This window comes from Sapajus apella, unplaced genomic scaffold (assembly GCF_009761245.1).
Source record: "Sapajus apella isolate SASKATOON/1434 unplaced genomic scaffold, GSC_monkey_1.0 scaffold32, whole genome shotgun sequence".
In the NCBI taxonomy this organism is placed as follows: Eukaryota; Metazoa; Chordata; class Mammalia; order Primates; family Cebidae; genus Sapajus; species Sapajus apella.
This window is the reverse complement of record NW_022436972.1, coordinates 3,465,215-3,591,699: the sequence shown is the minus strand read 5'-3', so window position 1 is coordinate 3,591,699 and position 126,485 is coordinate 3,465,215. Positions and strand designations below refer to the sequence as shown.

General features: G+C 38.7%; 1 protein-coding gene, 1 long non-coding RNA gene and 1 pseudogene across 2 annotated transcripts; 2 read left to right on the top strand and 1 right to left on the bottom strand.

Moving 5' to 3' along the window:
* The first annotated feature begins 5,034 nt into the window (after positions 1-5,034).
* UBL3 (ubiquitin like 3) lies at positions 5,035-89,237 on the top strand. The gene is made up of 5 exons (XM_032294400.1): positions 5,035-6,236; positions 76,130-76,238; positions 81,129-81,215; positions 85,976-86,053; positions 86,347-89,237. The coding sequence occupies exons 1-5, from the start codon at positions 6,195-6,197 to the stop codon at positions 86,397-86,399; spliced, it is 369 nt and encodes a 122-aa protein (XP_032150291.1). The 5' UTR covers positions 5,035-6,194; the 3' UTR covers positions 86,400-89,237.
* LOC116562268 lies at positions 53,905-65,676 on the bottom strand (annotated as a pseudogene).
* Positions 89,238-110,719: 21,482 nt separating the features above from the next.
* On the top strand, positions 110,720-118,832 carry LOC116562176. Its single transcript, XR_004273820.1, has 3 exons — positions 110,720-110,732; positions 115,572-115,575; positions 118,703-118,832. It is a non-coding gene; the product is annotated as an uncharacterized LOC116562176 (long non-coding RNA).
* The last annotated feature ends 7,653 nt before the right edge of the window (positions 118,833-126,485 follow it).

Below are 126,485 nucleotides of genomic sequence, written 5' to 3'. Positions count from 1 at the left end.
TTTTTTTTTTTTTTTTTTTTTTTGAGGCGGAGTCTCGCTCTTGTTACCCAGGCTGGAGTGCAATGGCGCGATCTCAGCTCACCGCAACCTCCATCTCCTGGGTTCAGGCAATTCTCCTGCCTCAGCCTCCTGAGTAGCTGGGATTACAGGCACATGCCACCATGCCCAGCTAATTTTTTGTATTTTTAGTAGAGACGGGGTTTCACCATGTTGACCAGGATGGTCTCGATCTCTTGACCTCGTGATCCACCCGCCTCGGCCTCCCAAAGTGCTGGCAATGTGATGTTTTGATGTGTGTATACAATCTGGAATGAATACGTCAAGCTGAGCAGTGTAGCTATCACTTCCTTTACATAACCTCCCTTGTTATTTTTTGTGGTAAGATATCCGAAACTTACTCAATGATTTTGAGACATACACTACATTATCATTGACTATAGTCCTCCTACTATGCAAGAGTTCTCAAAACTTATTCCTCCTGTCTAACTGGAACTTAGTAGCCTTTGATTGACAACGCTCCATTCCTCCCCACCCCCACTCCCTCAACTTCTGGTAACTATCATCCTTAAGATGTGGAATCAACCTTAGTGTCTACGAACAGGTGAATGGATAAAGAAAATGTGGTATATATACACAATGAAATACTATTCAACTTTAAAAGGAGGAAATCCTGTCATTTGCAATAGCATGGATGAACCTGGAGGCCATTATATTAAGTGAAATAAGCCAGGCACTGAAAGATAAATACACTGTACTGCGTGATTTCACTTATATGTGAAATCCAGCGATTCTTATGGAAGCAAGTTGAGAATCTCTGGTTAGGAAAGTATGGGGTTAAAGTGCTGGAGGTATCTGCCATATGTGTATAGAAGTGAAAAGAGGTTACCCAGCCTGTCTTATCTATTCCCTAGCCTTACACGATTTAATTTTATTCTTTATATTGCAAACACCTTCAGAGAACAATTCTCAAACCTACACACACATTCATTCTGCTCCAGCAAGAGCAAAGACTAAGGGAGGAAAATCCATTACAAAACCAGCCAGCAAATTATCTCTAGTTTCAGAGGAAAGCCCTTGGCCAATTGCAATAGGGAATCAACATTTCTTTTTTTCTTTTTGCTTTTTTTGGAGACAGAGTTTTGTTGTTTTTGCCCAGGCTGAAGTGCAGTGGCACAATCGTGGCTTACTGCAACCTCTGCCTCCCAGGTTCAAGCAATTCTCCTGCCTCAGCCTCCAGAGTAGCTGAGATTACAGGCATCTGCCACCACTCCCGGCTAATTTTTTTTTTTTTTTTTTTTGTATGTTTAGTAGAGACAGGGTTTCATTATGTTGGCCAGGCTGGTCTCAAACTCCTAACCTCAGATGATCCACCCATCTCGGCCTCCCAAAGTGCTGGGATTACAGGCGTGAGCCTCTGCACCCAGTGGGAATCAACATTTCTTGAGACCCCTTCTATGTTAGAGGGCTTCACATAGGTTTCTCATGGGAAGTATAGTAGCATTTTACTAAGTCTTTGAAGTGACTCTTACATTGGCTGGAACCAAAGAAAAGACTTAAAGAAGAACTTTAGGCATGCTAGAGTTGTGATCACCCTCATAACTAGGCCCCTGCCCCTGGGCCATGACCAGGAAACGTAGCGTTCCAGCTGCTCTTTGATGGGAAACTCCAGGCTGTGTCTGGGGTCTGGGTACCTGCAGATCAGGCCAGCCTTGGGCAAAACTGAATGGAGATGGCAAAGGCTGTCTCTGCTTCTTATGGCATTTTCCTACCTGCTGATCCTTTGTAAATGACAGTGGATGGCAAGAACCACATGATAAAAGCTTACTGGTCTCATAGAAAGTAATCCTTCTATTTTGTTAATTTACGTTGATGAGGTTCCTTGAGAGGATCCTTCAGGAATGATCTTAAAATGCAGGTCATTTTAGACCCCTTACATGGTAGATGGTGGAGATATATTTGTTAACAAATGTACGAGATACAATTTACATATTATAAAATCCACTCCTTTCTCGATAGCCTAATGATAGAAACAATTCAAGTGTCTATCTGGGGATAAATGAATAATTTCAGCCATAAGAAGGAAATACTGACATATGTTACAACAGGGATGAATTTTGAAGACATTTTGCTAACTGAAATAAGCTAGTCACAAAAAGACAAATACCATATGATTCTATTCATATGAAGTATTCGGAGTAGTAAAAAAAAACATAGAAACAGAAAGTAGAATAGTGGTTGGGAGAGAGAGAAAGGGGAGTTAGTGCCTAACGGGTTCAGAGAGCAAGATGAAAAGAGTTCTATGAAGGGATGCTGGTGGTGATTGCACAGTGTGAACGTCCTTAATGCCACTGAACTGAAAATGTAAAAAAGTCTAAGATGTTAAATTTTATGTTATGTGCATTTTGCTGCAATTTAAAAAATTAAAATTACCCTTTTAAAGTGTACAATTCAGTGGTTTCTAGTATATTTACAGAGTTCTACAACCATCGCCAAAATCTAATTTTAGGTTGTCACCATTCCACCTTCCCTGTTCCCCCCAAATCCCTCCTACCCATAAGCAGTCACTTAGGGAAGGTATATTTAACAGGACATGGGTGTCATGCCCTATTTTTCCAGGACTTGACACTCATAGACTCTTAGAAGGGACCTTAGAGATTTAGTTCAAGCTTCTCAGATGAAGAAATTGAAACTCAGAGAGGCAAAAGGTCGTATAACTAATTCGTGGCAGAGCCAGGTCTTTTGAATTCCTGTGAAGTTATTTTTCCCTTACAGAAATGCTGTGTCATTCACTTTCTTCCAGCTGATGCTGACAATAGATTCATAGTGTCGAGAAGATGCTACCCTTTCCTGCTTGGACACAGCTGAACTCCTTTCCACAGCCTCCCATGTCACCCGCCTGAGCTGGGAAGCAGACAGAAAAGACAGAGTGGAAAAATCTGCAACTGTGTCCAATAATGTTCCCTCATGCCTTAACAATGTTAGGGATGAGTTATAATGAGTTTTATTGAGAATAATGTCTCAGCCTTTCTTAGAAGAGTAATTGGAAACACAGCGATTTTTGAAAGACATGGCCTTTTGTAGAGGTGGCAGTGGTAACCTGTAGCAAATAGCAACATCATGTGGCAGAAATGCCAAGGCCTTGGGTTGGCAATGGGGGTCATTACATCCCTGTCCGTAGGGCTGTTGAAAAGGGGCAGAGGAAGTGTGAGCTGGTGCTTCAATACATCCTGCCATCTTATGCTTCTTGCCTTTCTACGTACAGTAGCATTTAGGCCTGGCAGTGCCATGGCCAGGGGGGTTGTTGGATAAAAGTTGGAGTCAAGAGTGTGGTGGAGGGACTAACTGTGAGTTAGAGCTTTCAAAATCTTCTCCAATATTTTTTCTGAGCTCATTGGTCAACTGAAGCATTTCACCTGGCCTTATTTCTTGGAAAGCTGGTGGAGGGGTAGGGGGACTCTGGTTGCTAAACAAGGCAAATGGGCAACCAAATAACAAAGGCCATGGAAAATCATGTAACTGTGGACTCGGAAATATCCAGACAAAGTCCTGAAGCCTAATCAAGGTGAGATTTGGGCCTCTCTTCTCTTCTGCCCTTTGGTTTTTTTGGAGAATTTGATCTATCCTCTTCAGGGTGATGTTGGCCCTTAGGAGTGTTTGGAATTTCTCCAGCCAGGCTACTCAAGAGGCAGGTACTCTAAATGTCATGTGAGTTTCCGTCTGATGAGAAACCCAACTGGAGAGATTGCTGTGGGGAATGACACAGGCTTCTAGACAATGAGCTCCCTGAGGACAGTGACTGGATTCTGCCCCTTTCAACAGCTCTATGGACAGGGATGTAATGACCCCCATTGCCAACCCAAGGCCTTGGCATTTCTGCCACATGGTATTGCTATTTGCTACAGTGACTCACTTTTAAACTCCCAGTGCCTAGCAGAGTGCCTGGCAAGCTTGTTTGCTGAATGAGAGAATGAGTGGTGACATTTCCTATCAAATGATGCATTATTATTTACAAAGTGATTTATTTCCCATGCATGACCTCATCCTCACAACTACCCCTACTTTACCCCTGAAGGTAGGCAAGACCATTTTACAGATGAGGTCACATAGCTGTAGGTTGGAGAGGTGGCTTTCAGACTCTAAATCCATCAGGATTTATATATAGGTGTCATATTGAGACTGCCCTTTCTCAAGTACTCTGTCAAAGGACTAAGAGAGATATGAATAGGGATTCAGGAGTCGACCTCAGATTTAGGAACAAAATGCAGAAATCCCAAATGCCCATCTGAATGGTCTCTCAAGAATGGCATTATTTTCTCCTATTTGCTAATCACTGCAAGGCATATAGGTTTTCAATTACATTATGAGTTACATAGAATAGAATTTAGGGTCCAGATGGGTAAACTGGTGAATCTCCATGTAGTTTGTAGCAGCTATTTCCTGATACAGATTTGACATGATAACACTGTTGTATGTAATAGAGTTTTGGTAATTTCAATTAAATAGTTTGCAGCTTTATGGCCCTGGGTCTTCAAGGAAACACATGTTCAAACATTCTCATTGCTTAATGAGATCCTTGTTCCTGTTGAACTTCAGTGACCTTATAGGAAATCAATGATTGCTTTTGTTCTTCAAAATGTAAAGTTGAGGAGACCTAGATGAAATCACTCTACAAAATGCGTTGAGATTGCAGGATGTGGGGAGTGTGCTGTAATTAAAATGAATTATTCTGCTTGGAGGTACAGCATATTTTAGATCTGTGTGCGTATGGTACATAAGGGAATTTCTCTATGCAGAATTATTTTCTCCCAACAGTTCTCGTGATCACAGCACTCCTGGTAAAAGGTATCACCTAACTCCCTGGCAGCAGCTCGTTCAAAGCAAGGGAAGGGAGCTTTCGTTTCCTCACAACTGTTGCTATGGGGGGCGTGGCTTCGGAGCCGAGCGTGGAGGAGTTCGGCGGCTCCCTCCCCCACCTTCTTAGACTACACTTCCCGTGATGCTCGAGGGTGGTCTCCGTGGTGACGCACTTGGTGTCCGCGGAGGGAGGAAGGGGAAGGGGACGGGGGCGGTGGCTGCACCGGGGCGGGGGGGGGGCGGTCCGTGCTCTCCCCGTTTCCCCTACTCGCGCTGTGGCAGCCGCCGCCGCCATGTTGGTTTGAGAGGGGATGACAGGAGGCGGCCGCGGCGTGTGGGACTGAAAAGTGGAGAATTAGGAGGAGCAGAAACAAAGCTCTGAGAGGAAACCCTTCCCGGGCTGAGGAGAGGGAGGACCCGGCCTCTTCCGGGGACCAGCCGAAGTCGGCGTCGCCTGGAGCTCGCGAGGCCGGGGAGGGGAGGGAAGGCGGAGACCTGGGAGGCGGTGGCGGGGGAGGCGGAGGCAGAAGAGGAGCGCTGAGGAGCCGGAGACTATGCGCCCCGACCCCCGTTGCTGCCCGGAGGCGCCCGCGGCCTGAGCCCCGAGAGGCTGTGGAGTGTCCCGACCGGCCTCAAGCACCCCAGCGCTCTCGGTCCTTCCCCCTCCGGGCTTTCGCTTTGGTTCCCAACTAGTTAAATGCCCTTGAGCGCGGGTTTCCGCGGCCCGGCTCTCCGCCCCGGCGGTGCGAGTTGAGCCGTTTCCCCGCGCCGTCCGCGCAGCGTCCGGAGAGCGGCCCCGCAGGGTCCGCGGCCGGTGTCCGGCCACCGCTCGGCCGCCACTCAAGGGTCACTCAAGGGTCACGCGTCGATGTGTAGCTACATAGTTATCTATGTACATCCACGCTGGGGCATTTTTCTCCTGCTTAATGAGGACTTGACTCGGGAGCGAGTGTGAATCATTACCGGGGCTGGGAAAGAGGAAGGCGGATTTAACCCCCTCCCACCCCGCTCCATGTCCGTGTGTCACTCGGCTCGGTCCACCTGGCGCGGTCGGTCCTGGGGGTGCTGCTGCTGCTGCTGCTGACGACGACGACAGGGGCTGCGCTGCTGTCCCAGGAGTTTCCTCCCGCTCCGGCCACACAGCTCCTGGGGATTGTTCCTTCTCGCACCAGAACCTCGGCCTGGCTGGCACTTTGGCCCCGAAATAACTTATTTTGGGGAGAGAAAGCACATCACGAACCAGTCAGAATCGTGAAGGTTTATTTCTGTAGCTTGAAGACTTCTGCTCTTTTTTGTTTGTTGTATTTTATTTTTTTTTTTTTTCGTAAACATCTGGGTATATGTCCAACGGCAAGATGTCCAGTAATGTCCCGGCGGATATGGTAAGTGACGGATAAGTTATGACACTCTGATTTAATTGTGGTTTCCAATCTTGTTTAATCGGAAAGACGGCAGGCGTGGGGCAAAGGTTTGCTGGGGACTGTCGAAAAGCCACCGTGCTGAGCGATTTGGAGAAGTTGCAGCTTCTGGTTTCCTCCTTTTAGAAAGTACTGCTTTTAATATGGGTTCTCTCATTTGGTCGTGTTTTCTAAGTCATTGAATTCAGTGGAGAAGTAGGGAAATGGAACATGGTAGCTTGAGGGGACAAAATATCTCCCTCTTTGCTAGAAGCCTCCCAACAGTAGTATATTAACGTTTCTGAAAACGTCAGTGACAGTGGGCAGAGCCGAGGACGGGTGTCCCTACGAGAGAATAGGTAGGGAAACGGGAATCTTGCTTTATGACACAGACGAGATCATCAGTGCAGTGGGGACGAACTTGATATTTTTCAAGAACAGTGATGCACATCTCTTCAAGAAAAAGTAGATTCGAATTTGCTGCCAGCCTTTTGAAATGTCGGAACACGGACGGCTACAGAAATATTAAGATATTCTGGGATTTTCACAAACGTAGGCTGATCCTGTGTTGGTACTTATGAGTATTCCAGGGCTTTTTAATGCCAAATATTTATTAATAGTAGATTCCATATTAGACAAAAAGCTACGGAAACATAGTATTGAGCCTCGATCACTGAGTGTTGAGAACTTGAAACAAAAAGTACTGTTGTTTATTGACGCTTTTTGTTTTGTGTATAAAGGTTAAGGTTGTGAGTATTGACTAACAGCAACCGTGTAACCTTACAGTGCTGGAGGATTGGTTTGTGTGAGTGTGAAATTACACTTTGCAGTTCCTAAGGACAAACATAATGCAGTTAATTAACAGGAAGAGGAATAATCCTGTTTATGAAAGAATTGAAGTTAATGTAGTTGTGCTAACATATGTTAACATTTGAGTGTTTGTGTATTCAGTGGAAAAAAATTGAACTTTGCTGATGATTAAATTTTATTTAAAAAATTAAAAAAAAATTTTTTTTTCGAGACGGAATTTCACTCTTGTTGCCCAGGCCGGAGTGCAGTGGTGCCATCTCGGCTCACTGCAACCTCTGCCTTCCGGGTTCAAGAGATTCTCCTGCCTCAGCCTCCCAAGTAGCTGGGATTACCGGCTCCCACCACCACGCCCGGCTAAAAAAACAAATTTTTTTTTTTTTTTTTTTTTTTGTATTTTTGGTAAAGGCAGGGTTTCACCATGTTGACCAGGCTGGTCTCAAACTCCTAACCTCAGATGATCCACCCATCTCGGCCTCCCAAAGTGCTGGGATTACAGACGTGAGCCACCGCGCCCAGCCTGCTGATGATTAAATTTTAAAACGCCAGATGTTTCTATAGGATCAAACCTCATACACAGATTTTGTAGCAAAAATTAAATGATTCTAAATAGTTTACTTTGACCTTGATTTAAAAGGCATTTTGCTCTTGTTTAATTTCCCATTTATTGCAAAGTGAAACACAGGGTTCTGTCTCTTAACAGAACAGTGTTCTGTTGTGTCTTCATAACAGCCTTACACTCTCCTTCCGAGTCCTAAAACTCTTGCATTGTCCTTTTAGTTTTCGCTTCTCTCCTGGTGTGCACACATGAAATAGCCTCTTGCCTGATTAGGTACGGTTGGACCAGGTTTCCTCCAGACCGCCCTTGAAGTTGCCGGGAGCAGTCTCTAGACAGAGCTGGGAAATGCTATTTCCCTTGTTTGATGAGTGATCTGTGGGTTCATTGCCTCGAGCAAAGATTTGCTCTCCCGAAAGCCTCCATTTTATATCATCAAGCACAGTGCAAGATAGGTTAACCCTAAGTACCATCTATTCTCTCTTGGAAGTTGGAATGAAATAGATGTGTGTTATTAAAACAGTGCCACTGCTTCCTTTAGGTCCAATGAAGAAAAGCTGGAATGTGCGTAGCATCAGTCATAGATTGAGATGATTTGGGGAATACTGTTTCCAAGTCAGAGAGAGGGTTTGGAGGCTGATGTTAAGATCAGAAGACTGGGAAGTGGGCGCAGGGTTTTATTAATATGTGCAATTATAAAATACAACAATTTGTCTGTTTTAGGCTGTATGTTAAGGCCTTGATGATTCTGTGGTGCTTTGAGATCCCTTGATTAAAGGTGATATGCAAGGGCAAAGCAAAATTATGTAATAATGACCTGATGATGCTATTTCAGAGTGGGTTCTAAGGTACAGCACAGGTTTGATTGTTCTGAGTATGTTTTATGTCTTGTTTTCTAGCTGTTCAACTGGTTAGAGATTAAGATTTTTTCTTTGTGAAAGTCTTATAAACGTTCATTTTCTTATTAACTTTGCATTTTTACTTAAGTGTCATCGTTTGCTGTATGCCTAGAATTCTCAACTTTTTGAAATATAGCATGACGAATATTGGTTAGAAACTGTTGATTAAATGCTTCAGAATTATTATACTCTTTATACCATTAATAATTGACAATTGATTTTACTTTACATTCATGATGGAACAAATTCACCACTCTAAATCTTGAAGAGCTCTCACCACTAGCATGGCAAAGCAAAGCTAAGGACATATCCCTTGCAGCATAACCCTTAATTGATCAGGATATGTACTGTTACAATCCACTAAACTTGCCTTTATGAATCAATACGTTTAGCTAGATGCAGTAAAATGTTAAGCTTTCTCCTAGTTGACAGTATGTGCTATTTAGAAACAAATGTTACACTCTTACTTTTTGTTGGAGGTGTCATTTCTATTGAAGTCAATCTTTTATGTGTTAATTGTGCTTGTCAGATGTATAGGAAAATCCTGTTGGGGAGATGGGATGGAGTGGTGAAGTTACAATCTCTGTCATATTTTCAGTGGAGAGAATTTATTCTGGAACTACAATAATTACTAAATCAATTGATGTTTTTGGCAAAGTCTTTTTAAGGCCATGATTATGACTCACTTTAAAAATTGATTTTTTAGCATTGGTTTTTGTTTTGCTTAAACTCACATTTAACATTTATTTTTAAACATCCAATAAATTTTTGTGTTTAGCATAAGGAGTCTCATTTTTAATAATCCAAATGTCAGTATTTTGGATGAGGGAATGGCACCCCTAGTGAATGGATTTGCTCTACCCTTTAAAACATAATTTGTAGTTGGTACTTTTACTACATTCTGTAATATATATGTTCTATAAATATTACAAGTGTATTTATTTGAAATATTGGTTTTTCTTTGCTAAGAGTAATTGAGTTTGAACTAGATTTAATAACATCCTAGTGTAGTAGCTTATTTGTGAAAAAAATCTGAAAATATCTAAATAGAATATCATAATACGTTATATTTAAATTATTTGTTTATTTTTCAGCCAAGATCATAGTTCATGATGTGGCAATATTCATCATTTATAGTTGCAGTGTGACTTATGTTAATCACTGTAGGTTTTCTGCAAGAAAATATTTACTGCCTATGTTAATAATAAGGTCTAAAACTGGGCAGCAATGGTAATTTTGTTTTGTGGATTGATAAAGTTATCAGGAAGTACATTCTTGTTTTTATAAGAGTATTGTATATAATATTTAGGCTATTTAGAGCTCTGGACTAAAATTATACTTTATAGTATCTATTACATTGAAAACTTTAAGAGAGAAATTGACATTGTGAGAATAATGGCAAAGCAATTTTGTGATTCGAAACATTTTAGTTGATAAAGCAGTTAAAGAAAAGCCCTGTATCTTTAACAACTGTTAACGTAGAAATTATAACAGAAAACAATTTGTAATAGGAGTTAAATGAGATAATGACAATTCAAGTTTTTTCCAGTATATTTTATGTGCTTAATGAATATTTTTATTGTAGTTTTTGTTATATCACTTCCATTCATGGAAGAATTATTGGAGCCCTCTTGTGGACAGGAAATTATTACTAAAATGTATTTCCTTTCAAAGTGAACTTTTATCACTTTTCCAAGTTAAAGTAAAATGACAAATGTTGAATATACTAGGAGAAAATGCCATGAAAGTAAAAGGCCCAGAAAATAGAAAATTTTTAACACTGAGAAAAGAATACTGAGATTTAATGCCGAAGGACTTTTTCCTCTTTATTTATAGCTCCTTTTTATTTTTCTTTCTTTTCCTAGATTCTTCTTTCAAGTTTAAGTTGAAGGGTTTTATAAAGCCACAGGTTAGATAAGTACTGTTTCTATATATGTGTGACTTGAATAGCTTAATAACTAATATATTAAGCATTGAATGTTTCTCTAAATTTTTACTTGAATGTATCTCATTATTTGATATTTTGAATTAGACATTTTTATTAAGAAAAAAGATGACATGGCTTCCCTCAGCTTCGAATTCCTTCTTTCTGTCCCTGAATCCTACCCCAGCTTGTCTCTGAAATGGTCTTTAGTTCATTTTAGGCCACAGTGATCTTTCCTTCCTGGAAACCGTTTTCCTTTAGTGCTTTTGACATTCCTCTTACACAGGTATCAAATTTCTATGGTTATAGTATCACATTTATTTAACCTCTGATAGTTCTTAGACATTCAGAAATTGCTGAGTGACTTTCTTGACTCAAAAAGTGTTACTGTCTTTTTTACTTATGGAAAAAGTAAATATCGTTCCATACTAATAGTCATGTTAAATGTGAAATCTGTAATGTCTGCTTTTGTTATCACTTGGAATATGAAAACTATATTTGTAGTATTAAAGCTTGAAGTTATTTTAAATTAGGGGATAAAATACTGATGGCACTAATAGTTTTCATAATATAGAACAGTAAATGTGTTTTAGGAGACTGAAACATATACTTAGTAAATGTGCTCTTTGATTTTCTAAGTTTTATTCTGGGAGGGAAAAAATGGAGTGAGACTGTAGAATTCATGGTAACCTGGAAACCTTGATAATAAGTTGTTCTGAACTAGTAAATTTTCTGAATACTTGGAGGTTGAGTTTTAAAATAGCACAGTCTAACAATTTTGGATTACCATTGTATTTGCTTAAATGAAGTATACTATGCCTAATTTAACTTATTTTTGGTGGCTTAGAGCTACAATTTGAATAATATTGGTTGCATTCAATCAGTGTTTATTGGGTACCTGTGTCTGTAATATGGTGGTAGTATTCACAGGTATAAGCTGCAACTATAATACCCTCAGCATCTAATATAGATTGTGAAGCTTTATGCCCTTTACTAGATCAGTAATTTACAAAGTAAGGTGAAGCAAGTAAATTTTGAGGTGTGAGAAGTAAATGTGAGAACTTTATTTGTTTATTTTGCGCCCCAAAAGGGAGAAAAATTGAGCTTCTGTATTCATACTGTATGAATTGGCTGTGAGGTTTTCTAGGTCCACCCATATTCAGGTGCTCATGGAGAGTGTGGTTTGCTGAGGGAAGATGTATGAATTCTGTAACATAAATGCCAACAACAGCACCATGAGTTTCTCAGAGTTTTTCCAGTTTTTCTGTTATATAGTCCTTTTAAAAATACTTTTTAAAAGAAGAATCTATGATACTTTGTATTGAGATGGAGACAGGAACAGAGGTTTGCTGTCAAAGCATTTAAAAGAGTTGTGGAACTCAAAGATGAATCACATATTTTTATTACAAAACATGAGAATTCTATATGCTGTTCTTATCCATGATGACAAGAGACTACCAAAAATAAAAATCAGCAGATATTTTTGAGAAAACAATCTCTAAGTTGTCACTTCAAGGCAAAATCGACATTTTAAACAGTGAGAAAAAGCCTGCTTTACAGAACAAAGAAAAATTATGGAGAGAACATTTTGAAAACCTGTTGAGGTATTTCCAATCTGTTGAAAATCTTCCTTACAATGAATTTTAATTGATTTTGGACAATTTACTGGAAAGCCAAACATTTTAGTTTGTAAAGATATCTTATTGCAGTCAGGAAAAAGAAAATTTTAATAACATTAATATCAGGTAGCTGACATTGAATAAAAACGTTTACATATTTGGTGATAGAATGGAAAAGTAATATGATTTAGTAAGTTAGTAAGTGACATGTTCTTCTATATAGAGCTCATCTTTGTAAGATAAGTTTTTTAGTTATGACTTACAACAGCTCTTTTTTTTTTTTTTTTTGAGACGGAGTTTCGCTCTTGTTACCCAGGCTGGAATGCAATGGCGCAATCTCGGCTCACCGCAACCTCCGCCTCCTGGGTTCAGGCAATTCTCCTGTCTCAGCCTCCTGAGTAGCTGGGATTACAGGCACGTGCCACCATGCCCAGCTAATTTTTTGTATTTTTAGTAGAGACGGGGTTTCACCATGTTGACCAGGGTGGTCTCGATTTCTTGACCTCGTGATCCACCCGCCTCGGCCTCCCAAAGTGCTGGGATTACAGGCTTGAGCCACCGCGCCCGGCACAACAGCTCTTAAAACCAAGTGTCAAAATACATTGAACTTCACAAATGGAGAAACTAAGATTCTAAAAAATAGAGATATATTTAGTAATAATGCTCTCAATATGTTAATAGTATTTTTAGTGATTGGAAGATTAAAACAAATTAATATTTAAAATAGTTGGTAGTTAAAGTAATAAAAAGTAAAACAAAAAATCTTTTAATTTCTGTTTTATACTATATGTATATTTATAAATGAATACACATATACTCTAGGTATGTGCCTCAAGTATTTTATATTTGGGATCTTCAGTGAAAAAATTTTAGAAGCCACTGCATTAGGTAAAGATTTGTGTCTTGTGCTTGATAGTTATGAGTTTTTCTGTCCCCTGCCTTGTTGAGCTGCTGTTTTTTCTATGATCAGTGTGTCTTCTTATTCCTATTTACAGTTGCTGGTTTTAATTTGGCATGGAAACCATATTTCCCCAGTTTATTAAAAATGATATATGTTTAAAGTGAACAAATGGTGTCTGAGTAGGATTTTTAGGAGTAACCCCACAACAAAGTGCATGATCTTTCATTTCATGGACTTGATTATGTCTGTTTTGGTTGCTTAGAATTCTCTTTATTCGGGAGCTAATTTTCTGGTTGCTAGCTATGTTTTGCAGAGATGTAGATTCTTGATAGTAAAGAACTGGTTAGGTGATAAAAAATAAAATTATGTATGTAACTTTACTTTGAGCTCATAGAGGAGAGAGAACTAATATTTGTTGTGTACTTGCTAATACCAGGCAGATGCTTGGCATTTTACATTATGGCATTTAATTTAATCCTTACAGTGACCCTGGGTAAATATAGTTGGTATATAGATAAAGAAACTCTTAATGCCCACCAGGTGAAGACCACCAGGAATGTATCTGTAGTGAAACAAGTCAGGTTGACTGGTTTGCAGCTAGGAAGAGCACATGCTAGAGGAATCCTGCCAAGTGTCAGTTAAAGGGAATAAGAGGGCCAGGTCTGTAATCCCAGCATTTTGGGAGGCTAAGGTCAGCAGAACAGTTGAGGTTAGGAGTTCAACAGCCGCCTGACTAACATGGTGAAACCCCCATCTCTATTGAAAATACAAAATTTAGCTGGGTGTGGTGGCAGGCGCCTGTAATCGCAGCTACTCTGGAGGCTGAGGCAGGAGAATTGCCTGGACCCGTGATGTGGAGGTCGCAGTGAGCAGAGACTGCAGTGAGCTGAGATAGTACCACTGCACTCCAGCCTGGGTGACAGTGAGACTCTTTCTCAAAAGAGAGAATGGGAGGAGTTTTCAGTAGGGTTTGTTTGGGCTGTGCTGGAAGAGGGGGTACTCCTGGATTGAATGCTATCATACATCAAGTGGAGGTGAGTTAGTAATTGGGTCTCTCAGCAGTCTTTGTTTAGGAGACAGGATAAATGAAGGGGACTTGGGAAGTCATTGGTGAAAAAGCACTAATCACAGAAAGGGAGATTGTTAGTCATTTTGGAGCTGTAGTGTGGTTGTGGGAAAAACTTTGTTACCTATTGGTCTTCTTTGTATCTTTCAGATATCACAGTCTGGTTATCAAACAAGCTCATTTTTACTGTCTTACAGCCTAGGTTCAGAGAGGGTAAGGAACTTGTTTGAAGTCACATAGCGAGGAAGAAGTTGAGCTAGAATAGGAATTTGGGTCTGGTGGCAATAGTGATAAACATTTACACCCCTCCCCACAACCATAACTGACCTAACGTCGCTGAATCCCTCAGGCACATTATCCTAAGAAGAATGCCTTAGATTCCTTCCGATACCCTGATACCTTGCTCCAGGGAGTCCCTGCTAATTGGTCTGAGCTAGCTTGGTAGAAATAAAACCTATTTTATGTATCTTTGCAATATACTATGTAACTTTTGGATTGGAATTATTTTAATTAAAGTTGGTTGTCTTACTAATTGGTCAAATTAAAGGGAGTTCCCTTTAAACTTGTTGGAATTTTGAGTCTTCTTGTGTATATATTTGTTACACAGTGGATTTTTCTTGCAAAATACCACTTTGAATGCTTTGTATATGTAGCAAATAGATTGACTTGTAAAGGATTTAGTGCTTTCAGGGCATTTTGTTTTTGTCTCTATACTTTTAACTGTAGATATATATAGAAAGAGAAAGGCAGAGAGAGGGAGAGATTCTCTATTGATGTATATGTAAATGTATATATATATATATATAGAGAGAGAGAGAGAGAGAGAGATTGATTCTCTATTGATTGGTCAAATCTAGTAGCATTTTTGGTCTCACTAAATATATATTTGGGCAATTTTCTGATTAGATTTTGAGAAGAAAATGTTCTTTCTGCTGAAGAAAATTGTTGAAGTTTGACAGTAACACTTTTGTTTATGTACTTAAGATGGCAATTTATTGTGTCTAGACAAAATGTTCTTATGATATATGTTTTTCTTTACTTTCATATAAAACTAGTGTTTTTCTTTGGCTTAGAAATAGTCTTGCTTTTGTATCCTGCTGTTTTCATTTAGTCATGTTAAATCAAGTTTAACCTTAAGTTGCCTCCTTACGTATTTTAAGTTCAGCCTATATTATGAACATCTATCTATACAAATAAATATAGAACCATATTATAATTTTGAACTGATTCTGTATACTTTATATACAAAGATGTATATAAATTATTTAGCTAATTCCATCTTCATGAGTATTTAGAAACTATTATAAACAATGACATAATGGATATTCTTATATTCTTAAACATATCTCTGTGCCTTGTCTGATTATTCCCTTGGGACAAAACTTGTAGTAATATAGTTGCTCTCTTAAAAAATATGTGTTAATTTTGGTATGAGTGTGAAAGAGAAGGATATCTATTTCCTAATTTTAAAAAGCATCTTTGAATTTCTGGATAAACCTAACTTTTTCATTACACATTATTCAAATGTTATATGCTAGATAATACTTTATTTAGAATTTTTTTGTTGTTCACAAAAGAATTGGCTAGCAATTTTAATTTCTTGTAAAGTCTTTGACAGATTTACGTGTCAAGATTATGCTGACCTCATAAAATGAGCTGGGAAATGTTTTTTAATTCTCTGGAAGAGTTTGTGAAAATTGATTTTATTTCATCCATAAATGTTTGAAAGAATTCACTGGTGAAGCCATCTGGAGTTTTCTTGTAAAGATTATTGATTCTGTTTCTTCAGTACATAAAAAACTATTTACATTTTCTATTTCTTTGTCAATTTTGACAAGTTTTGCTTTTTAAGGGATTTGTCCATTTTGTCTGAATTTTCCAGTTCAGTTAAAGGGTTTTTTGTGTATTCTTTTATAATTGTTTTGATATTTGTAGCATCTGTGATCTCTCCTTTTTAAAACCTGCTTATTGGCAATTTGTGTCTCTTTGTACTCAATCTTTTCAGAGTCCATTTTCAGATTTAATGTTGTTTTAAACTTGTTACTGATTTCTGCCTTTACCTTTATTTCTTCTATTTAAAAAATGTTAATTTTCTGTTCTTTTTTAAGTTTTTTGAGATGGGTCCTTAAGTCATTAATTGTCAGCTTATCTATTTATTTTTTTAAATCTTAATCTTTTTAAGAGGTGGGGGGATTCTCACTGTGTTGCGCAAGCTGGTTTCTGAACTCCTGGGCTCAACTGCTCCTTCCTCCTCAGCCTCCCAAGTAGCTGGGAGTACAGATGTGCAGACCACGGCGCCTGGCTCCTTTGTGTTTTTTTGTTTGTTTGTTTTGTTTTTTAATATTTTTTGCAATTAAAAAATATATATGAAATTCCCCTCTAAATGTAACTCAGATGGATCTTACAAGTTTGATGTATATTACTTTTATTATCATTCAATGAAGCGTATTTAAAAATTTCCCTTGTGGTCTAAGCATTTGGGGATTTTGTAGCTCTATTTTTGTTACTGATATCTAGTTTGGTATCTGTTGTGATTTGGAACTATTATTTCACTTGTGGGTAATTTGTTGACACTTGCTTTATGGTCAGTTTTAGAAAATTGAGGACAGTGTGCCATATATAGCAATTAAGTCAAGTTTATTAATCATGTTCAATCTATTACTACTCACTGTTTTTGTCTTTTTAAAATCACACGATTGAGAAATTTGTGTTAAAATTGCCAAATGTGAAGATTTGTCTGTATGTTTTTAGTTCTTTCAAATTGTGCCTCACGTTTGGAGGCTAAATTATTAGCTACAAATAAATTTATGATTGTTGTATCTTCCTGTAGTATTGATCTTTTTATCATCTTGATGTCTAGTAACATTTTTTGCTTAAAAGTTTTTTTTGGGGGATGTTAATGTAGCATTCTTCTTGTTTTCCTTTTCATTCATTTTCTTTACACATCTCTTTGTCCTTATGCATAAGATGAATCTCTTTAAGCATCATATAGTTGGGTTTTTGTTTTTTTTACTAAGTTTGATAATCTCTGTTTTACCTCTACTGTAATTACTGTACCACATTATTTGGGTTTAAATTTACCATTTTGCAATTGGTATTTTTACTTCCATCATCACTTCTTTATAACTTTCCCTTCCATTTCTTGTTTTCTTTTGGATGAATCAAATAGTTTTCCATATCCCTTTCTCTTAGCTTCTCTATTATAAATTATTTTACTATCTTTACTGATTAGCTTAGAGATTACAATGTACATCTTTAACTTTTTTGTCAATCATAAATTTTTGCCTCAGGGTAATGGGAATGGCCTTTTAGTTTAATTCCATTTACCCCTCTTCCAGTCTTTGCTTTGTTTTCAACCCCAAAGATGTCATTATTATTATTATTGTTAATAGTAACGGTGGTAATAAGAGTAATATTGTTGTTAAAATAGTGCTTACTTTGTCCTTACGTTTACCCTTCTGGCGGTCTTCATTTCTTTCTTTCTGATAGTATGTGCATCTGGGTTATATTCCTTTTATCCAAGGAACTTTTAGTGCAGGTCTTCTGGTAATGAATTCTCTGTTTTTGTTTGCTTGAAAATGTATTCATTTTACCTTCACTTTTAAAGAGTCCCTACTTTATGCACCTTCAAGATGTTGTTTTATCATCTGGCTGCCACTGTTTATGTCAACTCAAGCTTTTGGATTTATTGTTATTCCTTTGAAGTTAATGTGTTTTCCTTTGGCTGTTTTAAAGATTGTATCTTGTCTTTAGTTTTCACTAATTTTACTATTGATGTGCTCTTGTATAGCTTCTTTTTTTCTTTTGTAATCTGCATAAAGTTTGTAGAGTATCTTGAGGTATTGAGTCAATCTTTGGCTTACTATCTTTTGTCAGTTGGGAATTAGCTAAAATTCTTTTTTTTTTTTTCTTTTGAGACAGAGTCTTGCTGGAGTGCAGTGGCGCGATTTCAGTTCCCTGCAACCTCCACCTCCTGGGTTCAAGTGATTCTAGTGCCTCAGCCTCTCTAGTAGCTGGGATTACAGGCGGGTATCACCATGCCTGGCTAATTTTTTAATTTTTAGTAGAGATGAGGTTTTGTCATGTTGGCCAGGCTGGTCTCAAACCCCTGGCCTCAAGTAATCCACCTGCCTCAGCCTCCCAAAGTGCTGGGATTACAGGATGAGCCACCACACCTGGTGCAGGAATTAGCTAATTTTCTTTAAGTATTATTTCTGTTCAACTGTCTTCTTTCCTTATGGGACTACAGTTACCTGTGGGTCATGTCACTGTTTCCATTCTTTTTTCCCCTTCTTCTAAGCCTGGAGATTTTCTAGTAAGCTATGTTTATGTTCACTTACATCTTCACTGTCCAGTATCCAGTTATTTCTAATTATTGAGTTTTTAATTTTAGTTTTTGTATTTTTCATCCTATAACTTACGTAGAATCAAGTTCTGAGGATGTTTTGATCTGTTTTCTTGAGTATATTAATTATTGTTGCAAAATTCCTGTCTGATGACCATCATATCTAGATTGCCTGTGAGCCTTTTTCTGTTGTTTTGTTTTTGATCATTTGATCCTTTTTCCTTGGGTGCCTGGCAATGTTTTATTAACACTGTGATGAAAAATTATAGAGGATCTGAATTATGGTCATCTTTCTCCAGATAGGATTTAATATCCTCTGGTGAGTCGTTAGAAAAACATTGAACTTTGATTTGTACGTGACTGATACGACATGAGCTTGAATTCAGAGCAGTCAGGAATTTCTCATAGCCTCACTACTGGTGTATAGCCCTTAGCTAAGATCTCAGTTGAAAGTTTGGCGTATTTATCAAGATACCTCTTCCTTAGCAAGTCCTGAATTTCAAGTATCATGAGGCTGATGAAAGCTATTTTTAAACCTCTTTTCAACATCTTTTTGCTGGGATTTCTTGAATTTCAATCCATGCTGTTTATGATTCAGCACGTAACTAGAGAGGAAAAGTTGAACAGAATATTGGGTTCCTTTCTTTGAGGTTCCTTTTTATTTTCCTGAGATCCTCAATTCCTGGCTCCCTGGTGGTATGACATTCACTTTTTATCTTCCCAGCCCAATGAGACTCATATAAGTTCTGGGATGCTGCTTTCTGCTTTGCCTATTACTCTGTGCTGATTAGCAAATACCTTAGGGGGAATTGAAGTGACATCTTCAAACTGTTTTCCTTCTCTAAGGGATCTTGGCTCCTCAAGTCCTGGCTCTTGGTTCTTCTCCCTCAGCCTTCAAATAGCTGGGAATTTAGGGACATTTTGTATCACTTTTATAGTTGTTTTCAGTGTGAAATTTGCTCTGGTATTGCTATTCTCTCATAGGTAGCCTAATTGGCTTTTCTTTTTGTACCCTGGTTTTATTTTATTTATTTATTTTTGCTGTTTTGTACTGTAGAGTCAGTAGTCCTCTCTCTCTTCTCTCCTTCTAGTTGCTAAGAACTAATCCTCCTACTCTCCTTTACATTCTTTGTAGTACCTTTTCCAAAAGTACCTTGAATGTTTTCCACTGAAGAATAAATTCCATAGAACAGAATTACAGATCCTTACCATGGGACTTCAGTGTTCTCCTGCATGATCTAGCTCCTGCCTAACATGATTATCTTATCTCATTTGATTTCTTATGCTTTAATTATACTGGCTCCTCCCAGTTCCTCAAACATGCTGCAAGCCCTATCCCACAGATAGGCTGAGTCTTTGCCTAGGATATTCATCAAAATACTTTTTTTTTTTTTTTTTTTTTGAGACTGAGTCTCATTCTGTTGCCAGGCTGGAGTGCAGTGGTGTGTGATCTTGCCTCACTGCAATCTCTGCCTCTGGGTTCAAGAGATTCTCCTACCTCAGCATCCCGAGTAGCTGGGACTACAGGCATGTGCCACCACGCCCTGCCGATTTTTGTATTTTTAGTAGAGACGGAGTTCCACCATGTTGGCTAGGATGGTCTTGATCTCTTGACCTTGTGATCCACCCACCTTGGCCTCCCAAAGTGTTGGGATTACAGGCAATGAGCCACTGCACCCGGCCTGGATATTCATCAGTGTACTTCTATACCCGCTCTGCATCACTGAGTCGTCTTAGGATACTCATACTACTTCTCTACCCTCTGCACATCTGCATGGGTAGTTTTTCTTTCTTCAGAGAAACTTTTCCTGTCATCTAAAGTTGAGAGCCCTTACTCCCTTGGTTTCTGTTGTAAGACCGTATTGATTTTTTCTGGAGCATGTATCACACTTTGTAATTTAGTTGTTTGTCCACCTTGTAGGCCATAGATTCCAGGAGGGTGGATATATATTTTTTATTTGCTGCCGTAACCAGTACTTACGATGGTGCCTCTTGTATAGTAGAGTTTTATTAAATGTTTTTGAATTAAAGGAGTAAAATGATTGCTTACAGACACTGTGCCAAGCTTATTACTTGAAACAAATTTAATCCATCAAAAAACTTTCAAAACAATCCTGTCAGGTAAGTAGGTGCTACTGTTAACTGCATTTCACTGATAGAGAAAGTGAAGCTTAGTAATGTTTGATTGTTTTCCTGAAGCCAGCTAGCTAGGTAGCCTTTTTTATGTTCTTGGATTTTTTACTTTTCTAACTCTTTGACCTTTCTTCACTTTGTCATATTCTCTTTACTATATTTTAAAGCCAATGGTTATGGTTATACTAATACTGTGATATTTCAACCTCAGCTTCTTGCCTTTGCTTAACATTTAATTTTTAACATTTTAAGTTAGCTTGTAATTTAATAATTTAAATGTCAGTTTTAACATTTGTGTAAGTCAAAATGTCAGAAAATAAATTCGAAATTTGAATTGAAGTTTTGAGAAAACATTAACCGAAGTTTGGTGTCTTTAATAAGCCTTAAGTACTTTAAGTGGTGGATTTGCTATGTGGCTATCAAGTGTTGTGAGGGATTTTTCCAGCTGTAAAATCTTTCTCATTACTTTGTGACTGCGAGTGACTTTTCCAGCTGTAAAACCTTTCTCATTACTTTGTGACTGTAAATAGAAAGACTGTAATAATAATTATATATATTTGAATATGTTACATCATACTTAAAGAAAACATTTTTGAACCTTTTATATTTAAAGGACTATTTAGTTATCCATATTTTTCATTTTAGCGTCCAAAAAGATCAACAGAATTTTCCTGTTAAGTATCAGTTTTATGCTTACTTGCTAGTCTACATGTAATCATTCTGTTCTTTTTATTTCTTTTTTTTTTTTTTTCCAAGACAGAGCCTTTCTCTGTCGCTCAGGCTGGAGTGCAGTGGTTCAGTCTCGGCTCACTGCAGCCTCCTTCTCCTGGGTTCAAGTGATTCTCCTGCCTCAGCCTCCTGAGTACTGGGATTACAGGTATGCGCCACCATGCCTGGCTGATTTTTGTATTCTTTTTTTTTATTTTATTTTTTTGGCTGAGACGGAGTTTCGCTCTTGTTACCCAGGCTGGAGTGCAATGGCGCGATCTCGGCTCACTGCAACCTCCGCCTCCTGGGTTCAGGCAATTCTCCTGTCTCAGCCTCCTGAGTAGCTGGGATTACAGGCACGCGCCACCATGCCCAGCTAATTTTTTGTAGTTTTTAGTAGAGACGGGGTTTCACCATGTTGACCAGGATGGTCTCGATCTCTTGACCTCGTGATCCACCCGCCTCGGCCTCCCAAAGTGCTGGGATTACAGGCGTGAGCCACCGCGCCCAGCCGATTTTTGTATTCTTAATAGAGACGGGGTTGCACCATGTTGGCCGTGATGGTCTCGAACTCTTGACCTTGTGATCTGCCTGCCTTGGCCTCCCAAATAACTCCTGGGATTAACAGGCGCGAGCAACTGCGTTATTTATTCAGACAGTCAATAAGTATTTGTTTAGTACCTCCTATGTGGCAGATGCTCTTTTAGGTGCTGGTGTATAGTGGTCAATGAAGCAAACAAATTCTTCTCCCAATAGAGTTTACATTACGTTTAAATAGTAAAGATACAGATATTGAACAAAATAAGTGAAGTATATTGTATATTAGATGGTGATAAGTATTACAGAGAAAAATAAAGCAGAAAAGGAGGTTGGGAAGTGCTAAGAGTACATCTGTGTTGTTCAGTTTTAAATAGTGGGATGGGGAAGGGCTCACAAAGATGTTGACATTTATGCAAGCGTTTAAAGGAGGTGGGGGAACAAGCCATGCAGCTATCTTGGGGAATTGTATTTTAGGCAGAGGGAATGTTGCCTCATTGGAGTCTTTGTTCTTTTTAAATCTCTCAGTGTGTCTTCTGCCATTTCCTCCAATTTTTATGTTTCTTGTGATATTTGTTTTCTGTCCTGTATGATCTCAGTGGTCTCATTATTTTCCTCACTAATTTGGGCAGCAAACATTTTTGGGTGCCAGTGCCCTAGATAGATCCTGTCAATAGTCAGAGCCAATCATTTTTCTCTAATGTGTTTGAAATTATTTCTTCTTTTATCTCCACTACTTTTTAACCAGATCTCATCCAGACGTCTTTTTACTTTAGTTATCTGCTACTATCCGCCTTCCACCCTTCTCCCAGATTTGTCTTTGGAAAATACAGATCTGAGTTGTCTGACTATAGTACCTACTAATGGCTGGTTGTCACTCACATGCTAATCCAGGCCAACCTCCTTACCATGACAGTATTAAGGTTCTTGTCTTGGCAGTTGGGTCGCATTCCAGCCTCATCTCCTGCGATTGGCCCCTTGTATGTACCCTGTGTTTGAGTTGTAATGAACCTCTGTTTGTCCATAATCTTTCCTTTAACTCCTATGCTTCTCTCATCCTTGCAGAACCTTTCCTTTCTGCTTAAAGTGGACCTTGACTTCTTTTTATCTTGTTGAATTTGTACCTGAGACTTGTCCTCTACTGCAGTGCTAATTCCTTGGTAATGGTTTATAACTTCGTCAGGCAGCTAGACACTGTAAGTATAGAACATGCTGGGAACTCCAAATTAAAAATGACAGTTGGCACAAAGCTGACTTCCGGGAGGGACCAAGGAAAAGTAGCCAGAGTGGCAGGCTAGCTTTTTCCTTCAGGGCTTGCCAGCAGTGTAAAACATAGACTCCAGAGGAACAGTGCTATCTTAAATCCCATGCAGGTGTCAGTGTCTCTGGTACTGATGGCCCAGGGATTTCTAGGTAGTAGTGAGTCTCAGCATTATTTGTCATGTAATCATACTGTTAGATGAACAAGGCCAAGTCTGCATAGAAGATAGATTATAGAAGTTAGGTAAAAGGATTGGAATCCTAGCTAATTCGATGAAATTCAGAGCTGGGCCACAGAATTAGTTGCTCCTTCATAAATTTCATTACCTGTGCTTTAGCAATTGTAAGTATTTTCATGTGTTTCTCCCACTAAACAGACTATGTACTCTTTGAGGGCAGAGAGAGGCCTTATCTATCTAAATCCCTGTGTCGAGCACGGTGCCTACGAAATAAGGAAAACTCAATGAATGTTGAGTTAGCACTGCAGCTGTCTGATATAACTTTGCACAGTGATGGAAATGTTCTTTATTGTGTTGTCTAATAAGGTAGCCATTTAGTGGCTACATGTGGCTGTTGAGTACTTTCATCATGCTGGTGGGACTGAAGAACTGAATTTTTACTTCTATTTAATCTAAATGAAAATATCTGTATCTAGTGGCTACTGTTAATGGACAGTACAATGGTATGGTTTATATAATTCTTTCAGTGGACTAAAAAGATCTTTGACTTTTTTTGTTTTTTGTTTTGGGCTTGTATTCCAAGTAGTACCAGATTGCTAAGCTTTTTGTTTTACTTTTTGTGATTTTCAGGGTTTTTTTTGTCTCTTCATGTCAATATTCTTTTTATTTTCTTTCTATCATTATGTAAGCTGTCATCAGCCTTTCTTTTAACTTTACTGATTTTAGTCAACTATGATATAGAAAGACATATAATCAAGCTCATAGAATTACCTTTTTAAAAAGAGCTAGTAGTATAGGAATCTGGGAGTCATTTTGATCTCTTCTCAGCTGAAATTTGTGAAAGAAGGGAAGGTTAAAAAATAGAAATTTGTGTGACCATTCAGTTGAAGAAAAAATATCAATATGAGATTAGATGAGTCACCAAGGGAGGGAGGGAGGATACCCTGAAGCCACAACGCCTCATTTTGGGAACAAGGGAATTAAAAAAGTGAGAAAAAGAACAGAGTTACAGGAAAAAAGAAAAAAGCTGGATTATCACGTAAGGCATCTAGGGAGAAACCCAAGGAGGAAGAGTGGTCAGCAACAGTAGATACAACAGGGAGGTGAGGAATATGGACTAAAGTCCATTTTGTATAATTTGGCGAAAGCTATATGGGTCTTAATATATTATCAGGTATTTCAGTGTGGTCAAGACTGTTTTTTAATGTAATTGTTGTAGGTTTCTTCCATATTGATATGCTAGGCATAGAAGGATTTAGTATGTCCTTTTTTGTGGAAGTAATTTTTCCATTCTTGTGCCTGTATCTATATTTTCCCAACACTTTCTAATTGTCAAAATATTTTGCTTTACTACTGCATATAATCAGGATAGGCATTAATAGTACTTGCTTTTTGCTCTGAAATTATTCCTTTATAATCCTACACAGGTGAATTTTTCTATTACAGAATATGTAGTAGGGTTGTTGGTTCAGTAGCAATCATCTAGTTCATGCTTTGATGCAGGGTTTACTAAGAGATGTTGTTTCTTGTCAAATTCTTTGTACCCAGAGAAAGACAGTTTTACTAAAAAATTGGGACATCAGATTCCTGGCTGGCATAGGAAGAAAGCAAATGGCTTTTTCATTCCCCAAACTACTGTCTACCTTATTCCTTTGGGACTTAGAACAGGCAGCCAAGAAAAATCAAAAGCTGAGAATACATTTTCCCTAAATATCTCTCTTCTGGGTTCATTGATGAGTTGTATGTACTGCAGACTGCAGATGTAAGCTTGCTATTATATTTCTGCTTTTCGTATTATCCCAACACATGAGTAATTTTTGAAAGAAATGCTTACATATCTCATTTCTCAATTAGAACCACTAGATGGACAGCTAAAGTCTCCCTCACATAGTTCAAGTGGCTCTCTGGCTGGGTGTGATGGCTCACGCCAGCACTTTGGGAGGCTGAGGCGGGCGGATCACAAGGTCAGGAGTTTGAGACCAGCCTGGCCACCATAGTGAAACCCTGTCTCTACTAAAAATACAAAAATGAGCTGGGCATGGTGGTATGTGCCTGTAGTCTCAGCTACTCAGGAGGCTGAGGCAGGAGAATCGCTTAAACCTGGGAGACGGAGGTTGTGGTGAGCTGAGTTCATGCCCCTGCACTCCAGCCTGGGTAACAGAGCAAGACTCTGTCTCAAAAAAAAAAAAAGTTCAAGTGGCCATCCTAGGATGGACAAAAGGGCCGACTCAGAAACTGTAAAACCCTTTTATTATTTCCCAGGTGACTTGAATAACTTATATAACTTATAATTACCTGAAAAACTCACCAAAAATAATCACAAGTACGAAAGGGAGGTTTTCCAGAATAGGCACATCAGATTATTACAAAGATAGGAACAATGGTGTACCCACTTACAGTCTATTTGATACATAGTATATATGTGGTCACATTAGATGATTAGTTTATGCTAGAAGAATAACTTTCCCAATTGATCATTCTTGTCTTAACATTTTAAGAAAATAATTTAATTAAAAATAATGAGTAATTTCTTATAAATGTATAATTGATAGAAGTATTTTAATAAAATAAAAATAATACTAAAAAAATTAACTTTTGTGGGAAGTAAAAAAGTTCCTCTTTAAAGTTTCCTTTCTTGTTAAAGAATAAATCATAAGTGTGCTAATAATTCTTTAAGTCTTATTCTATGTAGCTGTTAAACATGCTATACTTGTTTAACAGCTCGTAATACATTCTGTATCCGTGTACTTTAACCAAAATATCTGTGCTGGACATGCTCACAGGCATGTCCTAGCTCTCCATTGCTTTCATCTGTTTAGCAAAGTTTTAACTTATTAGCCAATCGGGTTTTCGTTTAGATTGTAAGGTCTGGCTCCAGCCGACAAAAATCAAACAGAGCAGTAAGGACAACCCCAAATGCGTAAGATATAAATTTGTCTGCTTTTCCTTTGTTCATTTCATTCTCGTAGCAGAATGGTTGGTGAGAGTACCCTTCCTGCGGTCCAGGAAGTAAAAATCACATTGCTAAAAAATTCTTTGTCTCAGTGCTAATTTTTCTTTGAGCACCAAGCATCTGTTTCCAACAACTTTTCAGAAAGAAAGCTAATTATCATTATGCAGTGTCTGCTAGGTTAATGTAGTTGCCACTCAGCCATAGATAAAATGAACTTATCCTTCATAGTAAAATTAATGACATATATCCTCTCTGTGATTTCTCAATGTACTTAACCAGTGGTTCCTAAAGAGAAGTATTTATGTGGCTTGTCCCATTTTGCCCTTTCTTGGCCATACTCTCTTTATCTGTCTGAACTTAAAAATCCAAATTTACTGTTTTGTTTATTGTTCTTTCATTCTAATTTTAACTAATTAGAAAAACAAGATTATTGTCAAACTTCTAAAAATAGAAAGCATTTTCAGGAAAATAATGCCATTTATAAAATTCTGCTTCTCACATACGAATACTATTAAATGTGTTTTCTCTCCACACTCCAGATTTATTCTGTGTGATGTGATGTGTATGTATGCATGTGTGTGTGTGTGTGTGTGTACAGTTGATAATTCATTTTGAAATGTTCTAATTTGGGGAGGTCTTAAAGATCAAATTTAATTACGTGCCCTTTTATGTGCCCTTTTCTGTAGGCAATTTAGAGTCACTCAAAAGAAAACCTTTAGTTCTTTGAGTTTTTCCGAAGGATAGAACAGGTTTCTTTTTGACACCTCATAGCTGTACCGTTTTTCCTTTTTAAAACGCAGCCTTTGGCTAGGTGTGGTGGTTTGGGCCTGTAATCCCAGCTACCACTTGAACCAGGAGTTTGAGACTGCAGCGAGCTGTGATTGCACCACTGCACTCCAGCCCAGGTGATTCTGTAGATTAATATGGTTGTGCCAGTAACTAGAAACACTTTTCTTATTTTAATTCAGTAATTTCACTAAGATTAAAGCAAATTAAAACTCACCTAAACCAGACTATTTCAGTAGAATCAAAAGGAGCAAAGGCTTTGGTTTATATTTGAAATTTGTGGGATGCTTATTTTAAAATCTTTGGAATCTCACAGAAGGACTCTTGTTTTTAACTGCTCTCTCCCCCAGTCAGTACTTTATCCTATTGCTAGGTTTGTAAATACATATGTGGTGTCTATATATATCTCTGTAGTACACAAGACTTTTGAAAAGAATCTTTAGATTTTAATTATATTTTATTTACTCCCCCTTTCAGCTGCTAAAATTAAATAAAGTAAAAACAAATCTCTAAATGTGTGGTTTACAAAGTTTATACATACATTAACTTTTCAGAAATCACATTTGTATAAAGTACATTAATTGAGTTCAGTGTCTGCTAATTTATAAGATATTTTCCCGGCCAGGTATGGTGGCTGAGCCTGTAATCCCAGTTCTTTGGGAGGCTGAGGCGCGCGTATCACAAGGTCAGGAGTTCGTGACCAGCCTGACCAACATGGTGAAACCCCATCTCTACTAAAAAAGTATAAAAATTGGCCAGGTGTCATGGCACATGCCTATAATCCTAGCTACTCAGGAGGCTGAGGCAGGAGAATCGCTTGAACCCTTGAACCCGGGAGGCAGAGGTTGCGTTGAGCCAAGATCTCGCCATTGCACTCCAGCCCTGGCAACGAGCGAAACTCTGTTTCAAAAAAAAACAACAAAACAAAGATACTTTCCCTGTCATGTATATTCAACCAAGGCAACATATTCCAGTGGTGGTATTGTTAATTATGTCAGAATTAAGAACATCAACACTTTATCAAAAGTCCTGAATGAGAGCAAGTTTCTAGATCTTCTAATTTAGGTAATTTAACAAAGAGCTTTAGGACTAGTTGCAATCACCTGGCAATTACTCATAAAATTGTTCTTAATTTCATCTACGTTCCTTGAGAGCCAATGTGTGTTGATGATTCTATTTTGGGGATCTGTGTACAGTCAGATAATTCATATTTTGTATTTCTGTATGAGATCAATAGAACAAGGCAAAAGTAAACTTACAGAAAATTAGTAAAAAAAATATCGTATGGTCTTGTACTAGAGAATATAAAGCAAATAAAAGATTTTTATTGGCTAAAATCTAAACTTTGCTACCTGTGGAATACATACGTTATGAATAAATGATACACATACAAAGTATTAGAAAGCTCAACCAAAGCAGTTAGCATGTTCTTTTGGAAATGACAGTGTCTTTATGTTCCAGTGACATTTAGTATCTGGAAAGCAATAGTAGCCCGATCTTACTTTACTTTAGAGGTTTTAAAGTTAGATCTACCAATGAATGGCTGCAAAAGGTATTATATCTGGCTTCCTGAGCAATTTGATTAGTTACCCAAGAATTGTGAGTACTATGACATGACGCAGTGCAGCTGTAAAAATTAAACACAAATTTAAGTTTAGTCCTGTTTATGTATACACAGCTTTGTTATATTACAAGGAAGGTGTTTTCTTTGTGATGAGTTCAGTGTAAAAAAGGCATATATAACCTATAAATAGTAGGTCAAACAAGTATAAATGTATTGAAATACTGCTCAGATTTCATTGTCTTTTTTTAAACAAAATTCTTTTGGTACTTAAGTCAGTAACCTTTCTTCTTGTTTGTGTTTTTTGTTAATAATGAAATAGCAGTTGCTAGCATGTATTGAATGCCCATGTAGGCGCTATTCTATGTTTCACACGTTAACTCAGCAAAATTTCCCTACAATGCTATTAGGTAGGTATTCCTATTATCCACATTTTACAGATAAGGAAGCTGAAACATGGAGATTTTAAAGCAGTTTTCTGGTAACTGGTGGAGCCAGGATTCAAACCCTGGCTTTCCATTTTCAGAGCCTGTTATGTGACAACTTAGTATTCCCAGATACCTGGGAAAGATATACTGTGCTATTAAATACTATATATACTAGAAATAAGGCAGTTCATTTTATATATGCACCTGGTAAGATTATAGAACAAAAAGACAACAGTCATTTAACAATAGCAAGTAAACTGAAGGGTTGACTTTAGTAACTTTAGCATGTAGTTACGTTTACTGCTTTTATCATGGCCAGAACCTAGTATGTTTATTTGAGCAATGTCTATAGTTAATTCATTAGAATGAAAGGATAGAAATAAAGTGGATGATAAGGGGGAAAAAAGCTTGATATAACAGTTTTAAATGTTTAATACTATTTCAAATCTAGGAACCATGAGTGAAAAATAAACTCCAGGATCGCAAGGAATCTGAGAAGTATCCAAAACTCAGAATTTATTCTGTGTTGCTATAAAAAGAATGAGGACTTCTCAGTGGGATCCTAATCTCTGATACCTCTCTCTTTTCAGGTTGATTGGCATCCTAGTATTACTAAGGACTTCATTAGAGAATCTTTCCAGAAAAGAAAGAAAAACACATGCGTTGGTGTTGGAATAAGTTAAGAGACGTTGTTAGGCTTATCTGAGTACCATAAGTCTTCCTATAAAGTTTATTTGTAGAACCTTTTATATTTTTGAAATGGTTGACATTTTATCCTTACAATTGTCTATAGAAAAGTTTTGAGGGTAAAGAGTGGGGAAAAAGGGTTATCGTTCTTCAGTTATCTCCTGTGATAGAGGTCTTGGGTCTTTAAATCAGCCCCTTGCCATTAATGAATGTTGCTTGTTCTTGGGGGTGGAGGTCCTTGGATTCTTTCTAAGTCGTTTCTCTTCAACTTGGAAATATAGTTCTTTTCTGACTTTTCCTTCTTTTAAAAAAAAGTGATGTCTTTTCTGGTAGAAGAAGAGATTTTATATTTGAAAAATGCTCATAAGAGGAAATCTTCATAATTCGCGGTATCCTAGCATTTTAATTCATTATTATAAGTAAGCAGTAATTATATAGGTTCAATTACAGAAAGTATAGCTGCTTTATTATATTAAATCTTCTAGTCCCGTGATTGGTAGGTTAATTTCTTTCCAGGTTTGTAGCAGTACCATTGTAACCGCCTTAGTTTATGGATTTGGCCAAATGTTATATTCACAGGTAACTGTTTCTTTTGAACTCTGAGCATCTTTCTTTGTCCCAGGATTTCTGATATGGATACCCTTGATGTGGTTAAGAATAAATGCAACAAAATCATGTTACTTGGCCTTTCCCTTTCGCTTTATGCTTCATAGTTCTCATTTTCTGTCCCAAAGCTAAATATGGGGTTTAACCCAACTCTTTCTGATAATAAACATTTAGAGAGTCACTTAAGTGGGATTTTAACTTTCATGAAAAATTTCAAACATGCAGAAGTAGAGGGAATATTACAATAAAACTTCCATGCATTCGTATCACCTCATAGATAGTAAGTAGTGTTGTATCTGTATTTGTACTTGCCCTACTTGCCCCTTCTAGATTATTTTGAATCAAATTCCACATGTCATTCATAAATATTCCCAGATATATAGACTGTGATTATTTTTAAAACAACCATAATACTGTCACATATTAATTAAAAAATTAGCAGCAATTACCTAATATTATCAAATATACAGATATAAAGCGTGTAAAGTTGCTATCTTTTAGCAGTTGAAGGCATTGAAAAATTAACATTTCAGAAGATGATTAGTGTTAGAGTGGCTTTTGTCTTGTGAACATCGAGAAGGGGAGAAAGCTCTTTTTTAATTCTGTCTGAGACAGTATTCTTAGAGTTCTGGGTTTTTCAGTCTTAAACTAAAATAAATTAAGTCCCATTTTGCAATCAAAATGTACAAGCTATTATACATTGGTCACTAATGTGAAGTGCAAGCACATTTGTGATATGCATATTATGTGAAGTCAGAACTTTAAAAATAACGAAACGAACTCTCTTTTGAAAGCCTAGAAAAACTGCCTTAACATTTAAAAATAGTTCTTAAACAGAGAAAAATCCGTCAGGTGATGAATTGGCCTTAATTTGAGAAATCATTAAGTTTTCATCTTCCTTTTTTGTTGGAAGAAAAAGGAAGAAAATAGTTATTTGTGTACCTCTGATCAAGTGACCTAAACAGTTTTCTTTTCCTTTGCTCTGTAAAAGATACAGTAGTTGTTTAAATAATTGATGTTAAGTGTCTCTGAATTCCTGTGGTTTCAAGGCTTTGCAGATATTAACTTTCCCTTCCTGACTGAAAAGGATGTGTATGATAGCATCTTTTTTCCTTAGTCTAAATTTAGATTTCTTGATCATGAATTAGAAAGCCTATGAGTATATGTGAACGTAGAATATGACTGTTTTCTTATTTTCAGCTTCTTTTGCTGCTGAACTTCCGTTTTTCACTGCTTGATGCAGTTAAGGGTGAATGCAGAGTTGATGCTGCTGTAATGCAGCTTCTAGGCCAGAACTTTTACATGTAATATGTTCCATACCAGGGACTCGAAATAGGTACTAAATGCAGTTTGTGAATGAAGCACATTAAATTGCTAAACTAGCAGCTGTGTCAAATTTTAGAAATAAATTTTTACTATCAGTTCAAGCTAGCATAAGTTATTTTCTGTAGCTCAAATGAATAAAAGCAAAAGTTTAAAACATTCTTTGGATCAAATCTAATTTGGAATTCCTGACTTACAGAGAAAGCACTTGTTTATGTCTGGTTGCCCTTTACCCAAGCTCCCTGCTCTCCCATCTCTTAGAATGCTGACCCAGTTTGGGATTAGAGTAGGGATTTGCCACACGCACAAGTTTATACGTGCATGCACACATGTACATGTGAATTTGTACCTAAGTATTTCACTGAACAAACTGGATTTTAGCATTGATCTTCTGCTAAATGGAATTTTAAAAAATTATCTATGATTACTTTCTCCTTTTGGAGTTGGATTACAGATTACATTGAAAAAAATAGAAAACCTCCAGAAACCCTTTCCTTTCTAATACATTTCAGCTATTTTGCTTATAGCCCCTTTCCTGTTCCTCCCCTGACCCATTCTTATTTCCGTCACCTCAGTCAACTTTATCATCATAATCCTGTACCCTCCCCCTACCGAGTAAAGAGGGGGGACTAAGCAGTGATTAAAACATTGGAGCAAACCTGAATGCCTTAATTCATTTAAAAAATTTGAAGGTTCTGCTGCCCATTTATCTGTCAAATAAGAGGCAAAATAAACAGAAAAACTGAAATTTAGTTATTACAGTTTATGTTTTCATCTTAAATGTGTAGAATACCGAGCTATGGTAACTGTAGACTTCCCAAAATGACACTCAGATTCTAAACTAGAAAATGCTTTTATTTACTTATTCCAGAATAAATAAAATGTAGCAGACAAGAAGTTAATGTATTTACCTGCTATACATGACTTTAAAGATTGAGGAGTTTAGTATTTAGCACTCTGAAACTTGGAATCGAACAGTTCTTGGTTCAAAATGTCCAGGAATAAAGAGGAAACAGCATGGCAGTACTGCCATGGTTTTTTTCTTTGGAGGATTGTTGCATGCAGCCAGAATAACTTTTGTATTCTGCATCTTGAATGAAGATATGATAGATAACCCTATTTTACCTAGCAATTATGGATAACAACAGTCTGCTCCCTAGAGTTTATCCAAGAACATGGAAATAACAAATATCTCCAACCAATAAAAATATTACACAGATTCTTGTAACCAAATTAATAAACTTTATTCCTAGAAGATTTCCAGAGTTGAACATTGTTCTTTTTTTTTTTTTTTTTTGAGACAGGGTCTTGCTCTGTCACCCAGCCTGGAGTGCAGTGGCACAAACACATCTTACTGCAGCCGTGAACTCATGGGCTCAAGCAATCCTCCCACCTCAGCCTCCTGAGTAGTTGGGACCACAGGCATGTACCACCATGCCCAACGGTGTTTTTTTTGTTGTTGTTGTTGATTCAGCATGTTGCCCCGGCTGGTCTCAAACTTCTGGGCTTATTCAATCTTCCTACCTCATCCTCCCAAAGTGCTGGGATTACAGGCATGAGCCAAAGTGCCGGCTCATTTACTTTTATTTTAGACACATTTGCTATTATGTAAACAGTTTAAAACTGATTATTTCAGCACATAGCAAGAGATTTGCTTTAGATAGTCAAAACAGTCAACTTTTGTGGTAAAAATTCCTTATTGTTATTTGGTTTTAAAAGTAAACTCCCTAAACTCTGTGGTTATATTCCATGATTTAGCCAATTTCTTCAATACCATATTGCTTTAATTGAGGAGAAGAAGGGACTCTACACAAAAGAACAATAATATTAATATTATTCAATAAAAAAATCGTAATATGTTTACAGAGTGCTTTTTGCTTTTCAGTTAAAATACTTTCATTCATATTGTCTTATTTTAAAACAGATAATTTCTTCTTAGTCAGATCCTGGTGACAGTGGGAAAAAAAAAATCCTACAAAGCTGACAGAATTCCTAGCATAGCATTCTGAAAGTTTAGGGGAAATTAGCCCTGAGCACCTACCTAATATGTCCTAAAAGCATTATTATGTGATGAATGATATTTATGTTGACTCCATGCAGAAATTGATTATTTGATAGATATCGAAAGGTGCTAAATTTACATCAGAAATGTATAGATTATACATCTGTACATCAGAAATGTATAGATTATTCAGCTGTTCATAAGTTGAGGTAGCCCTCAAAGATAAAGCTAAGATAGCCTGTATGATTTCAGTTTCTTCATTGAAGTGGGTAAGTTATCTAGACATCTTTCATTGAGTGCTTTTCTGTTTAATCACTTTGTGAATGACATAGGTATGGAAACCCACTCGTCTGGTAACTTTTAGATAGATTTTTAGGCAATTCGGAAAGCATACTGAGAATTTCCATAAAATGTCAATAACATTGCCTGACATTTTATTTTGTGGTTCTGGATTGGAAAGGTAGTACATATTTGGAAATAAAGTGGCATTGAGAAGAGCAACAATAAAATAGGGCTTTGTCTGTTTAGTTTAGCTGTGGGTTATATATATTCCTCGCCTTCTAGACCTCACAAGTTTATTTGTTCAGGAAGCTAATTAACACATTTCTAACATAAAATGACTTTAATGTTAATATCTTTGATCTATGATAGGTGGGTAATTTATGGTCATTTCCCAAAGTATGTATTTATCATTTTTTGGTATCCAGACTAGAGGATCTCAGAAGTTTGAAGCAGATTTATTATATGAGATATTTCCCCTCAATTCACACGCCCATTTCCCACTTATCTAACTCCTATTTGAAATCTCAGCTAAGTCTCTTTCTCTGGGATGCTGTTTCAGAATCTTGCAGATCTGTGTTGGTGCTCACTGTCTGTGCCCCAGTGACACAGGATTTGTTGTAGTACACACTGGATTGACATTTCAATTGCTACCGTGTTTTGCCCAGAGTTAGGACAATTCATAGGGGTTGGGAACTAATAGTTGCAAACTAACGCAGTAGTAATAATCTTTAAATATTTGCCCAACATATATTTAATAGAAGAGGAGTAAAATGATTTTCTTTCTGTGACATTTCTATATAGAAACAAATACTTACTAATTCGTTTTCTGCTGGCCTGGCCGATGCAGGGTCAGTTTTCTATAAATGGTTAGACAAAACATTTCCAAAGGTTTGGTTGTTTTAATCCCTTGGTTTTTATTGCATGATTTTTCTGAACCAGACAGCTTTCTAAAAGGCATTTAAAATTGCACAATAAAATTTAATTAATACTGATAAAAGTTTCTGTATTTTCCAGTTTGGGAACTTCAGCTAACTACAACACATGGCCATCATATTCCAGTGGTGTATTTCTAGACAGCAGCCCACCTAGGTCGTTCTTTGATAAAACTCTGGTCTATCTCACTAGCTTATGTGGTAGGACAGCATGACACATGGGTATCTTATTCAACTTTATAATAGGCCCTTATATCTTGGGCCTATTACAGAGCTTGGAAAAGAGTGGGTGTTAATATTTATTTGATGACTTGTTGAAAGAGTATTAAAGTTTTTCTCTTTACTCATGTACAAAATTTGGCTTGGCGTCTCAAATAAAATTTTTATTACATAGTTGTTGTGTATCTCTATATATTAAATGATTATTTGTGATAACAGTAGAAGCTCTTAGCAGGTTTTCATGTTGTTGCCATTAATTTGTTCTAGATTTTTCTGTTTGGTAGAATATAAATTTGTTTTCCTGGAAAACATCTGTAAGCTAGTAGGCAGGCGCAGTTTTAGTTAAGGACTCATGAGTAAAATTTGTAACTGCTCAAAGACCTTGTGTGGCTTTTGATATTTGAGGTAATAAAAACAACCTGTATTTATTCCTGTTGGCTGTGCAGTATAACTTCGCAAAACATACAGCAAAATAACATTACATACTCTTTAAAAAAAAAATGAAAGATTCTAAATTGGACCTAAAACTACTGTTTCTTCTTGGATTATACCTAATCACTCAGAACAGAAATTAACCGTCTTGAATAAATTGAAGAAGCATGAGTCGCATTCCTTCTTTTGTAACTCTGAACATTATCTCATTAGATAACCAGAACAGTGTCACTAATATTCATTAATGACATCTTCTTCTTCTAAGGATTTTCATCTTATTTCAAAAGTGGCTCTGGTTCTTCTTCCCCAAAGCACATGAGAGAGAATATTGTGGTGGTGTTTAAAGGTTGATTTATTTCTTGAAAATAAGGATGCAAAGTGAATTTTAAAAGTAGCAGTATGAGGAATTGAACACAGTCGTCTCTCAGTATGAGGGAAGAATTTGTTGAGAACCCTACCATCACCCAATAGCAAAATCCACAGATGCGTCAAGCCTCTGATATAAAATGGTGCTGTATTTGCATATAACCTATGCATATCCTTTCCTATATGTTAAATTATCTCTAGATTACTTATCACTAATACAATGTAAATGTTGTTGTATTGTATTGCTTTTTATTTGCATTATTTTTAATTGTTGTGTTTTCTATTTTTTCCAAATATTTTCAACTTGTGGTTGGTTGAACCTGCGAATGTGGAGCCTTGAGGATACAGCCAACTTTACAACTTTTTGTATTTTGCTTAAATAAGTTTGCCTTTGCCTTAAGTTGTTTTGGTGTTTGTTCAGACTTTGGTTCTTATTGAAAATAATTTCTTTTCTCATTGTAAAAAAAGATTTATGACTATGAATAAGAAAGCTAATTTCTGAGCAAAGAGAAAATAAAGGAGAATACTATAATTGGGCTAGCTGGAGAAATTTCCTGAAGCTGTATGCAGTTACTGAAGTTTGCCTGTAATTTGGCTCTCAGCAAGGCAAAGAGAGATACCTGATTGATAATAAGATTTATAACATTCATAAATTAAAACTATACCAATTGCTTAGGAAAAGAAATTTTTTCTGTGACACTGAAGTCTGAGAGAAATGTCTTACATAGGGCCTTATAAAGGAGACATTGACTGGCTTTCTTCAAGTAAATGTAATAGGTATTTTGAGTGACATAACTCTTAGTCACAATTGGGTAAAAATGACTCTCTAGAAAACAGCACTGTCCAATAAAAATATAACACAACATGTGTAATTTTAAATTTTCTAGTAGCCACATTAAAGTTAAAAGACACAGGTGAAATTAATTTTAATAACGTTTTCACCTGACACATTCAAAATATTATAATCTCAACATGTAATTGATGCAAAATTATTGATGGTGTTTTACCTTTTTTTCATACTAAGTCTTCAGAATCTAAGATGCATTATACTTGGAGCAGATCTGAATTCAGATCTTAGATTTTCATTAGAAATAGTCTATATATTTCATAAAATTTACAGTTGAAAAAATAAATTCATATACCCAAGTTCCAAATACACTTAAGGTTTTCTGGTAACTGAATCTCACATATCAATTTTTCAATTTAAATTAATTTCAAGTGCTCAGTAGCTGTATATGGCCAGTAGCTACTATGTGGAATAGTGCAGTTCTAGAATATCTAGAGTTAGAAAAATCTTACCCAGGAGTACACATCAGAATCATCTGATACCTTCAACATATATGACCATGGAAATGATTTAGTACATCTGGGGTGGTGCCTTGTAATATGTATTTTGGAAAGTTTCCCAGATACATTCTGATTTATACACTTGACTAGGAAGAATTTAGTACTCCACAAGAGAAAATGAGCTGCATACACTTAATGTAACCGTGAGTAGTGGTTCTTGCAGCGAGGCTTTGTACGAGAGTTCAGCATTAAGAGCCCAAAGTGCAGGTATTCAACATTCCCAACTTGAAAACTCTTAGAATTGAATTTTGAATTGGCTAAACCCTGTGCTGATTTGAAAGGGAAGGTTTACATGGGGAATAAATAATGGTGAGACTGTCAATAAATGCAGAGAATTGTGGACTTCAAGACATAAACCCTGTCGCCCTTTTGGAGAGGCTTCTTGAAGGCTACAGGAATTAAGATAGGCCTTTTACAAATTGATAAGATTTAGATGGGGGAGCATTCCAAGTATAGGAACATTAGTACAGGTCCAACCTATATTGGAGAGGAAATTTTGAAGTGAGATGGAAAGCCAGAGTAAAGGAGAAAATTTTGAATTTTGTTTATTTAAAGGGCAGCATGAAGATACTTGGATATTTGAGAGAAGATAGAATTTATCAGTTAGGAATGCTTTTAGCTACAAAAACAACCAAACAAAAAACAAAAAAACAAAAACAAAAACAAAAAAAACACACACACAACCCCAACTAACAGTGACTTTATCACTAAAGATATTTAATTATATAACAAGAAATTGGGAAAAAGGCATTCTGGCTAGTCTAGCAGCTTAGTGATGTTATCAAGCAGCCAGGTCTTTTTCATTATTGGAGATAGGCTTTTTATCTTTGTGCTTGTTGCTCAGTAGTTTCAAGATAGCTGTGTGTGTGACTCTAGGTATCACAACCAATTCAAAGACAGGAAAGGCAAGGGATGAGGCCTGGCATGGAGGGCATGGCAGGGACAGCCCATCTACCAGTTTCCTTCCACAGCTCTCTCTTATTTTCAGCATAGGATTAAATTTCCTAGAAGCCCCCATCAGTCTTCTATATACCTCTTTGTCCAGAACTAGGTCACACGGCTAGTACTAGTTGCAGTGGAGTTTACTGTAGCTCTACTGTCCTCCCAACTGTGTTAAACATTGCTTCATTTTAAAATACTCTCAGGAAGGAATGAAATGAACATGGCATGTATCAGTTAACATTGAGTTTAGCTATTAGTAATTGCAAAATCAGACTTAGTAGATCAAAATAAATAAAGAGTTGATATGATTCTGCAACAAGAAATTTGGAAAGTGGAAGTCCAGGACCAATACAGTAGCCTGAGAAACGCCTTCGAAGGACCAGTATCCTCCTGTCTACTTGCTCTACTTAGTTTATGGATTTCCTCCCTATGGTCCAAAGATTATTGTATAATAATTCCAAAGATCACATTGTGTTCTGGGTGGTAAAAACGTGGATGGGCGAAAGGGTTTTCCCTAGCAGTGCTTTGAGAGAGGACCCTTCCTCCCCAGGTACTTTAACCTATACCACCATTGACTTGAACTGTGTCAAGGGTCTATGCATAGCTATATAAGTTGAGTATGTTTTCCAGGTCTTTATTGTAAAGGCCCAGAATTCATAATTGTTAACAGTGAGCAAAAGAACACATTCCCACCTTGTAGCCAGCCTTTCAAACAAAGTCATTATGTGTCCCTCTGTTGTGTGTGCAGCTACTTCTTCCTAAGCAGAGTGCTGGTTTCCAATCATAGCTTGCATTATAAACAACATTGCTTCAAATAAGGCAAATCATGTTCCTTATTTTAAAACATCTAATTCACATGTAGAAAACCTACTGTTACACTAAAAATACCTGTATTTTCACTCAATAGGATATTAACTAGTTATTAAATATTTACAAAGGCTGTGCACAAAATGTCCTATATACCACTGATCTTCAGTTTACAAATCCAAAAGATTCTTTGTCTTCAGCTTACTTGGCCTCTCAGCAGCACTTAAAACAGTACAGCAACTGGCCTTCTTTTAAATACTTTCTTCTTTTGGTTTCTGTGACCCCATCTATGTGATTTTCTTGCTATATCATTAGCTGTACCCTCTCAGTTTCTTTTGCCAACTCTTTATTTGCTTTTTAAATATTAACCATCTTCATAGCTCAGTCTGTGCTCTCTTCTATCTCTCGTCTCTTTTCTAGAATTGGATCAGTTCCCAGGCTTAATACCACTTAAATGCTGATGAGCCCCAAATTTGTATTTCTAGCCCAGACTATCTCCTCTGAATTCCTTAATCACTTGGCCAGTTATTTTTACATCTCCACTTAAAAAAAAAAAAAAACTCACAGACATGTCAGATTTAGGATTGATCCTATTGATGCCATCATCATTCTCCCAGTTGCTGAGTCAGATATGTGGAATAACCTTAATTCCTCAGTTTCTCCATCATTCATATCACATACCTCAGTAAGTTGTATTTTTTACTCCTAAAATATACAGTTGGTCTTTCATATTTGTAGGTTCTGTATCTGTGGATTAACCAACTGTGAATTGAAAATATTCAGGAAAAAATTTCACAGAGTTTCAAAAAGCAAAACTTGAATTTTCTGCAGTCTGAGTACTATGTTGGATCCACACAAATGAAGTAATACGTAGTCATTTGTATTAGGTATTAAAAGTAATTAGAGGTGATTTAAAGTATATATAGGAGGATGCACTAGGTTATATGGAAATACTGTGCTATTTTAGATCAGTAACTAGAGCATCCTTGGTTTTTGTTATCTGTGGGCAAGGGTCAGAGGGCTGGGTCCTGGAGCACAGCTGCCACTAATACCTAGGGATAACTATATTTAATGGAAACATACTTTCTTCACTGCCTCCACCCCTGTCTAGGCTTTTGTCATCTCAACTGAACTACTGCAAAGTCTTCTAACCGGTCTGTCAGCCTCTGTTCCCAAAGAAAAAATGCTTTATCCATGCAACAGCCATGATGACCTTGGGTGTAAACTGGATTGTGCCCCACCGCTGAAAACTTTTGAATGGTTTCACAGAACACTTAAGTATTTAAAATCCTCCCCAGGCTGTGTGAGATCTGACTCTTGCTTGCTCTTCAACCTCATTGGTGGCTCTCTTCCTCAGTTTCCATTCTGTTGCGGTTTATTTATTTTTTCCTCAGATGTACCAAGGCTTTTTCTTTTCTGCTTTGGAGTCTTTATACACGAAGTTCCTACTGCCTAAACTGTTCTGCCACCTTCTCTTTGCATTTCTGACTCCTTCTTCAGGTCTCAGTGCAAGTATCACTTTCTCAAGTTCCTTCTCCCCAGGTTTCCTATTCTAGGACCCTGTTGACTCTGTTGTTTCTTTATAGCACTTTTCCACAAGTTGTCTTTTGTTTACTTGTTTACCTGTCTTCATTGCTGTACTGTTAGCTCCTTGTTGTCAGAGATCCATCTGTGTTTTACATCATGTGTACCCAGCAGGTGTCTAGGGTAGGTGCTCAAAATTTTTTTTGAATTCATGATTAATACCTTGGAGAAATGCTTATATTATTTGGAGGAAAATAAAGATTTCTATTCTAACACAGCATGATCATACTGTGTTAAAAATATTAATAGTCTTTAGTTAATAGGAATCCAGTTTTTTTTCAATTAAAGAAAACTTAAAAACCCTTCTAACTCACAGTATTATACCTGGGCACAACCAGAGATCATTGAATGCAACCACTACTCCCCTAATAAGGGAACATAGAAAATAATATGCTACTTTATATTTTTACAAAAAGTTTTAGCGTTTACAAAATACATACATATTGTCTCATTTGAGCTTTACAATAGTCTTCTGAGTAGTTAGGGTATTTAACTTTAAGCACTGGTCTTCTAGGCATGTGACTTTGGGGGGCAAGTCATTTGCAAAATGAGACAACGATGATGGTGTGGGTATCCATTGTATTAATATATATGAAAATATTTTGGAAACTACACAAAACAAAACAGATGGTGGTGGTAATGATATTACAACAAAGAAACTTAGCTTCCAGAACAGTTAAGTGGCATGTCTAGGATGTTGCAGCGATTAAGTGGTAGGGTTGATAACCAAACCCAGGCTGTATAGTGAAATGGAAAAATCAAAGGGTTGAATAGTAACATATTAGAATGTCTTCATAAATAATAAATAGTATGATGGGAGTGGGAGCTTGGGTTTTGAAATTTTGTAATTTAAAATAGTAATGTCATGCTTTATTAAGTGGTCATATATACACTGTATGCATTAAGTATACACTGGGCAAATAAGAATGCAATGACACCTTTTTATAAATTTGATACGGAATTAACTTTCTAGCTATACATTAAATATTTATTTTTTCCATCTTAAGAGTTGTAAGAAAAATGGAAGGTGATTTTAATGGTCTAGAATAAATTGTAATAAAAGGTGCTTAAGTGGCTTCTTTTTCTTCATTTTTCCCTTCCTTTAGCAAACAGAGGCTTTGAGAATTTCCTCATATATACCTGATTCTTCTTAGAAGCACTATAAAAGTTGTTTTAATGCATGTTTGTTAATCATTGTGGTTTTTACCCACTACAAAGAATTTATAAAATAGACTATTATTATATAATAATACATTTAACCATTAAGTAGCAATAGACATTTCTTTTCATCTAGGAAATATTAAAAAGTAGCAAAAAGTCATCCATACCTCCCGAAGATAGCCTATGTAAACATTTTGACTTCTGTCTTGCCAATCTTGCAGTTAACTGTTAGAGATAAGTCTTGAATCAACTTTTTCCTTCTCTTCTTCACAATTCCTTTTTTTTTTTTCTTTTTCAGAACAGCAGTCCTAACTGATTGCTTCCTTGAGGGCTATATTTGATCTAACAATGATGCTATTAAGACTACACTAGATAGCACACTTAGTGCTATAAGTCATACTTCATTGAACAGCAATGTAAACAGTACCAAGTAATATTAACTGCTGAATAAAAAGGAGCTTTAAAAATTCATAGAATTAGACTGAGCACGGTGGCTCACGCCTGTAATCCCAGCACTTTGGGAGGCTGAGGCAGGTGGATCATGAGGTCAAGAGATCAAGACCACCCTGGCCCACATGGTGAAAACCCGTCTTTACTAAAAATAGAAAAATTGGCTGGGTGTGGTGGCATGCGCCTGTAGTCCCAACTACCCAGGAGGCTGAGGCAGAAGAATCACTTGAACCCAGGAGGTGGGGGTTGCAGTAAGCCGAGATTGCACCACTGCACCTCAGCCTGGCAATAGAGCGAGACTCCGTCTGAAAAAAAAAAAAAAAAAAAAAATTAGCCTGGCATGATATCAAGTGCCTGTAGTCCCAGCTACTCAGGAGGCTGAGGCAGGAGAATCGCTTGAACCCAGGAGGCAGAGGTTGCAGTGAGCCACCATCGTGCCACTGCCCTCCAGCTTGGGTGACAGAGTGAGACACCATCTCAAAAAAAAAAAAAAAATTCTTAGAATTAATAGGAAAATCTAGATGCAGAATTGTGAAGTCAGTAATTTGGTGGAGCACAGAAAACAAAGGAATAAAAGGCAATGAGAATTGAAGTCTGAGGTACTAGAATCACAGAACTCAGGAGCAGTAAAGGAGCTGGACTGACAGTCTGGGTTCTTATGTATCTCCCCAGTTTATGGGCTAGGGAATTGAGCCTTCAGCAGTGAAGTGACTTACCCAAGATTATATAGTCAGCTAGTGTAAAAGCCAGGGCTAGGAGAGTCCACGGTTCCTGACTTATAGTTTAATCTTTGTTTCCTCTACAAGAAGGAGCAAGAACTGGGCTTGACATTATAGAAAATGTATTCTACAAATATTAACTTTATATGAAGTTTGTGGCACCTAGATTCTCTTGAACAGTAGTTGGGTCTCTGTAGAAAAGTAAAGAAAATACAGTAAACTTTCCGTCAAATGTCCAAATTCATTTTTGGTATCATTACTTTTTCTTCATGATTTCATCATTCTGAAGTGTACTACATATTAGAATAACTGATAATTTTAATTGAAATGATATAATATGGTATATATTAAATATTAGTTTGGAAATACAGTCTCACAGTAGGAAAGAACAAGATAGAAGTTGTTGTTATAAAACCTAAAAATTGCACCATAGACACAAAAGCTACTGAAGAAAGCATTACAGATCACAAGACAGTAAAGTGAATTATGAGCTGGCATGGTTATCACTAGGTCAGGAGAGATGACAAAGCCATGGCCAATATATCCCTTCAGGTAGTGGCCATGTGAAGCCAATTTTGGAGTGAGGAAAATGCTTTTTAATATTTCTGTGTTGAATCCAAAGAACACCTCAGTATTTATAATGAAGCAAAGATCTTGGTCCAATTTAAGAAGGTGTTAGATCGAGGGCAGTAAATATATGGCACCTTTGTACGTCATCACTGCACCCACCATACTCCCTGCCCCCCAGCGCTACCTTTACTCGTGACAGACATGGATAATAACAACTCATTTTACACTGAACCTGGAGTTTAAGATCCCTGTTAATGGAGCATATTTCCGCCAGCTGCTATAAATTATTGGCAAGAGTGATAAACTTTGTTTTCCAGGCTGGCATTAGATATTTTCTGGGTATATTTCTTTCTAAAGTAGACTAATGTAAAAGTTAGTAAGTCAATCAGTAACCATACAAGAAGAGCTAACTACTCAATTGCTAGTAAGAAAGGTTTTTTTCTCTATGGCGCAGTTTTATCTAATTGGATGCTAGTTACTAATACAGAAATACAAGATACTACTCTGTGGGGTTTTGTTTTGTTTTCTTTTGTTTTTGAGATGGAGTCTTGGTCTGTCTCCCAGGCTGGAGTGCAGTGGTACAATCAGCTCACTGCAACCTCTGCCTCCTGAGCTCAAGGTATTCTCCTACCTCAGCCTCCCAAGTACCTGGGACTACAGGCACACACCACCATGCCCAGCTAATTTTTTGTATTTTTATTAGAGATAGTGTTTTACTGTGCTGGCCAGGCTGGTCTTGAACTCCTGACTTCAGGTGATCTGCCCAAAGTGCTAGGATTACAGACATAAGCCACTGTGTCCAGCCACAAGGTACTACTTTGGATGCATACCACTTTATTCCAGAATCACATTTATAATACGCTAGTTTTCTGGAAATCCCTAGGAGTTTTGGTAAATGGTAGAATTGTTAAGAATTTAAGTCTAGCCTGTATATAATTTAATGTTGGATAATTGCATGGAAATTGTATATAATGAATATGTGAAATCATGTTCTATCATCTCAACTTGTTGAATGTTGTGATGTTTCAACCATTCATTCAATAAAAAATATGGGAGGGCAAGTTATAACTAAGCCAAGCCAGTTGTACTAGGTAGTGATTTTCCTCCAAAGGTTAAGGAGACTATTTTTTATTAAAAAATATATAGCATATACAGTCGTATTTCTCAAAGAGAACGCAGTATTGGGGGTATAAGAACCATTTTCTAAGTAGAGATGCCCATGCTTTCATCCCAGAGGACAGACTTATCAGACTCTTGGAAGAGGGGTCCCAGGCCAATAAATAGAATTTGAAAAAGCTCCCTAGATGATTTTGAATCTACCTTGCCCTGAAGGACTGCTGAGATTTGGGAACTTTAAGAATTTAGATTCTAAAATTGAGTTTGTTTTCCAGACAGAATTCTCAAGAGAGAATTACTGTGGAAAGCTACTATCGACCATTTAATCCATTCATTGTGATAAAATGGCAGACATTCTTAGTTTGATATAGGTGTATGTTTTACATAAATCTTGGCATTTCAGAAGTTTTAAATACCTTTTAATTATTGAGTAGCCTTTTTAGAGAGTTGTTTTTTATTTAAATCATTGGCTTAGCTTAATTAAATGGTCCCATATTTCTGAATCAGATGGCTGTTTTGATGTTTAATAATCTGTCTGTTTCAAGTTATTACTGTTACCTGAAATATAGAATTATATGTTACCAAGTTGTATATATATGTGCCATGTATATTTCAGGCCACATACACATGTGTTGTGTATGAGCAAATCCTTGGTGGGAATGATCGAATGCATTATAAGCTGTTTCTGTAACCTCTGTTGTTTATAGCCATAAATCATGTTCATTGTGGAAATTTGAAAAATGTGAAAAAGATAAAGCAGAAATTTGAAATCAGTTATTATGCTATCACCCAGAAATAATAGCTGTTGTGTTACTTAGTTTCTTCCTGCCTCAGTCTTTGGAGGTTCTATGTTTCCGGGAGTTACTCATTTCTTCTAGGTTTTGTAGATTGTGTGCATAGAAGTATTCATAGTAGTCTCTCAGGGTTTTTTTGTGTGTATATTACTCTGGGGTCGGTGGTAATGCCACCTTTGTCATTTCTTGTTGTGTTTATTTGGATCTTCTCCCTTTTTTCTAGTTAGTGTTCTATCTTATTTAATCTTCAAATAACCAATTCCTGGATTTGTTGATATTTTGCATGGTTTTTCACATCTCAGTTTCCTTCAGTTCAGCTCTAATTTTGGTTATTTTTTGTCTTCTGCTAGCTTTGGGGTTAATTTCCTCTTATTCTTCTAATTCTTCTAGGTGTAATGTTAAGTTGTTAATCTGAGATCTTTCGGACTTTTTGATATGGTTATTTAGTGGTATAAACTTCCCCCTTAGCTATGTCCCAGGGATTTTGGTACGTTATATCTTTGTTCTCATTAGTTTCAAAGCATTTCTTCATTTCTGCCTTAATTTTATTGTTTACCCAAAGGTAATTCAGGAGTAGGTTGTTCAATTTACATGTAATTGTATGGTTTTGAGTGATTTTCTTAGTATTAATTTCTATTTTTATTGTGCTATGGTCCAAGAGTATAGTGGTGTAATTTCAGGATGTAGCTAAGGACTGTTTTATGGCTGATTGTGTGGTTTATTTTAAAGGATGTGCCATGTGTAGATGAGAAGAATGTATATTCTGTTGTTTTTGAGTGGAGAGTTCTGTAGATGTCTGTTATGTCTGTTTGATCAAGTATCGAATTCAATTCTTGAAAACCTTTGTTTTCTGTCTTGATTATCTGCCACATATTGTCAGTGGGACGTTGAAGTCGTACACTATTATTGTGTGGAAATCTAAGTCTCTTTGTAGGTCTTTAAGAACTTGTTTTGTAAATCTGAGTGCTCCTGTGTTGGGTGCATATATGTTTAGGACAGTTACATCTTATCGAATTGAGCCCTCTATCATTATGTAATGTCCCACCTTTGTCTTTTTTGATCTTTGTTGGTTTATAGTCTGTGTTGTCTGAAATTAGGATAGAAACCCCTTCTCCCTTCTTTTTTTTTTTTTTTTTTTTTTTTCCTGTTTCCCATTTGCTTGGTATATTTTTCTCCATCCATTACTTTGAGCCTCTGGGTGTCACTGTATGTGAGATGGATCTCTTGAAGACAGTGTACCAATGGGTCTTACTTCTTTATCCACCTTGCCACTCTGTGCCTTTTAATTGGGGCATTTAACCCATTTACATTCAAGGTTAATATTGATATGTGTGGATTTGATCCTGTCATTGTATTGTTAGCTGGTTACTATGTAGACTTGTTTGCATCATTCTTTTATAGTGCCAGTGTATGTACTTTTGTTTTTGTAGTATGTACTTCTGTGTGTTTTTTAGTGGCTAGTAATGGTCTTCTTTCCTTTCCATGTTTAGCACTCCTTTAAGGAGCTCTGGTAAGGTAGGTCTGGTGGTAACAAATTCCCTTAGCATTTTCCTATCTAAAAAGGATCTTATTTCTCCTTTGCTTAGGAAACTTAGTTTGGCTGGATGCAAAATTCTTGGTTGGAAATTGTTTTCTTTAAGAATGCTGAATATAGGTCCCTAATCTCTTCTGCTTTGTAGGATTTCTGCTGAAAGGTCTGCTTTTAGCCTGAAGGGTTCCCTTTGTAAGTGACCTGCCTCTTCTCTCTAGCTGCTTTTAACATTTTTTAAATTTCATTCTGACCTTGGAGAATCTGAGGACTGTGTGTCTTGGGGATGGTATTCTTATGTAGTATCTTGCAGGGATTCTCTGCATTTCCTGAATTTAAATGTTGGTCTCTTTGGTGAGGCTGGGGAAATTTTCATGGACAGTATCCTGAAATAGGTTTTCCAAGTTGCTTACTTCCCCTCTTTCAGGAATGCCAGTTAGTCATAGACATAGTCTCTTTACATAACCCTACATTTCTCAGAGGTTTTGTTCATTCTTTCTTATTCTCTTTTTTTGTTTGTTTTTGTCTGACTGAGTTCAGCAAACCCCAGTCCTCAAGCTCTGAGAGTCTTGCCTCAGCTTGGTCTATTCTGCTGTTAGTACTTGGAATTGCATTATGAAATTCTTTTAGTGTTTTTTTTCGGCTCTATCAGATCAGTTTGGTTCTTTCTTATAATGACCACTTCATCGATCAGCTCCTGCATCATTTTATAGTATTCCTTAGATGTCTTAGATTAGGTTTCAGCTTTCTCCTGAACCTTGGTGATCTTCATTTGTAGCCATATTCCGAATTCTATTTCTGTGATTTCAGCCTGGTTGGAGGATCGCTGCTGGGGAACTAGTGTATTTGGAAGAAAGAAAACACTCTGGCATTTTGGGTTGCTGAAGTTCATGCACTGGTTCTTTCTCATCTGTGTGGGCTGATGTTCCTTTAACTGTGGTATAATTCGAGTACAGTCAGTTGACTTCTTTTCTGGATGTTTTCAGAAGGCCGAAGCTTTGTGCCTTGGCCTTTTATTTGTGCAGGGTCTTTGTCACTGAGTTCTTGTCCTTGGTTTCACAGCGGGGTATTTTAGCAAAGTATTTTTGGTGTTGAAGTTTAAGCTGTGATCCAGTAGATGGTACTTAAGGGTAATGGTTAGTAGACAGGCTCTTACTCTACTGTGTGGCCCCTCTGTGTTTCCTCCCCATTGTAGCTGTGCTTCTTTTTTATGCCCTGAAAATGTGGGGTCCTCTCCCACTTAAGTGCTGGCTACACATCTGGCCTTGGCACTCCCAGGCTGTACACTGCTGCCCTTGGATGAGCTCAGGCTTTATGTTCCTTTTCCAGCTTGGAGGCAGCAGGGGAAAAGGGACCTTGGCAGTGGCTGTGGCAGATGGCCTTTCACTTGCCTCTTGGAGTTCCACCCAGAGAAATGCAGACCTTCTACCAATCAGTGTGATTGGCTAGGGTGGTGGCAGGGGTGTGGTGGTGGCAGTATAGTGGGCTCAAGCCAGGGAACCCTGCCTGATGACAGCAGTGGAGAAAGAGGACTTTGAGGGGAGACAGTCTGGCCTCTTCTCTTTAGGGCGGCTGTGGCTTGCTAAAGGTATAGGTAAAGCACTCAGGGTCTTTGCTCCTTCCCTAGTCCTAGGACAGCAAGGGCAGCACAGCTGAAGTGGCAGATGGGCTTTCAGTTGTCTCTTCACCTGAAAGAAATGCAGGGTCACTGCTACCGAGAATGTTCAGCCAAGGACCGGGGAGGCTGCGCTGCTGGCTCGAGCTTGAGGCTCTGTTTGCTGGAAAATCCAGGGGTTGAGGGTCCATAGTGAGAAGAAGCTGAGCTCCTCTGTACAATGGCTGTCATGCTCTAAGTGCCAGTAAAGCTCTTAGGCTCTTTGTTTCTTCTCCAGTCCAAGAGCAGCAGGGGCAGAACCGCTGCCTTGGTTGCCTCTGGGAGCCCCCCCCCCCCAGGGAAACAGAGTCACTAGCAGTGGGAATGCCCAGCTGTGGGTAGGATGGTTATTCTATGGTCCCGAGTGTAGTAGGTGTGCCTGGTGAAGAGTGGGAGTGGGGTCTCACAGAGAAGAGAGACTGGGCTCCTCTCCGTGTGGTGGTATACTGGAGTTGTTAGCAGGCCCCCTGTTTGTTCCTCAGCTTGAGGGTAGCAAGGGCAGTACCACTGCGTCTTCAATGATAGAGGAGCTGTGGTTCTGGGATTTTCCTCTCAGAAATGCAGAGCCACCACCCACTGAAGTGCTCGGGTAGGGGCAGTGTGGATGTGCTGGGAGCCCAGGTTGAGAGGCACCCTGCTCCTACCCAGAGGTGAAAACCCATGTGGAAAACAGTCTGGCCCTTTTTTCATAAGGCTGCTGCGACTTGCCAGGGTCCCTGTCAGTTCCCAGCCGCTAAGCTGCCTTCTGAGCCTGAGGGTAACAGGAAAGAGGACTGCTGAGCAGCAAAAATGGCAGCCTGTCTGCTCCCTCTGGGAGATCCATCCCAGGGAGGTGCAAAGCTGCTGGTAGCCTGAGTGTTTGTTCATTAGGACAATGTTGCTCCAACAATTTGACAGACTGGCAGGTAACTATCATGCCAAAAGCTTGCCTTGACTTACTCCATCCATATTTTATAAAACTTTATGGCTGTATAATGTTCTTTCAAGTTAGTCTGCCATATTTTTTCTTTTATCTTCTGCTTTTCTAGATGTATTAAAACATTCACATTTTCTTTATCATGGTTAGGATTTTAGAAGACAGTGTTTTTATATGTCATAGTTTTTTTTCTTCTGCCTTTTTTGAATTATTTACATTGAATCAATTTCTAGGAATGGAATCTGTCAGTTAAAAAGAGGGAATATTTTTTACAGTTTATGGTATTAATTGCCAAATGACTTTTCAAAAGGTTTTACACTGTTCAAGTGCTCCTCTCTCCTCAAATCTGTCTACTCATTGGCCTTCAGAACTTATTCATTTAGTCAGGGTTAGGAGGCGAAATAAGAGGCTGAAATTTAAATCCATCAGTCTTGTTAACTTTGTTGGTGTCTTTTGTCATATTTTCAGCAGAGCAAGATGTTAACACTAGCATTTCAAAGATATTTTAAAAATTCAATGATTTATTGATTTGAATTAACTGCAGGGTATTGGTGGAAGTAAAACTTAAATAATCATGAATATAAGCTTGAAAATAAATGACTGTTCAGGAATTGGATTTTAAAATAAACGTTTGAAACCTTTGGATGTTAGTATACTCTTCCCCCTTCTCTCTATCCTACTCATCTTAGGAAATTTTATTCTCAGTCCATTGGTTCTACAATTGCATAAAATACTTTGACTTTTTTTTTGCCCTTTTTTTTTAATACCCAAAATGTGACAAATTTTGTCCTTTGATGTTTGGACTCATTTTGAAAATAAGCGAAAATCATTCAAAACAAAGCCTAAAATAAAATGGTGATAAACTGTATAATATTATTCTGGGCTTTAAAGAAAAAGCCAAATCTGATTTGTAAAATAATAAGGCAAGGTTAGTAAATGAATACCATGTAGAAATGAGGTGATAGAAAACAGTAAAGGGAAATACTCCTAAACTAGGTTTCAGAATACTTCCAAAATGCAGGATTTGACTCTTTTTTTTCCCTTCAGTGGCAGCAATTGTGCACATCCAGACCAAAGGGATCACTTTGAAGAACCACTCATATGCATGTAAAAAAGTTCTATTTTTGTTACAGACTCATAATTTTATAGTCTTTGTGTATGGAAGCAAAGAAAATAATATATGATCATATAATTTATTGCATTTAAATATCTTTTAGACATTGTTAACCACATAACATCTTCAGTTAGTCGTGTTTTCAAATGATTTGAAATATCCTATTTGCTGAGTAGTTTAAAATGTGTGAAGTTGGCCGGACGAGGTGGCTCACGCCTGTAATCCCAGCACTTTGGGAGGCCGAGGCGAGTGGATGACGAGTTCAAGAGATCGAGACCATCCTGGTCAACATGGTGAAACCCCGTCTCTACTAAAAAATACAAAAAATCAGCTGGGCATGGTGGTGCTTGCCTGTAATCCCAGCTACTCAGGAGGCTGAGGCAGGAGAATTGCCTGAACCCAGGAGGCGGAGGTTGCGGTGAGCCGAGATCGCGCCATTGCACTCCAGCCTGGGTAACAAGAGCGAAACTCCGTCTCAAAAAATAAATAAATAAATAAATAAATAAATAAAATAAAATGTGTGAAGTTATTCTGTTGTTTTAGATTTCTCCAAGAATGTGCTCTTGATGGCTCCTCACAGTAAAAGGCTTAGCAAGGATTCTCAACCAAGGCAATTTTGTCCCCTAGGAGACATTTGGCAGTGTCTGCATATGTGTTTTTATTGCCACAACATTATGGGGGGCGGGGGGCACGTGACAAAGGGGGAATGCCACTGATATCTAGTGGATAGAAGCAAGAGATGATACACATCCTGCAACGCACAAAACAGCTCCCCAGCCCCCTGCCCAAATGAATAATTATCTCGTCTAAAATATCAGTTGTGCTGAGGTTGAGAAACTCTATCTTAGCATAAATCTTGGGTTCAGAAACAGAGCTGTATTCAGTTTCCCACTTACCTTTGGCAGGATGTTTAACCTCATTCAAGCCTCAGTTTCCTTATCTGGAAAATAAAGATAGTAATATCTACTTTATATATTTATAATTGGCACAGTTTCTGAGACCAGTTAACCCATATTGTTCTTATTATCACCACCAATAATATCAAGCACATCAAAAATTACTAAAATTATAAAGTTTGATGGGTACTTAAAAGCATCTATAGTTTTTGGATTTCTCTGCTAATTTTGCTCATTTAAGAATTCACATATCCTTTGTGAAATAGCTGTGTTATTGTTAAGTATGACTAGATGATTTTGTTTTCCACATATTTTCTGTTTACACGATTCAGACTATACTTGTATTATCAAAATAATGTGGTTTAAATGCTGTGAAAAATTTGTAGAATGATTGGACATATTTGGAGGACTCTGAGTCTTTGGAACAAGGACTGTTAGTAAGCTTATGTGATCTTGTCTGTGATCATGGTAATTATGGTATTTTTCTTTTTCTTTCTAATGGCCCCCTGATGATTTTATTGACGTACTTTAGGGAGCATGAACAGTACTTGCACCATGCCTTCATTAAAGATGTTTAATATGCCATTAAAAAAATTGTGAAAAACTGGCTAATGGTGGAAAAGAAAAAGTAGAAGGAAGCAAAGACAGAGGAATAGAGGGCATCATGATACATGCCCTTGAGGAGTTTACAGCCTAGTTGATAGGATACTTAAGTAATACTCGTGGATTTACAGACCTAAATGTGTGGCAAATTTCATGTATTAATATAAGGAAGGAAGTATTAATAATTGAGCAAGGTTAGGAAAAGGACAAATCAGGGACAGCCATTTTCTTTAATTGAATCTAATTATCCCTTACATATAAACATAGGACTAACAACAGTTTTAAGACTTAGAAAATACATGGTCATATTTATTTTATTTGATTTTTTCAGTGGTCATAAAAGGTAAATGAACGGTTATTCTAATGTGCCTCCCAAATGCATGTAGGTAATGTATGTAATGTCAAATTATAGATTTAAAAATGTATTGGTAAAAATGTATTGGGGAATGTCAATGTAGAATTTGAAGGGTTCTGTCTTCAGCACTATATTGGCTAGTGTAGACAAATGTTATTTGGAGACCTTAAAGAGGATTAGGGGGATTCACCAGAGAACCACATTTTGAGTAAAATATTCTAGAGAGACATTAAATTCCTATGCTTCTAAGATTCTGTCTGTACTCTGTAAATCACATTTTACTCACCAAGCCTGTTTCTTTACCATGAACATCACATCTCTTTCACAAGGAAGCCAAAGTACCCACTAGCATATAATTTTGTTTCTCTTTTAACTTTTCTGACCTGAAGAAATGTACAGTTTCAATGGGGAGAGAAAGATCAGCCAACCAACAGAAAGCTGGTACTAAAATATGAGTAATAAGAATACATTGATAATTTTTTTCTTTAAAGCCTGTTTGATAATGTTTTCAGTAAAGCATTTCTACTGATTAATTTGTAAATAATTAATTTCTAAATACATTAACTGCTTATTCCATGGCAGTTTATAGAATTATTTGAAATGTCAGTGGTTAAAGAGACCTTAGACAACATGCTCTTTATATGGTCCATGCTTCCTGCCCTTAAATTTTTTTCTAAAAATCTTCCTGTTATTTTTCTAAATCTAGAATATGAATCCCTTGAGGAACAGCAGCTGAGTTTAAACAGTACCTAGTGAAAGACTGAAAGAATCTCCAAATAATACCTTTTAGAAGAATGACCCTAACTGTTGTGATCAGAAATCAGACCAAGTCATGGGAGAGATATGAGATTAAATCATTTATCACCTAAAAGATTGTCAGTGTTTTTGATTATAGCCATCTTAGTAGGTTGGCGATAGTATCTTACTGTGGTTTTGATTTTCATTTTCCTAATGATTAAATGATGCTGAGCATCTTGTCATGCACTTATTGGGCAGTGTCACTTCCAATTTAAAATGTGTAATTGAGTAATGATTTTGCTTGTGATTTTTAGGAGAAAGGCTTATAAGTTTATAGTACTGTAACATTTATGAGAATTAAAGGTTGACCATTTTTATCAGTTTATTAGATTTATAAGAATTATAGATAATTGGGAAGACTCACCAGCACTTAGTAGAAATTGAATCTGTTCAATTTATAATTGCAGTTTAAAATCTAAATTAAGCCAGTGGTAAGTGATCATTTTGACAGATTTGTAAGTTAAGTAAACACTTAAAGCTAACTTTAAAACCTGGGACTAATTTTTTGAACTCGTAGTTTGATAAATCAGATATGAATTAAAAAATAAAATTTTTAGATACTATTTTTTGTACACAAAAACTACTCCTGGCACAAAAGCCACCTCCAAGGGCTCCAAAAGCAGCTCACATCTTCAACCTTCTAGCAAATGGCTTAATTTTTATCATCTAATTATTTATATTAGGCCAGCTCTAACATGCCCTTTCCTTTGCAGTAGATCTTTCAAGTTTTATCTTCTGTTCTCTTTTCAGGCTTTCTAGTTGTAAGAACTGAACAATAGAACTAAGTATTTTAAAATGCTACTATGAAGAAAAACTTAAAATTCATCTTCTTCTTCTTCTTCTTTTTTTTTTTAAAAAAGACCAAGGTCTTATTCTGCCACCCAGGATACAATGCAATGGCATAGTCATAGCTCACTGTAGCCTCAAACTTCTAAGCTCCAGTGATCCTCTTACCTCAGCCTCCTGAGTAACTGGGACTGCTGGTACATGCCACCACACATGGTGCTTTTTTTTTTTTTTTTTTTTTGAGGTGAGGCCTTGCTATGTTGCCCAGGCTGGTCTTGAACTCCTGGCCTCAAGTGATCCTCCTGCCTCAGCCTCCCTGGTAGCTGGGATTACAGACATGAGCTGCCACCTCTCCTTAGGGCTGCTGTGAGAATTAAATAAGTCAATATATAAACACCTAAAAGAGGATCTGGCAAGAGTTATATGGATTGGCAATTATTAATAGTGTTATTAATTATTAGTGTTACTTACAATATTAATACTAACATAATGTTACTGTTGCTAATTAATAATATAACTAATGTTAGTAACTAATAATGTTACTAACATTAACACTATTACTAGATCCTTACCAGAGAATCAAGTTACATGTATTAGCAGTTATTAATAATGTTACTACTTTGCACTGCATATTAGATATATGTTATTCATATTATTAGATTAAATTCTGAGGAGTTTCCTAGGATACTTGCTGTCATATACAGTCCATTTTTTCCCCTTTGGAAAATGTAATCCAGGTTGCAAACAATGGATTTACAAGTTAAGCCTTTGGGACATAAAAGTTTATAAATCAGCATTGGTTAGGCTCCAGATTATTCAGTATTTGCTAGGTTAAAGCCACTGGTAGTAGAGTTATTCCTTGAAGGCGTTAGTTCTTATGCACCTGAAAGTTTATGTATAAATATATGTGATCAAAATCACTAACCGCCTTCATGAGCAAATAGCCTGAGTACTTGAATTTGAAAACAATGTTTGCTATCTTATTTAAGAATGTTAAGAATGTTTTGGCTATAATTCATAATAATTGTAAATCACTTTGGGTAGAATTCAGCCTTTGTTATTTTATAGTATTGATGCATGCATTTAATTTTTTCATGTACCTGCTGCAAGAAAATGTAATCAAATACATAGCTAATTTCATGATCTCAGAAGCACATATTGAAGTGTACTTGCTAATTTCTGTTGCTTTTGCAGGTCTTGAATATTTAAGCATTTGTATGGTAGGTGCCTGATAAATACATTCTGCATGGATAAGTTAATGCACAAGATTAACTACAGCAAGATACATTGGCGAAAGAGCACCCAGTGCCCAGGAGCACCCATTAGTGGATTACTTACCTAGTGATAAAAGTCTAAATGAATATGCTGACAGGTGAATGGAAGAGAAAAGAAAGGATAAACCTGGGCAAAACCAGCCTGGGCAGAAGAAAAATTAATAAAACCTAGTGACTGTGTAGCTATATAAAAATAGTTGTGATTAAAATGTGATTTAAAATCATATCTGCTACCAGCCATGTTCTTTATATCTTCTTCTAACTTCTAGGATCATTATTATTCTCTAAATTCAATTAACTTGTACCTGGGTACTTAGTTTTCACCTAACAAACATAACTAAAGCAGACCAGAAAAGGTCACCATGCATATAGGTAGGGGTGTGTGTGTGAGTGTGTGTGTGTGTGTGTGTATGTGTATGTGTATGTGTGCGTGTAGTGTTAGTAAAGATTCCCTCTTAATAATGTTGAATTGCTATTGAAGAAAACTGAGAAAAAAATAATTTTACCATATTTCCTAAGAGAGCAGCTTTTATGGCATATTCATACTTTGTAAAACTTAAGGACAATATCTTCAGTATTGGTAAGTGTTCAAACATTAACATCTTTACTATTCTGAAAATAAAAGAAAATCTAATAAGCCAGGTATAGTGGCTCACACTTGTAATCCCAGCACTTTGGGAGGCTGAAGGGGGTGGATCTCTTTAGGTCAGGAATTCAAGACCAGCCTGGCCAACGTGGTGAAGCGTTATCACTACTAAAAATATAAAAAATTAACTAGGCGTGGTGTCACACATCTGTGATCCCGGCTACTTGGGAGGCTGAGGCAGGAAAATCTCTTGAACCTGGGATGTGGAGGTTGCAGTGAGCCGAGATTGTGCCACTGCACACTAACCTGGGCAACAGTGCAAGACTGTCTCAAAAATAAAAAACAAAAAAAAATAGAGGGGGGGAAGAAACATCTAATAGAAGAAATGAAAGGAAATGAAAGCGACAGTAACACTGTCATTCTTGTAATGAGAGGTCCAGAGACTAATTTAAATCTTTTCCAGACTTTGTATCTGTTTTGTGGTGTTACTGTGTATTATCATTGATCTGTGGTAGCAACTTCTGGAATCCCTCACATATTCTTGAGGATTGTAGAAGTAGATAATTGTAAGTAATAGATGTGAGTATAGGCTGTATCATTGATTAAAAATAGAACATTTTAGTAATCTATAAAGAGGAAGACATTTCATTTGGTGTATTAAAATAATAAAGAAAACCTAGATGGATAGATAGATAGATAGATAGATAGATAGATAGATAGATAGATAGAACATTGCTGAGAAATAATAGTTCAAGTCAGAGAGTTGCCATACCTATACCAATTTATTTAGAATTCTGTCTTCTCATTTCCTTATAACCTTAGACAATGCTTTAAAAACTCTGAACCTGATTCTAAATTTGCAAAAAATGTAATGTGATCTTTTCTAGCTCAGTGCCAGGGAATCCTTTGGTTCTTGAATTGTTTCTCTAACAATGATGCATTCTGCTGTTTTCATGCCCATGGCTGTGGATAATTGTCTAATCTCTACATACCAATCTTTCCTATTTATGAATATTATTTCTACTGTCTGTTAGTCGTTGACTTTTCCACAAGAGTTTATCTGTTCTTTTCCTTAGCTGTTTCTTTTTAAAATTTTTTATATCGATTTTAATTTGTGCTTTACTATTCTGTAGCTCCCTTATTTCCCCTCTTTGGAGCCATCTGCTGCCATTTGTTTTGCTTTCTGTATTGTAATATGAAGTGTTTTGATGCTGCTAGATTTATATTCACTAACAAGAGTTTATGAGCATTCTGTTTTTTTGTTTTAAGAAAAAAAAGCATAAATACTATGATGCCTTCCCCTTTAATAAATAGCACTTAATATTATGTTAATTAGCATTCTTAGCTCAGAAAGCATGCATAGATGCAGAATTTTGTGCTATATTTTATATAGTGATAGCAATGCATTTGTCACTTTTGCTTGTCTTTTTCCCTACTTATGCAAAGCTGTCCTGTTGAATAATTTGTCATACCAATTCTAAGTAAATTGATAAATTATGTATTAGGATTTTAAAATTTAATTAATAACTATTAATAAAACACCATTGTATTCAAGTAAGAATTCATGAGTATTCCAGAGACGTCAATTTATAAATAAGAACCTCCATATTAAGAGCACGTGAGATCATGGCTCTCTGGGGCACCACTAAGTGACAGTATCACTAGTCACAGGTTGATGCAAATTGTCTGCGCGAGCTGAATAGGACTGCAAAGTAGAGGCAGTGTGAAACAATAGTTTTCTTCATAGACAGACAGAGAGTATTCTTTTTAAATAGGAGAGCTTGCCACCACTTTTGAATAATGAGTTGACTGACAACATACTATAAATAATAGGATGATTTTTTTTTAAACTTTTTTTTTTTTCTTTTTTCCCTCTTCAGGGTAACTGGTTTTTATTATCACTGTGGTGTGTTTCAGAGATTGTATCCCAAAATAGTTGTGGAAAATAGTGAGTCTGTTATCACTTAACTGTGTATAACGGTAAAAAATATTAGAAAACATTTTTTCTTGGTGACTGTTGGTAGACCTACTTCCTGATTATGCGTGAAGTGTCCAGTTATATCTTTGACATATTTTAGTAATGTTGGCTATACTTTGGCATACATACTCTCATACATCATTCATTCATCCTTTCAAAGTATTAAATACCTACTTTTTTGATGCACTGTTACTGAGATTAACTATATGAATTAACTTAAAATGAATTATTTTTACTTGAAATTATTTTTATTTGAAAGCAGGATTTAATTGAGAAACAAAACACAACCAAAGGAACCTCATCACCACAATTGTTCTGTAGCCACATACACATAATAAATGTGCCCGGTGTAAGAGAAGTAAGACCAATTTAAGTTTTAAGATTGATGTTCTGCCTTCAAGGACCATGATTTAATTAGAGAGTTGGTAAGATATGGACATAAATGGTATCTTGCTACAGTAACTGATGTGATATATGTGATTATATACTTTATAATTTATTGTCTAAATTGAGGTACTTTTGAGAGTGAAAGTGGGTACTGTTCATGTAATAGTGAGACAACAAACATGAATCAGAATTGTCCTAGGCAAGCATGGACCCGATGATGACAGTGATCAGATATGCCAGTGATTGGATGGAAACTGAGGAAAGAATGAGTGCTGTAGGTTTGAGTGGTCACTTAGGCTTCAAAGGTGATCTCAGAACTGAACAAGAACAATCAGAAAGTCATTCTGGTGATTCTTGCCAGGATAGGATTTATAATGAATATATTGCTTTGGCTGAAATAGAAATTTGGATAGGGAATTAGTAGTAGTTGGACTGAAGAGTTTGGATTTTAAATATGTGATCCTAAGAATTACTTAACCTCAGTGTCCCAGTTTACCATCTATAAAATGGAGATAACAATGCCTGTCTTATAGGGTCCTGTGATGTTTAACTGTGTGCCTCATAGAAAGTAATGTGCAGCACTTATAAGTGATCGGTAAATGTTAGCTGTCTACAGAATTTTAAACTTTTGAGAATGTCTTTGAGAGTGCAGGATGGATTGAGCTGAGAAACTGGCAGAGAGAATTTGAAAGAATTAGTAATTGGGCAAGGGCAAGTGAGAAAAAAGGGCAGGAGTAAATGATGACTGAGCTTTCAAGCACAAAGGACTGGGATACCAGGAGAATTCAGCAGAAATAGATAAGTCAGGAAAGATATCTGTTGTTAAGAAATAAGTTGAGGTTTAAACATATCAGTTTTGAGGGGACAGGAGGCTATTTACCCAATCAGAAAGGGACAGCTGGCAGTTGGAGAAATGAAATGGCACTTCATGGATAATTAGTTTGGGAATGTTCCAAATGGGTGGCAGTTGAAGCCATGGGAGTGAATGAGATTTCTCAATGGTGGAGCAGGGGCCAGGATAGAGACTGATGAGGGAACCTCAGAAAAGCACATATTTGAAGTATAAAAGGAAGAAAACTCAACTAAAAGAGAGGATCAAAGGATTTAATAAGCAAGAATAGGCTTCCTGAAGGATCTTTTACCAAATGCTAGTTCTTTGAGGTGATAACAGGTAATATGGGAAATAAAATTGGTTCTGTGGTTAAATGCTCATCGACTGCAAGAATTCTGTGCCCTTTTAATATATTAATATGTTATGTGACATGTCTCCAAGAAGGAAACATATGAAGTAGTGTTTTGTAGATTTATCTGACGTCAGAACCCCTTTCCCTAGCACAATACCTCTTAGGGGTTGGTGTTCCAGAAAACACATTTTGGGAATTATAGGAACCTAATGAGGAAAGATGTTTAAGAAGTAAGGAGTTGAATTGTGTGGAATGTTGCAGAGACACTATGAGAAATGAGAAGGTTTTTGGTGTTTTCATTAGATAGTCATAAGTGATTGTTAAAAGCACAGTTCAGTAGCATGGCTTCAACAGACACAAGTTGAAAAGGAATGAAAGATAAAGAGTTAATGATAAAGAAATGAAGGCACTGGATGTATGTAATTTTACCTCTATTAATTCAAGTATAACATGTGACTGATAGGAATGAATTGGTCATTACTAAATGTTTGTGTGTCCTATGTAGATTATTATATTCCTAAATAATGTTCTTTTTTACTTAATGATTTTCATATATTAGTGAGAAACTTACAGTCATCTGGAACAATACCTCTGAGAACCATTAGTTTCCCTTTTCATAGGGTAAAGTCATACATTAAAATTATCTTATTTTCTAGCCATGGCATCAAGCATTAAACCATTTCCCCATGTTTTCTTAAAAGTATGGGGGGAAATGCACCTTTTAAAAATCTGTGTTTTAACAGTGTCTATCTTATGTGAATTTTATTCTAATATTAAAGATAATCTCTAGGTATATTCTGCTGTTTCATGCAACAATGATATAAATATTTAATTCATAGTTATGCTATAAAAGGGGGGAATCATTTTTACATTCCCTAGCAATAAGTAGATTATCTTAATTACAGCTACTTAACATTTTAAAAAGATAACAATGCTATGTCATAGGACTTCTGGCTGACTCTCCATTACAAGTGAAATTTTGTTTCTACGTCAATACATTGTGCCCAACAAATTTAAAATCGGCAAATAAACTTGAATTGTGTTGGCCCCACACTGCCTGCTGAGGTGGCTGAATGCCTTACAGCAAACCCAAAGTACTGTAAAGTTAGCAACTGTGTTTGATCATCTATTTGATCGAAGTACCTGCTGTTTTCTAGTGCATCTAGCCTAGTACCTTTTTAACACATTCATGTGTTCAGTCTTTTGAAGAATCAGCTGAAAGTAGAACAATCTTGAACACACTAATATAGGTATAGCTCTCCTTCCCTTTTAGAGATTTTGGCATATGAAAGATTCTGAATTTTGCAGTGAAGAAACTTACTTGAATTGAAATTTTCTTTTTTTTTTAAATTGTGATAAAATACATATAACATAAAGTGTACCATCTTAACCATTTTAAAATGGTTTCAGTGCATTTTAAAAGTGGTATTGTACATTTATGATGTTTTGCTACCATTGCCACCATCAATCTCTAGAACGCTTCATCTTGCGAGACTGAAACTCTATGCCCATTAAACAATAATTCCTACCAGGCATGGTGGCTTAAGCCCGTAATCCCAGACTTTGGGAGGCCGAGGTGGGTGGATCACCTGAGTTGAAAAGTTTAAGACCAGCCTGACCAACATGGTGAAATCCCGCCTCTACTAAAAATACAAAATTAGCCTGGCTTGGTGGTGTATAGCTGTAATCCCACACTTGGGGAGGCTGAGGCAGAAGAATCGCTTGAACCTGGGAGGTGGAGGTTGCAGTGAGCCGAAATCTCGTCGTTGCACTCCAGCCTGGGCAACAAAAGCGAGACTGTCTCGGGGCGGGGGCGGGGGGGGGGAACCACACACACACACACACATACACACACACGCACAAAATAAATAATTCCTCATTAAGCCCTACATCCATCCTCTGGCAGCTGCATTGCTTGATTTTTTTAACCCATTTCCAAACTTATTTCACAGTAATTAAGAATTATTTTTCTCTTAGCATCTACTTATATTCCCTAGAAATTCCATGGATCAGAGAAATGCAGGATTCGTTTTCAGTTAGTATGTAGCAGATTAATGAAGGAATATTTTGTCTCAAAAGTTGTGTAAATCCTAAGAGAAAATAAGCTTTTCTGGAGAGGCTATTTGAATAACATAGAAATTGAATATTTAGAAAGAAATAGGAGGAGTTTTGAGAGGGTGTTTTGGGTTGGCATCAAACAAACTATGCTGGAACAAGCCCTGACCTAGGAGAAAAGAAATCCAGGTTCTAGCTAGCCTCTGAGGGCCTCTCTGCCCTGGTCTTTTCCTTATCTGTTAACTGGACGAATTCTGAGACTCCTAGTTTTAAAAATTGTTCTGTGTTGAATGATTGAGGAATATTGTGAAAGGCATAGAATTTAAAGTAGTACTGAGAATTTGATATAGCATAGAATAAGTAGGAGGGAGGGAATCTGGGAATTGACACAACAAAGGAGCAGACATCTCAAAGGCGGGGGGATATTGTGAAAGGCTCAAATAATGGCAAAGCCAAGACAAATAAGTGTAGACATAAAAGATTTATCCTGTACCATACCTGGATTTATTGGCCTAACTAGATGGTTAAGAGAGAAGAAAAAGTATTATATAGTAGGTTCTGGAAATGTGCTGTGCACTTCTAGAACTATTCAAAGGAAAACTGGTGCTTAGTTGGTCTTAGTTCTCTTCCCTATAATTTCGTGCTGTCTTAGCCAAAAAACTTCCACCATCATGCCCCCACTAATGGAAGGTGGTCAGAGGAAATAGAATTGTCATTTTCCTGAAGTATGTGAAGCTGTATCATGAATATAGGGAAAAACATCTACTCTTCCCCTCCCTGCTGTCTTCTCTAGTGTTGTGCCTTTACCATTTCCTTTCTCCTATCTTAGTTTAATATCTTCAGTGTATGAGTGACAGAGACAGTTGTAATGACTTGATTTATTGAGCCATGTGACCTAAAGTTATCTTCCCCAAAACAAAGGTTTCTCTAGAAACCAATCCAGTGCCCTAGAGAGAATACTTTTGAATTCATTCAAATGTATTACTTAGTTGATAGTATGTATAGAAAACTAAAGGGCTACCTTTGCACATTGAAATCAGGTTAAAGCAGTTACCTTGTATAGCTAATCGACTTACGACCACAAGTGGTTCCGACAGACCGGTCGTAACTCGATTTGGTCGTAAGTTGAGTAGGCTATATGCACGCGGAGATGGTAGTGCTGCCGGAAGCTAGTCCGCACTGTCGTACGCCCAGCTGGGCAATGTTTACGCTGCCAGACACGGAGCAGTCGTGGCTAGTGATTGTGGTCGTAAAGTCGAATGGTCGTAAGTTGCATGGGTCGTAAGTCGATCAATACCTGTATCCTAGATGCAAGTCTTAAAGGGATATCCTATAGTCAGGTTTTGAAGTGATACAGACCATAATTTAATTTCAAAATCAATATGTTCTGTAAGCTTACAGGATTTTGAACTTGCAAAAAAGAAAAGTAATTTTAAGAATAATTTGCAAGAATTTTCAAGAAAATATACTGTCGGTCTTCTCATGGAATTTTAATTTTATCAAAATTCCCCAAACTGAAAGTAAATGTACATTTTAAAGTACTAAAGGAAAGAACATTATATAGTTAGCGTTTACTAAACTGATGATGGGTATGATAATTATGATAGATAAGTTGTGATAATATCTATTATGGACTTACACGCTAGGTACTAAATGCTTTATTAATTGTGGGTTTTATACTTTTATTCCAAAATGTGTTTATAAGAACCCGAAGTTTTCTTTGTTTCTTCGCTGATAAGGAAAAAAAAAACACCACACAGTTTACATAGAAAGCAAGTAGGCTCATTCACTATTACTGTTCATTTATCTCTATAGCCCAATAGCCTTTTGTTCTCATTGAGTGTTCTCCCAAAAATATTTTAACTAATAAGTAGTTGAATGGTTTCTGTAATTCAAAAATTATTAAATGTTGCTTTGGAATGTAGTTTTCCACCTACATTTTAAAATGAGTTAAAATGTTGTGGAAGTTCACATTGTAAGTAAATGAGATGTTGTAAAAGTTTTATTTGGGAACTTAAGCTAGACGGCTTTCTGACCTCTCTTATCTACCTCATGGGGTAGGTAAATGTTTCCACAAGTAAAAGCAAGGAATCACACTGAGTGTTCTACCTTTAAGGATTTAATTTTAATATTTAATAAATATTAGAATCTACATCATACTAAATGCTAAACAGGATATAGAAAAAGATCCCATAGCTTCTTCTATCCATTCAGCAAATCTAAATAAATGTACCTTAGTTGACAACTTCTTGCCTTAGTCTACTGAATACAAGTAAATTCATAGGAATTCAGATGCATTTTCTTTTCTTTCTTTCTTTCTTTCTTTTTTTTTTTTTTTTAATCAATTGAACACTTTACTAGTAAAATATGAAAATCCAGGTCTCTTAAATCCACATAATCTCTCCAAATACTTGGCAAGATTGATCCCAAGTCCGTACGGGTAGGTAACAAGAACAAAGGGGTCTCTGCTCAGAAAGACTTATTGTTGGTTAAGAGTTCTGCCCTGCTTCCCTCTAAATGCTCACCAACCTGGACTCTTCTCAAGTGGGCAGACAGGCCCTATTCTAAGTGCAGGACTAGCCCCGTTTGTGTGTGACACCCAATGGTCCAAACTGAGCATGGATGACTATGCAACATCACACACAAATGCACGTCCCCTCTCTTTACAAGGCATGCAGAATCTCAAGATAGCTCAAGATATGGAGCAAGTTTAATACCTGAAGGTTAACAGAAATGACAATAAGACACAGGTGCAGTGCTATAGTAAAATGGGGTTGGGGGTGGAATCAGGCAAAGGGACACTGAGTATCATTACAGCAACCAGTAAGTGACTCCTCTGGTGCCCTGAGGAGGTTGTGAGACACTTGACTTGTGTCACAAAAACAATTCTGAAAGACAAGCTGGTGGCGGCACTGCTGAGATGAGACTCGGAGTAGGGACCTGGAGCTCTGCCACAGACTGTTAATGCTCAAGGATGTCTGGGCTCAAGAGTGCTCTGGTCAGCATTTTAACAGAAGGACTTCTTCAGGATACACTCCCTTCTATTAACAAGTGAAGAAATCCATCCCATTCTGGGTAACCAGGCCCCATAATACCTTGGTGTTTTGATACACAGCAGCACTACACACCACTGTGCCCACAAGCTGGCTTCACTCTGCTAAGCACGCACTCTGCAAACGGATCTCAAACAGAGTGAACAAATCCAGAGGAGGTGGGAGGAGCCACGATGGTGGGATGTGAGAGACAGGAGTTGGCTGGAGAGTAGATGTGTCCCATGTTGGGTCCCTCCTAGGCATCATGAAGATTGCTATCACTTAGAAGCACCTTTTCCCCAGGTTTGAAGGCTGGCACCCCAAGGTAGGGGCAGCTGGCACAGTGGAAGGCATCACCTGGGTAGCAGTTTCCACAAGCCGACTTGGGTTGGGAGCTCATCTATTCCCTTGACTTCTCTCTTCCCAGCTCTTCAGCAAGGCCACGGGCAGTTCTTGCAGGCCTTCCTCTTTTTCCCTTCCCCACAAGCAGCAGCCTACAGGGAAGCCGGATCTGGCTTCTTCAAACCTTCTGGATCCAGCAGCTCATCTGAGTCAGTGAGATCCATGCTGTCGTCCTCCATATCATTGGCTGAGAGTGTCCGAAGCTTGGCAGCACAGTCCACAGCAGGCTTCACTGAAGGAGATGACTTCTTGGTGATGGAATGCTTAAGCTGACTAAGAGAACCCACTTCAAAGTTTGGTTTTTTGCCTGTGATCTGAACAAACAGTAGGCTGTCACTTTCATGACCCAGGTGTTCTCAAACAGACTGTACTTCCTCGGGGCTTAAGGGCTCCTGCTGCACCTCTTTCACATCCACAAGACCAGAAAGAGTCAGGGCTGAACACAGCTTAGATGCTGTCTTCACTTTGCTGTTGTTATCTACAGCTGTCTCTACTGGCTCTTTCAGAAAAAGACATCCACCAGGCCGAAGGATCTGGGCGATTTCAGCCAAAATCTCAGCACTGTGCAGAGTGGTGCTTCCCGTGACTAAACCCGACAGAATAGTGTCAAAGCTGGATTCCTTGTGGGCAGACCGTAACAGCTGGTTGATGTTTTCCACAGACGCGCAGCCTTCATTGCCAGTTAACACTTGAAGCTTATCTACTAGATCTTTCAGAGCTTCCACTGAGGATGATTTATCCCAGATCACTGCCACAAACTGGCCAGCAAAAATCCCAAAATCTGCCATTCCTGCAGTGCAGTACTGATGGACCCGAAAACTGCTGCCGCCTGGGCTCGCTCCTGGTTTCACCTCAGCAGTCGACCCCACTCCTTGCCCAGCTGCATTTTCTTATAGGTTAAAATCTGTTTTCACGGATGGCTGAAATTACTTCTTCACAAATATGATTGCTGCCCCATTTCAGTGGGAGAGAGAAATGCTTTCTTGATGTCTCCAATTCTATTTTCAAATTCTTTTTCTACTCTTTTTTTCAAAAATTGGGTTATTATTTCATCCAGGATAATTAGACTCCAAAACATTTATGAATGCCATTCCCTCTCAAACATCTGTAAGCAAGAGTGTGTGAATTGAAGTAGAGAGTGAGGGGTGCAAAGCACTCTAGGCAGAAGGAACAACCTGTGTAAAGACCTTGGGGCAAGTAAGAACTTAGCAGTTTTGACCGAAAGACCCCTGTGGTTGGAGCCTAGTGAGGGCAAACAAAAGTGGTAGAGATGATGTTGGAGAATAAGCAGGCCCATATAGGGACGATAGTAAGGAATTGCTGGGTCAGCTGGTCTTTAGCAGAGTGATAAGGTAGCCAGGTGCTGTGAGCTCAGATGTACCTCGACTCAGGTATCAGCTTATCTGCTTACTAGACTCTCTAACCTCTGTCCCACAACTCTAGAATGGGATAGTAATACCTTTTTCAGAGATGGGCTAAGTAGAGTAACCAAGTGCAGTAACTGAAATATACTAAGCCACTCAATAAATGACAAGCTATAATTTTTACATTTTTTTTTTTTTTTTTTGGAGATGGAGTTTTGCTCTTGTTACCCAGGCTGGAGTGCAATGGCACGATCTCGGCTCACCGCAACCTCTGCCTCCTGGGTTCAAGCAATTCTCCTGCCTCAGCCTCCCGAGTAGCTGGGACTACAGGCACGCACCAGCATGTACGGCTAATTTTTGTATTTTTAGTAGGGATGGGGTTTCACCTTGTTGACCAGGATGGTCTCAATCTCTTGACCTTGTGATCCACCCGCCTCGGCCTCCCAAAGTGCTGGGATGATAGGCGTGAGCCACCGCGCCCGGCCTAGTTTTACTTTTTATAACTCACTGTTCCATAGCCTACTTTGGAATCTCAGACCCATAGCTGCTCCCTTTTTTATTATTTTTAAAATTCATCCAGCAAATATTTATCAAGCACTTAAAATTATATATCCTAACTACTTCCCCCTCCCATAGTTACCTGTTTGTATATCTCTCATAGCTTCAAGGTTATGACATTTTCAGGGAATTTCCCATTAACCTTTTGCAGTAGGCACTAAGCAGTGTCTGTTTTAGAAAATGTTTGAATAAATGAATGAATAAAAGAAAGTTTATGAAATACATAATCATCATATTTTAGCACTGCAATTGTTTGAATAATTTTTATTCCAAATCAGTCTTTCATAGGAAAATGAACATATCTCTTACTCCTTTTTTCTTTTACAGTACAATTAACAAAAATTCAAAATATGCACTTTATGAATTCATAACTCTTGAAAATGTTTACTTTAAAATTTACATATTAAAATAAGTTAACTGATAGGTTTATCTTTTTTCTAGATCAAGTAGCTGTTTTAATACATTATTTTTTAAAACACTATTCATTTTCAAATGCAAAGAAGAAAAATAACCAGAGAACGACATAAACACAATTCAAACTAGAAAGTTGAGCACTTAAAAAAAAATATTTTTGTTTTGAGATAATTATAAATTAACATGCAGTTTTCAGAAATAATACAGTGAAATCCCAAATACTGTTCAGCCAGTTTTTCCTAATGGTAACGTCTTACATAATCACTATGCAGTATCACAAGAAATTGGTAATGATAAAATTCACAGGTTTATATACATTTATGTTTGTGTATACATACTTAGTTTTATCACAGATAGATTCTTGTTCCAACTACCACAGCCAAAATACAGGACAGTTCCATCACAAGCATTCTTTGTGCTACCCTTTTACAGGCAAAGTAACCCTTCCCACCTCCCCACATCCAGGCTGGCCACCACTAATTCATTCTCCATCTCTATAATTTTGTAATTTTTAAGAATAAGTGGAATCATGTAGTATGTTACCTTTTTGCAATTGACTTTTTTCACTAAGCATAATTCCCTTGATATAAGTTGGGATTGAAAAAAAAAAAGATTTGCAAAAAACGTCTAATACCTTTCCTACTGGCCACCTGCTTGTTGCTGCCAATTAGCAAAGAAGGGAGAAATGAGCAGTAGAAAGGCAAAGGATGTTTCTGTTGATGGTTTTCCCTAAGGAAGACTGGCATGTGAAGTAGAGTATCCCAGTTCTCATTTTATTCTTAAGAGATTCTCAAAGGAGAAGTGGGAATTCTTTTTCTGATCAACCTATTTGTGTTTTGGTAGAAAACAGTCTTTTTAAAGGACATGGTCCATCTCCATAATTATCTTTTATATCCAAAGACTGTTCTGGTCAGTTCCATCTTCCATCTTCCCTCTTTCTTTCATTTTTTTCATCCTGACCAATTAAAAACATATTATTGTACAAACTAAATTCTATATGAGATTTCCCCAAATTGGTATCTAACAACTAGAAATGGCAGTTTAACTAAAAATGGTTCTAACTTGAAATTACATGCATTGAAGAATTCTTGTTGTATACATCAGCCTTACAGGAACTCATCATGGTAGTTCTGCCTAATAGTCTTGTTTTGATTTGTTTTGCCTCAGAAGTAATTATAAAAATTACATAATTCATTTGGATGATCTAAATGCCATCTCTCAGGAATTTTACTACATAATAGCTCCATCTCATACAAAGTCAAAGTCCTTATTACCAGTTTCCTTTTAGAAAAGTATGTACACAAAGTATATGTATATTACATTTTAAGCTGTAAATAATTTTTTTTTTTTTTTTTTTTTTTTTTTTTTTTTTTTTTTTTTTTTAAGACAGAGTTTCGCTCTTGTTACCCAGGCTGGACTGCAGTGGCGCGATCTCAGCTCACCGCAACCTCTGCCTCCTGGGTTCAAGCAATTCCCCTGCCTCAGCCTCCCGACTAGCTGGGACTACAGGCATGTGCCACCATGCCCAGCTAATTTTTGTATTTTTAGTAGAGATGGGGTTACACCATAATGACCAGGATGGTCTCGATCTCTTGACCTCGTGATCGGCCTGCCTCGGCCTCCCAAAGTGCTGGCATTATAGGCGTGAGCCACTGCGCCTGGCCGGCAATAATTCTTATTTTTAACCTACTGTTGATGTGTCAAGGATCCCGCTACCCTACAAGCAGAGGTTTTTAAGTGTATTTTATACTTAGACTTAGCTTGGCCTCAAAGAAGTAAAAAGGTCTTTCATTAATAAACATTTAAATAATAAGTACTTAATATTTTAAAGGAAACTAGCTCACATTTATAGAAATTGTCATACATTTACCGACAGGAGCTACAATTGACACTATTTATCTGAATAAGCCCCGGAAGATTCTTACCATAATACAAGAACAATTAACTAATAACCAGCTGGGATTTCCAGTTGTTTATCTGCATGATTGCTTTCAAGAGCTCTTCTAAAGGAAATTAGGGGAATCCAGTGTCTTCCTCCGTATGTCTTACAGGCCTAACATATACTTGACAACATACTGAGGCAGATTCATGGCTCTAGTCTAGCAGCAAGTTTGTCTTACAGATATAAGCATAGGCCCTAGTTAAGACCAAACTGTTAATCTTCCATATCTATTAACCTAGTCTTTATCTTTATTTGAAAAGTAGGCCCAAATATAGAAGTTAATATGGTAGCTTAGAATTAATTTTACTTTTCAAAATACCTTATTAAATGATAGCACTTATGTTAACTGTGGTATGTTGCTGACAGTAAAGATCTAGAGCCCAAAACAAATGAAAGACTGAGGTGTTTACACATTTTATCTATCTGCATGACCATAGCACTACCAAAAAAAAAATATTATCCATTCCTGTTCTACATACTACACCACCCATTTGATACAGCACCAGAACGCTGAAACCTAAGTTTGAATCAGCTTTGACCTTTCTAGTCAGCATTTTCACTTGCATCTTGAAACTGAAAAAAGAACAGAAATATTAGTTAGCAGTTACTGACTGAGCACCTACTACGTGCCAGACACTGATCCAGGCACTGGATGTTTCAGGCAAGAGTTGCTTTACTCAACAATGTAGTGTTGTGGGTTTATTGCTGCTTTTTTCAATTTTGGATGTAAGCTTCTTTCCTGAAGCAGTTTTACTGTAAAACTTGATACATTTTTAGACTTACGTATTAACTCAATTGTCATTTTCTCCCCCTTCTCCACTTAGAAAGGTGATTAGGGTTCCTCTGAGTAGGAGATTTTGAAATCTTACCCTGTCTTTTGTTCTCATTTTGTAACCTCAAACCACTTTCAAACTCTACTGTGAGTTAAACTCAAATGTTATCTGGAGCCAGGCAGTTCCCTGAGTGTCTGACGCAGACCAGGGCAAATAAGGAGGGAGCAGTAGGGTCTGTGTCAAACCAAAGATTCATAGCTACCTATAAACATTGAAATACTATTTTTTAAACTTGGTTCAAACACATTTAGGGGCTACAACATTCTGAACATCTAGATAAATATGAACTCTTTAGACCATTGATTTTTGAAATATGAAAGTGTAATATCGGTTTATTGGCAACTGTGATGTTATTTTTAAAATAGGAAATACTGAGAATTTTGTGGCATGAACCCAGACAGCTAAATTTATGGAGTGTGGTATGTGTGTATTGTTTTGTCTAGTTTTGGTTTTTAAGCTTGTAAGAGGAAAAAAGAAATTGGGAATGTTCAAAGATAATTTCTTCAGCCACATGTCTACAACTGAAGGTCTTAGGTTCAATAACTAGTCTTCAGAGGATCGATGAATATCTTGTAACTTCATTTTTAAATGTTGTATTTCTATATTTCTATGCTTTTTTTTTTGAGACGGAGTTACGCTCTTGTTACCCAGGCTAGAGTGCAATGGCGCGATCTCGGCTCACCGCAACCTCGGCCTCCTGGGTTCAGGCAATTCTCCTGCCTCAGCCTCCTGAGTAGCTGGGATTACAGGCACGCGCCACCATGCCCAGCTAATTTTTTGTATTTTTAGTAGAGACGGGGTTTCACCATGTTGACCAGGATGGTCTCGGTCTCTTGACCTCGTGATCCACCCGCCTCGGCCTCCCAAAGTGCTGGGATTACAGGCGTGAGCCACCGCGCCCGGCCCTATTTCTATGCTTAATGTTTTCTATAAAAAGTAGACTTTGTTGATTTATTTTTATTTTATATTTTTAGAGATAGGGTCTCATTCTGTCACCCAGGCTGGAGTGCAATGGCATGATCATTGCTCACTGCATCCCCACAGCGTCAAACTCCTGGATTCAAGCAATCCTCCTGCCTCAGACTGCAGAGTAGCTAGGACTGTAGGCGTGTGCCTCACCTGGCTTATTTTTTTTAATTTTTTGTAGAGACAGGGTCTCACTTTGTTGCCCAGGCTAGTCTTGAACTCCTGGCCTCAAGCTGTCCTCCTGCTTCAGTCCCCCAAAGTGCTGGGATTACAGCCATGAGCCAATGCACCTGGCCAACTTTATTTTTAGAGCAGTTCTAGGTTCACAGCAAAATTGAAAAGGTGGAAGTTTCCGGTTTACTTCACCCCCACCCCCATGCATACATGGCCTCCCCTATTATTAGCATTCCCCCACCAGATCGGTATATTTTTTACAATTGATATGCTTATTAACCTTTTATTTTATAGTCTCAAAAGGAATGTCTATTTAAGAAAATCATTTCTATTTCTTCGAGAGCCCATACCAATACAGTACTGATAGCTTTAATGTTTTTAAAATATTAATAGTTTATTATGAATATCCTGAATTGATTGAATACTCTGAATTAAATGTTATTCTATTTTAAATGTAATATAGATTTAATGTAAAAATTAGAAAATTCACACAAAGAAGAAACTAAAGACGAAATATGTACTGTTATACTTGGTACATATCCTTCAAGACTTTAGTTTGTACATATATATGTGTCAGATATACACATCAGTGCTACCGATGTGTAAACAAAGTTCTGCTTTGTATTTTAGGTTTTTAAACTGTCAGAAGCACTAGGTATGTATGTATGTATGTATGTGTGTATGTAGAGACAGTTTCACTCTTGTTGCCCAAGTTTTTAAACTGTCAGAAGCACTGTTTATTTATTGATTTTAAAGAGTTTCGCTCTTGTTGCCCAGGCTGGAGTGCAATGGTGTGATCTCAGCTCACTACAACCTCTGCCTCCTGGATTCAAGAGATTTTCCTGCCTCAGCCTCCCAAGTAGCTGGGATTACAAGTGCTCCCCACCACTCTCGGCTAATTTTTTGTATTTTTATTAGAAACAGGGTTTCACCAGGTTGGCCAGACTGGTCTCGAACTCCTGACCTCAGGTGATCCACCCGCCTCAACCTCCCAAAGTGCTGAGATTACAGGCATGAGCCACCGTGCCTGGCCAGCACTTTTACTTAATTCAGAGTTATAAACTTATTGATTGCTGTACCAGAGAGGCAAGAAACCAAGTTGTTGTAATAAAACGTTTTGGCAAGAGGGTCCTGATTTCTATATGGAATGACAGGAAAACAAAGTAGAAAAATTTGTCACTGAAGATAGAAAATATAGGATAGTTACATGTAATCTTAGTTACACCTTTTCTCAACCTTATCAGTAAACAGGTTACTTGTTTAGCAACCCATGAATATATTCTATATTTTCTAGCCTCTTACAGCACAGCAAAGGAATTTATAACACAAAAGTTGAATGAACAAGATGTTTTTACATTCAAGTAATTTAGTTTTTAGTTTCTGTTGATTTTTTTTAATCAGTCTTCTCACCATAGTTTCTATTTTATCAAAAGCTGCTTCCCATTTTAAAGGGAGCGTCACGTCTCATTTTATATTTGTCTGTGTTAGAGTAGTGTATTTTCAACTTAGGCTGCCACAAAATACAATAGACAGGCAAAATACCATTGCCTTCCTGCTGTCCCCACTTGGAGGGGAGGAAGAGAGACGGAGAGAGCACAGGAGCTGAGCTCTTTCTCTTCTTATAAGGCCGCAGCTTTACAGACGAGGATCCCACCCTTACGATCTTGCTTTAACCTTAATGAATTATGCAAGACCCTATCCTCCAGATACAGTCGCTTTGGGAGTCTTCAATATAGAGATTTGGGGGAGACATGAGTCAGTCCATAGCAAATAGGCATGTGTTCTTTTGTTCCCACAACACGGTTTTTTACCTGGCTGCTTTCTCTCATTTAATATATTGTGGCTGTCTTTTCATGTCAGATCATACAGATCTTTATCTCATGTCACTTAACAGCTGCATGGATTTCCATGGTAAGGATATACCATCATTTATTTTCCTATTTCCATATTGATAAACATCAGGGAAAATCAAAAGTAGGCTTTGGTGTCACGTTTACAGTCCTAAAGCCTAAAGCTATTTCCTTTTGTCATTTTTAAATATTGTAATTTGAGTAAAAGCCCAACGGAAATTAATTTTAAGCTTAAAAAATTTTAAGAAGTAGTAAGTTCACATGATTTGCATAACTCTTAATTAGGAAGCTTGAATTTAATTATATTTTTTCTAGTTAAACACAAGTGGCTGAACTATTAGGGATAGAATTTCTTGGCCATTAATGACTGAATAACCTTAAAGATTGCATGTAAGTTCACAGGTTAATACGTATTTATTATTCATACTTAAAGAGAAAGCCATGAATAGTAATGTATCTGTGTTGCATACATGTTAGGTTCCTTGCTTGAAGAATTGCTGATTACTTATTTGCTATGGGAAATAAATAAGGTGGTTCTTTTGTAGAACGTAATCATTCTTGCAGACTACTACTTAAATTTGTTGAAGTGGAACTCAACAAGGTTTTTGGATCACTTTTTTTTTTTTCCATTTGTTTTATTGCATTTTAGGTTTTGGGGTACATATGAAGAACATGCAAGATTGTTGCATAGGTACACACGTGGCAGTGTGATTTGCTGCCTCCCTCCCCATTACCTACATCTGGCATCTCTCCCCTTGCTATCTCTCCTGGATCACTTTTTTACTGTAACATGATTTTATCAGATCTTTTCTTGTATTTAGCTATTTGGTATAATTTCATTCTAATTAGGAAAAGCAGCAAGAAATTCTTAATGGACATATTTGAAAGGGCTTTTCACCTAGAATGTAGATTTTTTTTCTTTTATCTTTTAAAAAAACCTTTAATTGAAATATGTAGATAGAATACAGGTTCTAATATGAAATCCACTTCCACTTCATATAATATGAAATTCAGTTACCACTGAATCCAGAATTGTGTTTACAACTTTTTATAGGGGAGATATTTCATAGCTTTCAACAAAATTTTCAAACAATAAATTTTCAAATTGGTGAGGTGCTGGGAGTGACATTGGCCATGGTGGTAGTGAAGATAGTAAATCAGTAACTGCCGTAATAGGCACCAATTGATTCATTGTAGACTCTAACATCTTAAAGATCTTCTGGTATTTTTATTAAGAAAAAATATTAGTAACTGAAAAGGAGAGCTTGGGTAACCTGGGACCTGGCACAATTCAAACTGGTACAATGAGATTCTCTGTTTTTTATATATAAAGAAAGTAGGCTAGATTGCCTTATCCCAGGGCTCAGCTCTGGACCAGACCCAACTCTTAGTAACATCTTACTCTTTTAACAAAAGCCAGGAATGGCCGGGCGCGGTGGCTCAAGCCTGTAATCCCAGCACTTTGGGAGGCCGAGGCGGGTGGATCACGAGGTCAAGAGATCGAGACCATCCTGGTCAACATGGTGAAACCCCGTCTCTACTAAACTACAAAAAATTAGCTGGGCATGGTGGCGCGTGCCTGTAATCCCAGCTACTCAGGAGGCTGAGGCAGGAGAATTGCCTGAACCCAGGAGGCGGAGGTTGCGGTGAGCCGAGATCGCGCCATTGCACTCCAGCCTGGGTAACAAGAGTAAACGCCGTAATAAAAAAAAAAAAAAAAAAAAAAAAAAGCCAGGAGTAATAGAAGCAATACTTGCATTTCTGTGACTTACAGGGCAATACATAGATATGGTGTTTTAAAAAAATAATATTGAATTAATTAGATAAAAATTAAACATTTGAGAAATATATTAACAGTGTTATAAGCAAATATATATTGACTTGGAAATGTGAAGCCAGTAGATCTCAAATACTTTAATTCTATTATCCCCCGTAGGGTTATCATTGAGGATGAATTTATATCCTTTGTCCCATGTGTCCCACCCTACTCCCCCTAAAAAAAATATGGTCATGCAGTTGGGACTAAAATAGCTACTATTATTGATTCCTCCTTTAACCATGATAAAAGTCTTTAAAATTAAAGTTTCTTGGCCAGGTTCGGCGGCTTACACCTGTAATCCCAACACTTTGGGAGGCTGAGGTGGGCAGATCACTTGCGATCAGGAGTTCAAGAGCAGCCTGGCCAACATGATGAAACCTCATCTCTACTAAAAACACAAAAATTAGCAGGGTGTGGTGGTGGGCACCTGTAATCCCAGCTACTTGGGAGGCTGAGGCAGGAGAATCAATTGAGCTCAGGAGGCAGAGGTTGCAGTGAGCCAAGATTGTACCACTACACTCCAGCCTAGGTGACAGAACAGAGACTCTTGTCTCAAAAAAAAAAAAAAAATAAATATATATATATATATATATATATATGGTGTTAATTTGTTTAGGTTTTAATTTTCATAGGATAAAAAGTTGTATATAGTTTTTTTTTTTTTAATATTTTTTAAGAAGTAGAGTATCAGGTGGGACGCGGTGGCTCATGCCTGTAATCCCAGCACTTTGGGAGGCCGAGGTAGATTGATCACCTGAAGTCGGGAGTTCAAAACCAGCCTGACCAACATGGAGAAACCCCATCTCTACTAAAAATACAAAATTAACTGAGTGTGGTGGTGCATACCTGTAATCCTAGCTACTCGGGAGGCTGAGGCAGGAGAATCACTTGAACCCAGGAGGCAGAGGTTATGGAGAGCCAAGATCCATTGCATTCCAGCCTGGGCAACAAGAGTGAAACTCTGTCTCAAAAAAAAAAAAAAGTAAACTATCAACTAAATTTTTTCTGTTAGCGATGAGATCTGCAGTGCCAACATTTTTATTAATTTCGAGTAAAAATGTATGTTCTATAATAACAGTGATAACTTGCAAAAGTTCCATTCTGAACATTGTCGGAATAATTAAAAGCGTAATGAATTTTGGTTTTCCTATGTTCATTTATTATGGGCAAATACGTCACACACACACACAGACACACACACACACACACACACACCTTAAATAATAGGAAATAAAATCAAATAACAAATTCTCATTCTTTTAAAAAAAGTTTTATAGAATTTAATCAAATAAAAGGCACAATATGGTATTGGTAATAATTTAGAATGTGATTGAAATGAAAAGCCTGTGAGTCTTTTTAACTTAAAAAATTTTTAGATGTATACTAAAATAATCATTGTCTTCTTTCAGATAAATTTGCGCCTCATTTTGGTAAGCGGAAAAACAAAAGAGTTCCTGTTTTCTCCTAACGATTCTGCTTCTGACATTGCAAAGCATGTATATGACAATTGGCCAATGGGTGAGTGATATTTTTCTCTTGAGCATGAATAATGTTGATTCTTTATGCCCTACCTTGTCTCACAAACATTTTGAAACTGTTATAAACATGTAACTTTTAAAAGAACAACTAAAACTTGAGAGTATAAGGCTCAGATTTAGAGGTTCATTGTATCCTTCCTTATCTTGCTCTTCAGCTGTCTCATTCTCAAATGGTAAAAGAGCCCAGGATGCAATGGCTCTGCTTCTGCTTTAGAACTGTTTAAATGTAAGTGAACACACTAAAAAAATTTTTTTTGTTTTTGAGATGGAACCTCACTCCATTGCCAGGCTGGAGTGCAGTGGCACCATCTCGGCTCACTGCAACCTCCGGCTCACTGCAACCTTCACCTCCCAGGGTCAAGTGATTCTCCTGCCTCAGCTTCTGGAGTAGCTGGGACTACAGGCGCACGCCACCACACCCAGCTAATTTTTGTATTTTTAGTATAGACAGGGTTTCACCATGTTGGCCAGGATGGTCTTGACCTCTTGACCTTGTGATCTGCTCACCTCGGCCTCCCAAAGTGCTGGGATTACAGGTGTCAGCCACCACCACAGCCAGCCAAAAAATATTTTTAATAAAGAAAAATGCAGCCAGGGATGGTGGTTCATACCTGTAATCCCAGCACTTTGGGAGACCAAGGCAGGAGGATTGCTTGAAGCTAGGAGTTTGCAACCAGCCTGTGCAACATAGCAATATGTCATCTCTACTAAAAATTTAAATATTAGCCAGGCATGGTTGCACATGCCTGTAGTCCCAGCTTCTTGGGAGGCTGAGGCAGGAGGATCACTTGAGGCCAGGAGTTTGAGGCTGCCATGAGCAATTATCACACCACTACACTCCTGCCTGGACAACAGAGCAAGACCTTGTCTCAAAAGAAAAGAAAAGAAAAGAAAAAACACAAAATAGTGAATATGCACACACCTTCATATCAATAAACCAATTTTTACCAAAAACAAAGAGGAAAGAACCACTGTTTTTAACAGATGATAATACATTCTCTACGATCTTCTTTAGTCTATTTAAAATTGAGTTTGAAACAAAGTTAACTTCTAATTCATGTCAGTTCTTACATTCTCTGAACTACTACAAGGTCAAGATGATTAATGTCCGTCTGTGCTTTGCATTTTCAAGCCAGTAACCATAACAGTCTTGTAAAATGTGTGTGTTATTTCTTCCTTTCTCTGATTTTTTATATAATGCTAAGACTGTTGGCTGGGCATGGTGGCTCAATGTCTATAATCCCAGCACTTTAGGAGTCCGAGGCAGGCAGATCATTTGAGGTCAAAGAGTTCAAGACCAGCCTGGCCAACATGGTGAAACACTGTCTCTACCAAAAATAGAAAATTTAGCAGGGTGTAGTGGTGTGCCCCTGTAATCCCAGCTGCTCAGGAGCGTGAGTCAGGAGAATCTCTTGAACCTAAGAGGCAGAGGTTGCAGCGAACCAAGATCACACCTCTGCACACTCCAACCTGGGTGACGACAGAGTGAGACTCTGTCTCGAAGAAGGTGTGGGAGGGGAACAACTTGCCTTCCTCAAATGAATCTGTGGTTTATTTTCTTCCTTTGGACTTCCCTAAATGTCATCTTGATCCTATGTCATGTATCATAGTGATATGATTTTTTTCAGCTGATTTCACTTTAATTTTATTAGCAGAAGCAGTTTGAACTTTTAAATGACAAGGCTTGTTTTGACAGCATAGTATATGTACACAATGAATCAATTAGGTCAGTGTTTCTCAACCTTAAATAATATATTGAACTTTTCTAGAGGAAGACGATTCTTGTAGATCTCTAGTGCTGACTTAAATTATTTTTATTATAATGCATATTTTAAAATGTGGAAATGTAAACTCAAACTCTTATTCTTGTTAACTCATATACACAATCATAAAAATAAAGATCGATTCAGAAAATGCAAATATAACTCTGAAACCAATAATGTTCAAATTAACAACATTAATGTGCTAGATGATGTATGTTTGCCAAAGCCTACTCACTGCTTACCCCATGAATACTGTTGAGTTTGTCATGCCCGTGTTCCTACATAGTGTTTGATGAGCAAGTTACCTGTAGAGTCACCATAAAACCTTTATTTATACAGTATAACATTGTCATTCAGTTTTCTCTTAGATACAATGCATCGTTTGCCTGTTAAGTGAACCTCTGTTCTTATCTCTTTAGTGTCTTAATTAAAGGATTACTGAGTGCTTGGCACCAGTACAATCGTAAATTTAATGCACACGTGAGTACTAAAATCCCAAGGCTGCACTTGGTTATAAAGTGACTATTTAAATCATCTACATAATCTCTTCCAGATTTCATAAACATTACAGATTTTACAGATTTTAATTAAAATGAAAATAGAATTTAAAACTTATTGAAAAGGACTTTTAGACCCTAAGAACACATGTCTTTGTGGATTCATAGGCCTAAATTTAAGAAATACTGATTTACACACAAATACTTTCAACTACTGGATCTTTCCTCCCATTAGTAACCAAGGGGCTAGTTTCTAAATCAGGGAGATACTGAAGCTATAAGGTTATAGCTAAGAAGGAATTTTACAAAAGCCAAAGAAGACTAAATTTGGGCTCTAAGAATATTGGCTATTCTTTATAGCCAGGCAGGAATAGATAACTATCAGTGTGAAAAGCATTTAAAAATATCTGAGAGTGATGTTCTAAGTGAGATACAAAAAGATTACTTTTATGAGATTTTTTTCGGGGGGGTGGTGGTTGTAGAAATAGCTTTTGATATATGGATATTACAGAAGAGATAACACAAGGCAAAAAAGGGTAATCACTGAAATTTATTTGGGCAATATTATAACGAGGTAAAATAAATACTTTTACTTGCATAATTACTTAGATATTAAAATTAGTTTAAATTTCTTAAAAAGATCCTGATTAAAGGTAAGCAAAACTCAAGTATAAGTCTTTGCCATAAATAGAATCCCAAATGAACAAACCATCTACCAGTACTGAAAATTGATTGTGTCAGTGGATTTTCCCTTATTTTTTTTAAAAAAAAGACTCTGATTCCCAGTATTTCCTCAGGTCGCCAAATCTATTCAGCAGTTTTATATACTGCAAGGAATAAAGAGAAATACTTTAATTTTAATTTTATTTAAAGCATTTAAATTAAAAATCTAAGTCTATATTGTATCACATAACATTATAAAGATCAGCAAATGTAAATACTTATTGATCCTAATAACAAATGTGCAGCAAATATTAAATCAATAAAAGAAAATACTTTGTGCAATTTACTTGTTGAAAAAAATAGTTTTTCTTAGTATACCCTTATGTTATTTAGCGGAAATATTACTAACGGGTGGAATAGTAAGACACATAGCTGTTGGATCAAAGGTTCAAAGAAATCTGTTACACTTAGGACATGTTAATAACACCTGAAATTTTTCATTTAAGCTATGTTCTAAGGTTTCTCTAAATTTCAGATCCTTGGCGAGGGGAAGAAAGATAGCATATTACACTGGTGGGTGTGTACATGGAAATCATGACACTCTGTATAAGATAATGAAACGTGGCTTCGGGTTTCTGCATCTCAAAAAAATTTTTCAAGTATTTTTAGAATATTAGTCTTTGTTTCTGGTGAATTAAACAATTACTGTTATTTACCTTTGTATCTACGGAGCACTTCCATCTTGACCAGAAATATTCTATTAAACAATAATTTGGGAAGTGATGAATTCAAAGCAGTTCATACTATAGTGTTAGAGACATTCGATCTTTGTTCCAGAATAGGAGGGACCTGGGAGCAATGGGATCAGAAGGCAACAAAGGCTTGCTGAAGAGAGAAGGGGAAACAGACTAAAGGCGTGGGGCGGGGGCAGGAAAGGATTGGGATTCATTTCTCCTCTGCCGATTTCTGCTGTGCCTAAGTCACCTAGAGGCAATGGTTTTGTCAAATTCATATTCATCCTTTTGAACAGTCAAAAAATAAAAGTAAAAAAAAAAAAAGTCTGTGATTACTTCCTTTCTCTTCTATCACTCTCTCTTTTCAGAATATTTTATTTTTTGTGTTAACCATTATCCCTTTCTATAGGAAACAAACATATTAGAATTATTGACAAAAAAGACAAAGGAATTCTCATATCATTAATAAAATCAAAGGTTAAATTGTTACATCTACAAGCTCATGAAAATTACTAACCCTTACCCTATCATAACACCAGTGTCCTTAAATCTTTATTTTAATGGAGTGATTTCCATATTTTACTATAATATAAATTATAGGCTGAAGTTAAATATTCTGTTACCTATTCTGCCTGCTAATTTGTCTTTTGATTTTCTTTGTACACTTTTCTGGCTTTCATATTTGTACAGTACCTCCTAATATATATTATTATTTGGGTTTCTTCTAAGTCTTCATTTTGGGTGAGGTGAACTAAAGTTGTGTCTTCTCTAATGTTTACTAACTGACTTCAAAAAGACAATAAGATAATCAACATTATCCAAAAGTAAATACTTAATTTTTTTGTTATTCTCAGTATCGATATTTTAATTGTTTTTTAGATCTTTGTTAAGCCTGCTGTTTTTTACTACTCGGTAGGTCTTTCCCAACTCATTTGTGTTAACTTTGTAAACTTGGGGACTACAATTTGGTTCATTTTAGTATTCTTTAAGAAGCAAAAACAAGTCTTTTTGTAACTCTTGCTACTTAACAAGAAGAGTAAGCGAGAACCAAGGTTGTGGTGAATATATGAATGGCTACCATTTTGGATAGTTGGAAGCTCCAAGAGTCTTCTTTGTATTCTAACTGATTTGGGCCTGAATTTTTAAAACAATATATTAGTACTGTAATTATTTTGTTAGAATATACCTAACCAGCTCACTGGATTCTTTTCAGACTGGGAAGAAGAGCAGGTCAGCAGTCCAAATATTCTTCGACTTATTTATCAAGGACGATTTCTACATGGAAATGTCACTTTAGGAGGTAACAGCCACCTTTGTAATAGGATTTAATGTCTGTCTTTTGGTAGCATGATTCATTTGTTTTAAATGCTAATGTCTTTGTATTTACTAAAAAAAGGATAAATTCAAACTGAATTCTGCCTATTTCTGGTATGCCTACTACTTCATATTGTATATTCTGTTAAATTTAATTTTAGGACTGTAATAAGTATTTACTACCTTGTGAAATAAACTCTATCCCAGTATAGGTAGGATTCTATACTGTACCTACTATTTTATAAATGTAATGTTATTATATTTCTGAATAATGTAATTCAGATATAGTATTTTAAACTTAAGACTGGACACACAAACTAGGAAAAATTTATGATAGTTTTCAGATATATGAAGGGATGTTTTCAGATGTTTCTATCTGACACAATTGCTAATCATGCTAATCGTGAGAATAAAAGTGGCTGACATTAGGGCAACATTTTAGTGTAGTAGCTGAAGGAACAGATTTTGGAACTAGACTGCTATGTGTTAGCTTCATTACTTTCTGGCTGGTATAAACTTTGGTCAAGTGACTTAACCAGCCTGTGTTCCAGTTTCCTCATCAGTAAAATGAGATTACAGTAGTGCCTACCTCATAGGTTAAGAAAGGGTAAATTAGTTTATATATTCAAAGTGCTTGCATGCATAAGTTGTGCTTGGCACATAGTAAACACCTTAATTGTTAGCTATTATTGTTCTTTATGATTGCAGAAATGTAGCTCAGTAGTGCCCCCTTATGGGGTACATTTTCTACCATCAACTGGATTTGTTTTGTTTTGCAAAGAGGTATTTCAAATATATTCAGATAAGTGGAAATTTATAGGCAAATGAAATGATCTATTTAAATATATATTTATTCCACTAAATGTAGTCTGAATTTTCCCCTCTAAAGCTAATATTTAATCTATTTTTCCTTAAAGGTAGAATATTTACATTTATTCATTCAGCGTGTATTTATTTTTTTTCTTTTCTTTTTCTTTTTTTCTTTTTTATTTTATTTTATTTTTTATTTTTTTAATTGCATTTTAGGTTTGGGGGTACATGTGAAAAACATGCAAGATTGTTGCATAGGTACACACGTGGCAGTGTGATTTGCTGCCTTCCTCCCCATCAGCTATATCTGGCATTTCTCCCCATGCTGTCTCTCCCCAACTCCCCACACCCCCGCTGTCCCGCCCGTTTCCCCCACAACAGACCCCAGTGTGTAGTGCTCCCCTCCCTGTGTCCATGTGTTCTCATTGTTCAACACCCACCTATGAGTGAGAACACAGCATGTATTTATTAAATTCTTATGTGCCAACACTGTGCTCAGCACTTGGGAATACAGTATTGAATAAGACAGAACCTCTCCCTTGAGGATGTTCTAGTATTACACAGGACAAACAGATAAAATCCACTGGTAAAAATACTGGGCAATAAGGGCCAAAGTAGATGAATGCAAATGATTTTATGGCAGTATCACATAAGTAAAAAATTTCGGGATATAATCTCACACTAAGTTTCACTAGTAGTAGTATAAGTGGTCTAAAAAAATGCTGCTGTCTACCAAGAAATATCTGGTACTTTAAAATATAGCTTTTTTTAATTTATAGCTCTTTTTATAGCTTTTGTGTAGACAGACAGACCAACTCTTAATGCTCTTAATATAAGGAATGACTATAAGCTCCCTGGCTATATTGTACATTTATTAAGGATCAGGCCATGTTGTTGTGTTTGTAAAATTCTCTATGGCTCATACAAGATCTTATGTGAATTAAAAATTGGTAAATGATGGTTGTATTTAATCTATTGATTATATGAGTGAACCTTGAAATGCTCCATTTCCCTTTGAGTATTGATCTATGTGAGCAATTTCCCACCAACTGCATTCGTTAATTGTCTTTTCTGTTGTGACCTCAAAGTTTGAACTTCATATTAAAAATCATAGAATTTGTTAAAAATCTAAATTATTGATTCATTCCGACTAAAGTATAAATTTTTACCAGTATTTTTTTTTGAAATTTGTTTTAGAATAATTGACAGATTGACTTATGTAATTATTATTGTCATTTTGTGTTGCTGTCCTTCTTTTCAAAAACAATAAATTATCTCTGGCCTTAGTGATTTAGACAGCGTAGAAGCATGACCTGGACCTCCGCGTTAATCATTGTAGCTGTGTGTTTGAGCAAGTTTGGATAACATCATTAAACTATTTGTCTTTTGGGTCTCAGTTTTTCTTTTTAGCCTCCCTGTATCCTTCAATGTGAATAATAAAGAAGAGAGCACACAGGGAAATGCAACCATCTTTAAATATTTGAGTGGCTGGTGTGGAAGAAGGCTTTGCGTGGCCCTAGAACTTACTCTATGTAGCCCTGTGAATTAGACTTAGAATCAATAACTGGAAATCAAAGACAGTTTTCTATTCAATATAGGAAAGAATATGTAAACACATTGAACTAGCTAAAGAAAGAATAGACTGCCAGGGAAAGTTAGTGAGATCCTTGTTATAGATGGTGGTCAAGCAGCGAATTACCAGGACTCAGCCTTGAGTAGAATTCAGCCATTATGCGGACAGTTAAAGTAGGAAGCCTGGGCCTTCTCTGCCATTCTTGAATTGAATCCCCCTTTTGAGATGAACCTTTATAGTCAGAGAGAGTTTCAGTTCATTAAAGGAAAGGTGTGACAGCAGCCTTGTTAATTGGAGGGTGAAGAAGATGATTAGCTAGAGCTTTGGCATTCAATATGTCCCAGATTAGCATTTCCAAAAACATGGTTCTGAAACAGTGGGCATAAGACTCATCTAGGATACTTATTTTAAAATGCAGATTTCTGCATGCCCTCTGTCCCCAGCCCCCATCTCCTAATTCTACTACTGAATTGAATTCCTGGGTGATTTTTACATATGCTAACGGTTGAAAACCTCTATTCTGGATATTGTAGGAATGTCATAGGAGAAAGCAGAAGCACCCACAGTAAAAGGAAGATGTTGCATTTTAGATTCTGGCATTCCTCTTCTTTCACATTTTTAAATATTATTAACATCAATACCTACAATTTCTAGTTAAAATTCAGTAAAATTCAGATGGAGAAGAAAGATAACAGCTCCCATGCATTACATTTGTAACTTCAAATGGTAAGCCTCTCAGGAGCTCTCTAGTAGGCCTGTCTGACTTTTTTTTACATTTATGTCTCAGTTCACCCACCTTTTTTCTCAGATTCATTTTCCTTGGTATCTCAAAATGATGATGGTAGTATACACTGAATGCTTTCTTTGTGCCAAGCTCTGGGCAAGTATTTTGCTTGGATTGTTTCATTTAATGGACACAGATGTAAAGGGCAGGTAATAGAATTAGTATCTCCAGTTCAATCGAGGAAACAGAAGCTTAGAGAGAGGGTAAGTAATTATCTGAGAGTTACACAGTTGGAAGTAGCAGAGATGAAAATTTTGAATCCAGGTCTGTCTATTATTAGAGTCAAGAGGATGATTATGAGAATGATATACAGCTTGGTATGTGTGCATTTTAAGTTCAGTTCAAGGTTTAAAATGTTGATCAGGCTTCCCCAAGTATTTAGTGAAAATTTTAATAACATAAAGTCTTATTTACATTTTAATTTAAGTCAGGCCTAGGAAGTTATTCTAAAAGCCTCCCTTTTTTCATTATGTATTTGTGGGCCATGGTGCTTCATTTGAACATCAGAGGTTAAGAGTGTAGACCAAATAATGGCTGGCTAACTTTAAATAAGATGAGAACTCACCTTGAACATTATGATTCTTATGATTATGATAATAATCATAAGATTTTATAATTATGATTTTATACTAATAGATTTTATCGTAATTACAGTAATTATGATTCTCTTAAAAATATGCATGTTAACCATCATCCTATAGGGCAAGTTTTAAAAAGCAGGCAGCTGGAGGATCACTCTTGCTAAATAATGATCATAAGCCTTACATCAGTTTGTAGTTTTTGAAGAGGAGGTAGTTTGAGGTGTCAGAACTAAAATATCACAACTATAGAAACAGTTCTGGAAGTTAAATACACCAGCTGCTTCTGATTTTATATACAGAGTAACAAGGGGATTTACCACGAAACTCAGTGTTTGTATTTGCCTTAGTGGACATGGGTGTGTATTGTATGTCTGAAATATTTCATAATAAAATTTATTAAATTTATGAGTGAAAAAAATTCATAAAGACTTGATTAGGAAACAATGATTATTGATAATGTCAAGACAGTGATTATTTTAACCTAATCTTTTTAAGAAAATTCCAATGGACAAATACAGGAGTGAGAATAAATGTTTAAAATCAAGTTAGTTTCTTGCATTTCTACATCATAGTAGCGTGTTCAGTGCAGTAGTTTTATTAGGCCATTGACAAGTACTTAGATTTAGAAATGAATATCTCTTAATCTAAACTTTCCCCTAATCTAGAAAAGAATATTCTTTAAAAAAATGTTTAATTTTTTCTCGTCTAAAGGTTGTCTCTGATATTAGCTAATTGCATCCTTTTTCTTATATCATTTCTTAAATAATAGAGATAAATGTGTCAAGCAAGTGGCTATAACTCTGAAGAATAATTTTTAAATTAAAAATTTTTTTTTTGATAATATTAATCTAATTTTGTAAAGGTACTCTGAGTTGAGAAGTTCAATCTGTTGAGAAAGTCATAAAAAGGCAATCAATTTTTAAAATGGATTTAAATCTGGTTAGTGATTTTAATAGGTTGATATATGTGTAACAAATTGTCTTTTGCTTTTCACATAGCATTAAAACTTCCTTTTGGCAAAACTACAGTGATGCATTTGGTGGCCAGAGAGACGTTGCCAGAGCCAAACTCTCAAGGTAAGCCATGCACTGGAAAAGTGTCTCAGTTGATGCACAAAGACAGGCATTCAAAAACTCTGGGTTTTTCTTGGACATTCTGAGGGAAGGGAAGTTTGCATGAATATAGATTGTCAAGCAAGTAACCAGACATTTTTGAAACATGCTAAAATTAAAAGAACATTTATCACAGCTTTCTAATTTTGGAAAAGTGCAAACATTTTAAAAAACCCAAAACCACTTCCTACACTTGATTGCCTTTCCCTTCCAGTTCTAGAATTTTTATAAATGAGGCTCTTCTTCGTTTTCTCTAGGTCAGAGGAATCGTGAAAAGACTGGAGAGAGTAATTGTTGTGTAATCCTGTAAACACTGTCTGCCTAGTGTGATGTGATATAGTCTTTGTCTTTCATGCTGCTGGGACAGAAAAGACCCAACATTGCTTCAGAAACTGTTCAGAACAGTCTGCCTGTAAATCCATGGAACTGAATTACCACATGAACACTGTCATCTTTTCCCATGAAAGTAAAAAGAACCCAAGAACATTTTTCACTATGATTTTTTATTTCTTATATTTTTATGTTTAGCCATTTTAAAACATGTTGGTTTTTGAATGCAGTCAGTCTCCAGGGGAAAAACTAACAAGTTATCTTTCGTAGCAGAAACCATTTTGCTGCCACAAAATTTTCATCATCAGAACTAATAAATCAAGCGTTCCAAATACAATTTGCACTAAAAAAGATTGACATTATTTTCCTCATCAGCAGAATTTATAACAGTTTATGGTACCTAAAAATACTTATATAATTCCACACTAGAAGACACTCAGCAATTAATGAAGTTAATTACTGGGCAAACTTGAGAGGAAAAAATGGAAAAGAAACTAAAATGTTGGGTGAATTCTACCAAAGTCAGCTGTGGTGGCTGCACCGGCACAGAATACTAAACTGAGTGTGACTATTTTCACTGCAACAAATGAAAAAATGTGCCTGTTTAAAGCACTCAGTAGAGGGCTGATTTTTTCCTTTAAGACATGCACTCTTGAATCCTACAGCAACTGAGTGCTTGTTTAGACAGCACAAGAAGAGGTGAGAGTGCGACTCCTAGCCTTAATGTGGGAGGGCGGTTCCAGTCACTCATCGGCTTTCGTTATTGTGCAGAAATATTAGAAAACCTCATTGATTAATTTTATGTATTTGAATATCAGCGAATTGAAATTTTCCATAATTATTGTTAATTTGTAACCACATCCAGTGTCATGCTTACTCCTTAGAGAGTTCAGATGAATTCTTAAAATTAAAAAAAAAACTCCATAGTTCTAATTTTGTTTCTTTATATAGTTTGCATTTGGTATTAGTGCTTGCAATTGTATTAAAATCAAAAGCCGATTTTTATGGCATACACAAATAGGAATGCCACTTTTTCTTTTACTTTGTACCAATAATTTAAAGATTGATATGCTAAAAACAATTTGCACAGCACTGAAGCATGAGCTAGTTTCATCTAAACCTGTAAAAATATCAAAGATTTTATATTTTTTCACTGGGAAGAAATTCTTCCTGGATGAAATTACAAATACGTGTAGAATATATTTAATAAAAGACTTATAAAATACCTAACTATAGGACTTAAATATAGATTGGCGTGTAGTATATAGAACAATATTCCATATAAATAACTTTAGCCTCTATAAAAATGAAGTTGCAGACTGACATTACATTCTGTACTAAGTGTCAACAGCCCTTACAAACATTAAATGTAAATGGTTTCAAATGGTCAGCATTGTTTAAATGTAATCAGGTTGTTTTATTCATTGTTAATGCTTTGATGAAAAGGCTTTATATGCAGTAGATCCACAGAAATATTGTTCATACAGATCAAAATTAAATTTGTATAGAGCAGAGTTTTAAAACAAATGTAAATAGCACTAAACATTTTCTTTCTGCAACCTGTACTTACAGATTCTTCCTGTAAACTAAATAAAAACAAAAAATCATATTGTATTTTGGTGGTAATTTTAAAGGTCTTGATTAGGTAAATAATTGTTTAAGCACTGTCTCATTCTTTTATTTCTTAAGCTTTTAAAATTCATTTAATTAATATTCTGTTTTTGGTTTGGGGAGTATTCCCAATGTATCTTTGATATTTAACCTGGTTAATTTGTACACAGTCACAACAATGGATAGAATTTTGCAGTCTCTGTTAATCACTAAAATGTTATATTCAAGAGATGTTAAATATTTATATGCTTTGTTGACTAGCTGAAATGTGAATTCTGTTAGTGTTGACTAAAGAATCTGGTAGTTGCTTAATTGGGCAATTAAACAATTTATGGCTCTATTCTTTTGTAAAACAAACTAGTAATTTTAATACCTATTTTCATTCTAATTACTTTTTTTAAGTTAAAGACTATCAGTTAATTAAGATTTTGTTTTTATAATGGTTAAAAATAATTCTCTTGATTTTTCAATATATTTTTCTGTGTTCTCTCAGATTATGTATTTCCCTCAATTTAGAGTTTTTGATGTGGGATAAACTTTCACTAGTAGAGAAAGAATTGTGTCGCTTAATACCTAATATCATAGTTGTACAAAATGAAAAAAGAATAAAAGTAGCAGTAAAATTATATCCTGAAAACACCAAAAATTTAGATGCCTTAATAGTATATATGTGAAAATACTCAGCTGTCCCTTTCAAAATAATTCCTTGGACTGCCTGATGGTTAGAATATGATTACTCATATCCATGGCTACTTTTGAATATCCCTCTGCCAAAAATACAGCTCACTTATCTAAAGGTGAGAGCTGCACAGATCCAGTAATGTACATAAAGCCTGAAGGATGAGCCTGTGCCCCTGCCTGACGCTGGTGTCTCACTCATCTCTTACCTAAATTGTCCTAAATGTTGTCAGGTGTTCTGGACAAGGCAAAGCTTCTCTTTATTAAAACCTCAGCATGTCTCCCTGATCTGAACTATTTGCCTTCTTTTCAAGATAAATTGTATTTTACCATGAAAAATACAGTATCTAACATTACCATTCACATTAAATGAAGTTTCCTCGTAACATTTATCTTAAGTTTTATGAATTCATCTTGACCAATGTTACTTAGCTGATTGTGGTAAACAATGTTTAATGTGCAAAGAAATTAAAACTTTCTTCATCTGTTGTAGAATATTTCTCTTCTTTAAAACAACTTCTATTCCTAATTCTGGTGTATTTGCCTATTCTTTATTTCTCTACTATTTTTGTCTTTTTTCTTTGTCAGTTTATGATACTCTTCAGTAAAATCCAACATTGAGCTAGCCTTTACTCTGCTATGGTTTAGCAAAATCAAAGAGAAGTATCAGCCAAAATTCAATATGCCTTCATACCGTCTTTATTTGTAACTTTTGCGAGCATTCCAGTTTTGTTTTGTTTTTTTCATCTGTGTGTTGTAATGTGGTCACTTGGTAGCCAAACGGAATGACTGGGGTGGGAGGTGGGCCTGAGAGAAGGCACATGACCTGTAATTACAAACACAGCTACAATTGAAACACAGCTGCAGGCTGTGCTGGAGCCTAGGCACAGCTTTTATGGCCACAGAAGGGTGGGGTTCTTGGGCATGAGCAGTTGGTGGTTGGCTGTAATTCCTGGCTTACCCTAGGCCCCACCACTTGGTGTGCTTTCTTCAGAGGGCAGCGGCTTCTAGGAAGCCCTTTACACAGAAGGTGTTAGGTTGACTTCTGAAAGAGATCATGGATAGAACTAAGAGACATCTAATTCTTAAATATCAGAGTTTAATCCAGTACTAAACTGTGAAAATTAATTTCATTTATTACATTATTTTGTAGTCTTCGACAGTGATGTTTGTCTTTTAATTTTTCCTGTTCTGCCTCTTTTTTAAAATAACAGCTTTCAAGAAATATGGAGTGGGCATAGTAAATTCCCATTTGGGGAAAGGAAATGCCCATCTCTTTCATATGAGTCAACCAATAAAAAAGGAGTTGGGTAGACACATTTTCTCAAATGGCTCTGGAAGTGGTTTGTTGTAAGAAGTCTTAGGCCAAGAGTCTGGCTGGTTTTAGAATGTAATTATACATTCAAACATTATTTCGTATCTTTTATTTTCTACACACGTTCTTGGAGCTTATTTGATGTAAGGGAAGTCGTACAATGGTAGTGGGAGAAACTTAGCTATAGTTAAATAATACAAGGAGGCAGCAGAACCTAGAGGGGAGCCAGGACAAACTGTGGCAGAGCAAGACCCTCAGAATTCTTGTAGGAACATACAGAAGACATCTGGGAGTTCAGTTCTCGGTTTTCTGCCAGATGAGATGGTTTTTCTTTTTCTCTGCATGCTGAAGCCTGGTTCCCCTTATATCCTTCCTTATCACATGGTTTTCCCTGGGCATCGCTTACCTGGATTCCATTAGTTAGGATGCCACTCTCCCCCAGTGTTTCTCAGAAGCATTTTTTTGAAGTCTGATAATTTTAACACATCTGCATTTTGACTGATACTGTTCTTCAGTCCTTAGAGTTAAGAAAACCTCAAGAATAGCTGGGCTTTCGAGTCAGCCTGGCTTTGCTCTGGGTGACTTTGAAAAAGTTACTTAATATTTGAGCTTCAGCTTTTTCATATATAAAATAAAAATAACACCTAGTTTAGAGGGTTGTTGTAAGGATTATTTTTAAATAAATATTCAGGGCACTGCTTTGCCCAAGAACTCATGACAAACTAGCAAACCTGTCAAAAGACTTTATGTTGGAAATAAAGTGCTGGGCACAAACATATACTCTAAACTTTGAGAAAGTAACTTATGAAAAAGCCAGAGAAAATGTGGATGATACTGTGTTCATTTAAAAGGAAGATGAGTGGGGAGATCTCAAAAATAAACTCTTGGAATAGAAGGAAAATAGGGACCCAGTAGTGACTCAGCTTCAGATGTATGTATGCGACATACCAGGTCATAGAGCTTGGACATGTTAACGTAAAGACATAAACATGACCGTCAAAATCTGAGATGCTGTTTGTTACTAGGGTACAAAAATACATTACTGTTAAAAAGAAATGGGTCTAATAAAGCTGGAAAACTACAATATATCAAGAATACACAAAAACTCAGAACTGAGAGGGTAATTAAATGGGGAGTATGTGGATAATGATGAAAAAAGACAAAAATATGATTGTCGGGTTATATTGTCCTTCATCAGATTAAGGCTGTGAATTTCTGTTCTGAATCTGCAACAGGAAAACACTGAGACAAGATATGGTAGTGATGCAGTAGTTTGGCTATACTGGACCTTGCTGGATGCCTTGTTTCCTAAGAGTCCGATTAACTCTTGACTTGCAATAATGCCATCCCGTTAGGTTACCAGAAGTAACAAAAGAAAACTTCTCTGGGATTCATTTTGGCCCAGTGGGAAAGAATGATTCTAGAGAAAATGTTTTGAGCCTATAGTGAAAATAGATGTGCACTCAAATGTTGGTAATGATGAAACTAAGGCAGACACTGGTGATTGCTTCTCCAGCATCCCTGCTTCTTGCTGGGATATTGAGTGGTCACTTTGCTTTCCCTTCTTGTGGCTTAGGGAAGTAGGATGTTCCCAGCTCTGTTACCTTTGGTGTAATTGCTTTAGAAGTGGCCATGGGACTCCATCCTGGCAAAGGAGACATGAGGGAACTCTGCTGAGGGTGTTTGTGGTGAAAGTTCCTTCACTCCCAAGGACATTATTTTGCCTGGATGTGATGATTGAAACTGCTACAGCCACATTGGGACTCAGAGGGGAGCTAGCCTTAGGGTAAAGCCAGCACATTGAAGGTGTAGAGGAGAAAGGAAAAAACCTGCCCTTGCAGAGCTGCTGATTTTTTTTTTAGCCTTTAAGTTGAGGTGTATATGTACAGGTTTGCTATATAGGTAAACTCGTGTCACAGGGGTTTGTTATACAGATTATTCCATCACCCAGGTATTAAGCCTAGCACCCATTATTTATTTTTCCTGATCCTCTCCCTCCCATCTTCTACCCCTCTGGTAGACCCCAGTGTCTGTGGTTCCCCTCTATGTGTCCATGCGTTCTCATCAATTCACTCCTACTTATAAGTAAGAACATGCAGTACAGGTATTTGGTTTTCTGTTTCTGCATTAGGTTCCTAAGGATAATTACCTCCAGCTCCATCCATGTCCCTGCAAAGGACATGATCTCATTCTTTGTCATGCTGTATAGTATTCCATGGTGCATATGTACCACATTTTCTTTATCCAGTCTACCACCGATGGGCATTTAGGTTGATTCCATGTCTTTTTTATTGGGAATAGTGCTGTACTGAACATATGCATGCATGTATCTTTATGATAGAATGATTTATATTCCTTTGTGTGTGTATACCCAGTAATGGGATTGCTAGGTTGAATAATATTTCTGATTTTAGGTGTTTGAGGAAACGTCACACTATTTTCCACAGTGGTTCAACTAATTAACACCTCACCAACAGTGTATAAGTGTTCCTTCTACACAGCCTCTCCAGCATTTGTTATTTTTTGACTTCTATTTATTTTTTACTTATTATTTTTGAGACTGGGTCTCACTCTGTGGCCCAGTCTGGAGAGCAATGGCGTGATCTCAGCTCACTGCAACCTCTGCCTCCTGGGCTCAAGTGATCCTCCCACCTTAGCCTTGTGAGTAGCTGGGACTACAGGCTTGTGCCTGGCTAACTTTTTACATTTTTTGTAGGGATGAGATTTCTCCGTGTTGCCCAGGCTGGTCTCAAACTCCTGTGCTCAAGCAATCCACCTGGGATTACAGGCAAGAGCCACCACACCCAGCCTATTTTTTGACTTTTAAGAATAGCCATTCTGATGGGTGTGAGGCGGTATCTCCTTGTGGTTTTGATTTGCATTTCTCTAATGATGAGTGATGAGCTTTTTTTATATGCTTGTTGGCCATGTGTAGGTTCTCTTTTGAAAAGTGTTCATGTCATTTGCCCATTTTTTAATGGGGTTGTTTACTCTTGTAAATTTGTTTAAGTTCCTTTTAGATTGCTAGATATGAGACTTTTGTTAGATGCATAGTTTGCAAAATTTTTCTCCCATTCTGGAGGTTGTCTGTTTACTCTGTTGATAGTTTGTTTTCCTGTGCAAAGGCTCTTAAGTTTGATTAAATCCCGTTTGTCAGTTTTTGCTTTTGTTGTGATTGCTTTTGGTGTCTTCATTATGAAATCTTTGCCCATTCCTATATCTAGGATGGCATTGCCTAGGTTGTCTTCCAGGACTTTTATAGTTTGGGGTTTTACATTTAAGTTTTTATTCCATCTTGAGTTGATTTTTTGTGATGTAAGGAAGGGGTCCAGCTTCAGTCTTCTGCATATGGCTAGCCAGTTATCCCAGCACCATTTATTAAGTAGGGTGAACTTTCCCCACTGCTTGTTTTTGTAAGGTTTGTCAAAGATCGGATGGTCATAGAATGCAGCCTCATTTCTGGGCTCTCTATTCTGTTCCATTGGTCTACGTGCCTATTTTGGTTACTGTAGCCCCATAGTATAAAGTCAGGTTGCATGATGCCTCTGATGTCTCCAGCTTTGTTCTTTTTGCTTAGGGATTGCCTTGGATATTGAGGCTCTTTGTTGGTTCCATATGATTTTTAAAATAGTTCTTTTCTGGTTCTGTGAAGAACGTTATGGGTAGTTTGATAGGAATACCAATGAATCTATACATTGGAGGAGCTGCTGACTTTGTTCAGTGTGGAACCCGATGCTCTGTACTTCTTGAGAAGTAGTAATCTGTTCATTGGAGCTTTTTCCTTCTTCCAATTCAAAGCACAATATACATAAAGAGAGTGTTAGACATCAACATCTCCAAACCTTATGAAATTAGCTTATAAAAAGATGAGAGAAAATATGAAGATGATTCTGTGTGTTCAGGTCTCTGAAAAATAAATATCTGCTGTATAGTCACAAATTATTCTGATGAAAAGAGGCATCTGAAGAGACCATTGTGGGTACACGTCAGCTCTCCAATCTCACAATTTTAAAAGACATGAACAGAAAATGGGAGTTCAGATATATAAATCAAAGAGGAATATAATAAGTGCCAAACACTTCTGAGAATAACGTTGGAAACGCCTGGGATGAGCTGGAGTCATTTTGCTGTGCAGAGACTCTTCAGTTTGATTAAATCCCGTCTGTAAGTTTTTATTTTTGTTTTGATTGCTTTTGGTGTCTTCATTATGAAATCTTTGCCCATTCCTATATCCAGAAAATGAGTAAAAGGTACATGTTTGTTGTAGTCACACAAAAAAAACACAGCAGGGATACACCCCGTGGTTCTCAACTGTGGCTGTACATTAGAATCATTTAGAGAATTATAATTTTTTTACTTTTTAATGTTGATGCCTGGGCCTCATACCAAGCACGTTAATTCTGAACACCTGTGGCTTAGAGCAGATGCCTTAATTTTTGAAGATTACTAAGAAAGAAACACTTACATACCAAGAGTAGAAGGGAGGACCCTGTAAAGCTGGGAATAAGGACAGTTAATGTAGAACTGGAAACCAACCAAGGTGACGAAGACAGGAAGCAGGTGCCCAGCTACCTTGGTTCAAGTCACCAGACCCAGATAAGTTATATTTCAGTTATATTTCCGAGTTCTAAAGGAACTTTTGCACTCCGAGTAACCTGTTTCTCTCCCAGTTTCATTGTCAGAAGTGGAGGGTGAGACCCAGGCACTCTCTGACAACCTTACCACCATCATCTGCTCTGTGACCACAAGGAACTGCAGACAGCCATGTCACCTCTCAGTGTCCTCACTGGAGTTGCCCTGTGGCTCCAAGACATCCTGTATTTTGTATTTTAAGGCTATCATTTAATAACTGTTTACTTAGATGGTAAGCACTGTTCTGTGTTCATGACATAGGCCCATTTTACAGATGATAAAACAGGCCCAGAGAAGTATCATTTATTTTTTGAACATTGAAGGTTCATTTTTCCCAGGCAAAGACTATTCCTAAAAATATGCCTTATGATTTTTTTCTGTTTTTTAAAATTGGTATTTTCCCATTGTAGGACTGTAATCTCATGATTACAGAAAAGTATGAGGGAAAGAAAATGAATCCCACTATCCAAAATCAACTCTTAATTATCTTGGTGAATTTCCACTAGTCCTCTTTATTAACATGTATACATTAAAATGAAAATGAAAGAGTACTATATTCAGAGTTTGTATGTGATTTTCATCTTTACATATCACAAGCATATTCTCAGAATATTAAATCTTTGAAAACACATTTGCTTATAGCTCTATAATACTCCATTTTATAGGCATGCCATTTTCATCATTTCATGTTAAAACCAAATGAAATAGCACTACAGCCCTGCCAGAATGGCTAAAATGCAAAGGACTGACGATACCAAGTGTCAGGGTTCAGAGCAACTAATATACTCAGATGTTCTTAGGTGGAGTGTAAGTTGAAAAATCATTTCACAGAACTTTTGTAGTATCTACAAAAGCTAAATATGTATTTATACCCTCTGATGCAACAGTTATACCCCAGAATAAATATCCAGCAGGAAGAATTCATCTGTCCGCTGGAGACATGCACAAGAGAGCCAATTCATTAAGAAACTACAAGCAACGCATCGTCCATCAATAACAGAATGGATTTTTAAATGGTAGTGTGTATTCAGACAATGAAATACCACAAAGCAACATAAAACAACACACAACTGCTACGTGAAAAAAAAACAGTATCAAGGGAAGAAGCCAGACATAGAATACATACTGTATGAGCTCGTTTAAATAAAGTTCGTAAACAGGCAAAACTAGTCTATGATGATAGAAAAACGGCCACTTTTTGTGGGGGATGCTATTCACCAGCAGAGAGAATGAGAGGACTCCCTGGGGTGCTGAAAATATCCTGTATCTTGAAATGGATGGTGATTCCATGGGTATTAATGCCCCCACATAAAACTAATCAAACTGGTATTCGGCCATTCTTGCATAATTATAAAGAAATACCTGAGACTGAGTAATTTATAAAGAGGTTTAATTGGCTTAGGGTTCTGCAGGCTGTCTAGGAAGCATGGTACCAGCATCTGGTCAGCTTCTGGGGAGGCCTTAGGGAGCTTTTACTCATCGTGGGAGGTGAAGTGGTAGCAAGTAAGAGACCAGGCAGATGGGGGAGGTGCCACACACTTCAACCACCAGCTATCATGTGGACTCACCTCGAGGACAGCACTGAGCCATGAGGGATCTGCCCCCATGACCCAAACACCTCCCATGAGGCCCACTGCGCCCACCTCCAACACTGGGGATCACAATTCAATACGAGATTTGGGCAGGGACAAATATTCAGACTATATCAAAGCTGTATCTGTAATATTTGTACAGTTTATTGTATGTAATTTCTGGATGTATAAAGTTAAATCTCAGCAAAACAAAGCAAAAAGAAAAGCATTTAATAGCACCTACCATGTGCCAGGGAATACACAAGGCAGTAGGAATACACTGGCAGCAGTCCAGGCCACCTCCCTCTTGCTGAGGGAGACATTGTTTACCTCCAAGGAATTTGACTCATTTATCAGTCAAACAGTGATGATCTTCCAGCAGTTATACTCAGTATACTGAGCTGATACCCATTTCAAGCAACATGGCTGCCTCCATCTTGGTCACTAAATAGCCTTCATTTGACCTTTTTGGTTTCTCTGCAAGCAGACTAGACAGTTGAACTCAATATTGATTCTCCCTCTTTTATATCTAGCGTGCTGATGGCTGAGTATAGAATTCTAGGTAAATAAATTCCCTCCAAATGTTGAAGGCATTCCTCTATTGTCTTCCAGCTTCCACTGTTACTATTGTAAAATCTGGTATCATAGGAGTGATGAATAAATTAGAATAAAACAGGTTAGAATAAAAACTCTGATCTTGGGGTACTTCAACCATTAGCTTAATTTTGAACATCTAGACTATTTCAAATATTTCCACACATAAGTTGATAGAAATTGTAAAGGAATGTGTCAAATGCTTGACTCTACGAAGGATGTTAAATGTAAAAATCTACACAAGTTTGTATTTGAAAAAGTCTAAACCTATAGAAAAGTTGTCAAAATAGCTTAATAAAAACTTTTAAAAGGTGGAGGGTATCCTTCATCTATATATTTGGCATTGGTTAACATTTGCCACATTTGTTCCATATAGCTAAGGAGAGACAGAGAAAGATGTAACAGAGGCAGAATTTGGGGCCAAGAGCTGTCTTTTCAAAGTGCAGCTCTCATGACACTTGAAGCCTAAATACTGTAGCATATATTTCCTAAGACTAAGGACATTCCTTTTCACTTCATGTTCAGAAAATTTAACATCGATTCAAAGTACATTCTCTGCAATACAGCCAATATTAAAATTTCCCCAAATGTTCAATTAATGCTCCTTAAGCTGTTTCTGTTTTTCCCCAATCAGGTATCATGCATTTCATTTGTTATGTTTCCTCAGTCTTTTATCACTGGGAGAATGCCCTGGAGTTTTTTTTTCTTTCAAAGTCTCTTGAGAGGCTTTGAGTCTTTAATTCCACATCCCTGTGCTTCTTGAGCCAATTTCCTCCAGAGGGGCCACTCCCCCACCCTCCGGATCTGAATCGCATGTCATCGCGCAAGGGTATCTGTCACTCCTCCTGGTAGTCAGCCACTGATCCCTGCCAGTCCTCATTCCTTCTGCTGTAACTCTTGGTTCACTGTCACTGTCTCTCTCCAACCCTGTTTCTTTTAAATCAATTCCTCTTCTTTTAAATTCTTGGTGATTTCAAAACCTGCATAGATGATCCTCCCATTACCGTGTCCCTCTGTTCTCCCCACTGCTCAACCATTCCCTTCCATTTTGATTCTCTAGATCTTTTCATTGCCAATAAGAGCAACTGCTCCATAAGCCCAAGGTCAAACTTCCTGCTCTCCAACCATCTCCCACTTGTCCATCTCACTCCACCCAGCACCCCAATGCCTGTATTGATAGGGACTTCACAGGGGTTTGTGCTACATAATTGTGTGACTGCCTGCGTGGCATGAAAACACCCTGTGACTGTGAAAACCACTCTATAAAGGGAACAAAGGGCTGGAGACCACTTCAAACCAGCAGGATCCCAGATGGCCACCAATGTCTGGATGAAAGCAGATCTTGAAGGACATCATTTGCTCACTGTTAGATATTTCCATAGTAAAAACATACCCCGTTGCCCATGACAGTGTATATTTGCAATGGGAACCACCAGAAAAAGCCCTACATGGTGGCGGAAGAGGCTGTCTTGGGTTCCTGGAAATACCCACCCCTTTCCCCAAAATACTTATGAATAAATAATCTCTTCCCTAATTGCATATATTAAATGTAATCAATGAAACTGCCAATCCAAGACCCAGGCATCTCCTTTGAGATTGTGCTTGTCTGTCTATGGGGCAATACTCTCAACAAATGTTACTTTTGCTTTGCATCTGGGTTCCACTCCGGAATTCTCTCTTGCGTGAAATCAAGAACCCACAGGTCCTACAACACCCTCAGGATTTGGGGGTCTTTGTCTGGCATCAAAGACACCTTTCCCCGAGGCAGCAGGCCACTGCTCCTCCTGTCTTTGAACTGCACTTCACCCTTTTGCCTGCACACACCCTCAGCTCTCTTGTTCCGCTCCTGCTTTGCGTGTTGACAGAATCCTAAGCCTGATTAAATCCAACTCTTCACCTACTCTGCATTTGCATCTGTGAAGCCAAGTAGGACTAAAGAAAAATACAAACGATACTGCATGGTCTAATTTGAAATACATGGGTAACAACCTCAAGAGAGCTTTTAGTGCTACCCAGAAATTATGCTATCTTCTCCTGGTCCATTCCCACTCACCTCACTGGATGACAGTTGCACCACTTCTCCCAAATGCCCAACACCTTCTCCTCCATCCTGCTTTCTAATTCAGAGTAAATAGAAGAAAGCAGAAGAGAAACGTTCCAACTTCCTTCTTCCTCTGCCATATGTGTGAATGTGTGAACATACGCTCTGCCTCCTCTCTTAGATGCTCCTGTCTGAGGCCAACCCTATTCCCTCTGCCCCCTCAAAGACAGCAATTCTCTATCTCACATGTAGCATCAAGTTTTTTCCATTCTACTAGGTCACTTCCCTTAGCAAATAAACAAATATATCATCTCTACAAATACATATGGACATATGTACATACCACTCTCCACTTACATTTCTATTGCTACCTACACTTTTTAAATCAGTTTTATCTAGGTAAAATTTACATACAGTAAAATGCACCTATTTTAACTACACGAGTCCATGCCATTTGACAAATGTTTATGAGGGCCTTCTCTTCCCGGTCCACGAGGGGCGTGGTTTCAAAGGCAGGAGTTTCCCGGCTCCATGCCTCCATCTGGGAACCAGAGGGGTTTCAAATGTAAAGTTCTTTGATTTTCGTCCATGGGGGTAGGGAAAGCCAGGTGGGGCGCCTTTGTTCCAAAAATCCCCCCAAAAGTTCCGGGAGGAGGGTGCTCTGTAACTCAGGGCTGTGGACCAAGTAGCCAATCCGGTATCAGAGTCAAAGGTCAATGACTCCAGAGGAAGTTTGAAAGAACTCCTCTCATTGGACGAGAACATGAATGGGGCGGGAATAACTCAAGTGTTAAAATTCAGTGGCTCCTTACCTGAACGGATTGCCTGCTCTGGGATCCCCTCCCACAACAGCATGGGAGCTCTCTCTCTCTCTCTCTTTCTCTCTCTGTCTAATAAATCGCTCTCCTGCAAAACTCTTTGGGTCTACCATATTTATTTGAATGGTAACCTCACTGCACCTCAGGGATCCCTTTCCCCATTCTTCGGGGCTAGAGAGGCCAAGAACCTCTTCATAACTGGGAGCTGGGGACGCTCCCTGGGTTACATTTACACTCTTGTAATCCCTATCACAAATCGCTGTTCATATTTTCTATTTCGTCAAGTTTTAATTTTAGTTATTAGTGTCTTTCGAGAAATGGGTGCATTTCATCCAAGTGTTAAACTAATTGACATAAAATTGTTAATAGTTTACTTGTTATACTTTTCATGCCATAGAATCTCTAACAATATCTTCTTTTTTCATTCCTGATACAGGTAATTTTTGTCTTCTCTCCCTTTTTTTTTTCAGTGTAGCTAGTGGCTTGTATATTTTATTGCTCTCAAAGAAACAGCATTTTATTTTCATTGTTTTTTGTTTTGGATTACTTATTCATTTTCTATTTCATTAATCTCCACTGTCATTTTATTTTCCCTTTCTACTTCTTTTTTTCTCTCTTCGCTTCTTAATGTGCTCCTACTTTTTCTGGCTTCTTGAGATAGAAAGCTTAGATTAATTTTTTCCTTGGAAGTCCTATTTAAGCTATATCCTACAAACCTTGCTATATTGTGTTCTCATTTTCAATCAGTTAAAAAAATGATAATTTCCCTTGTGATTTCTATTCATGGGTTATTTATCAATATGTGTTTTCTTTCCAAGTAGGAATTTTAAAGATATTTTTTAATTATTGATTTTCAAATTAATTCCGCTAGAGACTGAAAATATTCTCTGTATAATTTTAGTTCAATGTACTGAAACTTGCTTCATGGTCCAGAACACAGGGCCTACTCTAGTAAAAATTCTGTGTGCCCTTTGATGGGATGTAAATTCTGGATAAAAGTGAATTCTGCTGTTGTTGAATGTTGTTATTTTCTATAAATCTCAATTAGGTCAAACTTGTTGATGGTGTTCAGGTCTTAACTGATTTTCTGTCTGTTTGTTCTATTACCAAGAGAACTGTTGAAATTTCCAACTGTAAATCTGGATTTGTCTAATTATGCTTTTTATTTTGTCAGTTTTTGCTTTATGCATTTGAAGCTGTGTAATTAGGTGCATATGCAATCAGGATTGCTATATCTCTTTGTTCCTTCTATCATTACATTTATCTTCATTTGTGATGATAATGCAGGGCAAGTGAGCCCCATAATTGAGCCTTAGTAGGAGAGGGTTTTGGCTTTGTCCAGGAAGAAACTTAACAGTGAGCTGCTGGTATCAGACAGCAGCTTTTATTGACGTAGCAGCAGAGGGGCTGCTCCTTGCAGAGCCGGGAGGGATACCCCATAGTCACTGTGTCCAGAGTAGTAGTTTAGAGGCAGTTTTGTAGACGCATTTACATTTATTTTTAATTATATGCAAATGATGGGGCGGATTATGCAGACTTTCCGGTCTCTGAGTCATCGCCATGGAAAGGGGTGGCAAGTTCTAGGTGTTGCCATGGCAATAATAAACCGACAGGCATACTGGTAATCTTGATGGAAAGGTATTTCTGCCCTGTCCCTGTTTTAGCTAGTCCTCTATTTGGTCCAGTGTCTGAGCCCCATCTCTTACTTCAATGTTACTTGTCCTAAATTCTATTTTTTCCTAATAGTAACATTGAAACTGCCTTTGCAAAATTAGAACTAAGGAAATTATGACAGTGAAAGATATCAGACCTAACCAACTCTGTCTTGCTTCTAACCTCTAAACTGTCCTTGTCCATTCCTGGTTATAGGCCAAACTAGCCTTGGGAAGGAACTTAGTTTAGAGTTTAAATCGCCTTTTCCAAAAGCTAAACTGTTCTTGCAAAACAAATGAAATGCCATCAGCCACAAAGTAAGGAAGAGAGGAACTGGAATTCTTAATATTACCAGCCGTTATTCCGGAGGTCATAAGATTTGCAACTTCCCCAGTTACTCCTGAAGATATCGTCACCATTGTGAACCAAAGATCGATCTGTTGAGATGTCTTTTCGGGTTTCTGCATTTCTGACAATTGGGGGTCCCCAGCCTGGATCTGCCAACCAGTCCTGTGTACCCCATCCAGGAATGGACTCCGTGCAAGAGGACAGCTTTGACTCCCTATTTCATCCTCAAGCCAACCAGCACTCCCAGCCCACTGTCCCCTATGCACCAAATTATCCTTAAAAACTCTGATCCCTGAGTTTTCAGGGAGACTGATTTGAATAATAATAAAACTCCAGTCTCTCACACAGCCGGCTCTGCATAAATTACTGTTTCTGTTGCAATTCCTTGTCTTGATAAATCAGCTCTGTCTAGGCAGCAGGCAAGGTGAACCATTGGGCAGTTACAAAATCACCACTTCAGTTTTCTCATGACTAGAGCTTACATTGTTTATCTTGTTTCATTCTTTATCTTTAACCTATTTGTGTCTTAAAGTGTATTACATACTGTGTATACTAGGTTATTACATTTTTTTTACAAAACCTTTTCAATCTCTACCTTTTAATTGGAGTGCTTTTACTATTTACTTTTTTTTTTTTTTTTGAGACAGTCTTGCTCTGTCAGACTGGAGCGCAGTGGCGCGGTCTTGGCTCACTGCAACCTCTACCTCTTGGGGTCAAGCCATTCTCCTGCTTCTGGCTCTCAAGTAGCTGATATTACAGACGTGCACCACCACACCCTGCTAATTTTTGTATTTTTAGTAGAGATGGGGTTTCACCAGGTTGTCTAGGCTGGTCTCGAACTCCTGGCCTCAAGCAATCCACCTGCCTTGGCCTCCCAAAGTGCTGGGATTGCAGGCATGAGCCACTGCGCCCAACCTATATAACATTAAATATAACTACTTATATTTAATGTAATTATGGACATATCAGTTTAAAGTCTTGGCATTGTGAAAACCAGTTGTGACAAACTAAACATTGTTTCATCTGTTCTTTGTTACGTTACTTGTCTTTTCCTGACTTTTTCTAGATCAAGTATTTTTCTTTTTTTTAAATTTATAAATGGAAAGCTTGTATCAAGGTATTTTTAATTCTAACTCTACAATTGGCTTAATAGCTGTACCATTTCCTTTCTTTTAGCGGCTGTTCTAGGGCTTACAATATACATTTTAAGTTTTCACAGTCTACCTTCAATAACATTATACTACTTCACATGTAATTCAAGACTTGAAAACAGATTACTTCCATTTCTCCACATCTGTCTTTTGTGCTATTGTGCCATACATTTTGCCTTTCTATGTTATAAATCTCAGAACATATAATGATTGTTTTAAACAGCCAGTTATCTTTTAAAGAAATAAAAAAATGGCTTTTGAAATGTTTTTATATTTGCTCACATATGTACCAGTTCTTAAACTCTACATTAGGTATGACTTTCCATCAGATACCGTTTTCCTCCAATCTTTTGCCTTTTCAAAATATCCTTCCTTGGAACCCTTTTTTTTTTCATACTGCTATGTTGCTCTCAAATTTTTTTAGTGTTGAAATAAAGTCCCAATAATCAGAGATCTCCTGGAATATATGATATGATCAGAAGACAGAGCAGTAATTTAAAACTGATTTTAGCCTCTGTGTGACCCAACATTGCTGAAGGGCAGCCAAAAAAGCAAGTTCTATCTCAGACTTTATTAACAGAGCAGTAAGTCTCCGGATATGAGCAATGATGTTGTGCTCCAATTTCATCAATTACATAGAATGTTTGTGTTCAGTTCTAGGTTCCACATTTCGAGGTTATTGACACATCTGAAGCATGTTCACAGATGACCAGGCAGGATCATGAAAGATCTAGAAATGGTGTCATAGGTGGGGCTGTCAGAGGAAGTGGCGACGTTTAACCCTAGCCAGAGAAAAGACACTTCAAATATTGGAAGGGCTGCTATGTCAAAAGGCATCCTATCTATTGAGAGTTGCTGCAGTGGTGAGAACAGAGCTAATGGGCAGAATTTGCAAGTAGACAAAATTTGTTTCAGTTTGCCTCAGGACTGTGCAAAAAGGAAAGGAGCTATTTTTGATAGTGAGTTTCCATTGCAGGACGTGTTCAAGCAGAAGCTGTCAGAAAGCAAAAATGCCTGGCCTTGTAGGAAGGATAGAGAAGAGATTCGTGTATTGGACATAGGATGAATTAGTTTACATCCAAGCACTTTTTCAAATCTGATTCCATCCCTCCTTAATTTCTTAATTAGTTCCTGCCTTTCTAATTCCTTAATTAGTTCCTGCCTTTCTTCCCTTTTTCAGTGTTATTTTCCTGCCTATACACATTGCTATTTTCATCTTTAGGCAGCCCATCCCTTCCCTGCCATCTCCTTTCTAGTATGTTTTTCCTTGCCAAGTCAGGATGATCTTGGGACTTGTACTTAATTACAAAAACTTCCTTACATCATCAGTTTCTCCGAAGAACCACTTTCATGTTTTAACTAAAATGTGACCATCCTTTAGTATATTCTCTAAGCCAAGATTCCTACAGAATAGAGGCTTGGGCAATGCTTGGTGCTGCAAAGAAGCACTCGGGCAAAAGTTTTCTCAGCAAGGCAGTTTACTTCTGCAGTAGTCTGCTGCCTGCATCAGTCATGATCACAAGAGCACAGCAAACAAAGGAGAGAAAGGGTTTTTATCCTTAACGCAGTTCCTGTCCCTGTGTCCTTCCCCTGCTGGCTAGGGTTGGACTGTACAATCTAAACTGATCCTGGTTGGCTAAGACTTAAACTCTTCTGAATATGGTAAGAGCTCGATTTGTAAGGGAAGGAGGGGATGGGAGTAGTTTGTCTGTGATAGTCCAAGGCATGTCTGCACGTGTCTAGCCACAACTAGAATAGAAGGGTGGTTTGCAGGCTGGAAACGAGAAAGTACAAGGAGGTTGGGCTTTTAAACAAAGGATAAGAACATTACACAATTAACCCTTTTGGAGAGGAACTTATTATTCCTAATACTTACATGCCAAGACTGGGGAAATATTGTGGAAAGAAAATGTATATGAACCAGGCTCCATACAGAAGGCTGGGCTCCTTGTATTCCATGGTCTTACTTTATTCTCATTTTTCTCCAGTTTTGCTTACTCAACTTTAGCATACAGTCTTCTCAAAAAAAGATTTCAAAGTAGTAATCATGGCTTGGGGAACTTTGTTTCCTATTTTTATTTTTTTTGAGACAGAGCCTTGCTCTGTCACCCAGGCTGGCGTGCAATGGTGTGATCTTGGCTCACTGCAACCTCTGCCTCCTGGGTTCAAGTGATTCTCCTGCCTCAGCCTCCTGAGCAGCTGGGATTATAGCTGGGATTACAGGCAGATTCCACCACGCCTGGTTCATTTTTGTATTTTTAGTAGAGACGGAATTTCACCATGTTGGCCAGGCTGGTCTCAAACTCTTGACCTCAGGTGATTCGCCCACCTCAGCCTCCCAAAGTGCTGGGATTACCGGCGTGCGCCACCCTGCCTGGCCTGTTTCCTACTTTTAGATGTGTTTTCCTAGCCAGCTGTGCTCATTCATTCCCCAGCCGCTAAGTCTGATGATGGTGGCCTGTGTCCACAGCAATGAGTGTAGACTCCCTGGACCCATGCTTTCAAAGGCAGCTCTCTCCACCTCCTGGGACATAAGCTAGCTTCCCTTGTGAAAGGAAAATATCATGGGGCCCCCAAACCACTGAGCTAAAGAGAAGAGTCAAGCTGAGAACTGCTTAGGGCAAATTTGTTTCCCATTCTATTCAAAGTCACCCCTCTGCTCATGGAGATAAATACATATCTGATTGCCTCCTTTGGAGAGACTAATCAGAAACTCAAAAGAGTGCAACTATTAGTCTCTGATCTTCCTAGACCTGGAAGCCCCCTCCCCGCTTTCAGTTGTCCTTCTTTTCCAGATGAAACCAATGTTTATCTTACATATGCTGATTGATGTCTCAGGTCTCTCTAAAATGTAGAAAACCAAGCTGTGCCCCTTGGGCACGTCTCGTCAGAACGTCCTGAGGCTGTCACAGGCTTTCATCCTCAACCTTGGCAAAATAAACATTCTAAATTAACTAAGACCTGTCTCAAATTTTTGAGGTTCACACCCTCTTAATGTTATTTTCTGCCTTGTCTTCATGTTGGATCAGAAAAAGGCGTGTGGATGACTCGAGAAGCTATGTGTGATGGTTAATTTTATGTTTGATTTGACTGTGCTGCAGGGTGCCCAGATGTTTGGTCAAACATTATGGTGAGGATGTTGTGGATGCACTTAGTGTTGGAATCGGTGGACTGAATAGAGCTGATTGTCCTTCCCATGTGGGTGGGCCTCATCCCATCAGTGGAAGGCTAGACTAGAACAAAAGGACTGATTCTCCATAGGATAAGAGAGGATTCTTTCTGCCTGACATCAGCTTTTTCCTGCCTTTGGACTTGAACTGACATGTTGGCTCTTTCTGGATCTCAAGCCTGCCAGCATTTGGAACTGCACCGCTGGTTGAAATGGTAAATTTTGTTATAAGCATTTTTCCACAATAAAAACTAAAACAAAAACAACAAAAAAAGAGTAGGCATGAACCAGGAAAAAGAGCATGGTGTAGAGTCAGATGGAGGAGGCAAAAGGGTGGGGCAGGCAGAAGGGCAAAGGCCCAGAGTCGGGGAGGGTGAAATGGCCAGAAAATTACAAGCAGCTCCATATGGCTAGAGCATGGAAGGCATGATTTTGATGGGGAGAGATTAAGAAAGGGGAGGCTGGAAAAGTAAGCAAAGAATATGACTAAGGAACCTTGGAAATCCTGCCAATGACTTTGAGGTTTGGGCTTTTTTCAAAGACAGTTGCACAAACATCATCCACATTCACATCACGCGGAATGAACGCTGGTCGTCACCTTGCCATATTTCCCTTTAGCTTTTATATTGCAAGAAATTATACATTTTTGTTTAAAAATGCTTACTATAAGGAATTTAAACAGTCTTAAACATGAAGAGATGAAAATGTTTCACAGTACCCCAAAGCCTGCAGTCTTTTCTTTTCTTTTTTTTTTTTTTTTAAGGAGACAGGGTCTCCCTATGTTGCCCAGGTTGGTCTCCAACTTCTGGTCTCAAGTGAGTCTCCCACCTTGGCCTCCCATGGTGCTGGGATGATAGGCGTGAGCCACTGCACTTGGCCCATCACTCTTAAGTATGAAAATTCACCGAATATTTTTCTTTCATATAGATAATTGAAATGATTAATAAACAAAATCACATTTATAAACTTGATATCATGTAATTAAAGCCATTAAAAAATTTTAGGTATTTAATTTTAGTTAAATTTAACAAAAGAAACTACAGTGAAACTGAAGTACTCACTCACTGCCATGTATAAATGTCTTCACTACCAGAGGATTATTTCCATTTTTTTTTTTTTAATTGAGATGAGTCTTGCTCTGTTGCCCAGGCTGGAGTGCAGTGGTGTCATCTCGGCTCACTGCAACCTACGCCTCTCAGCTTCAAGCAATTCTCCTGCCTCAACCTCCCGAGTAGCCGGAATTATAGGTGTATGCCATGATGCCTGACTATTTTAATTTTTTTTAGTAGAGATGGAATTTCACCACGTTGACCAGGCTGGTCTCGAACTCATGACCTTGTGATCTGCCTGTCTTAGACTCCCAAAGTGCTGGGATTACAGGCATGAGCCATTGTGCCCAACCCAAAGGATTATTTCTTAAAATCTGTCCAGGATTAAGAAAGGAGTAATTATGGGGGAAACAGAAGCGAAGAGGCTGGTGTTATTATTTGTATTATGCTTTACATACCAATTTCAGAAAGTACTGACTCCCCACTATGAAAGATGAAGATGTTAATACTTCTTCCACCTAACCCCCTTCATATTTTGTAGGTTACATGCTTATTTCAAAACGTTCCGGGTTTCCAACATTTGCACCATGCTCTATAATTATGCGTTCTCCTGATTGTTCAGTTTTAATTCAATATTTAAACAGATTCCACTTATTTGCCAGTCTTTTTTCCAGGCTTCCCTACTCCTTGTCATTTTTGTTTGCTTTTAAATCACGATTCACCTAAAGTTGGTAACTTTTTTGCTTGTTTTTTCTGTTTTCTGTTTTTGAGACAGAGTCTCGCTCTGTCGCCCAGGCTGGAGGACAGTGGCGTGATCTTGCCTCCTATAACCTCCACCGCCTGGGTTCAAACAATTCTTGTGTCTCAGCCTGCTGAGTAGCTGGGATTACAGGCACGTGTCACCACGCCCAGCTAATTTTTGTAATTTTAGTAGAGATGGGGTTTTGCCATGTTGGCCCAACTGGCCTCAAACTCCTGACGTTTTATTGTAAACATTTTTTCAAGAAGTTTCATGAGTTGTGTGAAGATGTCTGCCTGTTGCCTTTCCATTTGGATGGCATTTTGACAAGGTAGGATAGCCTCAGTTCACATTTCCCTTCAGAACTCTGTCGACATTGCTCCATTGTTTTATGGCTTTGATTGCTGTGAAGAATTCTCAGGCTGGTCTAATTTGTGTCTGTTGTAGTTGATGTCTGTTGCAGTTGACTTGTGTTTTTCTGGATGCCTGGCTATTTTTTGGCACAGAACCTCCTGGAGTATCAAAATCTCCAAGAACATGGGGTGTGCTTTTAATTTGCAGATTCATTCCTGCCTGGGAGAGCCCATGTGGATAGCTTTGAGTAAACCTTCCCCACCCCTTGTCAACCCTCTGCTTCAGGAACACATGAGTGTTCTTATGTTGGTTTCTCCTCTGTACCATATCCACTCTCCTCTCTGTTTTAACATTTCTGTTGTCTTCATTTGTGTGCACTGATATTACCGGAAACATTTCTTCTATGTCAGTGTGCTTGGATTTTCAGCTATGTCTAGTCCTTTGATTTTTTTTTTTTTTTTTTTTTTTTTTTGAGACTGGGTCTTGCTCTGTCTCCAAGCTGGAGTGCAGTGGCACAGTCTCAGCTCACTGCAACCTCTGCTTCCTGTGTTCAAGCGATTCTTCTGTCTCAGCCTCCCAAGTAGCTGGGACCACAAGTGCACGCCACCACGCCTGGCTAATTTTTGTATTTTTAGTAGAGACGGGGTTTCACCATGTTGGCCAGGATGGTCTCAATCTCTTGACCTCGTGATCTGCCCACCTCGGCCTCCCAAAGTGCTGGGATTACAGGCATGAGCCACTGTGCCCGGCCTAGTCCTTTGATTTTTTAAAAATCTGCACTTTTGTTGTCTGATTACAGTGTTGTGGAGTTTGAGGAAACGGGGTGGGGGAATAGGAGGAAAAGGCAGAAAACTCCATTGTGGCCATGTGCAGCCTGCTGGAGAAGCTGCAGACCTCTCTCTGCTGCCGTGTTGCTGTGTGGAACCCGGGATCACTCTGCCTGGCTGCAGGGGAGGTGTGGGAATGGCAGGTGTCAACATGCCCACGTGGGGCTTCACGTTGTTCTTCCAGTTCAGGCGTAGTCCTGGAACCCTCCTTTCTGCTAGGGAGTCTGCTCCATGTTTCACTTTCGCCCATTTTTTCCATCCCTCTGTCCCTCAGGATGCCATCCCTCCCTTGACTCTTTGTAAAGTGCTCTATTTACTTCTCAGGCTGGTGGTCACAAAGAGGGGAAAATAGCAAAGTCTATTGACTCTCTCTGTGTTAAATAGTTATTTTAAAACTTTCCTTTCGGTGATCACTCGCCATCTTTGACTTATCCTTCTCATCCATTTGCTAGGCATTCACTGGGCATGTATCATATGTGATGCACGGGGAGAGATCCTTGCAGTTAAAGGACAAGTGACACAGTCTCTGCTCATGGGGTTTATGGTTCATTTTCCCAAGTCATTAATCATCACATCTTCTCCATGTGCTATTTGTTATTATCCTCTTCTTCTCTACTCGTCAGCCTGCTCCAAGCCTTCATTATCTCTTACCTATATTATGCAATCACCTCCTGTACATTCCTCTTTGATCGAGAATTCCTGGTGACAAGTCTAGCCTGTGTAATATTTTTAGAGAAATCCTTTCAAAATCACTTTCTTCATGACTCTCTTCTGGCCAAGAAATATCAGCAGCTCCTTACTTCGGACCACACAAACCCAGGCTCTCCGCGTGCAGTGAAAAGTGTGGAGCGGTTTGTTCAGCATCCATCCCAAACCCTCCAGCATTCCTTTCATAAGCCTCTCTAACTGAGAGCTAAAAATTACATTTTTCTGACTCTACTGCAGCGAGAATCCCAGCCATGAGGAGATTCTGTCAGAGGCACTTGGTGAGATTTGATTTAAAACTGAGGTACGTGGAATAGAGCTGGGGGTGAAGCATCCATTATGCCGGCGTGGGTTGCGGCAAGGGCAGGGGGTCTGGTCTGGAAGCAGTGGCTTCCTGGTCTGGAGAGAGCGTCTTATTGTGGCAGCTGCCTGGTCAAGACAGAGTCCTCTGCTTTCTTGGTGACCACTTCTATGATGTGGTTAAGAGTCATTCTTGGTTGGCCAGGCCTGGTGGCTCATGCCTGTAATCCCAGCGCTTTGGGAGGCCAAGGAGAAGCACATTGCTGGAGGTCAGGAATTCAAGACCAGCCTGGCCAACATAATGAAACCCCATCTCTACTAAAAATACAAAAGTTATCCGGGCTGCTGGTGCATGCCTGTAGTCCCAGTTACTTGGGAGGCTGAGACAGGAGAATCACTTGAACCCAGGAGGTAGAGGTTTCGGTGAGCTGCGACTACAGGTATTGATCGACTTACGACCTATGCAACTTATGACCATTCGACTTTATGACCACAATCACTAGCCACGACTGCTCCGTGTCTGGCAGCGCAAACGTTGCCCAGCTGGGCGTACGACAGTGCGGACCAGCTTCTGGCAGCACTACCATCTCCGCGTGCATAAGCCTACTCAACTTACGACCAAATCGTGTTACGACAGGTCTGTCGGAACCAATTGTGGTCATAAGTCGAGCACTAGCTGTACACCATTGCACTCCAGCCTGGGCAACAAGAGCGAAACTCCATCTCAAAAAAAATTTTTTTTTTTTTTTAAAAGAGTTGTTCTTGGAAGCTTAACCTAGAGACTAATTTGTTTCTCCTTATATTTTCCAAGTAACATACTGCTAAATTCTTTCTGCTTTAACTATCTAGCCTGGCAACTGGTTCCTGTGATTATTGCCTCTGACCAATTAATGTATTTATTCTACTATCCAACTGTAATCCTCACTTTCCCAAAAAACTTATCAGGCTAGTCTCCTGTCTGGTTCCAGGAATATATGCTATTCACTCCTGCCCCTGGGCCTCCGCTCCCTTTCTCATTTGTCCCCTCCCCTGTAGATCTCCACTGGGTCCTCTAATTCCAGATCTGGAGCCAGGTCTAGAGCCAGCTCTGTCTCCTGGAGCCTCCTTCGACCCCCCTATGGTTCCCACTGACCATCGCTGAGGGACAGGAAGGCACAGTCTGACAGTCGAGAGCAGGTTTATAGTCTAGGCTCTTCCACGGCCCAGTTGGGAAAACCTGGAAAAGCCAGGCCTCAGTTTCCTTTGCCATCCAACACGGAGGCTGGACCACATCATGAATGCTGCATTCTCTTCCAATTCAAAAGTTGCTAAGACTCTTACAGTTCCAAGAAAAGCCACTTTCCAATTCAAGAGAGCCAGGCTGTTCTTAAACACATTTTATTTCAAATTCTGTGACATCTTTATTTCCTGACACCTTTTTTCTGCAAGGTTGGCTGTGCACATGTGGAATTGTTTATTTTAATTGCTGGAAAGAAAGTCCCCACAGCTGGCAGAGCCAGGCATTGAGTGATGAGGAACAGAATTATTTTTTTAACAAGGCAATTTCTCCTCCGAGTGTGGTCACTGCTTTATGGACAAAATAAACAACTTGCATATGTTCAATTACCCGGCTTGTCTACTGATACCTCCTGGCTACAGCGAAGGCCTGATTGGTGAGGATCCAAAATAAGCTCTCAGTCCAGGTTCCAAGAAAGGCAGATGACCAGGCCCAGAGGACATGATGCTGGGCCGTGCTGGGCTTCATTAGAGGCTCCACGAAAGTCAGCACCTAGGAGCCAATGCTTCGGAGCCTCGGGGGTGATTGACTTGGCAGAACAATTAGGTCTTGGTGTGAGATCATTTCCAGCCTTTTCCTTTGGAGTAAGAAAGAGAATGTGCTGATTTCCACACCACTGCAGGGGCTGTCACGGTCATCTGGTGGAAGGAGCACACCAGAAATTTCTCTAGGCAGGTCTGCCACGCTCCAGGCACGGGAGATGCTCAGCTAGTTTCTATGCCCCTTTGTCCCAACTTGTCCCAACTATTCTTAGCCTACTCTTTATCTAAGAGCTACATCCCTATATCACATGAGCTGAATCATATCAAGGAAGGCATTCATAGAACTTCACTGCAGTGTGTGTTTATTTATTTATTTATTTATTTTGAGATAGAGTTCTGTTCTCGTTGCCCAGCTTGGAGTGCAGTGGTGCCATCTCGGCTCACTGCAAACTCTGCCTCCCAGGTTCAAGCAATTCTCCTGCCTCGGCCTCTCAAGTAGCTGGTATTACAGGTGCCTGCCACCATGCCAGGCTAATGTTTTGTATTTTTTAGTAGCAACAGGGTTTCACCACGTTGGCCAGGCTAGTCTCGAACTCCTGACCTCAGATGATCCACCCACTTCAGCCTCCCAAAGTGCTGGGATTACAGGCATGAGCCACCGTGCTCGGCCAGTGTTATCTTTATTTTTTTAATTATTATTTTTATTTTTCAGAAATGGGGCCTCTGTCACCCAGGCTGGAATGCAGTGGTGCGATCATGGCTCACTGCAGCCTCAAACTCCTGGGGTCAGGCAATTCTCTCACCTCAGCTTCCTGAGTAGTTGGGACATGTGTGCCACCATGCCCAGCTAACTTTCTTATTTTCAGTGGAGATGGAGTCTCGCTATGTAGTCCAGGCTGTTCCCTAACTCCTAGGCTCAAGTGATCATCCCCCTCATCAAGGGACTATATAAAAAATAACAAGCCGGAAACTGCCGCCTCTGCTTCTTCATATGCACCTTACATATGCATCTCGGAAACCATGGATGCTACTTTAACAAACAAGGCACTTAAGTGGCCTCATTTGGGGTCACTCCAGACTTTTATCCTATTTCTATCTTCCTTGTTCTCTTCAGTGCATTGGGGCATTCACACACACACACACACACACACACACACACACACACACAACCTTGGCCCAGACTCATGTGTCGGGGAGGTCTGCGCTGGTTGATTCTGACCCTGGCCTGGGACTGCCTTGGGTTTTTTTTGTTTTTTTTTTTTTCTAGTAATTGCCACTCACCCCACATATTGCCCCTACTCCTGGACACCTCCTACAATCTGAACCCACATCATCTTGGCCCCATTTCCCAAGGGAGGGAGAATACACAGTTCTTGAATGGTAGAAAACATCGGACATAATTATACTCATCCCATAACTGCAAAAGATTTTTCTAGAAATTTCTCAGAAAGTTTATTGATCTTCATGAACGGCTTTGACCTCTGACCCACCACAGCTATATGCAGCTCATGTGGTCACGAGTGCAATGCAGAGATGGGCAGGGTATTCACACCAAACAGGAAAATCAACATTAAAATTGGGGCTTTCTGTTGTCTGATCCACAGCTGCAACAATGCCCAAATTTTAAGCAACAGGACAGGTAGAGCCTAGCCCTGCAGGATGGGGTGGGTGCACCAGCCACAGATGCAAATTTGATCCCTGGTCTCAGTTCCCCAGAACTGCTCTGGGGATCCCCAAGACGAACTCCCAAGTGAAAAGTTAGAACTGTAGCTGTAAATATTTGAGAATGGTCTCCAAGATCATAGACGAGAGTGAAAGCTAGAAACAAATGTTACTGCACAGCTTGTGCCTGACTGCGGAACGAATGCTGAGTCAGTTCAACATGCGCACCCACCTCCACGTAGGCTTACGCTGGTAAGCTGGAGTGTATCCATATAAAGCTTGCTGATTCTGATCCGAACCCTTCTCACTGGTCTGCATTGCTTTAAGCAAATGACGATTTGTGTAGCACTCAAGAAGATATTTGATTCGTTGGAGGTAGAATGGGACATTCTGCAGTGCAAGGAACAGACTTTATTCCTGTCACCCAGATCCTACACATTCTTATCAGGAGGAGAGACAGCAAAAAACAACAAGAAACTAAAGAGAATCAAATTCAGCAAATATTTGTAGGAAGGGGAGCCATATGTCCCAGTGATGTCTACGGCCTGAGTGTAGCTGTTAACGGTACTCCTTTTCACTTATTTTTTATTTATTTAGAGGCAGAGTCTTGCTCTGTCACCCAGGCTGGAGTGCAGTGGTGTGATCTCAGCTCACTGCAACCTCTGTTTCCAGGGTTAGAACAATTCTGCTTTTAGCCTCCCCAGTAGCTGGGATTACAGGTGCCCACCACCATACTCGGCTAACCTTTGTATTTTTAATAGAGACAGGGTTTCACCATGTTGGCCAGGCTGGTCTCGAACTCTTGACCTCAAGTGATCCACCTGTCTTGGCCTCCCAAAGTACTGGGGTTACAGGCATGAGCCACCACACCCAGTGTCTGGTGGCTGGCTGGCCATCTTGGCTTTCCTCGGCTTACAGACGCATTACCCCCGTTTCCGATTTCATGTTCACATGGCATTCTCCCTGCATGTGTCTCAGTCCAAATCTCCTCTTTTTTTTTAAATAAGAACACCATCATCTTGGATTAGGGCCCACCTTGTTCCAGCATCACCTCATTTTAACCAATGACATCAGCAATGACCCTATTTCCAAATAAGGTCACATTCTGACGTCCTGGGATTAGGACTTCTTCAGCATATGAACTTTGGTAGGACATGATTCAACCCGTAATACCTACTATGTGGCAAACCCATGTGCATGTTGAGAGAAAGAGGAGGCTCCCAGGACACGGTTGAAGGCAGGGCAATGGAACTATGAATGAAGTTCCACACGAGCACGGCGAGGCTTGGAGAAGTGGCACAGCCCTCACGTTGTATCCTAGTGATGCTGAGGGGGATTTCCATATCTAAGATCTAGTTTCTGAAACTACATTTTCAAAGTCAGGTGTGTCCCTATAGTGCAAAACTATGCAGTTGTCATTAAAACCAATACACTGTGGAGCACAAACAGGTTAGAACTGAAAACAGAGACACTGCGTTAGGGGCCGAATTATACTCTGAAGATTCCTATGCTGACGTCTAGACCCTAGTCCCTCAGAATGTAACCGTATTTGGAAACAAGGTCTTTTAAGTTAAAATGTAGTGTGGGTCTTAATGGAATATGATTGTGTCTTTATAAGAAAAGGGGCTGAGGACACACGGGGAAAAAGGAGACCCCAGGCTGCATATGTACAGAGGAAAGGCCGAGTGAGGACGGAACTCACATGCAAACCAAATGTATTTCTGACTTTTTAGTGTTGAATTCCCTGAAGTGTGGATAAAATGTGGCCTGCAAGGCTTGGTGGGACTCTGCATATTTTGTTTTATTTTTGAGGCAGAGTCTTACTCTGTGGCTCAGGCTGGAGTGCAGTGGTGCGATCTCGGCTCACTGCAACCTCCGCCTTCCAGGGTCAAGCAATTCTCCAGCCTCAGCCTCCCAAGTAGCTGGGATTACGAGCGCATGCCACCACGCCTGGCTACTTTTTTTGCTTTTTTTTTTTTTAAAGTAGACCAGCTATGTTGGCCAGGCTGGTCTCAAACTCCTGACCTCAGGAGGTGATCTGCCAGCCTCAGCCTCCCAGAATGCTGGGATTACAGGCATGAGCCACCAGGCCTGGCCAACTCTGCGTTTTTAGTCTTTAGCTAGAATACTTAGAATGTAGAAGGCCCAGTGGCTATTTGCATTTTATTGTAACCTAGTATGGTTCCGAATTATTTTGAACAGAAATCAACCCTTGGGTTGAGAAAGGCTGATATAATTTATTTCAGGCTTTGAGTGACATACTAGATGTGACAACACCTTGGATTTGCCTTTACCTTTGAGAGATCTGACTCTAAGTGTTTTACAATACTTTGGGTGCATACAATTGTTTTAATCTATTTCCAAAGGATTTTTACTTTATCTGTAAAATCTTGGTCTCTTTATCTTGGTTTCCAAGATTATAGACGAGAGTGAAAGCCAGGAATAAATGTAACCGCACAACTTGTGCCTGACTCAGGAACAAACGCTGAGCCAGTTCAAAATATGTTCAGCGCTTGTGCTGGTGAACTTGAGTGGTCGTCATAAAGCATGGTGCTACAGTCACGACTGCCTAGTCAATTAATACTTGGACGTTTTACCCATCCAATTTAGCATGGAGCAACTTTTATTTGAAGTCGAAAGCAAAGGCAAACAGCATAATCTGGTAGGGTGTGTGCTGAATTTAAAAATCTAGGAATTTTCTTTAAAAATCAATTTGAGACAGCATACAAAATGTCCTAATGCAAGTTGATACTATTAATAAGTACCTAGATTATAATTAGAATATTCAGCCTTACTAAAAATAGTGATAATTGGCCAGGCTCAGTGACTCATGCCTGTAATTCCAGCACTTTGAGAAGGCGAGGCAGGGGGATCATGAAGTCAAGAGTTCGAGACCAGCCTGGCCAACATGGTGAAACCCCGTCTCTACTAAAAATACAAAATTAGCTGGGCATGGCGGTGCATGCCTGTAATCCCAGCTACTCAGGAGGCTGAGGCAGGAGAATCACTTGAACCCAAAAGATAGATGTTGTGGTGAGCCGAGATCATGCCATAGCCCTCCAGCCTTGGTGACAGAATGAGATTCCATTTCAAAAAAAAAAAATTAATAATTTAAAGATAATTCTTTCAAATACGTACAGCATCAATTAAAATGTGAACCTTGGGGTTCTGTGCACAAAAACAGTAAAAGTTTATTTTCAATCATCATCAACACTCCTCTCCCTCCCTCCAAAGCTTCATCAGATTCTCCACAGATTATATAATTAGCTAAGAAGCGGCAGTGGAGGAGAGTCAAGTTAGGTTTCTGAAAATGTTAACCAGTAGTAGTATTATTGATAGCAATAACAGGATAGTAATGACAGGAGTACTTATTATCTAATTTAATGAATGAAATATCTGCAATTACAATTGTACAGAATTATTGGTGTTTACAGGGATTTGAACTTAGAGAAAGCCTCCATAGGAGTTCCCATCAAGGAATTTCTCGTCTCTCCTCCTAGTGGGTCAAGTGCTCTTGGGGGCAAGAGCAAGAAAGAGGCCACCCTTCTCCATTTTCTGTCCAGCTAGGAGCATGCGACAGAAGGCAGGGCAGCTCTGCATGGTGCCCTCCCTGGTCCACTGTTGGGATCACTTTTTGCAACCCTGAACTTGGTTCTGAAATTCTATTCCAGGTCCAGTACAGCACAAAGCCGCCCGACCCCTCTCTCTTAGAGAGGTTGGAGTTGGTTACTGCCAAAGTGCAGTTTCCAGTGGCTTCTGGCATCAGAAGGGGAGGCAGATTGGAAAGGTTTTGATGTCTGACTGGGCTCAACTCTTGGCTCCCACACTCACTAGCTGTAGGATCTGGGGAAATTATTTAACATCTTTAAGCCCTACGGTCCTCAACTGAAAGAGTTCCAATATTACCCATATGGTAGGACGACTGTGGCGGTTAAAGGGACGCACACCGCGTGTCCCATGCAGGGTCCTCCTCTTTCCCTGGATGAGCAACCACAGAACTTCAGCTGGGATCAGGCATATTTGGATCAGCCCAGTCCAGATTAGAGGAAATGAGCTGCGAACACCTTGATCCTCAATCCTCGATCAACAGGAAGCATCCTGTGATAGACAGGGCGCCCCATCCACTGTCAGCTGCCGGCGCCAGGCAAGGGTGGCGATCACAGCGCTGGAACATAACAGCAAGGCTGTCATGTTGTCTGCTCTGTTTAGATTTATAATAAAGTAGTAGCACTGGTACTGACATTTTTATGAGTGTCAGGAATTTATTTTAACAATCAGTGAAAACGACAGGGTGCAGTGGCTCACGCCTGTAATCACAGCACTCTGGGAGGTTGAGGTGGGCAGATCGCTTAAGCCCAGGAGTTAGAAACCAGCCTGGGCAACATGGGGAAACCCCATCTCTAGAAAAAATATGAAAATCAGCTGGGCGTGGTGGAGCAGGCCTGCTACAGTCCCAGCTACTCCGGAGGCTGAGGGGGGAGGACTGCTTGAGCCCGGGAGGCAGAGGTTGCCACAAGCTGATACTGTGCCAGCGCACTCCAGCCTGGGTGACAGCATGAGACCTTGTCTCAAAAAAAAAAAAAAAAAAGGAAATTCGTGAAAGCAAATATTTAATACTTTACACATCAGAGAAATTATAAACATGTTACAAACAGCAAGAACAACATTTATAATCGTTATATTTTATCAAACACTAAGTTATTAAAGACTAATTAAAAATTAGATTAAAAATAAGCAAAAAACATAAAATGAAGAATATTTAATAAAAAATAATTGAAAATAATATAATTTGATTTTTCTTAAAGCTCATCTGAAAAAAATAAATTTAGCTTAAAACATAGAGTGTCTCAGTGGTGTCATTGTTGAATAGTGAATATATTTTTGTTGAAAATGTTGCAACCATTGGAAAAACTCTTTCTTCCCTCCCTCTAGAGACATTGAGAGGAAATAACTTGGAATATCTCTTTAGACTCCCGCTTCAAGGAATCGAATCTCCTGCTTGATAACTCTGAAGGATTCTTTTTAAATAACTCCTTGGGCTTTTTGTTTTGGTGGGGGAGGGTGGGGTGGTCAGCAGGTCAGCAACAGAAACTTTTTGACAGTAAATTGTAGCTTTGTTTCCAAAAAAGAATGTCAGTTTTATTTTCACACTTTTCCTTTTTTCACATATAGATACAGATTCCATGGCAGTTTCCTATTCACCTCAATAATATTCTGTTTAGATCCTATTTGCTAGGAACTAAGAAATTTTCCTCGTCTAATACCTACCAAAGGAATGTAGCTTTGTTCTATTTGAATATTCATGCAGGCCGGGCGTCGTGGCCCACGCCTGGAATCCCAGCACTTTGGGAGGCCAAGGCTGGTGGATCGCCTGAGGTCAGGAGTTCAAGACCAGCCTGGACAACATGACGAAACCCTGTCTCTACTAAAAATACAAAAATTATTGGGGCACGGTGGCAGGCACCTGTAATCCCAGCTACTCAAGAGGCTGAGGCAGGAGAATCACTTGAACTTGCAGGCAGAGATTGCGTCATTGCACTCCAGCCTGGGCAACAGAGTGAGACGCTGTCTCAAAATAGATAAATAAATAAATGCAGCACGGAATTCTCCAAGTTCATCTGAAGACATAACACGATCTCAATTCTAGGTCATTTAAATATTTCAAAAAAAATTTCACCCACAGAACATTTATAGTTCAGCACTCAAAATTAGAGCCCTGACTGGCATACTATGAGTTATCGTGATGCTATTTTTACTCATCATTCAAACACCATTCCTTGAGCACATACTATCTACCAGGTCTTGGGCTAGTCATTAATGAGAACTAGAGAACATGACAGATGTTTCGATTCCTGTCCTTGGAGTCTCTCTAATGTGAGACACAATAAACAATTAAACAAATAAATGATTGCAAATGATCATTTGTACTCGGAGAGAAATAGCTGAGTGCTAGAAAGCAATTGTGTTTCTGAGGAGGCGATATTTAGGCTGAATCACAAATGATTAAAAAAATATAACAACTAAACAATTAGAGAAAAGTGTTTCCAAGCAGGGGAAAGAGTGAGTGCAAAGGCCCCAGGGCAAGGAAGAGCTTTGTGTAGACCAGGAACCCCAGGGCAGAGCAAAAGAGCAGGAGAGCGTCATGGGATGAGGCTGTCAGGGTAAGAGGAGCCGGAACAGGCAGAACCTTGCTGGCCTTTATCTTCAGGGCAGTGGAACATCAGTGAAAGAGTTTCAGTAGGGAAGTGACATAATCTGCCTTTCAAAGAACACTTTGTGGAAAATGGTGGGAGGCGGCAAAAGAGGAAACAGGGAGACCAGAGAGGAGACTGCTGCCATTGGCTGCATGAGACAGGACCGTGACTTTGACCCAGATGGTTGCGGTGGAGGTAAAGAGAGATGGGCTTGTACCAGATAGATAATGCTTTAAAATGCAGCCAACAGAACTTGCCACTGGGTTAGACAGAGGTTAGCTAGAGGAGAGCAGACGTGTGATGAGTCAGGGATGGTGCGCAGTAATTAGGAGCGTTAGTACCCAAGCGGATGGCAGTGCCTCTTACAGGGACAAGAAGGTACGAGGAGGATGGGATTTGGACTGAGTGAAGGGCTTCAAAGATCCTGTTTTCAAGTCTGAATTGGAGATGCCTATGAGACATCTAGATGGAAATGTTGATAACTGAAACTACTTAAAGGGAGCAGAGACCAGAAGAGAACCCAGGACCAAGCCTTGATGATGCCCAACAGCTAAGGAGCCGGGGGGAAGAAGCCCACAGAGGAGAATGAGAGCCGTCAGGTGGTAGGTGCAAACCAGGAGAGTGCAGGACCTTAGAGGCCAAGAGAGAGGCCCAGACACCCAAGAAAGAATCAGGTTCAAGAGGAGTGGATGAGTATGCCCAATAGAGCAACTTAAGGACCAAAACGCCCCTTGGAGTTGGCGATATGGAGGCTCTTGGTGATCTAGTCCCGCACAGCTTCAGTGGAGAGGTAGATGTACGGGGTGGGTGAATGCTATACAGGAGCGCGCTGGTGAGAGCGCACGAAACTTTTGCAGACAGCTATTTGGAGAGGTTTTCCTTTTTGCCAGCAAAGGGGTGCAGAAGAGAGCTCCACACGACCAGGAAAAAAATACAATCTCTTTTCCCAATTAACCACTTTCAACCCCTCAGCCTGAACACCTTTCCCCAGTGGCAGAAGCCTCCCCTCCGCCTCCGCCCCCCACCTTTCTCCTGATGGTCTGGATGTGGGTGGGAAGGGGAGGGAACCGCTTGCTTTTGGCCTCTACGTGGACACCTCTTCATCCTGCTGCCCAGGATTCATCTCCTCTCCTTCTGCTAATGAGCCCCAGCCCCGCCCTGCCTTGTTTATGACTCTGGCTAGCTCAAATTAAGTTTCTGTCACTTACAAGCAAGACACCCTAAAGAACTCACCCCTTCCTCTCAAAAGGCTCGAGGCTGGCTTTTCTGGGCTTTCTCACTTAGCCAACAAGGAGGTAGGACATGACAAATTCTAAGAAAGGCTAAAGAGTAGAAAATTAAGGGGAACTTGTAAGAACACAATCGTTCTCACAATGTTTTGTTTTCTCAAATTTTATTTTGTTAAACTAACCGCATTGTGGGAAATTCCCAATGGAAGAATATTGACTTTTCAAAACACAGCAGTGCTTTAGAAAGAGATTATGTGGCTTTTATTGAAATCACAGGATAGCTTTATTTTGTACATGCCCACTATAATGGCCGGGGGAGGGGGAGAATGTGTAATAAATGTGAGGAAAGAAAAGGAATTTTATTAACGGTAGGATGCTAAGACATGAGGTAGGATGCTCTTACATAACTGAAGAAGTGTAGAAATTGGATATAAGGAACAAAAAGAAATAAATAACATAAGATGACAGATTTAGTGGATTTTAATATCACCAGCCAGTTAGACTCTCTTTTGTAAACCAACAGCTTTTCCCTATTTGCAGCAAAGCTTCAAAGCCTCAGGCTGGCATCAGGCTGCCAGGATATTCAAACTTGAGTGAGGACATTCCTTGGAATCCAGCATCTAACTCACACCCCTCATCTCCCCATGCCCTCTCACTAAAACTGAAACACGATGGGAATGAAGAGTGTTTTCTTTTCACGCATATGCTTGCTATGCCTCCCAGTAATACAATATATTCCTCAATGTTTCCCAAGTCCCACGCCCCATCATACGCGGGCAGTTCCGAGCCATCGGAGTCTGGGCAGACACAGGGGAACGCACGCTTTTTTGTTTCAAAGCCTTCATGGGAAGTTCTACAGCATACAACTGTCTATCTTGTTCACTCTGTATTTCCAGAGGCTGCACAGTGCCTGGTACGTGGTAGACACTCAACAGCATTTCTAGAAGGAATAAATGGATGAATCAATGAAGCTTTTCCAGAGGAGATATTCACATGCCACACACCCCGTCTACAGGTCCAGATGCTTCCATTTACCTCTAAAGAAATTTATCCTGTTTGTTTTGCTATCTTTCTTCCTTGAAGTGGAAAAAAAAAGTCAAAATGGTGAAATGATATTTTTGTCAAATCATGAAGTGTGAAAGTAAAAGGACCAGACTGTGGCAAATCTGCGAGGGTGACAGCCTTTGATGCCCGACTCCCCAGCCAGGGTCTCATCCTGAGACCTCCCCACCACCTCTCCATTTCTCTTTCCTCCCACCTGACTCCTGCTTTCCCATCCCACTCCCCTGATCTCCAGGACTCAGCTGCCATTCAGCTGCCTAAAGTGTAGCTGATGAGGACTGAGCCCTCCTAGAATTATTCGAATTTAGTGGAAGATTCTTGAACAGCAGCCCACATTGGTAATATTTCCCACAGTGGTTATATTTCCAGAGGGGAGGAGCAGGTGACTTAGGAAGACTTAATTCTCCTGCCTCAAATTATCCAGAGGCAGCTATATATTCCATCCATTCATAAGTCTGTGTCTACCCACTGATCACGTTGATGAATAATAAAATTGGGTTCGGACCCAGTGGATTCTCATATCACCAGCCAGTTAACCTCTGCTTTGCAGATCAACATCTTTTCCCTATTTGTGGCAAAGCCTCAAAGACTTAGTCTGGCATCAAGCCACCAGAGTATTGCAAACTTAGATATTGCAAGATTGTTTTCAGTGAGGAACTACAGTCCATTCGCCCATCTAGTCCATTCATTCATTTGCAAAAGCCCAGCGGTGAGAAAGAGAAATACAGTTTTCCAGCAGCTTACAGAATCGGGGAGAGAGAGCCATAGTAACCAAGCAACCCAAGAAGCAAAAGAAACACCTGAGACAAAGGGAGGCAGGATATGGGGGTTCATCTCAGAGGAACCACAGAAGCTGGGTGGGTTGAGAGGTGTCTTCGGGAGGAAGGAGAAGAGGGAGTTCGGGGTGGAGAAAGAGGAGAGGAGATTCCGGGGGAGAGAGCATGGCTTACTTGAGGTAAAGAAAGCAGGCCACAGTGGCTGCAGTGCAAACATCTATGTGGACAGAAAGGCAAAAACCAGAGCATTCAGGCTCTTTGGGGCCATATTGAGTATTTCGATCTTGAGCACAATAGAAAGCCATGGACTATTTCAAGTGGGAGAGGTGCAGGGGTGCTGGCGTGCACCGAGATGTTTTAAAGCTATTCACTCATGGCTGGGTTTTCTTCTGTTGCACTCTTAAGTCAGAGCTTCTCTTGCTGGGGAGAGTTAAGACGGCGCTTTCTTGGAAAGCAAAGACAGAGCCATGTCAAGATTTCACCACTGACTTCCATTTCAGAGATCACAGAAATAGCCAAAGCTCTGGTTTTTAAGAGCAGAGCTTTTAGTGACTCAAAAGGCAAAGCCCTGACGAGAGCAGGGCAGCAAAGTTCATTCCAAGGTGAGCGGACAGTGATCAGCTGGGGTAAATGCAGGGGGAGGGGAGTGGACTCGGAGGAGGACAGAGGCCAGAGGGCCTTCTCGACCTGTACGAAACACATCGACAGCAGGGAAGAGCCTGCCTGGAGAGACCGCTCACCCTCTGTCCCCAAAAGCATCAGAGCACCTGTGGGGACCCAGCCAGGGCTTTCCCCAACCCAGCCATAGACTGCCCACACTTGGGGAAAAGCACGCAGCCTGTCAGTGACCTGGGCTGAAGGTCCAACTCCCAGCTGCCTGCATTTGCCCGTCACTAACCCAGCAGAAGCAACAGCACTTTTTGCTCAGTCAAACTTGACACCCAAGCTCTGGCGGGGCGTGGAGAGGCATAGTAGGACAGAGAGATGCTCATAGGCCCCTACTCCCGGTCTCAGACATCCCGTTTCTCACAGCTGGGGACATGGAAAGGATCAAGCCCCTCAGATCTGCTGTGCTGTGCTGGCCTTCCTGAACTTCCCAGTAGTGGCACAGATGCTGCCTCTCAGGTGGACCAGAAAGTGGCCACAACAGCACCACACAGGTATGTTAAGAGGTCAGTGACTCTGACCTGGACTCATTTCCAAAAGGTGTTGCCCTACTGCTGCTCTTGTGGATGACAAAGCCAGAGAAGGAGGTCAGGGTGAAAGTGCAAGGCTGTGAGTGCGGCTGCCGGGAGCTCAGCTCCTCTGCCGTGCAAGCGAGGCCCAGGCAGCGCACAGCAGGGATTTCTGCTGCCCTGAGGTTTCTGCCCTGAAGCCCAAGGCCTGGGGCCCACCTGAGCCCACTGTCCGCCTGGGCCGCGTCCCTACCCTGTGCACTGTGCCTGCTCTGTGTGGAATCTGCTTCCATTCCTTCCAATGGAGGCAGCATCTCAAGCAGGCTGTGTCCACAGAGGGAAGTGCTCCGTGGCTGCCGGCTGAGGGACTGATTCTTGCAAGCAGGCATTTAGTGCTTAATGGAAATGGAGCCACGGTTAAGAAAGCGGACTTTGGGGTAAGCTAGCTGGTTCCGATCTTGGCTCTCCTACCTGCCAGTTACATGACGTTTGACAATCTCCCAACTCCCCAAGCCTCAGTTTTGTCCTCTGTGAATTGGGGTGCAGCTTGGTTGAAATGTTCCTGGCATAGGTGCTGTATTAGGGGAAATCATGGGAGCTGGATGCTTCCATGGGGCCTGGCCCCTGGCACGAGCTCAGTGAGAAGTCACTCTATGGGAAAAGACATCTTTTCCCCTTTCAGAGAAGTGCCAGAGCTGCCCCCTTCCCCTCCTTGCTTTGGTCTGCTCCAGGATCCTGTGCATGGCAAGTATGTGGGACTCAGGCTCCTTCCTGTTTGACTGGGTGCTAGACTGCCATGGGAGGCCACAGCAGAGTGAGCCAGCTCTGTGTGTGTGTCTTGCTGGAGGCTATAGCTGTCACCCATGTCTCCTGGAGGGGGCAGCATTGGCTGGGGACTGAGCAGGACCTAGAGGCGCCAGGTGGATCAGTGGACCTTCAGGGGCAAGGACAGAATGCTTGCAGCTTTCCTGGGGCATGTGGGCCACTTCATGGCTTTGCACAGAGGGGCTTGGGAGAAGCCTGGGTTAAGGAGTAATACACCAGCATTCTCCAACACACTTGATCTGCGGGCCACTGAATGGTGTGTATGTGTGTAACAGAAACATTGCTGATTCATCTGTTTCCCAAACATTTGTGACGTGCTTCCCAAACATTGTGACATTCTGAACCCCAGGGCAGGTGTTCAGAAATGATTCCCAGGCACTCTTGGCCTGGTGGTTAAACCACAGCATATTTATTCAAGTTCTCCCAAATCCCTTTGAGATTTGGGTCTCCTCAATGCCTTTTCCCCCCTCCATCTGCAGAGACCATCTTAGGAAAGCGATATTTCTCTGGGTCTCTGCACTCAGAGCTCTGCTTCTCTCTGGGACTTGAATAGTCACAGAGATGAGGATACCTGTTCCCAGCCTGCGTCTGTCTGGGGCCCAGCAAAGCTGCTTGACACAGCACTGCACCCACACTGCTGCCCTTCACTGCGATCACAACTGTTCCCAGCTCCCCAGTGCCCAGGACATAAGGCACCGTGCTCAGTCACCCAAAATACACCAAACACATCTCTTTGTCCCACCAGTGTGACGGTCATGATCTTTCTTTGTTATGTTTGTTCAGATGTCTCACTTCCCACTCTACTGCGGGCTCTGGAAGGACAGCAGCCTCTTCTCTGTGTCCCCAGAGCTCAGGTACCCTAGAGACATTTGTTGAATGAGCTTACAGGAGGAAGCAGAGGGATATGGTAAAGGAGCCGAGGGCATTCATTCAGATGATGTGAGTGCCAGCCCTGCTGCAGACCACCAATGTGACATTAGGAATCCCCTTGTCACAACTATTAAATTCCCCGCCTCCCAAAAGCTATTGTATAGAAGAGTTGAGAACTATGTAAGAGTCCTGTCTAAACTGAATAAATACACACTCTAGGAATAGCCCCAAACTGGAAACAACCCTGACGTCCTTCAGTGGGTGAATGGTTAAACACAATGTGTTACATCCACACCACGGGATTCTACTCAGCAATGAAAGCAAATGAACTGCCGATGCACACCAGAGTGCACGAACCTCATGCGAACTTCACTAAGCGAGGAAAGCCAATTCCAGAAGGTAATGACTTTATGATTCCACTGATTTAACATTACGGACAGGACAAGATTACAGGAATGGAAAGCGGATTAGAGTTCCCTGGGCGTTAATGAGCGGGTAGGGGCTGTAAAAGCCAAACGTAAGGGATCCTTGTGGTGATGGAAGTGTCCTGGAGGGGGCAGACATCCATGCATGTCTCGACTGCATGGATGTCCGTATCCTGGCTGTGAGGCTGTTCAATGGTTTTGCAAGATGATAGCTTGGAGGGGACTCAAGTCTCCCTTTCTATTATTTCCTGCAACTTCATGTACAAATCTCAAAATTAAAACTTTAAAAAGGTGTGTTCTTGTCATGTAATTGAATTAGAAGTTTATAAGATAACTCTTTTTATTGATTGCTCCAATTATGCCAGCTACGTCATCCACTGTAGCTCACTTACTCTTATCCTGCACCACTGTTGTCTTATTTTACGAATGATGATGTTGTAAAATATTGCACTGGCAATGTTGAGGTCACAAAAATAGCAGAGCTGAGGCTTGGACTCCTGAACCACTGCATGGTCGCCTCCTGTCAGGACAATGA

Excerpts from the sequence above, each read along its gene's own strand:
- UBL3 (XM_032294400.1), top strand. The coding sequence starts at position 6,195 with ATGTCCAACGGCAAGATGTCCAGTAATGTCCCGGCGGATATG. Across the intron at positions 81,216-85,975 it reads TGGAAATGTCACTTTAGGAG|CATTAAAACTTCCTTTTGGC; the intron begins GTAACAGCCACC and ends CTTTTCACATAG. Across the intron at positions 86,054-86,346 it reads GCCAGAGCCAAACTCTCAAG|GTCAGAGGAATCGTGAAAAG; the intron begins GTAAGCCATGCA and ends CGTTTTCTCTAG.